This window comes from Paralichthys olivaceus, chromosome 18 (genome assembly GCF_024713975.1).
Source record: "Paralichthys olivaceus isolate ysfri-2021 chromosome 18, ASM2471397v2, whole genome shotgun sequence".
NCBI lineage: Eukaryota > Metazoa > Chordata > Actinopteri > Pleuronectiformes > Paralichthyidae > Paralichthys > Paralichthys olivaceus.
Genome location: NC_091110.1, coordinates 1,567,607 through 1,711,785, shown reverse-complemented (window position 1 = coordinate 1,711,785; position 144,179 = coordinate 1,567,607). Strand labels below are relative to the sequence as shown.

The window sequence follows — 144,179 nt, the reverse complement described above, 5'->3', positions numbered from 1 at the left end:
TGATCTTTGAACAACAATATATATCCACCCTGCATATTGATACCTTGTGTATATATTTATATGTAGTGGATATAAAAAGTCTAAACACCCGTGTTAAAAACTTTAAACAGATAAAGGAAGAAAAATGAAGATTCACTCATTATCTACTCACCACTATGACGATGGAGGAGGGTGAAGTGTTTGAGTCCACAAATCACTAAAGGAGTTTCAGGGCTAAACACTGTTTAATGAATTGAAGTTTAATGTAATTGATATGGTTTAAATTATCTACCAATTCACAATTTACCGATTTGCTTTTACATAATTGAATTGGAGAAGCTCTGGTCAAGCCTGTCCTTTTGAGGGAACAAGCCTGGTGCATTCTGGGAATACCACAGTTCTTTGTCTTAGCTTTCTATGGTGATATATCACCCATCCGACTCTTTTTGCAGTTCTACTGTATAGAAGTCTTCCTTTAAGTTGAACTGGTGGACCAAAAAGAAAGGTATGAGATAAAGATGGTCAAATAAAGATTCATTGCAAAAGGTTAGGGTAATCAATGGAGAAATTGAGAGTAAGGGCTCCAGCAGGTGGAGGGCTGAGGGGAAGGAAAGGATTACATGGCTGAGCTGAGTGGATAATGAAGGCTGAGAATCAGGCAGGTGATGCAAAGGTTTGAAGGGGAGTGCTGAGCTGTAGCAGGGTGCAGGCTATAAAGCTATTAATCACAACTCATATTCATGATTATACTCTTTGACAGTAACCTGAGCAGCTAATTTAAGCTGCTTTCGCTGGACATTCTCCGGGAGGGACAAAATGTTCAAGGTTCGAGCCTCCCGAATTCTCCAGGGAATGTCCAAATGAGCGTGTGAGAACACATAGGAGATCCTCTGCAATGATTCACTGCAAGCGTGTATGATGATGATGTTTCTAACACGCTACTGACACAAAAATTAAAATACAAATAAAATAATACGAATATCTTGAATAAAAAAGCGCTGCCACACATGTAGAGAGCTTTTGGTGTCGATGTGTTAAATGTCCTGCCTCTGCCTGCTGAACCACCCCTCACCTGGAGATTTCTGTATTGTTGTGAACACTTTGCCCCACTGACTGCTACACAGCATTGGTCACCAGTTTCTTCACTTTTTTACTCTTAAGAATATTCAGTCTAACATTTGAATTATAAATATTAAAATATAGATAAAACATAAATAAAATAAACCACACACAACCCAAATATAGCTCTTGAATAAAAGTTCAGTTATGTTCATGTTCTAATAGCTTGTGATGAGTGTTGGTGTTTATTGTTAAAGTGTACAGTGAGTGTGTGGAGGGAGGACACACCCCATTTAGTTTAACTGATTCTTATGCAGTGACCATCTTGAACTTGATCTTGAACCAGACATTTCCTCATGCTTGCTTCTTGTTAATCCTGTGTTTACCTGTGCAGATCCATTGTTACCAGTTGCTCCAGTTTGTCCTGCTCTCCTTCTCTGTCAGTTGCTGCAGTTTGGATCTGTGATCCTTATAACGTATGATGTCCTTTAATGCAACAGTATTTACATCATATTTTCCAACACACACTCACAAAAAGGAGACTCTTAAAAGTCTCTCACAATATGCTTCTGTTGAACTGGTCTGCATACAGAATAACATACATCTCTTTCCAACTGTTCAAATAAAACCTAACATCTGACTTTGCTCTGCAGTGGGACAGAGTGGAAGTAGCCTTCCCATGTCAAATGAGTACACCCCCCTCCAATATCTTATCTCTCCGGGAACTTTCTGAAATGATGTCCCAATTTCATAGTTGCTGATATGTCATGTTAATAGATTACTAAAACAATCAAACACTTGAGAACCGTGTTCAACTCTCATGAGAGAGACTTAGTTACATACACTAATAAAGTACTGATGAGGGATTATCTTATATTTCAAAACACACCACAGAATAATTTGATATAAACTATTGAACTTGATCTTTTACCTGGGAACAAAAGAGTTAAAACCCTATATAGTGCAAGACCTCATACCAACATATTATGGGCTCAATATATCAGTGTCATGGTACAGAAGAAGCAAGTAAAACCGCCAAGGCAGCAATATGTTTGTATGTTAAATGAATCCCTAAGCATGGAATGAATCTATATAACATTATTTGCAGGTTTGGTTTACATCACACAGGGGTGAAAACACGCCCCTGACAATGATTGTGTGTATGTGTGTGTATGAGGTAGATCTGGAGGAGGAAACACAAATATGTAAACGCAGGCGTTAATTGGCAAACCTGTTACAGTGTATGTATTTTGTTCTTTAGATTTACAGCAAATTAGCACACTTGACTGATTTGAGACTTTACATTTAGGACGGTCCTAGGTCATTTCAGGCAGATTGTGAGAGGATGGTGAAGTGATTTCAGAGTCCTCCCTCCATCTCATCTCAACTACTGTCACTTGATTTCACTTCCAGAGATATTGTCAAGTTGTTTTATTTAATCACTTACTGTATACAGGAACTGCACTCAGGGGTTTCCCTTCAGAATAAAACGCTCAGTATGTTTGTCTGCTCTGTAATATGTGATATGATCCCATTCACAGCACATATTCAACTACATTGCTGTGTATAGTCTTTTTAAAAAGAATAAATATGTAATGTTGTTGTGACATGTCCACCAAGTACAAGTACATTTTTAAAGTAATGCACATATGTGTAATTTAATGTTTTCTAATAAGAGAGTATTTATGCTTAATTAATTATTACAACCAGTCTGACTGTAAATTGATGGTAAACTACAGCACTTTGGATAAAAACTACTCATCCACATTTTTCCAGCATTGTGATATTTTGTTTGTCTGTATCAAGTTCGATTCCCTGTCACTTTGTCCTCTCTTATTTTGAAGGCGACACCTCTCTTGTTCCGGCCTCACGCTTTGTGTGTACACACGGTACACACACTCTCTCTCTCTCTCCTCCTCTCTCTCTCGTCTCTCTCATCTCACTCTCTCTCTCTCTCACACAGACACACACAGACACACACACACTCTCTCTCTCTCGTCTCTCTCATCTCTCTCTCTCACACACACACACACACACACACACACACACACACACACACACACTCTCTCTCTCTCTCTCTCACACGCACATATATCACCTGCAGCATGTAGCAGCGAGAGAGAGCACTCTTGTCCTCTGGTTGTCTTCACGGGTCTCCATCGTGTCCTCTCAGCCGCAGACATGACTGTGTTTCTGGGATGGCTCTCGGCCCTGGCCATGGGTGTTGTTTCCGCTCACGTCCTGCTGAAAGTCTTCTTCCCGTACTTCTGGAGGGACCTGTTGTTCCTGATGAGGGTGATGAGGTGCGGAGTGAGGCTGGAGCTCTTCAAGTTCACCTCCAGCGTGCGCACGGTCCTGGAGAGGTTCGTGGAACAAGCGCAGCGCTCCCCCCACAAACCGTTCGTCATCTTCGAGGGGAACGTCCACACGTACCGAGAGATCGAGCAGCGCAGCAACAGACTCGCCCATGTTTTCCTGGAGAGTGTCAACCTGAGGAAAGGAGACTGCGTTGCCATGCTCATGAGCAACGAACCCGACTTCCTGTGCGTTTGGTTCGGGTTGGCGAAAGTCGGCTGCTCGGTCGCTTTCCTCAACACGAACATCAAGACCAAGTCTCTGCTGCACTGCTTTAACTGCTGTGGAGCCAAAACTCTAATAGTTGGATCAGGTAAAGCTGTCACCTCTTCTGCTTTCACATCACTGGCACACTTCACCACTTACTTGATTACTTTTAGTGGTCAAGTGTGTTTGTGAGTAGCTCCACGTGCACATTGTGTTGTGTTATGAAATGATACTGAGAGAGCTGCTAATCCACCTTATCCAAATCAGTACAATAAGGAAATGATTAAAAAAGTATGTGTTTGTTCTGCAGAATTGTCCATATTCAGTATTATTTTGATTAGAAATAAGAACCATTTCCAGAACAGTGAAATTTGACTGGAGGTGTGGATTTTAAAACGTATAAACACTAGGTTGGAGCACGTTGATAATGAGACCTGAGAAATGTCAAGAACTATATTTATTAACATGAAACTGGAAGGGGGTCCAAAGTCATCGGAAAGACTTTAAATACTGTATAAACTCTGTTAATGGAGACATTTATATGAAGTGAGTTAAGATACTCATTTACTTTCCACCACTGATTTATAGCCAGTGCACCTTCATTGGTCTTGATCTCAGTCCTGTGAATGTCAATAATTTTCAATCTAATTCCAGGAGGTGAACATTGTGCTTATTGACATTTGCCAATAGTGTCAATATCCATGTGTAGTGGTGGTGGGGGTCTGGTTTAAACAACAACACCACCTGGGGAACTGCACCCCAGGCTCTACTGTTTCAAGGTCCTTCTCTGAACACCAATCAATATACAAGTTCACAGTGACAAGAGGCAGAGGCTTGTTCTTTTTATAAATGACACATATGTTATTGAAATAATTCAAAAATAATTGGCTAGCAGGGACTGGAACTGCTAGGGAGAAAAAAAGGGTTGATAGACAAACAAAAAAAAATTCCAACACCAATTCAAATGTTACTTCATTACATTACACTAAATTTAATATAATAACAAAACCTTAGATCAATAATTTCTGAAAACTATAAAAGTCAGCTCAACTTAAAGGTCCAGTGTGTAAGTTTTAGGTGAAGGGGAACTATTGTCAGATATTTCATGTGGAATAATCTTCATGATGTTTTCTCTAGTTTGTTTCATCTGAATTGTATGAATTGTAGTTTTCTTTACCCCAGAAAAGGCCCTTTATATTTAAATACTTTATATTTACATCAGGGGACCCTCTACATTAGTGCAGACTGGACAAACTAAACACCTTTTGAGTTTTCATGACAACTGAAGCTACCACAGGTTCTTTTTCATGTTTGGAAGGAGAGGGTGAGGTGAGAGGTGTTCAGCTGCAACATGTAACATCAACACTAGACATCACAAAATTCTACACACTGCACCTTTAAACAAAGGAAAAATGGGGATATGAGCTGAGGCCACATGTAGAGAGGCAGACTAACTGAGGAGTGCCCAGGGTGCAACCAGTAACTCACTTCAGGTGCAACCCAGAAAAAGGTGCAGCAACAATGGTGCATTCATATTCCAGTGCTCTCACTCACATACGTAAAGGTGGGGACCTAACCCAGAGTGGCTAGCCTCCCAGCAATGTGACACTCAGCTGCACTGAAACTAATATAAAAATTAAAAGCAGTATAACCACAAACGGCATAGCCCAGTTGTTCAAATAACGAAAGATAACAATTCAAACAAACTAAGCAATAAAGTAAAACGCTGCCAAAAAGTAACAAAACCAATATTGACAAAACAAAACCAAGCAGCAAAATAAGCCAGCAGCAGGTTAAACACCTCTAGTGTGGGGCCTCACAGCCAGGACAACAGGGGCACATGCAGGCTGTTGCCATCACTACCAGACACAACCAAGGAAGACAAGAAGCAGAGAAAGAGCAGAGACCCACAGGTGCCTTATATAGCCTGGCTCTGATCAGGGGTTTGGATGGAGGAGGAGTCAGGGGAACACACTGGGGAGACTTCCCTACCACACATAATAACTGATGCTGTACTAACCTGCTCTTAAACCGAATGACTTAAGAGGATTACATTATGTGACATTTCATTTAGCTGATGCTTTAATCCAAAGGGATTTACAATAAGAGAACAAACAAATAATGTATATCAGCTTCGAAAAGACAAACTACAAGTGCTACATGTAAGTGCAACTAAATATAATTTATTTTACTTCATTTTTAATTTTTTATATAAACACACACATTTGACGATGATTATTAGACATCATCTTCTCAACCAAGGTGTCGTCAGAAGAGATGTGTCTTTAGTCTGCGGTGGAAGATGTGAAGACTCTCTGCTGTCCTGATGTCAATGTGGAGCTCATTCCATTTAGGAACCAGGACAGCAGACAGTCGTGATGTTGTTGAGAATCAGACCGAAACCTGTCCACATCTGACCAATCAGATTACTGGACAACCAGACGAACAGAGTTTACAGTAAAGGGACAAGTGATAAAGAAAAATAGATATTTTTTATAGATAAGTCAAATCATGTTACCGTTCCAGACTTTCCATGTGTCCACAGGGGGCAGTTTATCACACACTAAATAAATGCATAATAACTGTTCATACGAATGTATACAAAAAGAAAAATGATCTGGTCTGTTAAGCTGAAGTAAAGAATCTGAACAGAAGTCATTAATATGTTCCCCCTATTTATTTACCGAAGACTCGCAGATGTGTCCAAATTGCTTGGTATTTGTGGAGCATGCACTTGTGAGTACTCAAACGTATGTTCCGACCACATTGCATCTTATACTTAATTTCTAGATCCTGTCTTTGTTGTTTCAACAAAGTTTTGCAAAGCACAGTGAAAACTGCCCCTTAACACACAAGGTGAAGCACAACCGAGTGGAGTTACTTGATGTACAGAATAGCAACTGGTAAAAACGCATCAGTGGTGTTTCAGCCATATTGACCCTCCTGTCACTGTCTGAGCCTCTCTTCCCCCTTCTTCCAACAATTTGGAACAGCTCTGCTTCTGTTAGTTAACTGAATTTGAACCGTTAAAAGGAATTCAACCAAAGAAAATTGATTTGAAAGTCGAAATGCTGAAACAAAAAATAGTGAATATGATGACATCAATGGGCATTTCATATTTTACTAGTTAGAGAGGATATGATATAAAATGACAGTTAATTCAGTTTTTATTGCTGACTAATTACAATTATTCATACTGTCTAACATAGCTTTACATACAGATTGAGGTTTCTTTAACAATTTCCAGTTTTACACTATAAATCATTATAGAGTTATAATATTTAACAAGACTTTTGTACTTTTCATATGCTAAACATTTTATAAGCCCCTTAAATAACATGTAGTTTACAAGTACACCCCTTGATTTTGTTGTAATTGTCCAATAATGCACCACAACTGCCAAGTGTCCTTCCAGGTCCCTGTTCTGAAAGTCAGCTGTGAACTGTGTGGAGCCAGAACGTATTGCTCAATCTGGGAGTGATCTCTGAAAACTGCCAAATCTGCTGCAATTGAAAACAAATGAAGGCATTTTATTCTCTATCCATTGTAATGATACAGCAACATAATATTTAGTTGAACAACATTCAGCTTCCCCCATGTTTTACTGCAAGAATCCTGCTACTGCAGTTAATAGGATTCACCATGCTACAGCCATGTGACAGGATGACAGATCATTGCTCAACCAAACAAGCATGATGTTTGTCAGGGACGCTGTCCTCACCACCACCCCATTGCAACAGGAGAGTGTATTCATGAAATTGCTGAAAAAGGCAGACACTGATGAGAGTAGTGTGCACAGAATATTATATTGATATTTGAACATTATTTTTATGACATAGTCTCACCTGCCTACACACGATATACAGTGTATACACTGTCATGATGTCATGTATTTCACAAAGTAATCCCAAAAACAGCAAATATCTAAAATATATGACATGCTCTACAGGATATGTTTATTACTTCCAAACATGAAAAAGAAAACTGTGGTAGCCTTTAATTGTCATAAAAACTCAAAAGGTGTTTAGTTTGTCCAGTCTAGAATAATGTAAAAAACATGGCGGCCTCCGTAGAGAGGGTCTCCTCGATGCAAGTATTTAAATATAAACTTTTCTGGGTAAAGAAAACTACAATTCATACAATTTAGATGAAATGAACTAGTGAAAACATAATGAGGATTATTCTCCATTAAATTTTTGCCAATAGTTCCCTTTTCACCTATATCACCTTAGGCACTTTTAACAATGCTTTTTAAGATAATGAGATGAATAGTTTTTTTTATCATTATCATCATCAGTGAACTGCAAGTACAGTAAACAGAACCTAAAATAAATGCCTTAAAAACATCATCGGTTCTCTTTGGTACACTTGAGCACAGATCAAGGTACTTGGCAGCTGGATCCACACATGTTGGACGACTTGTCACTGTTGTGGAGGTGTTTTCTAATTGATACGATTCCAAACATCAAAAGCGCCCACGATTTTCTCTGTGCTGCATATTGTATGAAATAAGGTCAGTATATGTGAAATAATACAATATTCTGGCTCACACAGCAGCGTTATGCTGTGTTGTGCAGATTTGTAAATGAATATGAAAGTTATGACATACAATGCATAACTTTGTGTGCTTATTGATATAATGCATTTAATTAATTCTGTTCAAAGGTCAATTTATTTATATTTACATTTTTCAAAAAAAGATACAAATCAGTTTTTCCTCTGTCCTCTGGTGGCTGTTATCATCCAATGTTGCTTGAACACACAATGTATCCTTAGAATCAACACACATTCAGAAAATATTATACAAACAAGCCTCCTAGACAGAATATGTGAAATAATTTATGACTGAAACTGTGAAAGATGGTTGCACAGTCCATAAATCTCTTAAATCACTCCTTGCAGAGTCACCATAAAACATAGGTTTGAACTTGTTAAAGTACTTCCTATTTGTTCTGATGCCTCTAGAACACACTCAGAACACACATTTCTTAACAACATGCTCACAATCAAAAGTTTAGGATTGGAGGAAGCAGGAAGCGAGGCAGGCTGAGAAGAGGAATTATTCTAAATGATTCAAAGTATCCTGTAATGTTCTTCACCCCTAGACCTGGTGGAATGTTTGGATGGAATCCTTACCAGCCTGCTGGAGGACAACATCCAGGTGTGGGTCATGAAGAACAGTGAGCACAAACAGGTACACAGTCTGTTGGATAAGATTGCTGCCGCCTCTGACCAGCCTGTACCAGCTGAGCTACATGCCACCACCTCTCTCAAATCCCCCACCCTGTACATCTTCACCTCTGGAACAACTGGTGAGTTTTTGAACAGGCCAGTGGGGATAGTCGTGATGATATCACATGCAGTGCAATGTTACATGTTACATCAATGTGTCATGTTATTGTGTCGGATAGCCACAGAGTTCTTGTATTCATTTTGGTTCATTATTTCTTTTTGCAACTGCATTAGTAATGCATTTTTACATTACATTATGGATCTATTTTTTTTAATCAGAAGTAACTGCTGCAAGGTTCAATGCCAGTTTTATAGGTACTGGTGTATCATTGGTAAACACTGCACTTTACTTGCCATTCGAGGAAAATCTCATGACAAGGTGTTGAGAATATAGGACGAGATGTTGAATATCCCCTGTATGTTTGAATGTCTTCTGCAGTTGATGTAATCGGATGTTAGTGACCACTGGTGGATGTTAGGTACATCTTCAGTCGTGTACCTTAGTGTAATCAGGTGTTTCTGCCTTTTAATCACCAGACACTCTAAGGCAGGCCCATCACAGATTGATCAGACCTGGGTGCATGTCCCTGCATCTTGGGGCCCAGTTGGAATCTTTCTTCCTGATTCAGAGTCATTGGCTGCACCGTTCTGCAGTGTGTGATGTTTCTTTTGTCCATAGATCCCCAGATCTTTGAGCAAGCTGATGGTGGATGATGCAGGGAAACCCCTGCAGCAAACCTCCACAGGGCAAACTATTGAGTTCCAGCCTCGTTGCTCTGCCTCAAATGCCATGTCTGTATACCTATACCTCTCATTCGCTTCATCAACATCATCCTCCCAGGGAACTGTCGATTCTACCAAGTAGACGACACACAGGGTGTTGGACGAGATTATCAGGTCAGGTCTTAGGGTGGCAATATGTGATGGGACTGTTAGCCGCTGGCCCATGTCCAACAACATCTCCCAGTCTTGGGCTTGCTTAAATGGACCACTCCTGGTGAGTAGAGCAGGCCCTTTCTGACCCTGTTCCCCCTCACGGACAAAAGTTGTCCTTTGGACTGCTATTGGTGTTTTTGATGGCAAGGCATTGGTAGCAGTTCTCTTTGTTTCTATTGTTGCTGCAAGGCATTTGAGTACCTGGTTGTGTCTCCACACATATCTTCCTTAGGAGAGACTTATTTTACAACCAGTGAGGATATGCCTGAGGGTAGCTGGAGTTGAGCATAGTGAGCAGGATGGATCTTCGTTCAGCCACTGCTGTAGATGTTTGGGTGAAGGAAGGCTGTCATTTATTGCTCTAAGCAAGAAGCTAATCCTGCCTGCTTCCATTCCCCACAGGTCCTTCCAGCTGATCTTTCTTTTCTCTATGCTTTCTCATTTCATCCACTGCCCCTGTCTGGCTTGGGTGACAGCCTACGTACATCTTGCTACCTCTTCCTGACGCTGGATTACCAGGACTACCAATTTTCAGTGCTCTTTATGGAGTTGCTTTCTTCCACAGGGGTCTACTCTAACCTAGGCCCAAACTTCCTCTATCCCATTGAACGTGGCCCACAATGTCAGCGTGCTAGTGTGCTGCTTTTGATTGTTGAGTTGCATGTTTTGGGGTCTATTTCCGTCCTGTTGTCAATGATGGTCCAACCGCCCATATAGATATCTCTTGGGATTCTGAGAGGGTCATCTCCAGCCTTGTTTTGGTGTATTTAAACTCCTCTACATGACTTGAGATAGACAACTTGTGAATGCCGTGTCCATACAGACTGATGTTGCTTAGAAATCTTGGGACTCCTAACCTCTTTCTCACATAGGAGTTGATCGTTCTCATCTTTTGTGAGGAGAAAGTCAACTACTGTAAGGGGCCAAATCAGTTGGGGTTAAAGGCCAAACTGTAAGCACCAGAACTTTAGCTTGCGAGGAGCATGGACTGGTCGATGTTCTTAAGACCTCTGTTGACATCCTGCTTCAGTTGCTGGACCTGCTCGCAGTCTTTGAGGCTTGCATCGTCCAAGGCTTTTATTGGTTTTTCAGACACTGTTAAAATGGGTTCTACATTAATGTAGAACCCATGGTCTGACCTCTTACCTTTGCTTATTGAGATGCTTCTTGATTTTGATGGATTGATCCTCATTCTGGCCCATGTGATCTTCAAGTCTTCAAGTTTCCCTAGCAACCGTCTGGTGCATGGTGCTATTGTGATCAGGGTTGTCATGTCGTCCATGTAGGCCCTGATTGGTGTTATTTGGACCCCCGACTTTTGTCACTCACCACCTACTACCCATTTTGAAGCTCACTCTGCCAGACTGAGCAAACAGGGAGAAGGGTATTGGTAACAAAGGTGACCAAGCACCTGATGTTATATCTGGCTGAACTCCAGAGATCCTGTGTGGATAAGAGTACTGGTTGTTTCATAGTTCTTCCATTTTAAATCATGTAGGACACAGAGGCTCTTGTGAACATATTTTGCAATTGTTTGCAGGCAGCTCCTTCAACCTCAACCACATTGCCTAAGACCTGATATATAAGGTGTAGTTCTTTCCAAATCTTATCCAGTCAGATTAACTTAACACAGATGGACTCCAACCAAGGTGTAGAAAAATCTCAGTGATTATCAAGACAAAAGAGAGACACTACTGAGCTATTGTTAAGTATTCAGACCCATGAAATGTAGATGAGACTATGATGATGAAAATATTGTTTCCATGTATTTTCTAATATGATCACTCCTCACTCTTTTAGAAATCTTTTGCTTGTTAGGCTACATCATACAGTAAAAGGAATTCTTCCTTTTGGAACAGGACAGATTTTTGCATACTTCCATTCTAAAGGAAACCTCCCTTGTTGCAGAGAGAGGTCACCATAATATATTGTTTTAAACTATCCTAGACAATCGGATCCATTTTGACTGTGATCATTTGCTTTGTGTATTACAAAATTATGATAAAGTTGCTAGTTTCTGATCACAATCAGCCACTAAGGTAGTATCATAGGTGCATTTACCATTGAAATCAGCACTGATATTGTCTTGCATTGTTTTGAATCAAATGTTTTTTTATATGTCATGTAGTGCAGTATCATGTCTTCATTTCCACAGGTCTCCCCAAGGCTGCCGTGATCACTCACCTGCAGAGTTTGAAGGCAGCAGCAGGCTTTTGGGCATTTGGGATGACTGAAGATGATGTGGTGTATATTCCGCTGCCACTCTACCACAGTGCAGCTTCTTTGGTCGGTATAGGAGGAACCATAGAGCTGGGTAAGATTCAGAGTTTCTTCATGACCCCACAACTAATCTTAAATCTCTTTATTTACTATATGTTTTAATAATTTCTGTCATCATGTCAAAAGAAATTTACCAAACCATTATGTAGATCCAGTGTTTTAGTCCAGGTAACTGTGCTATGAAGCATGTTCAACATGCCCATATGTACCTGGCTTCACTGAACCCCACATTGGTCCATCCTGGATAACCTGTACTACAAAGCATGTCACCTGTCTCAGTTACGTCTGGGTTTACATACTTAACTACATGCATGTTCATGTGGACGAGGTGGAGCAGTTAATTACAAGACATCCTCAGAAAAATTAATCAACCTGCCAATCTAGTTGAGTTTTAACAGGGACAAAAATAACGTAGAAACCTCAGAGAGAGCCACATGTGAGGGATCCCTCTCCCAGGACGGACAGAAGTGAAATAGATGCCAACGTCAGAGAAATAAGAGTATTTATAGCATTGGTTAGAGTAAATAGTTTGCAGTATGGTGGAAGGTAAATTAACTGAGGAATTATTGTCAGTAATGGTCGAGTATCTGAGGAGACATATTGTATGTCAAGTAGTCTTGTTGTAATCATAGTCCAAGATCAGCTGCCACCACGATCAGGATCCACCAGTATAATCCATCATCATGCTCCACCATCAGCTGCCACCTTAGTCATGGTCAAGACGTGATGATGTGTGTGATGAGCTCAGTCTGTTTGAAAAGTTAATCTGTTATCATGAGGAAAAATGACAGTCTGTGGATAATTGTTTTATAAAATTCACCATTGAGGAACATTTTTATTACACCTCCTCTTCTGTTTTAAAACAGAAACTTGAAGTAAGTAAGAGTTATCTGTAAAATTAACTCCTACTCTTTATTGTTTGTCACTTTGCTGTAAACTCTTTTGTCCCTGTCAGAATCCTGTTGATCTATGACTCTGGTGTTCTTCTCATCTGATTGGTCAGTAACAGGGCCGTTGAGAGGTTTTGATCTCTGAGCTGGAGCAGTTTAGGGGTTCAGCATAAATTACTATGGTGAATTACCCTGGTAAAAAATAAAAAATAAACATTCATGACTGAAAATCCAGATTTAATCCTGAGGTTACCTCAACAACCCTATATCCTGCTTCGTAGTACAGACCCCAGGACGAGGATTCAAGTCTACCAAGTTGTGCAATCGAAGTAATAAGAGAGAAATTGTGCGTATCTTCCCTCAGTCCCAACTCTTCTTTCTACTACTCTTCTTGCCAAGGAAAAGGCACAGCGTTTGTCCTCGTCTTCTATTGCTTTGCCATTCAGGCTGTGATCGTTCTTTTAACTTAGATGTTTCTTTTGTGGCCCATCCAGACACTTTTCCTGGAAGGACAATCTATGAGTTAGATAGCAAATAACAGCTACATGTGGCATGAAGATGAAGATCAGAGAGTAGCCGCTGCGTATTGAAGTATCTGTCCTCTTTTGTAGCCTTTGATTATAATTATGAAAATGAAAGTAATTTCATACTTAATTCCAGATTTGCATATAATTTATATTTGAAATTACATTTAAAAAGGGGATTAGGGGTTAGAGGTTAGGGGTTATAAATGTTAGTAATGCAGATTTTTTAAAAACAAATGATGATAACAAGTTGTTGGTGATGTATAATGTCATCTGAATGTGAATGAAAATGATTTATTATTGAGTGAAATCAGGAGACACAGTCAGAAAGGGCAAATTTTGGTTTGGGTCTTTGTGTGAAGCAGATGAAATGTTACTTTTTTAGCAATTGTAGCATTTTGTAGTCAGGACTGCTCACAGAGTCCAGTGTCCACGAAACTATGTGACCCCTTTTGAGGACCCGCTGTTTCACTTCAACTAGCAGCTTAATTAGACACGTTGAGCAGGAAGTGAACACTGGAGACTATTATGAAGATTATCAGTCAGTTGTGCTTTTGATAAAGCCTCAGTTTCTGTTCCAACTGCTACTTTGGCAGTTTGATGTCTTTCACTGGCAAAGACTAAAATCCCACCAAGCTGTGCCAACAAACCTTTGGGCAGTGAACTGACAGTTTAGTTGTTATATAATAAACATGATAAACCTTGCACACATATCACATTTAGCCTGTAGACCCCATTTAGAGCTGTTAACATCCATCCTGAGTGGTCCGATCACAAGTGGACCGCTCGAATCAAAAGTGTGAAAAACACACTTCCTCAAACTAGCTAGTTACATAATGAACCCACTTTTTAAAAATTATTTGTTTCGCAAATATTTAATTTGTGGCCACCACCACAACATTTACATCAACTCTCGTCAAAGCTCTGCCCACGTGAACAGGTACTTTTCCATGACTTGCTCGCTAACTTCTGCCGATCGTCCCCGCTTCAGTGGTTTATTTCTTCTCACCTGATCAAGATTCCGGTCATGTGCGGTGAGAGGACAGACAGGGTGCACGTAGGCAGGCAGGTAATCATTTACTGCTATCGCAGCGTGACAAGGATTTTGTCATGTTAATGGGAATTTGAAGGTTCAGCCCAGATGTTTTGTACAAAATAGGGAATGAGAATTTTCACATCTTTTCACACATCTTTTATAATGTCACTGTTCAGAGGACCCGTATGGAGAGTAGGAACGATACACATGACAATGAACAAGCCAAGCCTATCATTTCAAAGTGGTTACGTGAAAATTGATGTACTGTAGCTTTCAAAACACAAGCCCACTTGAGTGTTTCTTTAGAGCAGGTACGTTATGTACATTTTGTCCATTAAAAACTGGAGCTGTCTATCCAACATTGTACCAGTGACAGAAAAAAAGACAGACCGGTCACAGTTGAAAGTGTTATTTTTATTTGTAAATTAAATGTAGAATGGTTTTAACATACAAAGAATTGTGCAGTTGGACATGTTCTGATGACACTTAATAAAATGGAGTTTGTTTGAAACATGCTATGAAATCAAGTTTGCTTATCTTGTCAAAACAAATACAAAAAAAGAAAGTACATTAGATACCTTTATCATCAAAAAATGTCAAATATACAGTACATGGAAATTAGACACTATGTTTATATTAATAACATTATGAAGTAGATGTGCCTAGCGTTGAAAATCTTGAATATGAGAATTGAATCCCAAATTATGAATATGATTATTGAAAGACATTGTTGTGTGTTGTACTGCAGGTGCGACCTGCGTCTTGAAGAAAAGGTTTTCAGCCTCCCAGTTCTGGAATGACTGTAGAAAACATAATGTGACTGCTTTCCAGTATATTGGGGAACTCTGCAGATACCTCTGCAACCAGCCTGAGGTAATATTCTGTTCCGTTGCAGAAAGTAGACAAACTCACACACATCCAAACTTGATAAACACCAGGTGCTGGACAGAATTGATGAAAATCAGAAGACAAAAATGTCTTATTTAACTGCCTTCCTGGAAGACACCCTCTAATCTTCTGTTTGGCTTCTAGCAGTGATCATAATATCCTCTTGTTAAAATAATAAGTTGTTGATTTCTGGACATACTGAAAGCAATAATATGTTTTTGATACATTTAGAATCATTTTAGCTATGAACTAAACTTTTTCAATTCCTAAAACAATTACATACATTGTCGCACATGACTTGTGAATCATCCACGTAACTTTGTTTACAACTGTAGCAGTAAGATAAGCAGGGTCTTTGTTTCATTGTTTGCATCTTCCCACTGGACACATGGACATGCACACACACACAGTGTGAGGTCAGAGCTTATCCTTTCATGAAGCTGGACTCAAAGTCCTCTTTGTCCCCTCTCCCTCTGTTATTTGGCTGTCTGGGTGGAAAGCTTGCCATGAACGTCCTCATGATGTGGACACGTACAGCACATACGCACACTTTCACAAGGTCAATAAGCGCACACACGCATTTTTACTAATTCCTGCTTGTATGCATTGTGATCAACATGCAAATTGGCCAACAGGCAAATACACATTTTCTGCAGGTTTGTCTAAGGTAGTTGTTGCTCAGGCATTCAGTACCAAGACTGAACTGTATGATAGTAATTGATAGTATAATATTGATTGTATATGCTGAAGTATATGACCGTCAAGTGTAAATTTAGTCATACTTCTTAAGATTCTATGAATTTCAACCCAATTTCTAGTACTATTTATATATTTTTCTTGTCTAATTACCTTTCTGTATAGTAGTTTTCATTGTTACTGGTGTAGTCTTCCTTTCCCCTACAGCAGTAATCATCAACTGGAAGCCAGCAGGCCGAAACCCCCCAGCAATAACATTTAGCCCACCAGAGAATTTCATATTTTCAGTCAGACACAAACATTTACAGGTACCACAGGTGTCATGGTAGCAACATTTATAGAATCACCTCCTCTATAGCAATTCTACATAGACAGTAAAAGAACAACATTATTTTGAATCCTGCAAAACTTTTTTCAAGCTGAATTACAGAGTTTTGAATCTGAAACATTGTGGACTTTGGTCTGAACATTGTATTGCTTGCTTAACAGACCTCCAGCTGGTAAAGCACACCGTCTTTATATTCATCAAACCAGGTAGGGTCCCTCATACCAAGGAATAATTCTGAATGAGGTCAAATAATTATCAGAACAAATTAGGCCCCAGAAATGATCATAGAAGCAGTAAAGTCATTCTTAAAATTATAATACTTTATTTATTTATAATACTTACTGCTGCTTATAGTCTGCATCCCCCCCACATGTGTGAGTGTTGAAAATTGGTGGATAAAGCCACAAACCAGACAACGTGTCACTGCTGCCTTTTCTGTGATGCTGCCACAAACCCAGACACACCACACATCTGTGGCTCTGTTTGTTTCGGACTGCACAGCACAATATGACAACAGAGTTCACAACAGAGAGCAGTTCACTATGCTTTGATTGTTCTTGCCCACCATTAATGGCTAAAATAAATTGAACTGGGACCAAAGTTACTTGCCGAACCCTGCCCTACAGGATACACATTTTGTACATGCACACATGAGATTTACACGAAATGTACTTCATATTGTGGATAGCACAAGCAGATGTATATCAGCTTTTCAGCTATCATCTCTTTAAGTTCCACTAAATGATGAGTTCACCATTTCTGTGGCAGACCACATTGTCAGCAGTATTCTATTGTCCCCCCCTAACAAAGAAGGCAGTGAATCCTCTGAGCTTCCAGTTTGTCTAGCGCTGTAGGCAGAGATACCAGTTCTTCTTCCGAGTATCTCAGAGTAGCTGCTCAAGGTGTGTGGGTCTAGATTACCAGCCGAGGCCCCAGACCCTAAGGAGCTCCAAAGGGCCCATGCTGATTGTCTGCCAGTTGGTTTGCGGTCTTTCAGTTTCAAGTTTGTTAATTAATATGTAATATAATATATAGCAAATATTTAACTGACTCAAATTCAACTAAAATCTAAGACACAACTAAACACCCTTATTTTAAACTAACTGCCTAAAATATATTTATTGATATGCAAACACATTCATAGTCTTAGTGGTAATGTAAATAAATGGCAAATCGACTGTATTTAGCCCTTTTCCAGTCTTATGACCACTCACAGTGCAATTACATGTTCACGCACACATTCTATACACAACACTATCACACACAATTCATTCTCAATTCATACGATTGAAGGAACTTGGTCAGTTAATGACCCTCTCTGCCTCCTGAGCCAGAGCCATTCATTTCTACACTTCAGCTGCTGGCCATAGTTTCATATGGTATGCTGTCTGTCCCTTTTTCTCTATCTCACATACACACTCAAACATAATGATCTGCCCATCTTAATCATACCAGACCAGCAGTGTCCGGGGAAATCCTGCACATGTTGATGGTCTGTTCAAATTCATACTTATCTATGTGGATTTCTAAAACCAATTAAAAAAAAGATGCACTTTGTAAACAACACTTTTAATACCTTAGTCAAAGACGGGGCAGTTTTTTTACTTCACAGCAGCATCTTTACAGTTACAGTTGACATAATTTAGTCCTGATTTGCCCTGACTATTTCCAGCATCTTATATAATTCAGGCTTTGGTCCAGTGTGTGTGTGTGTGTGTGCGTGTGCGTGTGTGGGTCTGTGTGTCTGTGTGTGGGTCTGTGTGTGTGTGTGGGTCTGTGTGTGTGTGTGGTGAAAGACTGCTTTGTCTTGCACCCATTTGCTACAAACCAATTAGTTTTTCTTGCTATTTCTTTGTTTATGACATGCTAACAACCACACACACACACACACACAAACACAAACAAAGCTTGCTCGAAAGCTCTTTTTCCCGTATATTTCAGTGTGGCCGCTTAAGAACACAAATAAAAACGGTCTTAATTGCTAGCATTTACTCATTATTGACAAACTCTCACTTCTGTTTTGCTAATATCTATTCATCTTTCTTCATCAGACAGAGGTAGATAAAGTTCACAAGGTGCGGATGGGAGTTGGGAACGGCTTGCGGCAGGACGTCTGGCGGGAGTTCCAGAATCGCTTTGGAAACGTTAAAATGTGCGAGGTGTATGGCTCCACTGAGGGAAACCTGTGCTTCATGAACCATATTGGCAAGATTGGAACTGTGGGCCGATCCAACTTCCTCTACAAGGTGAGTTATGGGCGACATGGTAAACTTCGTTGAACACAGGGGTTTTTCAAGTGTGAAATAATTGGACATCACATCTTTTCAGTAGCAGTGAAAGTAAATGAAGCCTTAAAGTTAATGCTAACAATTTCTATAGGTGCTCACTTACAATCCCTCTATTTATACAAAGGCAGTGTTGGAACACACTGATACTACTGTACATCCACGGATGCATTATATAGACAATACTGTTCTGTAGGAAGTAGTTCTGTATATTTCTACAAAAAGATATTGACTTATTGAGGGGAAGTGATCTTGATCCTCTCTGTGAAAGCTCTCAGCTTATTACAAGCTGCTCCACACGCACTCCAACTCCTCATCATCGCACAAGTGGACCACAGGGATTAGTTAGCCAATTTATAGCAATTGTAGATGACATTTTAGAAGAAAGAAAAAGAAATAAGAAATTAATGTATTAAAAATGAAAAGGAATTGGCAATAAGAGTGGCTTTTATTCATTACGTAGTCTTTTTATGATTATTTATTTGGAAATGCGTGGTTATACAAGGCTTGATAATGACACAGCTAATATGAAAATCAAATACAAATACATAAAGTATGTTTTGAAAGTAGTTTCAGTAGAGCTTTTGGAGATAAGAGGCATAAGAGGTTATAAGATAACACAGTTGCCGTAAACAAAAACACATGATTAATGCAGAGGAATTTATACGTTATGTCCGACATTTTCCTGTGTTCGAATCTTCTACAGCGTTTTTTCATATGTCAAGAGCAAAGTCGGGAGAAAATGTCCAGACATTTTCCGCAGTATGTGCTTGAAGTCTAAACATACATTTCTGACCTAGTTTGTAAGGTAGCGTGTGTGTTCAGAAGGAAAATTGTGAAGGGGTGCTGTGTCTACAAGGTACTGGCTGTGTTTTTCCTCTCAAAGCATTTCAGTAATGTCTTATTGGCATTAGACCAATGTAAGTTATGCGGGGTTATAGCAGGCCACTGAATATCTCTTAGGTTGACTGAGGAGAGCACACTACCACTGTGAGCTAGTGAAGGCTGTGTGCTCTGCCAGCTCCACCAGGAATACACTGTTAAAAACCGAGCTTTATTGACAATATCAGCCTGTTCTGGGAAACAAAAGCGTTACAGAATTGACAGGGTTCATTTCAAAAGAGTGGGAGTCCATAGTACATACCAGGTCCTTCCTGCTCCCCACTGCTGGTATATAGTGGGATAACAACAAGGACCTTGTGAGGTATTAATTTGAGCGTTTCTCACAGAAGGTTCTTCTGTGATTAGGTCCTCCATTTAATTAAGTGCCTCATTTTTTAACTTTTCATTAATTTCTCAATATCTTCTAAATGGCTTACTCTCTGCAAGGCATTATGGATATTTAATTATTGTCCGTATAATGTATAATACACTTATTCTTAATCTCATGTCTGTTTGAGTACAGAACTAGAGTCAGGACATGTTCAGCTTACCTTGATAGAGAAACCAGAAACCGAAGGAAACAGCTTGATTCTGTCCAAGGTTCCAAAGCACACCCACAAGCATTCCATTGGCATGGAATCTGATGTAAATAACTGCATAGTGTCCACCGCACAACTTCATTTGAATAGCACTGTACAGACAACTCATCTGATCCAGAGTGCTTTGTTTCTACAAAGTAGAGCAAAAGAAAAGGAGACAAACACAAGATATACAGTTAACACTATAAAGATTACACAAAGACTAATGTGTAATAAGAGTTGGGTTTTGCTCTGGACAGAAGTATATACAACATTTCAATCAAACAGTAAGTATATAGAAGGATATAAATGGAACGATTTAAAGTATTATCTGTTATGACTATATAGTAAACATATAGGTGTACTATTGAGTTACAGTCTACTATATGTGCACAACTCACAGTAGACATGAATAACACGCAGATACACATATATGTGTGGTGTGATCAAACTCCAGTTGTGCTTCAGCCACAGACTGTGCCACACAATCCTTTTAAAACACTAAACTTAGTGTTGTTTAAATATCAGGTTGCTGTAATGATTCTGTCATCAAGTTGGTACAATCCGACTTTGTTAATACTAGTCAGTCAAGGTTTAAGCAACACTTGTCTGTTCAAGAAGTGCTTCCCACGTTCACTTCCCAACTTCCTATATTCTTAACTGGGGTAGAAGCAAAGTGCCAGACATGAATTTGTCCAGTGAAGTGCACATGTTAAGCTGAGTAAACTGTGGTGAATGGTGGGGGAAGGGTTAAACAGCTCAGGGGAGGGGAATTATCCATTTGACTATAACAAATTCACTGCAGATAAACCAGGTGGGATAAACACATAGTTCTCTCACTTAACTCTGCAAGATAGACTGTTACATTTAAAATGTTTGTAAGATGTTTGTTATTGTTATGTCAAACTGGACATTTTGTTCTGGAGACCAAGCAGCCAGTCTGTTGAGAAAGATGACCACTAAAGTAGCTTCCCTGTAGCTGTCATAGGTATTAGCCTCACTAAGGAAGAACTGAGTATAGCTGTTAATCTGAGTTACAAAAGAGGGGCTTCGTGTATTTAGCTTTAATCTCTGACCTCATCTGGGCTATTTTTAGATCTGTCACACTGCCCTCCTGCTGGCCCACAAACTTATAAAAGTGAAGTTATCAAACATTTTATTTTAGGACATATATCCTGTGTTAACAGGATTAAAAGCTCTGGGTATTCTTAGATTTAGTTTTGGCAGAGTTCCTTTGCGGAAAGCCTTCATTTATAGAATATTTTTTCTCATTGATGCCTTTTAAATGATTATTAGGAAACCAATTTTCTGATATGAAAAATCAAAGGTGTTGTTATGTGTATATGCGTGTATACAGCTTAAAAGAGGGAGGAGGGATACACCTATAGAGTTATGCAGACCTAAAAATAACCACAGTTATGGGCATCTTAGAGCAGTTGCAACACTACATATATTCATGACGCAGATTGTATGTGGTGTTTACTGTACAAAGATACTTTTGCTGTGGATAAACATGGGCTGTGTCTACAGAAACCAAAGTCCCTCCGATTGTTGTTCCATAACCCTCAAGCTTTGTTCACAAAACAAATTTGTCAAGAGATAAAACTTGTGTCGCTACAGTTGTCAATTGTCGTAGTCATCCATGGAAATTATAAAAGTGTCTAGTATAAAGTAAACCGGTCTGAACATACACAGTAAAGTACAAGTATCATCACATTACATTACTTTAAATGAACTGTAACTTAAGCCAGTCACATACCCTTTCCATGAAACCTTTTCTGATTAAGCACTCTGATTATGACAGAGATTTTTGCAGGTCAGAGTGGAGTGGTAATGTGAGACATTGGCTGTATGTTTATGGAGGAGCAGCCACTATACAAGGATGGTTACATTTCATGATCAGAAATGACAAACATGATCTGCCACATTCAGGAGGAAAGGGAGTCTGAGGACAGGATTCCCAAAGGTGGCAAGAGAATGCAGATGCCAATGTGGCGTCAGATGCAGGACATCCATAGAACAAGCTCTTCAAGAAGGGTTTCAGCTGCGAGTCCAGCTAAACAAATATAGAATTTGGTGTGCCTTCAGCCTTGCAGGATTGAAATACACATTTGTGTTATTAATGAAAAAAACAGGGACACAACTAAAATATATTTAAGATAAGATAAGATAAGATAGACTTTATTCATCCCACACTGGGGAGATTTGGACATTACAGCAGCATAAGGGCATTAAGATAATGAATAAAATAAAATAAAAAATAAGAAAAAAAAGAATAAAAATATACATATCTGTATATACATACAAAAAAGTAAACACTTTACAAGGATACCGGAAATTCACAGTGATATTGCACATGGGAAGTGGAAATATTCATTGGATGTAACAATTCAAAAACTATTGCACAACACATCAGAAGATTGAATATGAATATTGCACATGAGATGGATATATATATATATATATATATATATAGAGGAGGTAGATTCAGATTTCTGTCCATGTTTGTGCAAAGTGAGCAGTTGTAAAGTGATTGTGAGGAATTATTATGACACTGTTTTTACATGTTTGTTAAAAAGTCTTATGGCTGTTGGGACGAAGGACGTTCGAAACCTCTCTGACTTGCACTGTGGGTGTCGCTGCCTGCTGCTGAATGAGCTGCTCAGAGCCCCCACAGTGCTGTGGAGGGGGTGAGGGACGTTGTCCATGATAGAACATCCAAAGAACAAAGAGTCTGGCCACAGTAGTGATAGTGGAGTAAAGGAGTGAAGGAGCTTCGGTCAAAGTTAATGGGCTTAAGCGATTGTGTGTCAACTGTCAATCACTCTGTTTTTTACAGCATCAAATAACAAATTAAAACCAAACTATACATCATCGAACATAAATCAGTGGGATAAGAGCTATACCTATAAATATAAATTGAAACCATCTTAAAAAGCCCCCCAAAAATTTGAAAAAATTAAAATTTTGAAAAATATTTTAGTTTTGCCTTTAGCCCATCAGCTAACATGAGCCGTTTTCAGACATGATCTGTGGGTAAATTGCGGAGAATTGTCAACAGAGTTAACCCAGAGTTTGTCTTTCACACATGCACAGTGTAGTGGGAGGTTCTCTGCACAGACACATTCACAACAGCAACACATTCTAATTATTCAGGCAGGGGTGGAGCCTTAACAACTTAAGTCACTTGTTACTGAACATGCATACTGAGTTTCAACATCATATGAAGGGTGAACAAGTGGTGGAACAATGCTTGATGCTGTAGGCTTTATAATGATGATACTAGCATAGGATTTGTCTCACTCCTTCGTAAAAAATTATGAATAGAAAAATAAAAAGAGATATGTACTACTATGTAGGTTTTTTTTACCTTAGAATGATATCTTCAAAATTATTTTGTTACGCAAAGTCATAATAAGGGGAATTTAGTCTTTATTGTATAACAGTAACAGCTGATATTGCATTATGTAACTAGTGTGTCATGCGGGAACATGCTGTATGGCGTGTGTCACTCATCGACAACCAAAGCTGGAGTAAGCAGCAAGCTATTAGACAAAGTATTTTTGGTATGGACATCAAGCCAGCAAAGAAACCAATGAGTACGCTGTCTGAGGAATTGAAGAAGGGAAAAAAAAATCAGTGACCAAGTAAAAACAGAACTGGAGTAAACAAGATGCAGGGATTCAGGGCAGATGCTGACCTGTCAGTCTTCTGTCGTGTCATGTTTTCATCCTCAATGTCACAATAAATATAACTATACATCATATTTGCATAAAATTCTGTAACATAAATTTCTCTCGCAGTGGACAGGGGTTCTTTTTCATGTTTGGAAGGGGAGGGTGAGGTGAGGAGTGTTCAGCTGCAACATGTCATTTCAACACTAGATACCACAAAATTCTACACACTGTACCTTTAAGAAATTCTTTCAAAACTTGTAAAAACATTCACCTGAACTCAATGATGAACTTATTAGTTTTTTATGTCACGGTGTCATGGTGACTCACCAGGCACATTTTTTGCCTCATTAATGTGATATCTCCAGAACACCGCAAGGGAAAACATTCACTTTTGGCACAACATTCAGTTTGACTCAAGGATTAACTGATTTGATTTTTGGTTAAAGGTCACGGTCACAAATTATGTTTTCTTTATGTCTGATGATGGCTTGAGGGAATGTCTTAAAATGTGGTTCAAATATTCTCTTGGAGTCAAAACGGATTAGATTCTGTTGCCTGGGGTTCAAAGGTCAAGGCCACAGTGACCTCACATTTCTGTGAATTCATATATCAGGACTGTCTGTAGGGAATTTTATTACATCTGGCATAATCCACTGGGACACATGGATGACGTGATTAAAATAAGGAGGTCAAAGGTCACTATGACTTCTCAAACGCATGTTTTGCCTTGAAGATGTAAAATCTCAGGAACAACTCTAGGGAAATCTTTCAACTTTGGCCGGATGTTCACTTGGAACCCCAGATTAACTGATTAACTGTTTTATTTGTCAAAGGTCAAGGTCACTGTGGTTTATGGTAATCTCAAAACCTCCTTGAGGATATTTCTTCAACTTTTTTTCAGTTTAAATTCAAATATTCAATGATTAGATTTCAGTGGCCAAAGGTAAAGGTTACAGTGACCTTATATGAATCTGGAAAAAAAGGTGATGTAGCAATATGAAGACAGAAACTGTACTGGTTGGGGGAGGCATAAAACCACAGTGCATTAATTCTAGCTCTAAGATAGCTATGGGTTCAAAACACCAAAATAGAAAAAAACCTCAGAGGAAATCATACCACCTCCATTCATTTCAGTTTTGTTAATATAGCTCCCAATCTTAAAATGTATTATCTAAAATAATTTTACGTGGTAAGGTCAAAACCTCATAAAATTTTAGAGAATCCCAACAGTTCCCACAATGAGCAGGCAACTGTGGAAAGAAAAACCTCTCCTTTAACTGTAAGGAAACCTCTAGAATCAGACTCAGTGAGGGTGGCCATCTGCCTCGACTGGTTGGGGTGAGCGGAGAAAATTTGGGGAAAGAGAAGAGGTGGGTGGAAAAGAGGAGAGAGAGACTAGGAAGGTTGAGTAATCATCATAACTTCACCTCTTTTATTCTCTCTGGTTTATTAAATAAATGTTATTTCTTTTGCTCTCCATCACTTGACAAGGGGCCTCATTTGTAAAACAGGGCGTGGGATTCACACTAAAAGTATACGTTCGCACAAAAGGTGAAAGTGGCGTATGCAAAAAAAAAAACAGATTTATAAAACCGTGCGCACACACACCTGAACGCAATGTTCACTTTATAAATCACAGTGCACCTGGAAACGTTTGTTTGTGAATCTACCTCATATCCCGCTCTCTACACGCCCACATTCAACCATAAATGCTAAATGTAAAGCACCTCATGAATATTAAATTGCCCTGCTGATCAATGGGTCTCCACGGTGAATCACGGCATCAAGTGATGAGAAGAGGAAGCAAAGCTTCATGACACTGACATCGAGTTGGTTGTTAGGGAGGTAGAGGTGAAGAGCCATTTAATGGGATAGCAGTGATGTGATTAATAAAGAAAATACACTGATACACTGCTGCTGTTAATACAGTGAGTGAGAGGACGATAGAGAGAACGGAGCCTGAAATAAAAAAAAAGATCCAATTCAAAGGTGGAGGTAAAAAAATCATCGCTTCACACTGTGAACTTGTTATATCAACTGTTCATATTTTAATAATCCAAAGATGCAGGGTTATTAAATTCAGAGACAGCTGTGATGTCCTCAATATATAGAATTTAACCGAATTTTTATTAAATGCTTGTGTTTGTACTGGGATGGTTCAGTTCCGTCGGTCGATCTAATACTGGACTCAGTTCAGCACAAAGATCACAGATCTATAGAATCTATATCAGCTGATCAGTCATCGTCATGGGACTAAAAGTCTTTGTGATCGCTGAACCCTCGTTTCCTCTTCATCCTTCCATTTTTGTGCATCCATCACGCAGCATTATGCACCAGTGTCACTACAGTATTTATATATGTAGAGCCATCAGACTGATAACTTTAAACATCAGTGGATCCTAACCTCCACTCTGGGATATTATTTGGTCTCCAGTGTGCTCTGTGCACCTGAATGCAAAGTCATGTTCATGACATGATATTATTAAAAAACATGAATGACTCTGCAACTCTGCTGTTTATCTGAATGTAATTTGCTGTAAGTTGTTTTATGTCTTTTTCAATTGAAGGTTCTGAGCGAGCACAACTAAAGCTGTTGGTATTAATGTTAATGATGAAGTGGATCAATAATCTGCTTCAGTTCACCACCTCACGTCTGCATCACCACTTTCCCGACTCCAAAATGTTCGTACGCAGGGGTCAGAGTTTGTTTTTATAAATCCCAATGTTTGCGTGAGAAGTGGCGTTTCAGTGTGTTTTTGTGTGTACGCCACGGTTATAAATGAGACCACTCAGCCATGTGCTCTCTCCACATGAATGCACTTCACAACACAAGCAGCCTTGGTGACCTTCAGCTGCCTATGGCATGTCCATCATTGAAGCATTGGGATTTGACAACTTCTTTTCTCTGCAGTTTTTATTGTGGTGTTATGATACTTAAGAAGTTCAGCTCTATAAAAAAATGTTGTCAATAGGTATTAACTTGTCCATATATGGTATGTTACATCCTAAACTGTCTTCCTTGTTAGATGCTTTGAATATGTGGTGCTAATAGACATGACAACCTTGGATATCACTGACAAAAGTAAACTAACTACAGTAGCGGCTACCTACTGGGTCAAACCGTGGGTCAAAATCACTGAAAGATCATTTTGATTTTGAATTTGTTTTGAATTTCACCATTTACGTAATTTAACCTTAAGTTGGTATGTGACTGATTGTTACAGTTAAGATGTCTATTCCACTGCTCCATGATTAACATGGACATTAACATCTCCTTACTTCTGTAGCTCTTGTTCACGTACGATCTAGTGAAGTATGACATGGAGAAAGACGAGCCAGTGAAGGATCAGTATGGTTTCTGCCAGCGAGTGGGAAAGGGTAAGAAAGCAACTGCTAAACATTTCCACAAATTCAGTTTTTAATTAGATTATATTTTCAAAGTTGATCACCTTTGTACTGATTAAAAAAAATCGGACCCATTTTTTCTCTCAGGTGAGACTGGGCTTTTACTGTCCAAGGTGAGCGCCATCAGCCCCTTTTTTGGCTATGCTGGAAGCAAGCAGCTGACGGAGAAAAAGCTGATGAGAAATGTATTCGTGAAGGGAGATGCCTACTTTAACACTGGTGACCTCATGTCTGAAGACCAGGAGGGCTTCATTTGTTTCAAGGACAGAGTAGGAGACACCTTCAGGTACTGTTTGAGGTCTACTATTTCCCAGCACTCTCCTCTAAAGACACATTTTAAGCTGTAATCTCTGCTGTCTGAGATCTCCTGCATTGCCATGCTGTTATTACAAACATGTCTGTCTTTGCATGGACATTTTCTCTGCTGTTGTGCAGTGACATTAAACCTGCGATGGTATAAGATTTAGCGCAGGGGTCACCAACACGGTGCCCGCGGGCACTAGGTTGCCCCCAAGGACCACATGAGTAACCCACAGGCCTGTTAGAAAAATAACACAGCTCACCAGTGATCTGCATCTAAAATTTGATATGCTTTTCTAATTGAATTGAATTATTTATTTCTTATACTGTCAAATTTTTATTCTCATATTGAAGTTGACTATTGACTATGATTTGTTAAAAGGGTTTGTCAGCGGCTAGTGAGAATGGGACATTTTTCCTAGGAAATGTTGTAGAAGTGATCATCTGAAAATTTAAACAATTGCTGTTGTTAAGTCATTGTTGATAATTATTACCCTATTAAATTGTCTTCAGACATCAAATTACTCTGCTTAGAATAATAATAACAATATATGTGTCTGATGTGGGGTTTTTTTTATGCGTCTCATTGCAAAATTCAGAATTGTTTAATTTAATTTCAAGTATGTAACTGCGACGCCTGCGACAGCCAACCAACTCAAGCTGCGCTGCTCCAATCATGTGACATACCTCACTTTCCACAGTCATCTATAACACTATATATATACTATTTAAGCAGAGAAAATCATTCCCTTTTGCATCAGTATTGCTGCCAGTTGCTTCAGCCCCTCTAACACCCCTCGACTCTAAAGGATTATACCTGGAAACAAAGCAAAGAAAAATACACATATGTGATGATGATCAAACACATAAAGAGTGAACACTTGGTGAAAATTGAAGACAAAGAATGGAATATTGTGAAACTGCAGTGTCTTGAATGTTTTGCGACAGTGACAAGACTTGCGCGATTAATTACTTTGACTGAAATCAGCATCTCTTCCTGATTTCAGGTGGAAGGGTGAAAATGTAGCAACGACAGAGTTAACAGAGGCTCTTGGGCTGGTGGATTTTATGCAGGAAGTCAATGTGTATGGAGTAGAAATACCAGGTACGTTTGAAATTTGTTTGTGTCAACATGTCTGCTATATACATAATGTTATACTCAAATGTTGCATATTTGAGGAAGGTATTCAGTAAGTGTAAACATGACAAGGTACATAAAGTTATGAAAGAAGAAGAAAGTCAAAGAGTAAGTCAAGACACTGCAGGCAAAAACATATGGCCTCATGAAAGAACCCTTTCATATTCTCACCGTAAATCATATCAATGTACTTTATCCAATTAAATTACATTAATGTGTACTAATCCTTAATGTCTGTAAGTGATGAGATTCATCTGTCTTTAATGTTTTGGGAGGATCAGTTTCAGTTTCAGTCTGTCACCTGTAGTGTCTTGCTTTGCACAGGGACATTGGTTATCTTTGGTATATTGATATATAATTGTTTACTTAAATTGCAATCATATTTGATTAATGCATGGGAGCTCAGAACAGAACCTTGTATCATTAAATGATTGGGTGATGATGATGTGATCATGATGACTCATTCCAATCAACTTTTCCTGGATTTTATTTTACAGCTCACTGGAATATGTTTCCTTGTAGGAAGGAAACAGCTGTATTGTTAATATTTGCTGTGAAGGTGTTTTATTTTGCAAAGATGAATGAAGTAAAGAAGGGAAACCATGCTGTTTCTCTTCTTGGTAATAAATAACACTGAGCTGACAGGTTGCATTTAACCTTACATTACATTGTTTCCACAGGGCATGAGGGCAGAGCAGGAATGGCGTCTGTGATTATAAGACCAGGTCTCATGTTTGATGGGAAGAAACTTTTTGAGCACGTGGTGAGGGATCTGCCAGCATACGCTCATCCAAGGTTCATTAGGATTCAGGTAATGAGCAGAGCATTGCTACATCTTGACTTTGTTCTGATGAGGCTCCTTTATTATGACTATTAATGTATTCTTTCAACCCCCCAAATGATGATTTGGGCTTAGTTACTCCTAGTTTTAGGACTTCTAAGTGTTTGATCATTCACAAAGCTTTTAGCATTAAATGTTCAACATACACAGAATATCGTTCTACTTAACCTAACATTGACTGAATGATAACTTATACTACAAAGCTGGTTATCAATACTCTCAGATAACCCTGTTTTTTTTCTTATCCAACTCTGACCATTTATGTGGAAGAGGCAGAGTCATTAAATATAAACAACATGGTCAGAAACTAAATAAAGTGAAAGGTAAATGATGATCGCATAACTAGAAAACGAAAGCAACAGTAGAAATAAATATTGATCATTACATTATGGGGCTGAACATGAACTGTACAGTTCAACGAAATTTGAAGTATTGGATGAACAAACAATTCTGATCATGTGATCCAGGCTGTTTTTGCTACCAAAGAAGTGAGGAGAGAAGTAAAGATAATCCTGTTATTCTCATTAATCATCAATCAGTCCATTGATTATTTTCTCAGTTAAATATTTAGATTGTTCTATATTATTATTTGCACATATTACCCGATGTGACATTTTCACATGTTAATCCAAAACCTAAATATTTTTACGACATTTGTGTGGCACAAAAAATATTTTCAAACATTAACATTGTCAGTTGATTTACCAATTAACTAATTGTTTCAGCTTTATAGTTGTTGATGGGTTCGCAGTATAGAGCCAGTTTTACCAGCTTATTCTAATGGCATGCACATGCAAATGACGCAACAAATGAAATAGCTATTGTAAATATTATCCCTTTAGCTTGTAACTAATGATCCAAAAAATAAAAACAATACATTACAACCTCATTAAACTGTGAAACCTGCCGATTGTTGTCTTTGTTTCATTAGGAGATGATGGAAATGACAAGTACCTTCAAGCAGCAGAAGTTCCAGCTGGTGAAAAGTGGCTTCAACCCCTCAACTATCTGCGACCCCCTCTATGTGTTGGACTACCAGCAGAAGAACTACATTCCTCTAACAGACACTATCTATCACAGCATCCTCGCTGGAGAATACAAGCTATAGAACTCACAAGTATGGGTATGATGACACCTTTTCAAACAAAGAGGGAGATAAGTAAGCTCTGCTGATTCCAGATATTTAATGGAAGTCCATGAATACACAATACAAACAGATGATTTACTGTGATTTGAATGAAAATACATTACTAAGTAAGAGGATTATGATCAGTTGACCATATGCACATGTCTTCTGACTACTTAACACAAATATCACGTTATTTACCAGTATAAATTCTTCAAACAGACAAACGAGGCAATCTAACCATTCATACCATTACACAGGCCTTACCTTTTAAATAAAAGTACATATGTTTGAGTTTATTAGAGACGTGAATGGATTATAAAACTGAAGGAGTCTGTTTTGTGTATGAAAGCCATTTGTGAATATTCTTTGTAATTTAAACATTAAGACCCTATAAGGGATATGTTGAGACATGGCTTTCATGTTTACATTGTAATGCCCTTAAGATAAAAATACATTCACAATATGTTAAAATGTCCAATAATTTCCCTTTAAATCCAACGTAAAGGTCCAGGGCGTAAGATTTAGGTGAAAGGGAACTATTGTCAGAAATTTGAGGTAGAATAATCCTCATGATGTTTTCTCTAGTTCGTTTCATCTAAATTGTATGAATTGTAGTTTTCTTTAACCCAGAAAAGAACCTTTATATTTAAATACTTTATATTTACATGGAGGGGGTCCTCTCTACGGAGGCCACCATGTTTTTTACATTAGTCCAGACTGGACAAACTAAACACCTTTTGAGCTTTTATGAAAACTGAAGCTACCACAGGTTCCTTTTCATGTTTGGTAGGAGAGGGTGAGTTGAGGGGTAATTAGCTGTAACATGCAATTTCAACACTAGATATCACAAAATTCTACACACTGTACCTTTAAGCACCTTGATTATAACTGAACCAATGGCTAAATTGGTTGAATTTTAAGGTACAAACATAAGGGATTAAGTGTTAAGTCAATAGTAGATTAAATAGCTCTCACAGACAACTTTGCTGGTGTGTCAGATTTCGTTTTATAAATGTTTCAACAAGATAGGTAAATGTATACACACATTTTCTTCTTACTTGAGCAAAATATATAATTCATCAAATCCCCACATTATGCTGACCACTGACAGAACACAATGCATGTGTTTTCAATGAATTAGATTTTTTTACGAAACTGAAATCATTTTATATTATCTGTGAGAGATTTTGATGGAAGCCCAACATTTTGCCATATATTTTTTTTCAAATTGTGTGTTGTATTTAATGCTTTATTTTTATTTTCTGTTTTTTGTTACCTGAGAATTGAAAGTGTGCTGCTAAATTGCTTAACTGACATACTTGGGAACTTTGCCAGGTCCAGTGACTGGTAACTGTTAGGTAAGGAATCAGTTAATATTAAATAAAATATTTTAATATAAGTTAATATAAATAATCTTGCTTTCATACCCACTTCAGAGTTTGAAGTAATTCTATTTATCTAAGGTGTCAACAGCTTATTTCAGTATAGCATGACAATTCCTCCATTGCAAAGAGTACTGAGCTCTTTTTTAAGAAGTCATATTTAGAAGGTTCTATTTACTTTTAGTTTTGATTAGGGTCATAAGATACATATAAGATGCCTTAAAAGAGTTGCGTTTATTAAAACATGGCTCTTTTTTCCAATTGTAGCACCAAACACCAAACTTTATACACCACCAGAGTTAAAGAAAGTAAATGTTAGTACCCAAACATCCACTACCGACTGCTGCTTCAACTTTGGCCCAGCCTTCTCACATGGAACAGATCAATATTTTAATGTAGAAAATATGAAAGCAATAGTGCATAACTCCCAGACTTCATTGGAAAACTTATTAGATTAGACTAAATATGTTAAGACTGTTGAATGCCACGGTCCTTCAAAAAAAGGAAAAGGGTCAGAGATTTTTTGTTTTGTTGCACACACAAGTATTCAGATCCCTTCTCTTCATAGTGCAGTTTAAAGGGATAGTTCACCCAAAAATGAAAATTCACTCATTATCTACTCAGAACTATGACGATGGATGGATGGGTGAAGTGTTTGACTGCTTTTTTTTCTTCGGACGTAAAGGCCAACAGAAAAAACCCTATAAAATTCATCCATACTGCTCCTGTGATGTCATCCAAGTGTCCGCAAGCCCCGACATTCAAATTCGACTCGAAACAAGGTCATTTACATGTTTTCAGCCCAAATGTCCACTGTGATCCACGCACGAACGCGGTTCCGGAGGAGGATAACAGAAAATGTCAAAGGTTGTGTCCCCTACACACTTCTACCATATGTGTGATTACAAGTAGCTGAAGAAGTCGAATTGCGCGCTGACCAGTGCAGAGAAATGCACTTCTGGTGTGAACAGCCAGCACGAGAATTGACGCTTTGCAGCGCTTCCGTCTCCAGTGTGTCCCTGGCACTAGGGTGCTGCTTTTTTAGCCAGCAACTCCTTGTGAATAGGTCAGGCTTGGAAACGTTGTGACTCCAATGTTGAGTAAAGCAGTCCTTGCTGTGCTGGATTCCGTAATGGCACGAGTCAAGGTTGGGGAATACTTGTTATAGCAATCTGCTCCAGACAGGCCTGGATTTAGGTCAGAAGAGCTTGGGTAGAATGTCTCCCCTGCTGGGAAAGTGGGAGTAGAGAGAGAATAGCTGGGGTTTTATTGGCATAGTGACATATTGGGTCCTGAAGCATGCAGTGACCAATGGTAGCTGGAGGAGATGGGTCTAGGAGTAAAAAGGTTAAGGACCCTGGGAGACTGAGTTCAGTTGCCCCTCTCTGTCTTTGAGAATGTTTTGAACAGGAGCAAGAACTGGACCCGAACGCAAGAGTCAGACACCTGCTCAAAGTGAAATAACAGTTTTAATGAAAGGTTTACAAATGATTTCACAGAGAGGGATTTAGTCACAGAATGTCTCCGGTGTGGTCGACATGTATGGCGTGGCATGACGGTTGGAGAATTAGAGCACACTGACATTGCTTGGGTGAAGCCCGGTGGGCTCTGACTGAGCGATCAGCCTGTGTCTGGCAGAGAACAGGAAGGAGTTCTTCAAACGGAAACAGTGCACCAGTTTCTGACCCTACAGGCCGACGATGTCCAGGCAGGATTCAGTCAGGGAGGACAGGCAGGGAAACTAACACAGAGGACGCTAACACTCAGACAGTATAATCTGGCAATGAGTAGAAGGAAGACCAGGGTTGTAATGCTGCAGCAGGTGAGAAGATCAGCTTAGCTACAGGTGTGCCAGGGACCTGAGGGAAGAAACGATGCCCACACCCAGACCCATCGAACACACACTCATGCCAAACCAATCAGTATTCATTCATACACATTCACACACATTAGAATAAGACATTATCTCAAGTATGATGTTAACATGGGTTGCTAAAAGAATATTCCATTCATATTCCTGTTTACATGTTACAGAGAAAAGTCTGAGTCTATGTTGCTGTGCAGTTGGTAACTACTGTACATGTTGATGTCCCAAAATGCTGTGAAAACTCCAATATAATATTATCAAGACGTATATGTGTGAATATAATGTGACTTTGGTTGGAATATTTCAAATGTTCTTTTATTGCTTATTCTGAGTATGATCTCATTCGAGTTAAGTTGACCAGAAAATTCTGTTTACATGTCTGTCCAATCAGATTAATATTGCTGTCCATGTGAACATAAAAAAGGACAAACTGAAATATAATATTGACATAAGTATCAGACTCTTAACCATGGGAAATTGATTTAGGTGGAATGGAAAACACCAGAGCTAAATTTCAAATCTCTGATTAACAGAGGGACGTTTGAGTGTTTATGAATCAGAGTTCACATCCACCTCCAGCATTAGACATCTGGCTCAGGTTCTATAGTCCTAAATGAAGACTTTCATTTCCATCCATTGTTCACTGTTTTTTACATGACCAAGCTGAGCCAGAAGTAGAATGCATGAATCATTCTGACTTGCACTTTTACTGAGTGAATATGGATGTTTATGTTCAAAGCTTTACTCAGGTTTATCGTCTTAGCTCATACACGACTTTGCTTTGAGCGTGGGTCACAATAATTAACTCACAATACTATAAGGCACTGATAGGAAATAATTAGATACCACCTTGTTGAGATGAACTTGCAGCTAGCTCAGAGAGAGCATAAGGAAGGTTGCTCTCTTTGTTTGAGAAGAACATCTCTAGAGAAGTCTATTTTAATTTAACAACTCAAATTCATTTTTCCCTCTTTAGGGACACGTTTTGTGTTTAATCTCTTCAGCTGTTGTACTCATCTGAATCAAATATGCTTTGCATTTAATTGATTTTGCATGTATTCACTAATAGGATCATTAAGAATTTCAGAATGGGCTATTTTTGTCAAATCATTTCAAAGATTAAAACAATCCTGAACTCAATACAGACCAGTTTCTTTTTTCTCTTAGTTGGTGTTCCGCCTGATAATTTTTGCACTTAGAAACAATGGGTTTTATGTTTATTGTATTTGTTTTTTAGTTTTCATGCACACTGCTGCTGTCACTTTTCTCTGCCATGGTCGCCATCTACTGTTATTCTCTGAAAGTGTTGGCAGTTTTAGCCTGAATAAAAGGGGTAAGCTCCAGTGTCATGATGTGTATATATATTGATTGTTCAATACATCAGCTAATTTCATTTTGAATGTGTTTTCAAAAATCTTTTTTAGATAGGATTTTAAATTTTGTACATAGTGACAGTATCGATAAAGACACTGTTGCTGAATGTAAAGTGACATCACACACTCACAGAATCTAACACTTTACACTTGGCGCACAAAATGCTTCATCACATTAACATTTTACAAGATGTAGCTTGAATGAAATAAGTGAAACATCTGTTTGCCAATAACAAGCAAATGAATAACAATACATACATAAATTATTAATAAATGAATGAACAACATGACCTATAAGACACATCACAAAAAGCATCCTTCCACCTTTTTATTAAAATAATTAATCTCAATCAATCAATCCAATTTTATTTGTATTGCCCATATTCATTAAATTGAATTAAACAATTTTTGTAATTATAAGCTGTGACATCCTCTGCCTTCAAGATTTTAAGGTCTTGACCTTCTATGTAAAGTGCCTTGAGATAATGTATATTATGATTTGGTGCTATACAAATAAAATTGAATTGAATTGAATTGAACCCTCAACAAGAGTAAGGAAAAAATTTCCCCCAAAAATGAATGATAACAAGGGAAAAGAAGGTAGAAACCTCAGAGAGAGCCACATGTGAGGGATCCCTCTCCCAGGATGGACAGAAGTGCAATATGTCGTGTGTAACTGAACACATCAACAACAAATTCAAGATTTTAATTTTGTACAAACATTCACTTTGACTCAAAGATGAACAGATTACATTTTGGTAGGCAAAGGTCAAAGGTCAAGGCCACTGTGACCTCGCAAAGCACATTTTTCGCCATGTGAATGTAATGTCTCCAAAACAACTTTATGGAATTTCTTCACATTTGGTACAAACGATCTAAGATTTTATCTTAGCAGCCCAAGGTCAAAGGTTTGGGTGGCCTCACAAAGTATGTTAATGTTATTCTTCAACATGATATCTTAAGATCAGTGTGTCACAGTCAGCCGTGCTTTACATTTGGCATTGAGCTTATAATAAAAAATTACTCCTCTTCTTGCCACACTCTGATAACCCGTGCAGAAGGTTGACCAAAAATAATTGATTCATTTATCAATCAGGGTTAGAAATAGATGTTGGAGTGAGCAGAGCCAAATCAACAGAACCAACTAACACAATGTTCATAAAAGGGGAAGATGGCATCTGTTCTAGTCTCTGAGCCTCAGTCTGGAGTGAGGCCCAACCCTGTGGAATAACTCCACTTCAGGCTGGTTGCCTTGACCCCTCATCAGATGAAGACCATGGAATGGTTTATATTCAAGCACCTCCTGGTGAGACCCCTTCAGTCCGCGTATTGACAAGACATTGGTGTGAATGCCGTAGTTATCTACCTCCTGCACAAATCCTTAGAGCACCTGGAGGACACTGGGAGCAATGTGGGAGTCATGTTTTTTGGCTTCTCCAGTGCTTTCAACACAAATCAACTATCACTGAGCAGTGATGGTTGAGGCTTCATGTCTGTGTGTCTTGTTAAGTAGTTTGCAGCACAGGAACAGTGCCCTGTCCTTTCCTCTTCACCATTCACACATCAGACCTCAGACACAACACGATCAGCTGTCATCTCAATGAGGTGTCTGATAACAGCCTTTGTTGGTTGTGTGTCGGAGTGAAATTAACTGGAGTAGAGGGGGGGTCATAACTGATTTTGTCCACTGGTGTGAACTCAATTGCTTTTGCATCAACACCACCAAGACAAAGGAGACAGTAATAGACCTTCACAAGAAGTCGCTCCCAGACTATCAATCAATCAAATTGTATTTGTAAAGCCCATATTCACAAATCACAATTTGTCTCATAGGGCTTTAACACGGTTTGACTTCCTCTGCCCTTAACCCTCAACAAGAGTAAGGAAAAACTACCCCAAAAAAATATTTTAACAGGGAAAAAGAAAGTAGAAACCTCAGAGAGAGCCACATGTGAGGGATCCCTCTCCCAGGACAGACAGAAGTGAAATAGATGCCACGTGTAATGGAGAACGTCAGAGAAATAAGAGTGATTACAGCATTGGTTAGGGTAAATAGTTTGTAGCATGATGGAAGGTAAATTAATTTTGAAATTAATGTCAGTAATGGTCGAGTATCTGAGGAGACATATTGTATGTCAAGTAGTCTTGTTGTAATCATAGTCCAACATCAGCTGCCACCACGATCAGGATCCACCAGTATAATCCATCATCATGCTCCACCATCAGCTGCCACCTTAATCATGAAATGAAAAATAAAATACTGCAATAAATGCATTCTTTTCTAATGTCACTCTACTTTGATGACTTACAGAAAATATCCTTTTTGCACATTAGTGTCCCGCTGCACATCACAATATCTCCAATCATCCTGTGCCACTGCACTTTACTGAATAACATTTCAATACAAACCACTTATGTGGTGAAAATTGTATATATATATATATATATATATATATGTACAAACTCTGCTTTATTTATTTAAATGTTTAGTTTTTTAAAAATTTTTATTCTATTTGCCTTCTTCAATTTTTGTTTTCTTGTCTACCTCATTCTGACTTGTCTGCTGCTGTATCAGAAGATACTTACATCAAAACCCGATCTATCACACTTACACTGACACTTGACAGAACAGAAGCGCACCATCAGTCTGCGCTCCAAAAAGCAGCCACCATCTAAAACTCAACATATAACAACATTAACAAAGCAGAGAGAACAGGCGCCTGCACTACGAGCAGAATGTATGATTTATGACTTCAGGTTTAACTCTGGGTTTTCATTCATATGAAGATCAGAGAGGGAAAATGTATGACACACAATAAATACATTATAACTACTATAGCTTCAGTTTACAACAAAGATTGTGATTCTGACATAATACTCTTCACTGTTCACTGCAGCTCAGAAAAACATCATGAGAAATACATTTTAATGCCTCATGTCTAAACTTCTGAAATTGAAATTCTTCCATTTAATTTCGCTATAGCATGTTCCCCTCGTGATCAGAACCCTTCTTCCTCCACTGTTTGAGGTCTAATTTCATATTAATAATAATAAGAATAAGAATATTATCTTTATTTGTATAGCACTTACTAAGTAAACAAGGTTACAAAGTGCTTCACAAAATAAATTGTATATAAAAATAACGCTGCGGCTAAAGATAAATCTGACTGGCTACTACAATTACAATATGTTTTGTATGTGTTTGTTTTTTATGACTTATGTTAAGCTGGCCTCTAACAAAGGAGGTTTTGTTGCTTTGTATTTAAATGTGCACCAAATTCATCTGGTTAAAACAGACCCTTTGTTAATCCCACTACTTTCTAAAGATGATTTCAGTGCTACTGTAATTTTGTATTAAGGTGCCAAGTTTTCTGTTGCTGTTTGGTCAGCTGTCACAAAGGAATGGATTTTATCTCATAGAATGTCACAAAATTGATGTTTTTCATCATTAGAAGATAATTGCTGAGCATTAAGCCTTTATTCAATGGAACAGAATTGAGTTAAGACAGTTAGTTCTTCCTCATGATAGTTTCTGTCATGAAAATCACTGGGAGACTAAAGAGACTGGGACACTGATGCATGGGTTTTCTTCAACAGCCTGGAGATGATCTCTTTGGTGTTTAGGATCCCACAGAGTGCCTTAATGAACGTGTTTGATGTCACTTCAAGCTCCCTTGGGGTTAATTAAGATTATTTGAACAATAAATATGTTCTTACTATAATTTTTTAAATGATAATGTCAGTTCATTTGTAATTTGTTATCATACACATTATGAATATATGCACAACAGCTAAAAATACATTTTGAAAGCAGCATATACTTTCAGTGAAATGGCACAGCGTAATGTATGTATGGATTTAAACAGCAGAGGGCACCAGAGTGTTTTGAACAGTTACAATGAAAAGAAAGAGGAGGGATGAGAGTTTGAGCTGCAGTCCCATGACAACCTGCTCAACAATGAGGGAAAAAATGAGATATATTAAAGACATGTATTAAGGTTCTGCTACTGATCTATTTGTTTCTTATTTTTATCTGGTGTATCACATGTTTTCATCTCTTCACTACAGTTTGTCCATAATGAAACCATTTCAATGCATCCAATTGTTATGCGAACATTCCTCTCAATTTATATTTATTCTCTCTTATTTTGAACTACCCCAGCAGAGTTCATTTGTATCATCTGCAAACACAACATGGGTCCCAATACTAGTCCCTGGGAACCCAGTTATGATTTAAAATTGAAACTGAATCACAACATCGGTACCTCAGTACCTATTCCATGAGTAGCTGGTTATCCTGGTGAAGCCTATTCGTCCCAACATGCTTTTCCTAAATGGGATGAAAAGACGACTGGAAAAAACTTTATACATACACATATATATTCATGGGTGGCTGTGGCTCAGGTGATAGAGTGGGTTGTCCTCTAACCACAAGGTCAGCAATTTGATCCCAGTCTCTCCATTCCACGTGCCAAAGTGTCCTTGGGCAAGATACTGAAGCCTGAATTGCTCCTGACAGCTGTGCATGCTGTGTGTGAGGGATGTGTGAAAGAAAAAAGTGCTGCACACAGATACATTGTATAAATGTGTGAGTAAATGGCAAAACTGTACTGTGAGGAGCTTTGAGTGGTGGTCAAGACTAGAAAAGTGTATAAATAGGGACCATTAACAAATATTACACATATTGTGATGTATGATGAAGTTCTTCCAGCAGGATAAAATTTATGACTTTTGTTATCACTGCTGTTTTTAGTAAACAATCCTAAAATATTGGGCCATTACAGCATGTGAATTAGAAATATAATTTGGTGAGTGACTGAGCTTGGAAAGAAACACAGATTCACTGAGCTCCAATCATAATGCAATCATAAAACAGCATTCATTGTAGAAAACATTCGACTGCAGCTTTTAATTTGTATCCCATTCTGAAGGTTTCTTTCATCAGAAGTCTCTGTCAGTGTTGATTCAGCGTCTCCACCATCCCAGCATCTTGTAGGCTCCGACGGGGGTTAAAAATATTTGATGTCAAATTATCTTGATCGCCAATGCATCAACCATCTATAAATACAATCTCAAGTGCTGAGCAGTGTAGTTTGTAGAGTTTTCTCACTAGAAACAGTTGATTGGTGTGGCTGAAAATGAAGCTAGTAGAGCAGAATGAGGGCTAATGTTATGGGCCAGACAGCTAAAGCTGAACTTATTAAAACCTTTTTTAAAGCCAATTCAACACTTTGAACATCACTTTTCACCTTTCAGATTGCCATCTAACATATTTCTTTTACAGCTGATTTACAGTCTGCAGTGTTGAGACTTGCTTTGTTCCATTCACATGACATTCCCTGACACAGCAGAAACTACTTTCTTCAAAAAGCTAATATTGTTTCCATGTTATTTGAGGCATCAAGTTCACAGGCTATGTAAACATTAAACAAATACCCCGATTCAACTAGTCAATACAACCTGGTTTGAGGTTTTACAACATAGGATTCAATTAGAAACATTTCACATTCTGACGTTAATGCAGTGGTGCAAAAGCATGACACGTTTCAAGTTATGAATACTGCACACCAAGCAGTATTCATAATCCCTAGACATGTGCAGGGATGTTTCAGGAAAACCCACTCAGTTTGATTCAGTTTGTTATTCAGTTAATGTTACAGGCCTGTTGTACTTTAAATCCATGCTGGGGCTGGGCACAGGTTGTTGGGCCTGGACATGCGAGGCTATGGCCCCTTATGTTTAATGAATGGTGAGGTGCAGGTGAGGTTAGAAGAAGTTTTCTTCAATCTAGAGAAACTTCATTATAAACATGATGAAAATGTATTGCCCTGCACAAAATTGGCATTTAGACCTATCATGATGTCATCCAAGTTGAAAGGGCTGCCCATAATAAAGGAAACTCTCTTGGTGTCTGGACACTGGTGGTGGATTGTGGGATATAAATGGTATATAGAGCTGCATATAGAGCTTTTCTAGTCTTGATGACCACTAAAAGCGCTTTACAGTACAATTGTGCCATTCACCCACTCACACACATTCACACATTTTTGTTCTATGAGCGGCAATTTGGGGTTCAGTATCTTGCCCAAGGACACTTCAGCATGCAGATGGGGAAGACTGGGGATTGAACTGCAGACGTTCTGGTTGGAGGATGACCACTCTACCCCTCAGTCACAGCCTCCCATATATAGAACGTTGAGGATCTGAGGAGATGATTGGAATCCACTGGGCTTGACCAGGCACTGCTTATGGAGACTGAGGTGACTGAGGATGAGGATGGTGCAGCGAATCAAAGGGGCAGCTGTGGTTGAGGAAGTAAAGCGAGCATCCTCTTCTAACCAGTAGGTGGCCGGTTCAATCCCAGTCTTGCTGAAGATAATGTCAAACTAACATCAACAACACATGATCAACAACATTTGTTTTCATGATCTAATCATCACTTCAAAATAATGATAAAGATATATGCTGATTTCATTCTTTTTCTGAGCAGAAGAGAGCAGAGATAATGAGACACCACCAAAAGACAGGACAGGGACAGAGCAGGGGAATTCGGACAGTCAGCCCAAGAACAGGAAAAGGGCAGACAGGCGGAGCCGGCTTGGAAGGAGGAGATAGAGCAGAAGACCAACTGCAGAGGCAAGGACAAAGGGAGGTCCTGTTCTGAGGCATGAATGGGAGGGCCACAGCAAAGGTGAGGCCCCTCAACTATAATTTTTGAATTTCCCTATGGGGATTAATAAAGTCCTTCTGATTCTGATTCTGATTCTATAAGTGCAAGGTTCAATGAACTCAAATAAAAAATGTAATTCCATACAAATGCAAAAAGTCCCAAGAGATTTCCAAGCAGCACTATTATATAATAATAATATGGTGGACAAGTAACACAAACACTTCAGGGATGTACCATGAATAAATTTTCCATTGTTAGACTTAAAATGTTAGGGAAGAAGTTTTGATTCCTGCATGAAGTATGATTCATCTCACGTTGTTCCATTGAAAAATGCCGCTTAGGGAGGTTCTTCCTAGTTTCATTGTCTTTTGTGTACAGATGCAAATTAGTGTTGATGGGTGTGTTCTTATTGTTATAAATGTTCGGTAGCTGAGGTCCAAACGAGACAGTGAAATTTGGAAAGTGATATTTATTAATAATCTAATAAAATGATATTAGTTAGAAGTATAGCAGTTATCTATCATTTGATAACGTTCTTTTGGAAGATGCTAAAATAATTACAAAAACACTTTTCTCTATCTGTATTTGGACAATTTAGATGCCCTTTTTATAAATGTAGCTTATATATTGAACAAATAGCCTTGGGAAGGGTCACTATCATCAAAAGCTTGAGGCAGGTCTGAGAGCAGCATGTTTTTAGATGTGTGTGACGCAGCCTCATGACGTCCTGCCGCTCCTCTCATGCTGAATAACTCTTAATGGAATGGAATATGCCTCCAGGAGCCCTGTTTGACATTTCAATGTCTGTAGAGCACCATCAATATTGACATCCATAATGTTTACTGTTTACTTTTCAAAGTTCAGCCATTCAACACTCCATGCTCCAGCTGGAAGGATAAATGCTGGTTGTGCTGCCATGTGTGTAACTTGACAACAAGTACAGGTGTCTCCAGAGAGTGTGTAGAGGTTCTCCGGGGGAAATTTTCCACTCTGCCCACCCTAATCTCAGTGGGAGTTAGCCTTTGGATGCAAAGTTTTTGGTCAATGATGTTCTTCCTGTTAGTGACTTGAACCAGAAGAGCTGCAGTATTTTGAGAGAGGTCACATTAACAATAACACATTGAAGAGAGGCTGGGTGTGAACTCTACTGAAAGGCATCCTTTTGTTCCTTTCTTTCAGTCGTTCTGCTTGTGTCATGTGAAACTGATGCTAATTTAGCCTGTATCTGTTTCATCGCATTTAATGCTGAAAGTTGAACGTCAGTTCACCCAAATTATATCAGTATATCAGTATCTACCTTTCCCTAAATGTATCTCTCAATGCAGATAGATAAGAAAGTTTGATTTGTCCAGGGTTTGAACAGCTGTCTTTTGATTTCACTCCAGCACATTGGTGTGATTTATGTTTTGTGCTGTTCTGTACATAATCCAGTGTAGATTATCCAGGGGACTGGATATGAAAGTGTATATTATTATGATTTGAATTTATGTTTTGATTCAGGTTAAGAGTTCAAATACCAAGTTCAAGCAGAAATCCCTAATGGCAGAAAAGTCATCCATGATTGTGATCACATCGTAGGTGAAATCCGTCATATGTTTCCTGAGAGTGACTTAACCCTGTGTCTGTTTCATTTGTAAACGTTGTTCTTAATCCTATCACAACAGTGCATTCTCACATCTTACCACATCATACTGCCTTTTGCATCTGCTCAGAACCACGAGTGTGCTTAAAAATATTTTCACCTGCATACTGTTTGTGATGGTAACCCACTTGTTTTGTGTTTGTCAGTGTACTGTGTCTACTCATAGAAAGTGGTAGGACTCCCTGCGCTATTCTTTAATCAGCTGTTGCAGAAACAACATTCTCATAAGACTGTCATGTTAAGTGTGTTAAAACAAAATTCAAATAAGACAATGTCCAAAAAGCCATAACCTTGTGCATGCGTTTGTGTGTCAGTCTTTGTGTGTGGGTCACATCATGGAAAAATGTGATCCTGGAGATACGTAATATAACAGGAACTACTACAAAAGTGTGTTTCACTACTTTGTCAAATGTGGTTCTCAGAGTCTCTTGCAGACACCTCTCTATATTTAAGGCTTACAACTTTCGTATTTGATAAATCTTGCCCTGAACCATCTCTTGAATTTTTGCTGTGACAGATCTCCCATTATTATTATTATCATCACCATTTTTCATAATACATTTTGTCCACTGGGACATCACATTTTCAAAGCAGCTGAAACAGAAACCCAACATCCACAATGACACAACACACACACACACAACACATGAAAGACAATTTACAACTTCTGGTAAAATTAGTATATTCTTTCAATCACTCATTATACAATTAACAACAAAATACAAAACAGAGCTATCAATATGAATAAATAATTATTACAACGATTATACTATTTCTCAGTATTACTATTATTAACTGGTGCTGTTGTTATTATTAATGTTTTCTCTATTTCCTGTTAATGCAAGATTCAAATATATTACATTATGGCCTTTAGTAATTAAAACTCCTGTTATTATTGTTCTTCTCAATAGCTTGGCACATTGAATGAATCTGGGATCCACTTGCTCTTAATCATCGCCTCGGTAGCACAGAAGTCTTCTCATAAGCTGCTTTCAGACATGCACTGAACTCCGGAGATCCTCTGAACTCTCTCTGCAGGGGCTATATGTGTGAACACAAATTTGAGGGCCTCTGGAATTTCTGCAGACTTGGGGGCCAGGCGGAGAAAGTATGCAGCAAATCCTTTGCAGAATTCACTGCGAGCAAGTGGGGGTGTTGATGAAGTTTCCATTACACAACTGATGCAAAAGATTTAAAGAATACAGATAACTCTGGATGAAAAGCAGTGCCATACAAGTAGAAGACACAGCCAAAGATACCAAGATAATTTGACTTGAAGAGCTGACGCCGGTGTCGATGTGCTGTTAAGAAAAACATGTGATCACAGTAGTGGATTTATATGTTGTGTCCTGCATCTGCCTGGTGCATAACCCTTCACATGAATCCTCTCGAGAGTTCTCTGTGTCTTTTGTGAATGCATCTGCAGTACGGGGGCCCCACAGGGAAAAGTTCTGGCTCCGTTCCTCTTCACCCTCTACACTGCAGACTTCAGGTACAGCTCACCGACCTGTCACTTGCAGATATTCTCTGACGACTCTGCAATCGTTGGCCTGGTCACAGATGGGGACGACAGTGAGTACAAAGATCTTACCGTAGACTTTATGGACTGTTGCCTGCGGAACCAACTCCAGCTCAATGTAGGTAAAACAAAAGAACTCGTGGTGGACTTCCGTTGGCGCACACACTCCCCCAACAAACCAGTGAACATCCAGGGAACAGACATTGAGATGGTGACATCTTACAAGTATCTGGGTGTTCACTTGAACAATTAAATGGATTGGACTCATAACAACATACCCTCTACAAGAAGGGTCAGAGCAGGCTGAACCTGCTGAGGAGGCTGAGGTCTTTTGGAGTACAGGGGCCACTCCTCATGACCTTCTACAACACAGTGGTGGCATCAGTCATTTTCCAGGGACTGGTCTGCTGGAACAGCAGCATTTCAGCTGCGGACAGGAAGAGACTGAATAAACTGATCAGAAGGGCCAGTTCTGTCCCGAGGAGCTCTCTGGAACCAGTGGAGGTGGTGGGAGACAGGAGGATGTTGGTCCAACTGTCCTCCATGATGGAGACGGTCTCCCACCCCATGCAGGACTTTTTAACGACACTGAGCAGCTCCCTCAGTGACAGACTCCTTCACCCCAAGTGTGTGAGATTCAGGAAGTCCTTCCTCCCAGCTGCTGTCAGACTGTACAACAAGCGCTGCACCCAGTAGACCACCATACAGACTCCCTCTTTCTCTGTCTCTCACTCACACATGGATGCACACACACACACAGAGCCCCATCATGTACAACCAATGCAGAAGTCTAAGTGCAATTTTTATATAGTCATTTATCTTCTTTTATCTTATCTTTAGTTTATATTCTTCACTTTTCATGCTTGTTTGATTATGTTGCTGTTGCAACGTTGTTAATTTCCCAATCTTGGGACAATAAAGGAATTCTGATTCTGATTCTGATCTGAGCAGAGAATATCCTGCTGTATCCTGCTGTGTTGTTCATGTGTGAAGGGAAACCTCTGAAGAAAGTCTGGACCCAATTCTCAAGAGTTCATGTCTTTAAATGGCTTTACAAATGTGTTTTTTATGAGGTTCATACATGTTTTACATCCTCTTTCAAAACAACAAAAGCAGATCTTATACAGGGACCAAAAACTTTTCACAGTTGGAAGAAGTAACTTGCATAAGAATGAATTCCTAATGCACCTAGGTGAAGATCCTTTGCAAATATGGGTCAAAGAAGCTAAAGAAATGTAAGTGGTACAAAAGCTGAACCACATTGAACGTCTCAGTTAGTCAAGTGCAGATGCTTACTGTCCAAGATGTTTCAAATGTCAACCCATTTTTGTCCGACCAGCCCTGTTGTTGATGTGTGAATGTAAACAGCTTTGCTGGTGTGTAAACTCATGGAAGATGGTTGGGGCCCATGTTAAATGTGTCGAAGGATGAACAGGATTTCCTGTGGAGGCCCAGGATTCACATAAGATGGGTTTTTGATCTCAATCACTTCTCCATGAGAAAGGGGTTCATTCTTGGGGTTCAGTATCTTGCCCAGGGACACTTCGGCATGCAGGGAGACAGGAACTGAACAGCTGATCTTCTGATTAGAAGACGACCGCTCTACCCCCTCAGCTGGAGGAGGAGAGGCAGAATTCTGACTTTGATTCAGGATTTCACAGGGAGCCAATGAAGAGAAGACAGGAGTAACATGATCTATTCTTCTAGTTCCTGTCAGCACTCGTGCTGCAACATTTTGCAACAACTGAGGGCTTTACACAGACTTACTGGGATAGCCTTACAATAAAGAATTACACTTATCCAGTCTAGAGGTACCAATGCATGGACTAGTTTCTCAGCATCTTTTTGAGACTGGATGTTTGTAATTTTCCTAATATTGACATTTGGAAGATGGCTGTCCTAATGAATTGTTTAATGTGTGGGTCAGATTTGGCTCCGAAGTAAAAGTGCATAATTTATTTTGTTGCTGATATGCTTTATATTGAGCGGAATTACAGAGCTTTTATTTTAAAAAAATGTGTCTAAAGATTGTGTCAAGAGCTTAACAGACCTCAGGATTCAACATGAAATGCATGAATAAGATAACACCAGTTCAGTAAATCATTCACTTCCATACAAGCCAAACGAACAGTAAGAAAGCAAATTCATTTTCATTGTAAGAAAAACATTGAGTGTAACATCATTGCAAATAAACCAGGTAGGATGACCACAAAATTTTTTGAACATCAATCTGTACCATAGACTGTTTATATAAAGCTCTAAACACGACGAGGTCCCCCACCCTTGCTAAAGACATTCCTAGGGTACGTGGTAATTGAACATGTTTCTGTGGAATGACAGTGGAGGTCATGAGGATCAGAGCCAATTCCTTCTCACTGGTATGTATGCCTGGGTTCAACGTGTTAATGTAGACATGGTCTAAGTAACCAAAATAACCCATGGGGTCAAAACCTGTGGCACACTTCTCATCTTACAGAGAACTGAGAGAGGACAGAGCATTTAGAGAGCAGGATGAGTAGGGGGGCAGATTCTTTCTTTCCATCACTCTTATATCATCAGTATAACTTTTTGCTAAAATGTCTGCCTTGGGCTCATATTTGTACTTTTGTCTTCTCATTGCTGTCACTTATGAAAGCATTGTACTAATCCCTTTCAATGCCTAATTGGAGCTTAAAGAAAGACTGGAAATCACACTTGTTTGCAAAAGATTAACTAATTAGAATTAGCCGGTTTTCGGAATCAGCGACAGTATTGTCAGACACGCCCTGAGCACAGAGCTTGACCTTACACTCACCTTGAACAAAGCCTTGGCACAAATTCATAATGAATATATGACAAAATCTTTGCACAATGATTTCCAGATGCATGAACTGCAGTGGCATGATCTGTGTCCAGCTTTTGGACAAAAATGTCATTACCACAACAAAGAAAAAATCCCCTGTTCACAGAAACAGATATTAATTGTGAGGACACTATCTTTTGAACGCGTTACATTACACAGTGACAATGATATAATTTGAATACAAGCTGACAATGACACTTGGCTCAAGGTGGGCAGCAGGTGGCTGCTTTCTCCTGTCGCTACTGTTTGTTAATGGTGGCAATTGTTGGGTTATTGTTATGTCAATGCAAATGTAAATATCATAGCATAGTCTAGACCTGCGTTGTATAAAAAGTAAACTGAGAAAAATGTTTTTTATCAATGACAATCATATCAATAGTAGTAAATAGTTAAGGACATTGGTAGTATTCATCAACCAGCAGGTACATTCATACTCATTTATTTAAAGACCCTAATGACTCACACAATGGAAGGGTGGGTCTATGACAGGTATCAACAGACATTCTCAACTCAGGAGACTACAACAACGCACTAGTTGGCAGGGTGGGGGGTCAATGACCTGCATGTTTAACATAACAACTCTCATGACAGGTAAAGACCCACAGAGGTTAAATACCCAAATCCTCCAACCCAGAAAGTCTCTTGGAAGAGAAGTGAGACTTCTCCAACAAACACAAGCAAGTATTCATGTATAACTCCTGAAAATACCATGACCTAAATGTTTGAACCCATTTTCATATATGAACTGAACACAGAAAGTCAGCAGAAGGTCCAGACACTCTGACTTGGACATTTTGCATTCTCAATGCAGGTCTGAAAGCAGCTTGATACTACTCATGCTATTCCGCTCCTCCGCTCCCTTCACTCTTCCAGTGGCTGCCTGCATCCATTTCAAGACACTTGCGAATCGTGTTGTGAATGGATCGGGTCCACTCTACATCCAGGACATGGTTAAACCTTACACCCCAGTCCGTCCACTCCACTCTGCATCGGCTTGCTGCTCCCTCACTGCTTGCTAACCACTCAATAAAATCACGACTGTTTGCTGTCCCGGCTCCTAAATGGTGGAACCAGCCCCTCATTGACACCAGGACAGCAGAAAGTCTACACATCTTCCACCGTAGACTAAAGCCACAGCTCTTCAGACTACACCTTGGTTGAGAAGATGATGTCTAATAACCATTGTCAACTGTGTGTGTTTTTATAAAAAAATGAATGAAGTTTAGTTGCACTTATATGGCACTTACATGTAGCACTTGTAGTTTGGCTTTTTTAAAGCTATTGTACTTACTTGATTCTTGCATTTCTGGGTCTGTACCCTCATGGTTGAATCGACTTACTGTAAGTCGCTTTGGTGTCAGCTAAATGAAATGTAATGTAATATCATTGCAAGGACTTTGAGTGTAGCACCTACTAAGTGATGACATTTTGGGAAAGTGAGGACATTTTGGCAATTGTGACCCACTTTGAATTGGCTGTTTCTGGTTTAAGACTTGGTTTTAGGGTCAGGGTTAGAATTCAGTTTAGGGAATGTATTATGTCGATGAGTGTTTTCATAGACGTAAAAACATGTGTGTAAGTGTGTTTGTGTGTGTGTGTGTGTGTGTGTGCGTGTGTGTGTTTGTGTCTGTGTGTGTGTGTGTGTGTGTGTGTGTGTGTGTGTGTGTGTGTGTGTGTGTGTGTGTGTGTGTGTGTGTGTGTGTTTGGATGATAAATAAATGAAGACTATAAACAGCAAAGGAAACAACAACAATGTGGCAGACTCATAGGCACCAAACTTTGTTAATCACTGTAAACCAGAAACCTGTCATTTTTTACCAGTACGATTTCGAGCTCTACTACTACTACATCTCTGATCCTGAGGAAAATACAGCTAGAATGTACTGTAGATATGCTCCTATCTGGTCAGTGGGGTCTATGTAGAACTGTTACAATAACTGAATTAATCTGGATGAACTTTCAGACATTGGGTTAGCCACCATTCCAGAGTGCAGTACAAGACCATGCATATCAGGTGTGGCTGTTTATTGAGTTGGGATTTTCTTCCCCTCTCACGTCACAGGTCATGCAAATTAATGCAAGGCTGTGGCATCGCAGTGATAGAAGAGGTGGGTGTGACTTTAATGTAAATTATGTAAATGACAACAGCTCCAAGGTGTTTTGGTGAAAACTGAATATATGTTTACAGAGAACACTTCATAAAGTACCATTAAAGAGTCTGTGATATCACCAACACCACCCTATATACTGTATGTATGTATATATAATATACATAATATATATATATATATATTATGGCAGGCCGTTCAGGAAATTAAACCTTTGAATATATGGAATGAAACCTTGAATATATGGAATGAAGTCTGAATATATTGAATGAAACCTTGAATATATTGAATGAAGTCTGAATATATTGAATGAAACCTTGAATATATTGAATGAAGTCTGAATATATTGAATGAAACCTTGAATATATGGAAGGAAGTCTGAATATATTGAATGAAACCTTGAATATATGGAATGAAGGCATAATATATGGAATGAAGTCTGAATATATTGAATGAAACCTTGAATATATGGAATGAAGTCTGAATATATTGAATGAAACCTTGAATATATTGAATGAAGTCTGAATATATTGAATGAAACATTGAATATATATCGATTGAAACTTGACTGACGTCAGACTTCACCGCAGTGTCTGCGGCCATCTTGTGTAATGTGGATGCTATAGCTAAAAGTGAATGACAATGAGTTAGTCCGCTCACAATCTCGTTGCAGCAATATTAAACTATGAGGACGTCATTAACACACTGGCGAATGCGTGTACGGCCCAAAATCCCCCCGATAGCCCCTGCCCAATACTGTTCTTCTGACAAGGAAGTTCGCTCCGTTTCTAATCGTGGCAGACCTACTACAACAGGCAGCTGTTTATCAGGCCAACCTCAGCATGTCTTCAACCTCACAGGAGAGCCCCACAACACCCCGTGTACAATCTCCACCCGTACACAAGGAAGGGCGCAAGACACTGTATGGTTAGCTTGATATAGTTTCCAGGTGATTTAATGAAGGTGACACACAGTGAATGGCCGCGCGTAATGGCACTGCGCTCTGACGCGGCACCTCTCCGGCACTGGCGAAGCTGCTGCGGCTACAGGGATTTCGTGAACTGAAAGAGAAGCTCTTCATAATTTGTTTAGATACAATTAGAATCACCCACATTCATAGACATATGCAGGCTGAATATTTCGTTTAGTATTGAACGTATTTGATGATCCGCGACACAGCTTTGGGCACGTTACTCACACAGCGGTCTGCGGACACACAGACAAATGTATATATTCAAAGTTTCATTCCATATATTCAACGTGTCGGCATTATCTCATTATGCATTTGTCTGTGTGTCCCTGTAGCCGCAGCAGCTTCGCCAGTGCCAGACACTGCGGTGAAGTCGGACGTCAGTCAAGTTTCAATCCATATATTCAAGATTTCATTCAATATATTCAAAGTTTCATTCCATATATTCAAGGTTCATTCAATATATTCAGACTTCATTCCATATATTCAAGGTTTCATTCAATATATTCAGACTTCATTCCATATATTCAAGGTTTCATTCCATATATTCAAGGTTTCATTCAATATATTCAGACTTCATTCCATATATTCAGACTTCATTCCATATATTCAAGGTTTCATTCAATATATTCAGACTTCATTCCATATATTCAAGGTTTCATTCAATATATTCAGACTTCATTCAATATATTCAAGGTTTCATTCCATATATTCAGACTTCATTCCATATATTCAAGGTTTCATTCCATATATTCAAAGGTTTAATTTCCTGAACGGCATGCCATAATATGTATATATATATATATATACAGTATATAGGGTAATGTATACAATTTAAATTGATCACTGCCTTGAATGATTCTAGTATTTAAAACATAAACACCACTTTTAGCACCACCTGAGACAAAATTGCATTAAGTTTGACAGGCATGCTTAAAAACCCCGTGTGCACTTGTGAACTTGCTTATTTTAGAGAAAGTCCACAGAAACTCAAGAGCTCTTACTCAGACATTTGCCTTCACACATACAGTAACAACAGCAACCCGACTCTGGAAATGGTTGCTTCTCCAAAACAGCTCAGTTCATTGAACGCAAGCTCCTCTGCTGATCCTCATCTGATGCATGTTTTCCTTTCTAAATCAACAGGAAAACAAAGTTTGTAAGACTGTATATTGGAAACACATAGTGCTATTCAAATAAAATAGATTATGACAACTTTTATTTCACTGATTAATGAATAGATAAACATGTTGAAATAAGATATTTTTGGAAGGACACATGCACTGCTTCAGTTTAGAGGCAGAGTGAGAGAGTTTCATGTAAGTCACAGTGATGATCTCCTGCTGAACAAAGCAGCATTAACTGGATTAGCTCTACTGGCTAATGAGCAGGAGAAACTACTTGGGGGGTCTGACCTTCCACACTGCTGTGAAAAGATATAGCAAAGCCTGTCACAGTGTTATTATCAGCATGCAGTGTAGGCAGGCAGCCAAACTGGCTGAGAAACTATAGACCTAATGGGGAATGACATGGGCACCATGAGCTGGTAGTTTGTTCAAATGTCATACTTGTGTATAATTATGGCCCGAGCGCTGTGAAGCAGCGAAGGCTGTATTGTTCTTCAAGGAATTTTAGTGTTACTATTGTTTGCGACGTTTTAGGGGTGTTCCCGTGGGTGAAAACTCACCGATTTTTGCAGACGCGTCAGGTCTGGTAAACTGTGCCGTGACGTAAGGTCAACCGGAAGTGGCTCTACAACCAGTCGTTGAAAGGGCTACAGCGCCACATAACGCAGCATCAGCGATTTATTCGATTCTCTGAATGGCATATATACTCAGACAAGTGACAACGGTCCTTTCAGTGACAAAAACTGACAGAGAAAAGAGTGTGGGGAACTTGACGAGGCACAGACAGCAGCACACAGGCACTGGGATCTCTGGAGCACCAAATACTCGGTGTGAGGAGGGGCACCTGCTCCACGTACGTCTAGCCGGGCATTGCGCACCGTGTTAATGTTTGTCCTATTCACTGGTGGGCCAGTTAAAATAGACATATGATTTTGTATTGCGGGCTGGATATAATTGTACCACGGGCTGGAAGTGGCCCAAGGGCCTTGAGTTTGACATGTCAGCATTAGATAAAATGGCAATCATGAATCATGAAGATCAGTGTTGAAAAAAATTGATTGACATTTTTTGGATGAGCATGTTGATGATGGATGTTGCTGACTTTAATCAGAAAGGCGTACATTACCACTATCTAATTTCAGTTTTAATGTGTGTGCTTTTCAATGATCTATATGGTGCCCTACATAAGACTGTGGTTTACTTTGCATTTCATTAACTGTTATTACTGAGGCTCTGCATGTGTCAGATACATGACATTACATACTTCTTTTGCCCTTGGTCAATGGCGACATGAGACCAAGAAAGCATATGAAAGCATAACTAATATGCTGACACAGCAGTTGTGGGTCACAATTAGGGCATGATGAGCTGCGTTAATTCTATAGTCCACACTGTTTAAAATTAACAAGCATTGTCATGTAAAGATTACAGATGAAATACATCGTTGGTCCACCTATTATTTTGACAAAAAAACATAGCTTCATATACACATTCTGGGTCTAGAATAAACCCTCTGCCTTTTCTAACTGATATATGCAGTGAGATCAAAAACCAGGTGTGTCCAGCAGCATTGCATGCAATAAATAAAAACGTATTTTACATCAACACCCATTGTTAAAGTATCATGTTTTCCCAAGACCATGACATCAAAAGGTTTTTCCTGGTCTAATTAAATTTACCACTAAACCAGCTAAACAGTGATTTCATTTGAGATAACAACGTGGTCCAGAGTCACCAGCAGGGACAAGGATACTGGTTCAGAGTTGAAGGAAAACTGAGCAGGGTAAAATATCAGACAGCAAGCTGGAAAAACAGTTTTTTTAAAGAGGTGAATGTGTATGACGGCATTGTCAAGTTGAAAGGGGAAAGGAATAAACACCAAATATTGACACAAAGTTGCAACACAATTGTCTGAAATACCACTCCATGTCCGAGCAAAAAATGTTTTAACTCATGGACACGTTTTAAAAATGTGTATCCAGGTGTTGGGGAATTCTGAAAAAAGTTACAATCCTTATCGACTCCAGAGGGAGCTCTGTAGTCATGCATCTGGTTACGTGTTAAGGGGCCATTTTGACAGAGCTTCCCAGCGACCAACACGTAGGGAGGGGGAGGTGTAGTTGAGGAGGCATTTGCTTTGTTCCACATGTTGATGCTAGTACGACCTCTCGTGGCAAAGAATTCCATATATTGTGTATGATATTTCACATGGTCAACTTTGCCAAATTTGCCTGTTTAGACAGTTAGGGAGCATCATTATATTGATGAGAACCTTATTCATAATTTATGATGTCAAGAAGAAATCTCAATTAAGTCAGAATATGGTTTCATACATAGTTTAATAATACAATGTTTCAGCTATCTATACATCCTACAGGACTTTGGACACAACCTAAAGTTCATATAGATTGAAAATAATTTTACACACGCATTATATGTTATTGTGTGCTATTTAAACACTTTAAACAGATATTAATCCGTTTACAGAGGAGCTAGATGTACATATTTTTATTTATACACAAAATTAACAAACGTGGCCTGATGGCTAACTGGTCATCGTTCGGTAAAAATCCCAGCACATAGACAGCTCTACTGAACTTATCGTAACTTTTAACATCATTAAATAAGTTGGACGGTACAAACCCTTGACATGCATTCACTGTGTCAGCGTGAGTTATATTGTTATTGATCTGGAAACTGTTGTTTTGTTGAACATATGTGAACAAAGGGCCAGAACAGCTCTGTACTCACCAAATATGATCCGTAGTGAATTCCCAACTAATCACTGTCAGTTACTCTTAAGCAGTTAAATGCACCACTGTGTTCATCAGCTAGTTTCTAACTGCATCTGTCTGCTGTTTGTTGCTGAGCAGGTAGTGGACAGTGTCTTTTTACAGCTGTTTCTCTAAAAACAGCTGCCTGCTGAGGCTGGAAACAATGCATTGAGAGCAATGAGAGTGTCACTTTAAAACTGTGACACCATGACATCATTCAAAAGTTTTACTGGAGTAGACTAAAGGATTTGTGTACTGATTCCATCTGTGCCCTTCAGCAAGTAAGTTCCAATTTCATAATTACCACTGCCATCTTTTTGTCTGTTTGTTTGTGAGCAGGAATACCCAAAACCACTCAACTGAGGGGTGGGGCATGACCAATTAAGACCACATTTATTTTGGGTGTGGGTCCGATCAAGGGGTGAATCCAGGATTTTTCTCTTTCACCCTCTTTAACATTGTGAGATAGGTCGAGGGTAACTCATGAATCTTGATGACAAAAATCGGGCGTGTTTAGGGGATGATATTTCTGAGTGTGTGTGTGATTTGGTGCAGATCCAAAAAAAAATCTTAAATGTCTTGGCGGAGGTATGCACTGTACTGAGTTATTCTAGTTTTGAAATGATTCAATCATTTTACTGAACATACTGTTTCTATTCTGTGTGATCTTAACTGTACTGCACTGTGCTTTATAAATTCCCTTGTTTAATCAGTTATTCCTTTTTCTGTGCTGTAGGCCTCTAGGCCATTGTAAAGATTGTATTAATTTAAAGATGAATTTGTTTTAGCTGCTGTTTTGTGAGTTTGTTGTCGTGCCATTGTTTACATGTGTGATGCCATTTAACAGGCATGAAACAGACTCACAGAATAACAACAGCTGTGTGGTGTTTTGACACAGGTTAGCGCTGGACCACAATGCAGTGCAGTGGCATGTTTGAGTGTTATCTGACAGAATCAGGAGGTTTCAAAGGTTTCAGAGGTTTTATTTGTCATATCAGGAGAGGTAGACATGTGTGCTGGGGCCTCAGGCACAGGTGTGGTGAAGGAATCCAACTCTGAAGGCTGTGGACCTCCTCGGTGTTGCACTCTCGGGCCTGTTGGTGCAGTTTCAACCCCCCTCCCCTCCTCTCCTCCACTCACTCTGTTCCTCCTGCCGGAGCTAAAAACGCCACGCCCACTATTTGGGTATTGTGATGTTTTCTCGCGATGTTTCCGTCCTGAACGATGACATCTCGCGTGGTCCCTGACAGGGGAAGCCCACCCTCCTGTGATGCCGACTGCAGTGTGTATAATACCAGCGAGGGCAGCTCTGGGAGTCTAGGCGGAGCTGCGGCAAGATCGACAACAGCATCCTGCCCTTAACAAGAGAAAGACCCGAGGTGGACGAGATTTAGTCCAAGCGAGCAACGGTAACAGGAGGAATTTAGGCTTTACGACAGAAGAGGAAGGAGAAGAGTGTGTGAAAGTCTCCAGCCTGTAGCCTCATGTTGAGAGTTAGCTAACGAGCTACCCTTCCCTCCGTTCGTCTGCCTCACGTCTGTTCAGCCCAGGCAGAGCGTGGTGTTCACTGTAAGTGAGAAGCCAGTTGTGCATTTGTCACAGGGCGACTCCCGGGCTTCCTCACTTCCTCCAGGAAGTTTTACGGGACATTTCTCTGCTTTTTCTGTGAGGTTCTTACGCTCAGTGGCGTTTTTTGTGCCATGTCTGCGACATCCGCGCCTTCCGCGCCGGCGGAGACCGCCGCTCCAGAAAATGATTTTCTAGCCGCTGATGCGGATCAGAAGCCGCCCGGTCCGACGCCCAGTCAGAGCCGATTCCAGGTGGACATTGTCGCTGAGGCAGCGGGTGCCACCGAGGACAAGTCACCCAACTCCGACGCCTCATCCGGAGTCCCATCCAGCGACAAGGCCCCTCAGGAGAGTCAGGGTGCGGATCCTGGGGCCGGTGGAGAAGAATCCAAAGGACGGTTTCGGGTGGTGAATTTCGCGGATCCGAGCGCAGCTGGATGCGCGGCCTCCCCGGATGCGGCGCCGGCTGAGGGATTTCAGAACGGGGACACAGTCATGAGCGAGACGAGTTTGCATTCATCCACGGGGGGCCAGCATCATTATCACTACGACACCCACACCCACACCTATTACCTGAGGACTTTTGGCCACAACACCATCGACGCCGTGCCCAACATCGATTTCTACCGGCAGACAGCAGCACCTCTGGGGGAGAAACTCATCAGACCCACCCTGTCGGAGCTGCACGACGAGCTGGACAAGGTAAGACTCCACACATGGTCCGCGAGAACACGGACTGACACAGTCAAGACGCCGGGTCGGTTTTCCACTGCCAATGTTCGGGCCGAAATAAGCTCAGAACGCGAAGTCTTGTTATTATCAAGTAATGCACACCACCATTCGGATTTGAATTTCCCTCCGCGGATTAATAAAGTATTTCGATTCTGATTAAATACTACAGACCCTCTCAGTTGAGCCCAGTCCATGTGCTGTGCAAAGATGTTGGTAGTCTGTGCGTTTGTGTGAATGGAAACATGCTCGTTTCCTTTCTCTGGTTATGACTGCACCACTTTAGATAGAATCTGTGAAAAGAGATGGATATCTATCAAAATGTCGTTAGCTTGGTTACAGGTGCGCAGCTCACAGTGTTTATGGTTTATTTTGTTCTTGAGCTATAAGCCTATTAAAATCTATCACGGTTTGAGCTTGTTGGAGCAGGTCAGGTGATTCTCTTTGAGGCACACAAAGGTTTAAAGCCAATTTAGTTGCGAATGGCAAATTTTGTGATGTGCCCTGAAAACTCAATGACCTCTTTGACATTTTGTGTGTGTGTGTCTTCCATATCTTATTGAGCATGTGATTCACACACGTCATTATTGTGCTTTTACAACAGCCTCCACTCTCCTCATGTTTTCCACAAGGAGCATAACCTGGTGATACAACCATAACCATTCATCTGCACTTTGTTTAACAGGCCAAGCTCACAGTCGGTGTTAAGCTCAACCCAGCAGTGTTGTGTGAGGTTGAGCGTATGGAGATTGGTTTATGTAGTATGACATTGTCGTGTTGGTACCGGAAAGTAACAAATGGCAACTGTTGACACAATCACTGAAGAACATTTTATGTGCTGGCATCTATTTCCATTCCCAACTTAAAACCATGAGTATGTGGGCCTTTATGTCTGCACATTTTTGGCCAAATGGTGTAAGACTCAGTCACCCAAGAAGAAATAATCATTTTGGACACTTCCGGGCATGCGTGTAAAATCATTATATCACAAAAATAGATGCATTGTTCCTCTCCTGTCAGTTGGTTAGTGGCTTTAACCCAGTTTGAGCTTTCATCATGCCCCATCATGCAAGTGTTCCCTGAACTCAACAACAGCTAACTAAACTGAAATCTCCCCTTTCCACGTTACTTTTGATGAAATTGTTTTTGTTGTGTGTTTGTTTAACTGCATGTGAGCTATTATTGCTGTTGAAGAGGATTTTGCTGAAGTAACCATTATATCTCAGTCATTTCTACTCCAATACTGTGAAGTGGAGTATTTATCTGACCCTGAGTTGCCTTTAATTGTCAAGGTTAGATTTTGATAAATTTCAAAGTGGCAGCAGCAGCATGGCTAATGCACCATAGCCCTGATGAATTAGCACTGGTTACTCATTTTGGAACAGGGAGCTATTCTAATTCCGGCACTGTTAACATCTAGACTATGAATAGAAGACATTCATGAAATGCTGTTTATAATCTTTTGTCAGCCTTTGAAAATAACTTTCCCCAATAACGTTTCTACATTAGAAATGCACTTAAAACTTTCAGAACTGATATGGTAGCCCTACTGATGTTTAAGGTTGCTGCTACTGTATTTAAAATCCATTTAATTACAATGGTTTAACTGATTTTGAGTTTTTGTATTTGAAGTATTTTTGACAAGCATCTAATTTGGTTATTAAATAGTTAAAAAACACATATAGATATTTTACAGTGTAACGTTAAAAACTTGACAATATTTTTGCCATGTCTGTTAATTATTTCTTGTTGCTTATTAGCTAATATAGCACAGCTATATCAATATTTATAACTCAATATACTTATATTTGTAGAAAATGGCTTCTATCATAACTCACCAGACACTGCTAGCACCTGTGCACTACAATAAAGGTGTTTGATGTAATGTCAGTGACAATATTGTAATTGTATTTTTTAACAATGTTTGCACTATCGAGTCTGTCACTTACTTTGCAAAGAAAAAATCAATAAGAGGCCCCCAGAGTCCATACATTCCCTCTTTCATGCAGCGTTGTAGGATAGACTACTGAGCATTGAGTGCATGCAGTGTGGTAGCATAGGCACAACATGGTCATTGCAACACAAATGAAGCTAGTATAGCTGCAAAAAATGCATGACTACAACCATTTGTGTACCATGCGCACCTGATATGGTGCACATGGTACGTATCCTGATGTTTGAGTTGGCAGATGAACTTTAAGAAGTTTTTCAAACAGATGAATTCTAATGTTGGGAGTTCAACCACTGTTTGATTGCCACACTATGTTGATTTTAATAGAAGTACGACTGTCTCAGAGGTGAGAAATACATAGTATTAAATCAATGGTTTGTCAATGGTGTAGTCCCTCTAATGTTTCCCAGTTTGGCCCAGTCCAAGATCACTACACCCTGTGCACATGGTCACATGATGGTTGTGTCTATATGGTCGACATTCCAACACTGACAGTCATGGACTTGAGCTTTAAATAAAGAAGCTGGCTTCATTTTCCTAGAATGGGGGCAAATGCATGTGCGCATACATACTATAAATATGTATGTAATTAATTGTAAATAAGTATGTCAGAAATTGTTACCTTTTTTTGCACCCTGTTCCTAAATTTCTTTTGTGTTCCTATTTTATTTCATCTAGGAACACACGTGCTCCTTAATAAAATAGAGTAAACATAGAGCCCTGGTTTACTAGTGTGCAGTACAGCCAGGCCATCCACAGGCTACAGGTTTTAACCTACTGTCCCTTGTAACATTATACTGTACTTAACTCTGCTGGCAACACACTCTACATGGCTCTGGCAGCACATATGGTTAGCCTACATTTAGCTAGTAGCTACCTCAAACTCAGCACAACATTTTTGAAACCAATTCCATGTAAGGGGAGGAACACAACAAACTTAATGAAGCACCCAGTGACACATGGTATACACTGGAAAACAGAGGGGTGCATCACGTTTGCCTGCTTGCACGAGCCCATGCTAAGCACATCAGCCTGGACTGTGCTCTGGCCCCTGATGGTGCGGAGACAGATTGAAGAGTACACGAGTTTGGAGATGGAGTACTTTGCTGTATTAAGCACTGAAACTCTCATTTAGTGGTAAAATATTGTAGTTGGGCTTGGTTTTATTTTCATTTTATGATTTTGTTGTGTAAATTTGTTCAAAGAGAAAAAAGAAATAAAAGTGTTGCAGATACAAGGTAAATACTTCTATGGTCATATCATGGTGACTGTATAGTAGTAATAGAAGTTACAGAGTTCTGATGGTTGACAGTTTATGTGCCTTTCTTTGTTGATTCATAAAGCACCTCCACTTCCTAGGATTCCAAAAGACATGAAAATCTCCCTGAAAAATTGTATAACAGACTATTAATTGCTTCTTGCCAAGGTGATAGATGTGTCAAACTGGTATTTGGACTGAACAGAAGACAGTTGCTTTTTATCAACCTGTTGTACATGCTCTTTTCTATCCTGAGTTGAGAAATTGTTAGGACTTTACATGCTCTTTTCTATCCTGAGTTGAGAATTTGTTAGGACTTTGAAGTGATTTTGTAGAAAATTGTGTCTAACCAACTGTCCAGGAGCCAAGACATCGTGACTGTGATTAGTGACTCAAAAACTGCTTAAGTAGTAGTCAAGGAATTGCTGTTCATCTCACTGACCTCGTTTTTAGTTTATCAAGTTAGAGCTGAAATATCAGGCTGTTCAAGGGAAGCGTGGAGTGCAATGTTAACATTCCACGGTGAGATATGACTCTGAGAATGAAATGAACAGGACAAACAGCAGCAAAGAGGGCTATATTTCCACTTAAATTATCTTTCACACATCCAAGAATATTATTTTGGCAGTGAAGCTAAGATCAGCCTCAGAGTCATCTTTCGTGTGAATAATAATGTAATTGTTCTAAGATTAAAATGTGCACCAATTTGTAACCAACAGCAATACCATTGTTTCTACCAATTACACTGGTTTCTATACATCCAATAAGAATAAGCAGTTATTTTGTGACAAAATATGATCTATTAAAAACATATTTTTTGGTTAATGTGACATACAAGTACCCAATCAAAGTACTTATATTCATATGGGATCCAATGCGCTGGATAAAAAAAAAAAAAAAGAAAGATTCTGTCTCATATGTATCACTGGGGTTTCTCAATATATTTTCCTGCAAATGAAGTAGATTTAATCAGAATTAGAATCAGAAATACTTAATTAATTCCCCTAGGGAAATTCAAATGTCACAGAGCTCCATAAGGTTGTATCTATATTGCCCACCGTCATTAATCAGTCTGTATTATCACAATTTATAAATAACCAAATTCAGTGGATCCATGCTAAAAATGTCTCGACGAATATAATCCAGTTACTCTCAAATCTCAAATATCAACATGATCATTAACCTCAAAAACCTGTACTTACTGGAAAATTACATGACCATTTAGCTGTTCAGTACACAGGATGTGATGCAACACCCAATGGATTATGCATGTTGCTGCTATACTGAGAGTAAAACACAGCACCAGTGTGTAAGTTGTTCCTGCCCAGAGCTTTCACAAAGAAGGTTTATTCAGTTTTCAATAACTGAAAATGTTTTCTGGGTTTCATTCAGTGAATTAATCCAGACTGTATCAGCAGTAATTAGCTGTGAATTCATTAGGGACCAGAGTTAATGAGCATGGAGCTGTTTGTAAAGCAAAATACTGTTGAAAAGAAAATGAGCCGCTACATACACACACTGGTCTATACAATGGTTTCTGTGTCAGTAACAATTTAAAACTCACACGTTGCACAACTGTTGGTTTTGTCATTGCAGTTTAGTGATGTTAAAAGTATAAGTATCGATAACTCAGTTAAACTGAGTTTTCCCTGAACGTTGGCTGGGTAGTCATCAGGCCACTGAAATGTTTTCATTGTTTTTGTGTGTAAACGGAGATATGAACATCTTGTTTCTCTCCGAACATGATGGGGGAATCTGTTTGATATGCTTCAGTTGGATTAAACCAGTGTAAATGATTCAAAGTGTCAATTTACCAGCTTGTTTTTTTAAGCAGTTCTGTTTCTGCTCATTTCTTCTGGTGGTGGGCTGGTTGACTGTTCACAGTGTGCTGTTTGTGTGTTGCCTGACTGGGTTCAGTGGCCATTTGAGAGTAAAGCAATAGCAGCATCCAGCCATCCATTTGGGTATATGTAGTCAATCCCCGCTGACCCGACTAGATTTACTGGCATGGTTGTTTTTGGTCAGTGTTTGTATAGCTGGTTGTCTTGGGTCAAGTTACCATATTAAATTGGTCAGCTCTCAAAGATACGGGTATGGACTTGTTTCTGAATTTGCACGAGGCTGCCTGGTGTGTGCCTCAACATTAGATGGATGCCTTTGTCCATGAACCATGCCCTTGTCAGTTGCATTGTAAATTAAAAATGGTGAAGAACAATATCCCTCCAGTGTTCTTTAATAACTAAAGCAGCTGATCCCATATCCAGTCATGAAGTAGTTGGTGATGAAAAGCAGATCTCATGTTCTCAAGGTTGTGTAGCTGAAAGAGGGCTCCTGTTGTTTTCCATGGTCCGAATACATTGGTTCATAATGGCAAGTCTCCAGTACAGTGTTAGGGGTCAGTTTCATTTCCATTGAATTACTACTGCTGGCAAACATCTATCAACTGATAAGATATTTTTAATTATTATTTAATTAGCTCATGTGGTATTTTTAGAGGTTGCACTGTTTGGCTTAATTTCTTGGGGGTTTGTGGTTGTTTGAAGGTCATACTGACCCTGTTGTTGCCACTTTATCAAGTCTAGCATTTAATAGCTTTCCACTCTTTCTACAGCATGCCCTGATCAAAATAGGGAATGGAAATTCCACCACACCAATCGACAGTAGCCCATGGATTGTTTTCCTCGTTAATCAATGAGTCATTAAATGTAGTACGCAAGTTGTTTAAGAGGCACTTTAGCCTCTCCACTTATCCTCCTTTTGGCATTGGTGGTAAACTCATAAGGAGGAAATTAGGTGTATTGGGTGGGATGGAACATCACAAGCAGGTAAATGCAGGAATGTCTCATGGTCCTGGTATATTGGGTCCCTGAAAAGGCAGCAGCAGCCACACCAACGGGCAGTAGTTCCATATTGACAAGTCAGGCAAGGAAAGGTGACAGGGCAGATTTATTCAGTCCAGAGCAGCCAAGCATGAACACATTGTGCTTAAATATTGATGTGACCCTCAGTGTTGCTCCAATGTAGATGCTCCACTGTGTCTGAAAAGGCTGGGACATATCGCATAGTTGTATCAAATGCTTTACTTTTTGTGTAAATAAGGTGACGTTAGGATGATCTCACTGGAATTTTACTCAATATTAGACCATGATTCACAAAATGCATGTATTGAAGAAGACTTGCAACTAACAATTGAGACAAACTTTGTAGAAGTGTGGTTATATGTGACAGTAATTTTATCATAAACTTTTAAAAAGAAACAGACTTCTGTTTTTTGTGTGTGTGTGTGCGTGCGTGCGTGAGAATGGGGGTGGGGGGGTCACAGCTCTTGTTTTTACAACAGACTTATGCAGATACAAGTTTTAACATCTGACCTGACTGAATTCCAATTATAGTATCTGAAGGAATGAGATTTTCCTAGTACAGGAATCATTGTATCAGTTTTGAATATCTGATTGTACACACAGGCACACACAGCATGAGTTGGTATTTGCCCTGAAGTTTTATATTTGTTGTTATTTGATAAAAATGTATCATTCCATTCCTAATCAATAATACAGATAATAAACTTTACTTGTATAAGCTTTGTGTTACCTTTCATACGAGAATTTCTAAATGCTAACATCTTGTGTTTCTATTGTTTTATTGTCCTTCTGATGAAAGTCCAATGGACTTCATGTGAACTGGAGGTAAACTAAAAACTTTCTAACATTCCTGCTACTGGTCAGATATCACATCACAGCATGAATGTGAATACTGGCTGATACATAATGAACATGATAGTGCTTCACATTAACTACCTAGTCCTGGCAGCCCACCATACTTGTTGTAGAGCCTGGTGCAGTACTCTCAACTGTAAAAAAAAAAAAAGAACTTTTCCCACCTCAGCCGGAACATAAAAAATATTATATTGTAATAGAACATCTTAGTTTGTATGTGTGGCCTATACAATATTGTCTCTCATCTGGCCCTGACATCCAACCCCAAATCTCAATGTTCAAAAAATCTGGGGCATGCATACATTTTTACATTTCCTTCACAGAAATTGAAGGATTGCACTGACATTGACAAGGACAATTTGGAAATGGGAAAGAAGTATTAGAGATTCATTGGGATTATCTTGTGCTACTCAGAGTCATCCAGTAATGACCTTCATAATCACATTTCCTGTTGCCTCCAATCCTTTCTTTTACTCTGTACTGCCCTACAGATCGAGTCTCCACTCCAGTACTGCTAAGCTCAGCACTTCACAATGCACATGCACCATTTTCACTTAGGGGCTCAGTCATGGTATGAGAGGTGAATGTTGACATCCTTCTCACAAATACCTCCCCCTCTGTAGAGTGGCCCAACAAATTCACTGCTATAAATGGATACTCTATAACTAAACAAATAGATATGCAAAAGAAAAACATGTCAATGTCAGCAGAACAGACTTCAATCTGTACAATATACTAGAGCAAACAGTGAACCTTGGACATTGCAAATGTGGCTAGAAATTGTGTTGCCCAGCAAGAGTCTGGCGAAAAGTAGCTTCTTCAAAGGGTCTACTCTTATTCTGAGCAGCTTTGATTAAATTAATTTGCCAATTGCAGATGACCCACAACTTTATAACAATAATTTCTAGAAAAATATACTATTCACATATGAGAACCTTGGTTCAATGAAAACCTTTTTTAAAAAAATATTTATTTCTCACAGTTTGATGTTCTATTCTTTGTGTATGTCGTCCACAATTCGGGTATCATACTGGATGTATCAACATTTTAAAAATGATAACAAATATCCAAATCTAAATAACCAAAGCAGGGTTTGCATTTTAGCAGCTAATCTCATTTCATCTAGCCTTATCTCACAACAGGAAATGAGAGCAGTCTCTTGTTCCTTTCAATAACCTGCTCAGAAGAAAGTCAAGGCTCCCATTTCTTAATTATTCACCTTGAGCTGGGGACACTCTGACAATGAGAAGCGTTGTTTGTGTAGATCAGTTAACACACCACATTTCTACGTAGCTGACGTTTATGTTGTTGAGAAGGGAACTGTTTGAACAAAGATGCTTGGAGGTCAGCTTGATGTGACTGTAGCCTCTTCGGCTCATTGAAACAGCCTGCGCTAAAACATCCTGTCAGATCGTGGTGGGCATCATGGAAAATTGGTAGACATCCTTTTATGTACATATTTACAAGCTGCTCCATGTGTTTGTGTGCAAACATGAGAACCACATGGCAGGATGTATGCCACATGCCGACAGTACGGTTGCATTCGATTTACAAATAAAAATCTTCTTGGTGGCCCACTTTTGTAAAAATGTGTATAAAGCATGCAGGATGGAAAGTTTAGTTTAATCTTCTTTGTCATAGGACAAAAATGGCACTGGAGTGTTAGAGTGTCCTATTCATGTAGGTAAGAGTTGTGTAGTTGATAAGTATTGCTGCCTGTTTCAAAGACAAGATTCAGCTTACAGATAGAGTAGAACTGTGGAAACCTTTGGAGTTGTGCAAACTGTGTACTACAACAGAAGACTCACTTCTTGCTCAACTTGTGGATCTAGGGAGGCTGTGGCCCAGGGGGAAGAGTGGGTCCTTCCTTTAACCAGAAGGTTGTTGGTTTGCACGGAACTGCAGAAAGAAGACCACTGTGTGTCTGTTCTGGTCTTTATATGGGTCTATGGGTCAGACCTTTCCTTAAAACTCACTGCCTTCAATCAGGCTTATTTTAGTTTACCAGAGGTGTGAGAGGAGGGTGTCACTGTGTAGAATTAAGTATGTTAGGAGCATTCACTATGCTATATCACCCTTGCAGTTATTACCAAGTTAGTCTCCAATTCAGTAGCTGAAATGTGGTATAATGTACAACTTCTGCTTTGTTTTGGGCCTATGTCTGCTTCCAGTGCCTAACACAAAGTCCCTTCCAACTCAAACTAAAGCCGTTTGCAGACATGACCTGCAAGAAAAATCCGGAGAATTGGATACAGCGTTTAAAGGCAGTCTGCCTTTCACAAATGCACAAAGCAGCAGGAGGTTCTCACAGACACGTTCACAACAGCAACAAATCCCCTGCATTATTCAGACGAGAGGTGGAGCTGCCGGGTGCAGCAGACAGAGGCAGGAAGTGACGTATTGCCTCTGCTGCAGAGATTACGTGATTCAACACACAGCTGGTGTCTTATCAGTGTCTTCTACATGTATGACACTGCTTTTTCACTGGGCTAATTTTTTTAATTTTTGTGTCTGCTGCGTATTAGAACAACAGCCCCTCTCACTGGCTGTGAATCTAGCAGGGATCCCCTGCTGTGTTCTCACATCGGATTCTCCTGAATTTCTACAGACTTTACTCAGAGGCTTGATGGAAAAAGTTTGCAGAAGGAACTGTATAGTTCAGTGCTTGACTAAAAGCACCTTAAAAGTGATCAGCGTATAACTGCCCTCATTCAGAGTCCATTAACAGATGCCGTTACCTTGCTCAGCAACAAAGCTCTTCATTGTTTGCAGGTGCCTCACTCGTCACCTCTTTCACACTAGCGCCAGAGTCAAAAAGTAATTTGACACAATTCCAAAACAAGAATCTCGGCAGTTTGAGGCCAGGCCATTCACTTCCATCAACAAGCCTCAGTGGGCAGTAGGGAATCCAACTCTGAGAGGGTTTCAGCACAGTAAAAGAATAATGAACTGAATGGTGGGAGGTTTTTCCAAACAATGGTGAGATGTCTGAGGTAGTGGACATCTGATCATCCCTTGCAGTTACTGATAGAATCATGCAGGGACGGTAGGGGTCTGTCAGCATGAAATTGGAATCAGCTGGGCTCAAATGATGTTCACCACTGCCATTAGAAGTTAAGAAAGCTCTAAAGATGCTGCAACTCCCATTTCACCCAAAAACAAAATGTACAGATCCTGAAACTGGAGAAGATGCCCCCAGAGAATGTTTGGCATGTGCTTAATAAGTTACTTCAGCAATTATTAAATCAATAAATATTTTCGTAATCATTTTTTCAGTTAAAGTTAAAAGTCTGAAATATATATATATATATATACTGAAATGACAAATCAACAATAATAATCATATATGATAAAATAATAATCATGTCATCCTGTGTCAGACACAAAATGATTTTCAACATATTTCTTTAAATGTAGCCAATAAGTAAGTTACCTTCATCGTGTGGCTTTTAATGCAGAAGTGCTCTATCATTACGTAACCCAACACAATCCTCTCTTTAGAAAGTAAGTGCCTGTAGTGAGGTCTGTTTTTCCGTGATGTGGTGTGTAGCTCATAGTTCACTGACACAAACAGGAGCTGTATTTATTTTATGATTAACTGTGTTGCGTCAGTCCTGATAATTTGTGGGTTATGAATTATTCTTTAATATGTAGTCTGTGGAACTTGCCAGTTTTTTCCTGGATATGAAGCTTTGCCCTTCCTAGCTGCCGTGGGGATGCCAAGGATAATTAACTCTTAAAATTCTTCCTAAAACCTTTCTTGACTTTCAGGCTGTTTTGCCACTGATAACTTTTTTGAGTCTTAATTGCATCCAGTGCATTTCGTGGCAAGTTATGGTACAGTTTGCACTGCCGTGCTAAACTCTCGATGCTTTGTCATTGTGGTGCAAAGCCAGCCTTTGTGTTGCGTCAGCCATGTAGATAATCTCCACTAACTCATCCTGTATCGCCTACATTGTTCACTGGGCTGTGTATTCGGAAACTCAGTGACAAATTGTCTTAGTTTAAAACATACGTAATGTAGCTTTTCTTCAGGCCTTCACTGACATCAAATTTTGTTTTTGTTTTTCGTTTCTGTGGTTTTAACGTGGTTGCCAAGAAATAATGTAGTGTTGTGTAGTGATTTAGAAACATTTGCTGTGCAACTGCTGTGGTAGGATGGTTTGAACATGGACTCTTGGCCCCCAACATACACAAAATACTGTAAATTAAAAGCACATTTTCACATCAGAACTTCAGATGTTGCTTCAACCTTGTTCAGGTTTTTTTTAGTTTCAGTCTGATGCTTTTTTTTCCTGCTGCTTTGCCATTTTCTCACTGGCTCTAAAGAGAAGGAAATGTGTTGTGTAAAATTACCCAATTCAGAGGGTTTCACAAAAAGAGCTAAAGTGTTTGGGCGTCTCAGTTTCATCTTTACTGTTCGAGCTTCACCCTCTCTTTTTGTGTGGCAAATTTACTCATGATTCACATCTGTCCAAGTCTTAATTTTAGCTGACAGGTTAATGTGGCTTTCACAATGTCTACTGATCATGAATATGATGCTGTGCTGTAAAGCCAATGCTTTCACTTTAATTCAGCAAAGTTGTTATAGAAATAAATTGGTCTAAGCAGACAGGCCTCAAAGGCTATAGATTAAATAATTATTTAAATAATCAGTAGAAGACAATAAAAAAGTATATCGCAACATTTGTTCTTCATTCTGAAAATATGAGGTACAGTGTCTCCTTCTGAGATGATAAGAAGAGAAGGGCAGGAACAAGCATCTATCTGACCCGTTCCATAAATCACCCAAACAGATGCTCCCTAGTGCCACACAAGGGCAGCGTTGGTGTCAGTGTTGCATAATGATATTAGCAGAGCCCAACTGTTTCAATAATTTGTGTCAAAAGCTGATCTAATTATTTTTAAATTGTTACGCCATCAAGTTTTGCTGGAGCAGTTGCTGTTCAAAGGTCTCAAAATGCTAATGTAATTTAATGCATTTCCTAAAATCCTCTATTTGGAAAATCAAAAAAAAAAAAAAAGAATATTTCCAAATGTTTGATTCCAGATACTTGGTCATATTGACATTTTGACAGCATACACAACTACCAAGGCTAAGGCTCTGTCAGGTAAAGAAAGTCAAAGAAATGTCTGAATCTGCCCATAAAATCCCAAATCCTCAAGATCCTAACATCATGATATTTAGATTTTGAAAAGATTGATAAAACTGTTGAGTAAAAAGGCTCCCTCCAGTATAAAGATGTGCTTTGAACAGCACATGACCCTGACCTTTTTGCTCTCAACAGCCTGTCCAACTGTCACAGCCAGATTGCTGCAGTTTTGCTGTGTCACTGAAGGGACACAGGCAGGGGGTTGATGCTGACAGGTGGCCCAGGTGAAGTGATGCAGAGTGATGCTCAGGGGCCCCCCTCCCAGAGCTCAGCATTACATGTGCCAAGGGCTCAACACTCTTAGATAATTTAAAACACGCATTTATTGTAATAGAACCTCTCTGTTGAGAGATGTCCATTCATTAGTTTCATGTTTCCTTTATCTTAGACCTTGCTATAAGGTCAGAGGGAAACCATGGAAACCATAGTTTAGATACTTCTCAAATGAAGCCTAGAGAGTCATATCATAATCAGCACTCTGAGTTTGCCTATCACATGAAGAACACATCAGGAGATTTCCTGATCAGTAGCGTTAACAACAACACATCACAACATTTACAGATCATTCAGGTCAGTATCGTGACATGCAGGAGGCAGGACATTCTCCCATACATCCAGTTCCCGATAATTTCAGAAGATTCAGTTCATGTCTTAAAGCAGTCTAATTTTTAGTGGTTCGAATTCAACCACAGAAAAATACCCAATACCCATCCTCATAAGCACCAATGAAAAGTGATAACTTTCTCTTTGGAGTTGGACATTACCATCATCATCAGTGGACATGGATCCTGAGGGCATGCGCACTTCACTGCTCATCGATTTACATGGTCTGCAAAGCATGCTACAATTATATCATTGCACTTCCTGCTGTAAAATGACACAGTGTAAGAGGATCCATAACCCAAGGTCGTTTATAACCAGAGGAAACTCTCTTAATATGGATTGTAATATGACACATTTTTTCATGGGAATGCATATTGTGCATTTGAACAGGACATCCAGAGAATATCGGTCCAATTCTTTATTAATTCATTATAATTCCTTTATCCCTTTCACAATTTTCTATGTGGGGAAAAAGCAAACATACTAAGTTTTAAAGATCAATGACATGTTTTATTGTCTCTTTTTTTTCTTACAAGAATACTGATAAACTTCATTTCCATTAGGTTTTCAGTTTTCAAAGAAAATAATCTACTGAGCCTGTCTGTTTGGTGCTAAGTTATTATAACATTGATTATATACCCTCAGTATTGGACTTGCTGCTAAGCTTGGAAGCAGTGACACTCGTGTGTAGAGTGTCAAATACATGGCCTTCCAGGAATTTAAACCCATGTTGTGAAGAAAGTTCTAACACATTGCTGATTTTTACACTCTTGAAATGACTATTTTACAGACATCATGGTGGTCAGTTGCATGTTGCCTGATGTTTATACAGAGTTTATCCAAGGGAATTTTCTATTGCTGCAATTGGCAAATCTCCCCTAAACACCTGTCATTGTATGAGTATCAGTAGATGCCACAATTTACCGATGTTCCCTAAATGTGTCACATGCTGGCTGTTGGTTGATGCTAGTCCCCACCTTATTATTGCAGTGCACACAAGTCAGACAGGTGTGTGGTAAAAAATTGGGTGATGTTTTACATTACATTACATTTCATTTAGCTGACGCTTTTATCCAAAGCATGAGGGGACAATCCCAAAACAACAAGTTTTACCCAGCTAGTCCCCCAAAGTAGTGCAGAACACTGGAAAAATGATGTATTGTCATCAAATACTGGGCTGGTAGAGAGGAGCGCTCGCTCAAACTTTGCATGTGGAGCTCGTGCGAGGCGCCTGGCTCTCTCTCACTCACTCACTCATGAGGCTGGTGGAAAGGGGTGCACGCTCTGTGTGCCTCTACCCAATATTCGTTAATGTGAGCTCTAACATAGTTTAACAATTAAGATATTATCGTAGACAATAAATATCGCACACCCCAACCTACACGTTGCCATTGAGGTTCTACAGAACCTTTGACAGTGGGTGTGCCTGATGCTTGGTGCTGGCATGATTGTCTTAACGACAACAATTACAGTTTCATGCTTTGGTGCTCACATGTCATGCTAGCAATCGTTGGAGAAGTACATTTGGAAATAATTTCCACAACCAAATGAACCTGGTTATCCCGCTTCATCTGCCTCCGCTTTCACATAAAAGCAATTTAATTGGTTAGTATTTGTGCTTAAGCATTTGATTAAACACAATATGATTAGCTGAGGCCTTGTTGGCCAAATGATAAGTTGAACTAAGCCCAATTTCTGCTCTATACAGCTAGAGCAACACAATGCAACGTAACCAGATTGTAGTTTGGCAATGCTTGGTGTCACCCCATTTAAAGTGACTGAGCAACATTTTGGCTGAAGCCTCAGTATTTCCCATTATTAACTAGACTGTGGCTGAAAACGAATTAGTCCTGCCACAATGAAGCAACATTTTTTTACACTTTTTACAGTGTGCAGTGTTATTTGCCATGATACTACTACTTACTTATGTTTATGTTCATTTGATGCTACTTCCCTTTTTATGATAAATATTTTGATGGTGTGCATAGTTTGGAATGTCTGGAGTTTGAAGTGTATTGTAGTTTTTGCTCTACGATACAAATATCAATACACTGTAAAAAGAACTACAAACAAGACCGACATGAAATATATAACTGGAACTTAAAAACCTTGGTCAGAAGTTATCACGGTGTGCTTCTGGGACACTGACAGGAGAGCTGGGAGAGAAGTGGACAGACATTGTGATATTTTGCACTGTCAAACAAGTGGACCAAAACTGAACCCCACTGTATAGAATAGCATTTGATTGTGTCTGTTTGACCTTTTATGTGTTCCATATAAGGTTGTCGGTTCAATCCCCATCCTCCCATTCCGTGCGCAGATAGGCTCCTTGGGCAAGAAACTCAACCCCAAATTGCTCCAAATTGTTTGATTGATGTACAGTGTAATAGAAAAGTGCTGCGATTAGATGCACTTTATGAATGTGTGTGTAGTTGGATTGCAAATCTTTACTGTAAAGCACTTTGAGTGGTCATACAGCATATAAACTGTTCTGAAGAGCTGCATAGCTCTGAACAGCTGCATAGCTCATAAACATAAACATTTCTGTGTCAGCTTTAAAGCTACATTTTTGTCCTTTTATTTAAAGTCACTGTGTCTGCCAACTACGAGACAAATTGTGATTTCTGAATATAGGCCTTACAAATAAAATTAGATTTATTGATTGACAAAAAAATTGTATGTAATTGAATGTAAGACGCTGAGAACAGCAGCATTTTCAGTATGTTTTTACTTCACCTCACCTATATTAGAGCTTGCAATAAGAATTCCAGCTTCTAGTTCTACTGACTGTCATAAAACATTCTTCCATGGAAAGGATGGTCGTGACTCATTTAAGTTCAGTTGGTGTAAAGGATGTTCTGGAACCACGCAGTATTATTTTTATGTACATTCCTCCCAGATAGCGGACATAGGAAATTCTTTGAAAATGTCAGGCATCCTGTGTTCATCCCAAGGTCGAAAGTGCTATAAATGCAGTAAGGACAGTAGACTGTATTGTATACCCAGGAAGGCCATCAACATCACACCATTGTCTCTGAATCAGAGGAAGGCTTTGTTATTTTTTTAACTTGGAGTAGTAAAACAGGAGGCAGACATCCTCTCTTAGTGTTTCTGTCTGTTTTAGTGTTTTAGCTAGTGCTGGTAAGAAATGTGACTCCATCACACATAGATTTCATTATCATTTTGAAAAAAATATCACCACTTGTTTAATTACTAAAAACTGCCTTTACCAAGGAGTCTTACAAACACTACAGATTTATTCTGTTGCAAAGTCAGACTTTAACCTTGAAGCTAATCCAATATGTTCTTGTATGGGTTCATTTGTATGTCCTGGCTCCAAGGTTACCATGACTACTCATGATAAAATCCGGTTTTCAGATTTTCTGTTCAGTGGGCTATGGGTGACAGCATCACCCTCTACTCACAGTATATGTTTGTGTTCCACATTTAAATGTGATTTTCTTCTTCTTTTTAGGAGCCATTTGAAGATGGGTTTGCCAATGGTGATGAGCTGACTCCGGCTGAGGAGGCTGCTGCAAAAGAAGCAGCCGAGTCCAAAGGAGTGGTCAAGTTTGGCTGGATTAAGGGAGTGCTGGTAAGCCACTATTGAAATGTAGAGACTTTTAAAACTCAGCTAATTTTTTATAATCATCAAATATTCTCTTGTCTCTGTCATTGAAAACTATGAGATCAGTTCATATGCATGGCACTTAAAGAATCACAAATACTGCAACTCTTACTATTTCTACTTTTGTCGAATCATCTGTGTCTTCTTTATTTGTATTCTTCAGTTTTGTGTCTGTTAAAGAAACGTGTAAGAAACATGATCAACTCGCTGGATAATCTCCTGCTGTATATTCATATGGGCTCACTTGGACATTATCCAAAGGTTTTACAATGAGGCTGGCAGGAAAAATGACTGGTGCCTCTGACTCCGACATATGCGATCTCACATACAGAACCAAGCAGCTTAATAAACAATCTCGATGATTATAATGAACAAAATTTCCACAATTACATATATATACTTATAAGTAATTTTTAATAGAAGTCTCTGTTCTGCATTTGTATTGTACAATCACTATTAGACTGCAGCAATAGGGTTGGGTAACTGTCACATAGGGTCAAAGCGAGGGGGAAAAAGATGGTTAAGATTGTAAGTTATTACACTGTCAGATGGTCTTATTCAGACAATATCTTACACCACTTGATAAAAGCCATTCGAGAAGACAAACCAGAAGACATGAGAAGCGGCGCAAGGTTTATATTAGTGAGGAAGTGAGGACTAGTCATGTCAAAATAAAAGCAGGATAATGCTATCCAGACGTGTCTTGATATGAAAAATGCCTCCTCTGCTGACTGAACTTTAAAACCACGTTTGTTATTGCAAGTGATTTCTTTCTCATTGGTTTAAGCACCAACCAACCATTAACTGAGCGACGAGTAATTCACGCTCACAGTCCAAAATCCTTACCAGAGTGTCACCTGCCCGACATACAGTTCAAATAATATTGTGTAGTAGCACACATATCACCTTTAATCCAATAATGTAACGTTTATACAGAATGAACAAAAGCCAGAACATAGTGACCAAACATAAAGATCTGTCAAATTTGATGACTCCTGTACTCAAATGTTTGTATTTCACCTGTGTTCTGACAACACACCAACAACTCAGCCCTGCTCTGTTACTAAATGTGAATGAAAAGAGCTACTTCAAGCATACTGTGTGCAGCTAATTTTACCTCACACAACTTCTAGGTGGTAAATTTCATGTATTTTAGTCAGCTTCCTCTCACTGCCAGAATGCTTCTCACATTGACTTTAGCTTTATATTTTACATAAATAAACACTTCTCTCAAAAAATCCCAGTTGTGCAATTTTGTTAAACATGTCCCCTCTCATGCATACACAGTAACAGTCCCTCCTCCCTGTAGGTGCGCTGCATGTTGAACATTTGGGGTGTGATGCTCTTCATCCGCATGTCATGGATCGTTGGTCAGGCTGGAATTGGTAAGTAGAGATCATTTTTTAATAGCTGAGCATTGAAGCATTTAAATCACTTATATTCAAAGAAGTTGCCTGGCTGCTCAATTTACAGTAACCTTCCTTCAAAAGCAAATGTTCTGATGTGTTTTGGACATGTAAAGTTGTGTGCAGTAAGACTGTGGTTAAAAGTGTAACAACATTGTTGTACAAGAACAAGTAGAGAGTATAACACTGCTTCCTGCATTGCAATGCCACACTGAGAAATAAGTAGAGTAGACAACATTCTTGAGTTCTTACATTGGGATGGATCTTTAAAAACATTACTTGTATTGGGGTTGCTGTGGCTGAGGGGTAGAGGGATCATCATCAACCAGAAAACTGTGGTTCGATCGATCTGCATGCCGAGGTCTCCTTTGGCAAGATGCTGAACCCCAAATGGAACCTCATAGAAAAAAGTGCGGCCCATAGATGCACTGTATGAATGTGTGAATGGCAAACTGTCCTGCAAAGCGCTTTGAGTGGTTATCAAGACTAGAAAAGCTCTATATAAATCATTTATCATTTACTTGTGACCTTAAAAATAACCACTTCATGACAAATCATATTTACTAATACATTTTATGGTAACAGCAAACAAAAAAATGTTTCACGCTAGGGCTGCATGAAAAAAAGAGACTCACAGTTGTCTTGTTTAGGTTTGAGATCATTTGAGATCTGTTTATTGCACTCATTGACCTGCAAAAGGAAACAAAAAATAAAAACCTTATTTTGCTCTCATTAAAGAGAGAGATAGAGTCACTTGGGGGTTCGCACACAACTGCAGCTTAAACTATTAGGTCTGATGAGCATATAGCAAATAGCACTGCAAATATTGCTGCACACAGCTATACAGTGCAGCAAGGGAGAAAAACACAGAGTTAGGGATCTCTTTTGTTAGCAGTAAATATTTTTTTCTAGTTCATTATGAAACTGGCAGGACAAATAACAATATAGAGGGCCGCCACAATCTAGATAAGTAATGGGAAACACTGCTTTGACATGAGAAATATGTTCTCTTAGAGCACCCTTTGTTGGCGGGTGGCAGGGCTTTTCACCTTAGGTGTTTTTCTTTGTAGTGACATTTTAGGTGATTATATAAATTTGTGGTGAAACACTGCTTGCAATGTTTTTTTACATTGTAAATGCCTGCAATTGGGGAAAACAAGCAAAAGCCAAATGTGTCAGGCACAAGATAACAAACTCAATGCATTTTGCATAAACTGCATCTGGCTTGTGGTTGGGTTTGAACAGATACAACAGAATGCCGTTCGGGTTCAGGTTGGGTTAAATGCTGTGCATCAAGTGGTGTAATGCTGCATTGTCATTGGTTGAGGGAGAAAGTAGGAGGACTTGTTTTGATGAAGTTGAAGAAGTTAATTAAAATGGGAATTACAGTGGTTTGTGCATAACGTTTTTGACAAACTAACTAAATGAATAACAAGTAAACTGATAGGTGCATAACATAACCTTCATGTCAGAGGGGGGAAAAAGCAATCATGAGGGTTCTGCTCTTTTTATATTCTCCAGCCAGTGTTAATGTGACTTGTGACTAATGTGTTTGATGTGACAAAGGTTGGACACGAGTGATGACTTCATATATTACTCTTTAGAAATGTTACCAACAGGGGTGGCACACAGCTTGTATTTACTGACATTCTCACACAACACCCCCCAGAATTTGTTAATAATTCTCCACTTTGAAGTGAAATATCACCACACAGTGACACATGTGTCAGACTTCGTAGCTGGTCTACAGACGTAGAGCTGCTACTTTTCGCAGAGCTCTCAGAGTGATTGGATGGCCTGCTAGAAAACTGTTAACAGTGTTGCACATTCTTTTCATTTCAAGAGCTTTGTAAAGTTCTTTCTGTGTTTTCTTTTGCAGCTCTCGCCTGTTTGATTGTTGCCATGGCTACTGCAGTGACCACCATCACTGGTCTCTCCACCTCTGCCATTGCCACCAATGGATTCGTACGAGGAGGTATGCAAAAGGTTCTTCTGTAGAATGACTAAGGTTCTCTATAGTCAAAGGACAGGAGAGCTCTCATATTTAACCACTTTCTGGAGTTTGGTGTGAAATAGGATAATCCACCTGTGGGCCAGTTAACCAGCATGACCATCAGTTCTTTATCATCAGAGTAGCATTATGTGGAGCTTTGGAGTCAGACAGAAGAAGGCTTAAGCACAAATATACCAAAGGCTTTTCAATGCAAGAAGGAATTCAAGGTTCCAATACATAAGGTTGAAGTGAAGGAAGCAGTGGCAGACTGGGTAGTGATGTTCTTCTTTGATTGGATCAGGTTAAATAGTGTTGTAGTCGGATCCACATTACATTCTTAGATGAAAACTAAATCATAGTAGAGTAGAATTTATATTGTAGTTGTTTTGTTTTCTATATAGACATGGTATTCTTTCTCGCTTTGAGACAGAACAAATGTAGTGTAAAATCTTTTTTAGAAATTGAGGTTTTTGAGAGTCCACCTCACATTAACTACAGGTGTGTTAGGAGGTATACATCATACTCATCGTGGACATGTATGGCTTTTAGAGCTTCATTTGAATTGTCAGAATGAGCGTACATTACGCATGGATACAATACTCTTATTAGTCAGATAAAACTGAAATGAAGAAGCCTCTTGGATGAGAGTTGAAGCATCTAAAAAGGGTTAGTGTTAGGTTATGCTTATGCTTTCAGACATGCACTGAATTCTGGGGATCCTCCAGACTTTTTCTGCATATATATGAAAGGAAAACTGGACCAAATTCTCTGGAGTTCACATCTGAAAATGGCTCAAGAAACACAAGCAAGTCCAGTTGCCAATATTCACACCATTAAAGTGGTGGGTGTGTGTGTGTGTGTGTGACCTCAGGACTACAGCTGCTGCAATTGCTTACACCATATAGCCAATCTAGGCATTGTGTTAGGTGGTTTGGCAGAGAAGGGAAACAAGGCATTTAACACTGAAGCTGTATGTAACTGAATATATTAAAGGCTGAAAGGGATAAGGAATTTTCTGTGACATTCGGTTGTATAGGTTTCTCACATAAGTGTCCCAGATTTCTAACCACTGGGTTACTAGTCAGATCATAGTGTGGTCCATTAGGACATGGGGCCATCAAACTCAATGTTTAATTTCATATCACAGTGTGACACAACTGAACAGTTTACAACAAAGTGCAGCTTTTTATGTTCAGCTGAGTTCTCCAGCCGGGCCTCTGGGCAAGTCTAAGCTGCTTTGTTGCAAGCAACTGTGTGACTACAGATGAGAGGCAAATAGTTGGATATTGGTTAGAAGTAGCATGCCCAGCCAGAAGTGCTGTTTCAGAATAATAGATATTTGATCCTGGAATCAAAATAAATATAATGTGGATCCCAGCTGTTGAATTTGTGAGGCCATGACAACACGGAACACAAGAGTAGAGTGCTTAATTGATCATTTTGTTAACGGTGCTCATAGAAACTTCGAATGGTCCTGTTTTACATAAACAACAGACTAAAGCAGGCCTGCAAGATGACTCTGGCTTTACACTGTGTTTAAAGGGATAGCTTTGGAAACACTGAAAACAACTCACCTTGAACCCACCTCTGGTAACAGTTTGGTCATATTTACAAGTTATATGGGACAGGCTGTGGAAAGTTATTACGTAGTACAATACTTTAATTTGCAGATAATTGCAATTTCATCCAACTGCATGTTTAAACATGTTAAGTTAAAATAATAAATTCATGCTACCAATTTATGCCAAATTTATGTAACAGTTAATTTAAACTAATGTCTTGTTCATTTGTTTTTATTTTCAGGGGGAGCATATTACCTAATTTCAAGGAGTCTGGGTCCAGAGTTTGGAGGCTCTATTGGTTTGATATTTGCCTTTGCTAATGCAGTGGCTGTAGCCATGTATGTGGTGGGCTTTGCTGAAACTGTTGTCGAACTTCTTACCGTAAGTTTCTCAACACCATGTGGTACTTTTAGAACCCATTTAGGACTAGTATTCACATATATTCTAAGTTCAGCTGTGAATGCACCCAAATGCTTCCTCAATGTGACTTGTAAATGCAATTGTGTCTTTTGGCCAAATATGACAGACAGCCTCCCAGCTGACGTCCTCTGTCTTGCTACAATTTCACACTGAATCGAAAATATTTTTACTCTGATTTGTTTGTGGCCACCACCACAATATCAACATCTTCAGCTCAGAAATACTTTTCATTGAATCAGGGAGTCACTCAAGCTAGTCCAGTTGCCTTTGTGTAGCTTTAAACATGTCTTTTGTTATATCAAGTAACTATAAGAATACCTATCAAAGAATTGTTGTGTTGTCTCTCAGGCTGCAGATGCCATCATGATGGATGAAATAAATGATATCCGAATCATCGGCACAATTACAGTGATCCTTCTCCTGGGCATCTCTGTTGCAGGAATGGAATGGGAGGCCAAGGTATAAACAAGATATGATTTCTATTACCATAAAAGTTGAACTAAATTGGATAGTGCTATGTCTACAGTATACTGTATGTCCTCAAGAAAAATCAATTTAAGAAGATCTTATCAGACACAGTGATTCATACATACATTGGTCAGTGGTGACTAATTTGTTGTTTAATTTGCTTCTCTGTAGGCCCAGATCTTCTTGCTTATTGTCCTCATTACAGCCATCATCAACTACTTCATTGGAACCTTCATACCAGTCAAAGCAAAGGAATCCTTTGGCTTCTTTGGCTATGACAGTATGACACACCCTGATTTTTGACTTCTTATGAGGCAGAGTTAACATCTGTAACATTGTTACAGTGGATGTCAGCTAATGCAGTAGCTTCACTAAATTCTTTGTCAGTGTTTCTGTAATTAAAACTCTATTTTCCTGTCAGGTGCAATCATGTGGGAGAATATGGGTCCCAATTTCCGAGGGGAAACCTTCTTCTCCGTCTTTTCAATCTTCTTCCCTGCAGCCACTGGTATTTTGGCTGGAGCAAACATTTCAGGAGACCTTGCTGTAAGTCATCAGTGGTTAACCCCACATCCCAAAAGTTCATCCTGATAAAATACATTTGACTAAAACTTGATGATAAGTAATTACAAATGATCTGAAATCCCTTTTCTGATGCAGATTGAGAGATTCGTTCAGTTATAGATTGCTTGCCATCCTTAAGTCTAAGGTGTGGTGGTTTGTTACAGGACCCACAGCTAGCCATTCCTAGAGGAACCCTTCTGGCCATATTGATCACAGGAATAGTCTACCTGGGCGTTGCTGTTTCAACAGGTATACTATATATATCTCTGTTGCTTTGGGAATATGCACTTTGAGGTTTATCTCGTTTCTTAGCAGAGTTTGAATATGTGCCTTGTACTCTCCTAACAATAGGCTCCTGTATTGTGAGGGAAGCCAGTGGAAATGTGAATGACACTCTCAGTTCCCAGTTTATGTCGAACTGCACTGACGCCGCCTGCAAATTCGGCTATGACTTCTCCTCCTGTACTGAAGAAAATCCCTGCAAGTATGGACTCCTGAATGACTTTCAGGTATGAATCAGCTCTAGATGAGTCTTACTTAACTACTTCATTATTGAATGGAGCTTCCCAACAAATAAGAAAATCAAATATTATATTTAAAGCACATTACATTTCCTGAACCAATAGTCTTAAACATTCGTACTCCAAAAGCAGAATAGTAATATTATCCAATAGGAAAGCAATTATGACAATTTCTGTAAATGACACCAACCCCAAGAGCTGGCAGTGTTCATCAGCTTTCAACCAGATTTGAGATGTTAAAGTGAAATGATTCAAATTTCATTTAATCTTCTGTTAAGATGATGAGCATGGTTTCTGGTTTTGGGCCCATCATCAGTGCCGGTATCTTCTCTGCCACTCTATCCTCAGCTCTGGCTTCTTTAGTCAGTGCACCTAAAGTTTTCCAGGTAACAACCCACTTAAAATACATCAATGAGTGACAATGTTGTTCATGTTCAGGTTTTTTTAATGAACAATTAAAACATGGTGTGATGTATCCACAGGCTTTGTGTAAGGACAACATCTACCCCGGCCTGGCCATGTTTGCTAAAGGCTATGGCAAGAATAATGAGCCTCTCCGAGGCTACATCCTGACCTTCGGTATAGCACTGGCCTTCATCCTCATTGGTATGGCTGCACACACTGCTCATTTATACTTTGACAATTAGGTATTATTTTCGTATGAGAACACAGTAAACACTACTTTCTATAGACTATAAGCTAACAACAGAGGCTGTGGTGTGCACTCCACAGTATGTTTTGAATTATAAATAACATTACAATTTAATTTAACAGGTTTGTAATTAACAATTTTAATAACTTTCCTGGAAATAACAATGTAGGTTGGTGCTAATTTTAGGGAAAATAAATAGTGGAAAAAAATAATGTTTAATATTTACTTTGGTTTAAAGGTCCAGTGTGTAAGATTTATGTGAAAGGGATATATTGGCAGAAACTGAATGTAGAATAATTTGTAGAAAGTTCGTTTCACCTAAATTGTATGAATTCTACATTTGGTAGAAACAAGTATTATAACCAAAAATGATTTAGTCTCTTACTGATGTGATTAGAGAAACGGAATTACATGTGAGCTTTGACCAATATTAAGTTGACTGCTTGTTGTTTTTATGTTGCAGCTCAGTTGAACATAATTGCCCCCATCATCTCCAACTTCTTTTTGGCGTCCTATGCCTTGATCAACTTCTCAGTGTTTCATGCCTCACTGGCTAACTCACCAGGTAAGATCAAGCCCCACAAACAAGAGAAAAAAAGTAAAAGGTGCTAGAGCCAGAAGTAAGACAATAAGCAACGTCTCAAAGTAGACGTTATTTGTCAATTTCACAGCAGATCATCAGCCACAATAGCAGAGTTGTATGGCTTATGCTGTGTAACGGTGAATATAATGGGAACTGATAGGGTTTCAAAGGGAAATACTTGAGCTGCAGATCACATCAAAGAGCTTAGAGACCGTTTTTTGACAGCCCGTAAGACAGGTCATATTCAGAAGCCAACAGAACATCTGATGTAGAATGTATGTTTTCTCAGCTTAATGCATGAGTAGTTAGATGATCATTCACATGATACTGAATCTTTTTAATGAATGTATAGTAGAGGGAAATTAAGGTTCGAAAAGGGAAGTCAATGGATCCTGTAGACACACTTGATGATTTTCAGGTAGCTGATAAAATAATATTGACCCAAGATTCATTTATTGCAAAAATCTTAATTTGGGAAAATCTGTCAATTAAAAAAAAATACAGACGGAGACTGAAGTACATATTTGAAATGACGGGTGGTGCTTTTTTTTGGGAGGTCTGCAATAGCTCCCCTTTTCCTCGTGACAGTAATTGCATTTACAGAAAGTAATGCAGTCTGATGATCTGATGTTAACTCGGTGTTGTATTGGATATTATTTAGCAGCTAGTAATAACTTAATCCGGTGATGTTTTCAATATGATCATGCATCCCACTCTCTCGGAAGAAAAGACTTTATCAGTAAAGGAATATTTTGAGCAGCCATGTTGAAAGTGAATCTTTGGCTTTTTGTTATGTATACATTTAGTTACAAATATGGAACGCTAAGATTGACAAGAGACTATAAATGATTCAGGTTCAAAACAATGCAAGGTTTAGATTTTATAAAATGCTAATGAAACCTTACCTTAATTAAAACAGTTGCCTTATCCAGAATGATGTGGACATTGTGTTTGGAAGGAGACAAGATTCCATGTTTCTTCAATTGGATTGACACAAAAGTAGAAATCTCACACAGATATCAGAAAACATGGAAAATTAAACCAAACTGTCAAGTGAGTTTTTTAATATGGATTAAATGACACATAAGGCTATAAAATGATTAGCTGAATTAAATGCATGTAGTATTTTTATTAAGCTCTGTGCTTTTCTCCCCCTCAATACCAAAGCTCTAGCAGAACATCAGGTACAGATTCTTTATGTGCTTCTAATTCTTCTAAGCAGGTCATTTTATTACATGGACTTAAATGGTACATTACTCAATTAAAGGCCAGGAGTAACATTGACATTGACGTTTTTCCTGCCTTTGCAACCATAAACTATGAACCCATTTGGTATTCTGGCCTCTTCAGGACCTCTTTAGAATCTTTGCATGGTACTGAGAAAAAAAAGCACCATCAATGTACCCTTTATGTCCTGTGGATTGTTTCAGACCCTGTCATTATGTAACCACACACAATTCCACTGTATCCCATCACTAAAATTCAATTAGTCTAGTATCTGTGGAACCAAGTAAATACGTGTGGTCCCTAATAGCTGATATAATCTTCCGGTCTACACTTTAACAGGCTGCTAACTCTCATTATTTAACCCTTAACTTAATTCATACTCTTTAACAGCAGTGTTTATGTTTAGACCATGTTAAAAATATGGAGAAAGTTTTCCTTTTATAGAGGATGACCTTGGTCTCTTCTGACTTAATGTGGTCAGGTACAGCATCTTTGGAGAAACGGACTTCTGCCTTAACATGAAGGGCATTTCCACAGTTTACCATAATAATTAATTTTTCAGACATGTTAATACCCATACAGTGTTTTACTAGCGTTTCAAGGTTGTGTTATGTTTATAAATGTCCTTTGCTCTTGTTCTGTTCTGACTTCTGTATTCATTGGTGCTGCAGGTTGGCGTCCCAGCTTCAAATACTACAACATGTGGGTTTCTCTTGCTGGAGCCGTACTCTGCTGTGTGGTGATGTTTGTCATCAACTGGTGGGCTGCTCTCCTCACTAACGTCATTGTTCTGGGTCTCTATATTTATGTCAGCTACAAGAAGCCAGGTGAGTAATAACTTAAAAAACGAAAACAAAAGTAAGATGCTGTTGATAAATCACAATGTTAACATCATCAGTATTTTTGCCATTGTAACCCAACAGTTGTGCACTCACTGCACGCTGTGCTGTTTGTCAAGATTTAGCTCACAAACCCAATTGCTCATGAAATCACATTGTCTTGTTTTTTTTTATATTGCTACATGTGATACTGAACTTGTAGAAAGCATGTCACACATGTAGAACACTACAAGTTAAACATGTTCATGTTGATTGTTCTGGAGAGTGTCTGCTCCCAGTTTTAACCCTAAATTCAACAACACACGGCCTTGACTGATCTCTGTCATGGCTTTTCCAAAAACATTAACCTGTTGACAGTTCATCAGAGTGAGAAGTTGTTAATGTCTGTGTAAGCTGTATGTAGCTGTCTAATAAATGTATCACTTGTCACACAGCCCCCCCCACACACACACACAAAAACAACACACATCTTTGCATTTCTTTAAACACAAAACTGACCCTGGGCACCTGTGTGCACGCTCAGTTTGACATGCAGCTACACACACATAGGAGGCCTTCTCACTGCCTGTAACACCACATGAGTCAGGCAGTCTTTTGGCCCAGCACGATGACCTGTAAACACACTTCCTAATTGCACTGTGTTTCTGCCTGCATGCCTCTTCCTCTCCAGATGTGAACTGGGGCTCATCAACCCAGGCTCTGACCTACCACCAGGCCCTGACCCACACTCTGCACCTCACAGGAGTAGAGGACCACATCAAGAACTTCAGGTATGTCCCTAATTACTGCGATTAATACTGAACTAGGCAGTATTTTATGAATAATTGAAAGTGTAAATGGCTACTAAGTTTTGGCCATTTGCTGATAGCTCACTCTTTAAAGGTTCAGTGTGTAAAATTTTGTGATATTTAGAGGTGAAGTGTCATGTTGCAGCTGAACACTCCTCATCTCACCCTCCCCTTCCCAACATAACAGAGAACCTGTGGTGAACTTCAGTTGTCATGAAAACTCAAAAGGGTTTAGTTTGTCCAGTTTATATATAAATGGCCCATTCTATGGTAAAGAAAACAACAATTCATACAATTTAGATGAAACACACCAGTGAAAACACCACTAGGATTATTTTATATTCAATTTCTGCCAACAATTCCTTTCACCCTAAATCTTACAAACTGAACGACCAGACTTTGGTGCTGGTAATGATGATGATACAATAGGAACGATAATAATAAGCATACAGCATTTGAAATTTCTTATTTTATTGGTGGCAAGGGCTGTACAATATGCTTTAGGGGTCCAGTGTGTAAGATTTAGGTGAAAGGAAACTATTTGCAGAAATGTAATGTAGAATAATCCTCATGATGTTTTCACTAGTTCGTTTCATCTAAATTGTATGAATTATAGTTTTCTTTACCCCAGAAAAGGCCCTTTATATTTAAATACTTTATATTTACATTGAGGAGGTCCTCTCTACAGAGGCCGTCATGTATTTTACATTAGTCCAGACAGGAAAACTAAACACCTTTTGAGTTTTTATGACAACTGAAGCTTCCACAGGTTCTTTTTCATGTTTAGAAGGAGAGGGTGAGGTGAGGGGTGTTCAGCAACATGAAATTTCAACACTAGATATCACAAAATTCTACACACTGTACCTTTAAATCCTTATTCCAAAATGAATAGAATATTTTTATAATGCATGAAAATATCACGATATGGGTTATGTACCCAAACTATTAAAGCAACCAATTGGGCTACACTCTTCAGTAGAGACCACTCTTCCTGTGTATTTTGTATCATATACTGTACTGGAATTGATTATATCATCAAGATATTATTCCCCTATAAACTGTCAGATGATAATACTGAATCACCCAGCCCTGCTTGTATTGATAAGTAACCACATATGCAATGTAAACTGCACTTATTTCATGAAACATTTGTACATTTTTGCAATCTCACAAATTTATTTTGCCAATGTGTAGAGGTGGTGGCCAAAGGAAAAACAGGAGAATTCATACAAAATCGACAATTAAGATTTATCCTCACAGGCTGTTAGGGCTGTTGTTCAGAGTAAGAGTACAACTAAATCATTACTGGTAGACAAATGACTGATCATCAAGTGGCTTTTATCGGTATAAATACCAATGTATTGGTAGCTGATCCATTAACTCTAAATAAAGTTACCTGGTGCCTGTGATCATTCTCTGAATGCTTAAATGTGTAGCTCTCGGTGCACTGGTAATTTGAGGATGTATTAGTGATGGTGTGCCTTTGGACTGTTCTCATGGCAGCAAACCAAGCAGGAGATTAAAAGGCATTTGATGGTGTCCTCAGAAAGACTTGTATATTCCTCTGAGCTCCTTTTCTACTCTCACCGCCTCCATTAAATCCCATGGAGCTTAGCATATTTGCTTTGATGTTCGCTACTCTGCTCCTGCTTTTTTTTGTCCTGTGCTAAGAAAACTAGAGGCCACTGTGAGGGTCAGAAGAAAAAGTAGTTGCAGATTTAAACAGTAACAGTTCTGTTAATGCCATTGCAAAATATTAAATTATGACATTGTTTATATAGAGAGAGTAAAACCTGACATTAATGCAGATGTACTGATGACTCTGTACATGTCTGTTTGTAGACCCCAGTGTTTGGTGATGACTGGTTACCCCAACTCCCGACCAGCTCTTCTGGACCTGGTTCACAGTTTCACCAAGAATGTAGGCCTAATGATCTGCGGTCATATTCGCACGGTGAGTACATGTAATATATGCTGCCTTTTGTGGTTATTGTTTTTAAAAGAATCTAATTAAATACTGCAAGCTATGTGGGGAAAAAAGCTTTTCGACACACTATACAATGTTAGCATGTTGAATACACGCCATACAGTCAGCAATAATACATTTCATTAGGTGTTTCAGTGCATCAGTTTTAAGTTCTAAATCTGAGTAGACGTACCAAGCTCTCAGTAACTACTGTTGGTTTCTAACTGGCAAATCAATAAAAGTAGCACCACAGCACATACAGATTATTTTTATTATATATATTGTATCATTTGAAACAAGTTTTCCCTTTCAAACATTATCACAGTGGTTGGGTTTCTTACCTTTCTTTTTCCCTCAGGCACAGTATAACAGAAATTAGCACATCAGTGAGTCACAGTGTTAATACAGCTGATATGTTTGTTCCAGTCCCACTTACAAAAGTAAAAAATCTTTTTTACTAATTCAGGCCAGGAATAAGGGTTTTACAATGGAAATGCAATTTTTTTGGATGAGTGCAGGCTCTGTGCAGTCCACAAGTGGCTTCTGATGTGCCCTCGTGCACGCTTCTAATGCTTCCATTAGGGCTGAGCAGTTAAATGGTGTAAACATTCCCAGCTAATGGCATTGCAGTTTCCTTGCTGAAGAGAAGCCTTGAACTCTTGTCTGGAGGAATAAACAAAAACCCTGATGAGGAGATTCAAAGGAGGACTTTGTTCTACAGGTGGAATTTGTTAGTCTGTGATCAAAATCAGATTAAATTGGTCATCCTGTGACATATGACCCTGGAAAATTGGACTCGTGCATTTATTATGTTATTGTTTCTAAACTTGTAGGATGCTAAAGGCAAGGCTGTGGAATTATATATTTGTGTGTGTTTGTGTGTGCGTGTGCTTGTGTGTGCATGCGTGTGTGTGCGTGTGTGCCTCCCCATAGGGCTACAGAAGGCCAAACTTCAAAGATCTATCCACAGACCAGTCCCGGTACCAGCGCTGGTTGCTGAAGAATGAGACCAAAGCCTTCTACACACCAGTATTCGCTGAGGACATGAGGCAGGGCACACAGTACCTGCTCCAGGTAGGAAACATCACTGCTGTAATGGTGCTAGAAATAGGATCTTAAATGGATTAAGCCTGTATCGCTTTGGAGGTTATTCAATTCAGTTCAATCAAATTTTATTTGCATAGCACCAGATTACATACTATCTCATGACACTTAACAAACTAAGCTTGAGACCTTAGAATATTACAGAGAAACCCATCTGTTCCCACAATGAACAAGCACTTGTGACAGTAGAAAGAAAAACACTGAGCAGGAATCACTGACTAAATAGCAAACAACTGCACTGAGAGAAGTTATTCGTCTACATGCAGAGATTGATTTCCAGAATACAGTGTTCATGCCTCTTGTACAACAAGTGTAGACAACCGGCAGCGTTGCCTCTCTTTGTGTTTGGGCTTTTAATGAGCAGACATCTATTAATACATTTTTCACAAATAAAAAATCTTTGTTAGATTTTTTTTCTGGTTTCTGGAATTTTATTCATTGTCTGTAAGAGGCTATAAGTTTTATAAAAAATTTGGTTTAGCAACTTTGTCAAATGATCTCAATGCATCATTAATTATGCTCATAGTCTAGTATTGCATACAAGGTCTTATTGGGCAGAATTGGACCATTTACAGGCAGCAAAAAAGGGAATAGGGAAAGTGAAAAGTTGAAACATTACTCAAAGAGAATTGATTATTTTTTTGTAGCTGCAAATTAACTAACATTTGGTGCTCTTGTAGGTATTACTGTCCCAGTGCAACAGTGTTGCTCAGATCTTTTTTTGACAATAATGGAGCTCTCTAAGGGAATCTCAGGCTCTGGATTCTGAATACTTGTTAGTAGTACACAATCATCGTTGGTTTGGCTCTGCACATGAAAAAAATGTTGAATATCACAAGAGTTTTCCCTTCTCCTGCAACCAGTTTTAGAGCATTAAAACCTTTAGTGCACTTCTGCTGATGAGAAATTAAACTGACACCCTTGTGCACAGAGGTGAGTCATATACTGCTTAAGTTTTCCTCTCAAGCCTGAGCATGAATAAAGTGAATCTAGTTACAAATTGCACCAGTGAAAGACTGAACAGTCCAATTAGAATATTTTTAACATCTTGCTCCAGAATAACAGTATCTGTGATTCATAGGGATGTAGCCTGACTTTTTGAAATAAGGAGTGGATTCATTTGATTGTTTCCTGTTCTTGTCCTTGTCAAGGCTGCTGGCCTGGGTCGCCTCAAGCCAAACACCCTGGTGCTGGGCTTCAAAAATGACTGGAGGGACGGTGACATGATGAACGTGGAGACTTACATTACTATGATCCAGTGAGTAGAGATGCCACGACTTATTAAAGCTTACATGAGAATAGTCAGTGACCTCTGCCAATGCTCAACTGTAGAAACCCAAAGTTGGCAAACTTTGGAATGAGTCAAACATTTACTAACTCAGCCCAAGCTTATTATCTTGGTCTAAAATAATTGTACTTATAAAAGTGGGTTCGGTGTTGCAAAATTAAAGGCCTTATGACATATCGAAAGCTCTTATACCTAATCAGTAAATGAACACATTTTTTAAGTTTTTCATTTATATGACACTTATTTGGTGCAACAGTGAAGCAGCTTTTATAGATGCTTTGAAACTGAAAGTGAATAACTACTGCACGGAGATATTAACTTTACAAGTTATTAAAGTTACACTTCAGAAAAGCTGAACTTTTTTCGACCAATTTTCTAGAGCTGACTGTTAAATCGTTTTTTAAAGCTGAAGTTGAAAGAAGGTCTGGCCCTGCAATCTCAATATTACAGCTAATATGCTGATACACTTAATGTTCCCTCCAGATTGAAACCATGACAATGTGCATACAAGGTTCAACCTGCAGGATTTGGAAAGATGTTTGAACGAATGAATGCTATATCCTGTGTGCACTTCCTTTCAGAGTGCTTGAGGTCTTTTCTTTTTCAAAACGTCCGTGTGTTTTTAACTTGAGTCTCTGTTTGGATTAGTTAGCATTCTGCCTTATTCTTTCCTCTGCTGGTGTGAATCTTTCATTTATGTGTTTTATTCCCTCTCAGCGATGCCTTTGACTTCCAGTTTGGTGCTGTTATTCTGCGACTGAAAGAAGGCCTGGATGTTTCCCATATCCAAGGACAAGGTATCAAACACTTCTATACACTCACAACATTGTTTCAAAGAATTATTTATCAATGTGATGGGACTCAATAGGGTTTTTCCAGAATTCATATTTACCGTCACACAACATGGCAGATAAAATAATTAAACCGATCAAAGGCGCAGTGAACCTTATTAGTTTCACATACAATAAACAAATATGTATTTGATCAAATCGGATATTTAAATACTGGCAATGTTTTCACTCTGTTTTTATGCTTTTACTATCTTAAATCCTCTCTCCTTGACATATTTTCTCTTCTTCCTTCACCTTCGTCTCCATCTGTCCTCTCATTCTATTTTATCCCAGATGAGTTGCTGTCCTCCCAGGAGAAGTCTTCAGTGATGAAAGATGTCATCGTATCCATAGACACCAGCAAAGACTCTGACGCTGATTCATCCAAGCAGTCCTCCAAGGCCACCAGCCTCCAGAACAGTCCAGCTATACAGAAAGGTTAGAAAGCCTCAGTATAAACAGCTTCATTCATCATTCTTCTCACTTACTTTTCATATTCCACCTTTATCTACCAATCAGAATCAAGAAGGAAGCAATTATTTATACTGTTTTGAAACTCAAGTGACAGAATTTACAAGTAAGAGCAATATAATTTGAATATTCATGTTATTGATTGTTAACTGTTGCACAAACACCATTCCAGTTCATGACGGTGGAAAGCATTTCATTCAGAAAATCAGTTTAACAGTGTTTTCACAAATCCTTAGTAATCCATCAATAACCTCCTTATTCTGCCTCTGCATACACACACAGACTCGCCGCAACGACAGGAAGTTGCCTCAATGACCAATGACCCCAGTCGTCCCACTGGGCCCAGTTTGTTAGTCCACAGATGTCTTGGGTCATTGTGTGTGTGTGTGTGTACACGCGTGTGTTTGTGCGCTGTGTGTGTGTGCTGAGTGTGTAGTAAAAGAGAGAATGGGACACAGAACGGGATCACCATCATGTGCCACCCACACAACTCTGAGACAACAGAACAAGCAAACAAGCAAACAGTTCCCAGATTGTGGGAAGTGTAGAACCAAAAATTCCCATAGATAGCCTGGTCGCCAGGCCTCATTCAGTCTGGTGCTATGAAGTTTGGTGTTGATATATAGTATATTGTTAATGTGATACATCATACATGGACAAAAAAGTATTCTGCCACATATGCTTAGTTTATTGCCTTAAATGTTAAAGGTATAGTTTATCCTAAAATTAAATTCAATTCAATTCAATTTTATTTGTATAGCGCCAAATCATAATATACATTATCTCAAGGCACTTTACATAGAATGTCAAGACCTTAAAATCTTAATATAGAGAAACCCAACAGTTCCCACAATGAGGCAGAGAGAAGTGGAGAAGTGCTCAGTGCATGATGGGAGTTCCTCCAGCAGTCTGGACCTATAGCAGCATAACTAAGGGATGGTTCAGGACTCACCTGATCCAGAACTAACTATAGGCTTTATCAAAAAGGAAAGTTTTAAGTTTAACTTTAAATGCAGAGATGGTGTCTGCCTCCTGAACCCAGAGTGGGAGCTGGTTCCACAGGAGAGGAGCCTGGTAGCTGAATGCTCTACCTCCTGTTCTAATCTTACAGACTCTTGGAACCACAAGAGAGCCTGTTTTTTTGGGAACACTCATTTTCTACTCACTGCTATGGTGATGGAGGGGTGGGTGAAGTGTTCTTGTGGTCTCATCCAAGTGTAAAGCCCCCAACATCCAAATTTGACTCAAAACAACGTCATTTACACCATGTTTTAGTTAACCTCCTCAGTCACTGCGGTAGTTCTTGCGAGAGCTCGTGATTATCGAGAGAAGTGGTTAGTATCGTGAGAACTCGTGAGTATCTGAGAACTTGTGAGTATCGCGAGAACTCGCAATAGCTGCAGTTAATGCTGCAGTAACTAGGAGGAGGATAACAACGGGCATTTAAGCTAAAAACATGATGCAAATGACTCTGTTTTGTGGAATTAAAAAAAAATCCTGTTTCTTTTACGTTTGAAGAAGTAGACGCAATTTACTTGGTGAAAGTGGTGAAAAGATAATGAGTTAATTTTTATTTGTGGGGGAACTATCCCTTTAAATGTAGGATGAGCTACGCTGGCGATTATGTCATGTAAAATAAATCACCTAAAAGGACATACCACTCTGTGCCTGTGTGACTCAAATCTAATCCAATTATTATCAAAATGTTTCTCACTATTTGTAGTTATTACCATTACAAACACACATTTACACAGCTATAATTCTAACACTAGATCCTTTATTGTGCCATTTTAACACAATTACTGCCCCCAAGTTACTGAAATTCAACACCTCCTGCATGTTTGACATTAAAATGTTCCAGATGCTCAAAAGGAACAATGCCTCTCCTTCCTGGAAGGCTTTTGTATCTGAGGTGTTGAGATTTTTATTCAAAGTAACTTTACAGCAATGGAACAAAAGGTGACGTATAAGAAAAAGGAGAGTCTAATGAATAAAGATGTGTTTGTATGTGTGTTAGAAGCAGAAAGTGTGTATGACTCTATTGTTGGATGGAATTAGTGCTGTGGAAATGAATCACATGCTGAGTTCACCATGTGAACCCTTAGAAGGTATTACCACCTACTGCCAGCGTTCCTACCATGACCTTCAGACTGACTTGGTTCATACCAGCTAAATAACAACTTTCTTTTGAGGTGTTAATGACTTACCACAGTGTATTAGATAAAAATGAATGTTTATTCAGCTTATTTTGCCAGTGATAGTTACTGTGTGTCGAAAAAAATGACAGGGTCATACACACTGAGAACAAGTGGGCATTGATGAGAAATTAAAAAATTACCTTTATTGATCCTCCGGAGATGAAATTGAAATTTTGTACATGAATTAACAAATTGAAGATGGCTGCCTTGATTTGGGTAATCCTCTTAGTCCCAGCCAAAGCGCCTACCTGAGCCGTCACTACAGGCACACGAAACAAGAGCAGAATGTTTGCCTGGTTCTCCTCCTCTTGGTGGAGTTAATGCTCATTCTGAATCACCCTCCTAACTGCAACATTTTATTTTAATCCAGTTTTGAGAATTAGACCTGACATATTTAATACATATTGTCACTGTACTTTAAGCTTCTTACCAAATGGCCAGTGGAAGGCAGTGAAAGTTGCTTTCAGACATGCACTGTACTCCTGCGATTCTCCACACTTTCTTCGGGAAAAGGTGCATGTCTGAACGCTAATGTCCAAGTGAGAGCATCCGGATCATCTTTCTTCGCCTGACCCCCCTGTATAATGTCAGCAAAAAGTCAGCAGAATCCAATGTGAGTGCACGGTGGGAGTTCCCCTGCTGGATTCACAGCAAGTGAGTGAGGAGGTTGATGATGCTTCTAACACGCAACAGACGCAAAAATGAAAACAAATGCTTCATCTGCAGGTCATGTCTGAATATGGCTTAATGTAACTATTCAGTGCTTGCTGGGATCTGCAGGTTTCACTGCTCAGTCAGGTGTGAGAAATTCAGAGAAGTCGGGGAATCTTCTAAAAATTCTGTTAAAGCTTTAGGAAAGGTTATTGCTTTTCCATGGTTGTGCATTACAGTCTAGTAGTATAGAGCCCATAGCTAATGGTTCTCCTCTGGACCATACTGTATGCATGTCTGCTTCATTTACTTTTGACGGTTTTTTTTGTTACTTTGTTTTAGTTCATGATTAAGAATCCTTGGTTACAAGTCGCTGGCACATCAAAAACAACATTTCACCCCAGTTATGATTTTTTTTCTCTCTCCTTTTGTCTCAAATTTCCCAGATGACGATGACGATGGCAAAGCTACAACCCAGCCCTTGTTGAAAAAAGGCAGGAGATCCATTTTATTGGGTTGCCTTAAATCTCTTCTTTCTGTCTTTGCTTTTTTGTTTCGCTCTCTCTCTTTTTCTTCTCTTTGTTGTGCTACTTTCCTCAAGTCATATTTTCCTTTGTGCACTGTCTTTCATCATCCTTTTTTCACAGTATATTTTGAATTCCTTTTGTATTAACATACCGTCCTGCACTCTGCTGTCTCTGTCTTGTCTCTCTCCCAGTCTGTAACTTGTTTCCGGCCTGCTGGCTACTTGGCTTTAGGGAATAACATTTGATCTTTTCCTCTCTTTCTCCTGCGCTCCTGTTAACAGTCTCCAGCTTGTAGTTCAAGTCTAGTGTCTGAACTTAAAGTGTATGTGAAAGTGCCTTTAACTCAATCCAAGTCTTGAGTATTTGTTGTGTGTGCCAACATTTCAATTTCCTCCAAACTGTCTTCAATCTCTTACCTGCAGTTTTTTCTCTCTGAAGGTGACAGTTGCCCGTAGCTTTCTCTTTCAGGGTGAAAACTTCTATGCTGTTTACATGTCTCCAGCCCTGTCCAGCTAACTCCTGACAGTCTCTTTCCTTTTCCTGTTTGTTGCTCAATTGATGGTGTCTCCCCTGTGGTTCATCAAGCCCAAACAAAAGAAATTTGCTAGGATTTAAAAAAATAGTACCTATATCAAGTTGTGTAACTTGTAAAAAAAAAAAGCTACCTGTTTCTAAAGGTTAAGTTTAAAAACAATCAAACTCCTCTTTGCTCCGTTTAGTTAACTTGTATGTTATAATCCAACAGACCTGATTGGTCAGGCATTAAACTAAGTCAGTTTAGAATTTCTGACACACACTTTTTCATGCTCTTCATTATTGTGGAACATTTTCCAAAGCTATGCATTTAAAAATTGGCATAAGTTTGCAGACACTTAGCTTTCACACAGCCAGACACTTAGTTCTCACACAGCTCAGCCAAAGTGACGTTCAGAAGGAGAATTGTGTATTATAAGAATTATATATTAATATCATTTGATTATAAAAACTGCATAAAATATACAGGGGAGACACTGATCACAGCTGTAGTTGTTTGAACATTTTTTTTGTTTAGAATAGTTTGATGTGTTTTAAGTGCTCATCATCACACTTAATTGGTTGTGTAATTCAGACACAAGCCGTGTTATCAGACAGCCAAATGTATCTGTCCACAAATGTACAAAAACTGTCCACCTGGAATGTTTGGTTACTATCCAACTCAAGTTATACTCTAAGGACACCAAACAGTCTCAATAAATTATTTTAGCATTCACTTTATCTTGCAATCCATAAACATTTTTCTCTGTTGGTTGTTGTTGTTGCTGTGGCTCATGTGTTATGTAACTATCCCTTTAGACAAGAGGAGTCCAACAGTACCTCTGAATGTGTCAGACCAGAGGCTGCTGGAGGCCAGCCAGCAGTTCCAGAAGAAACAAGGGAAGGGCACAGTGGATGTCTGGTGGCTGTTTGATGATGGAGGTGAGTCTGGGAGGAAAAAGACGTTGACTCTTTTTGATGCAAGCAAAACTGTTTTCACACTTGGCTCAGTCTGGACTGCTGCTTGTAGCTGACGTCTTGGATGATGGTATAATGTTGCTGTGGAGAGGTCATATGTCTTGACTAACAGACATTTAACACCAACATCATTTTCTGAAGTGTGGGAAGGGCAGTGTTTGTGAATGGGAGGTAGGTGAGGTATTATGTCTTAGTTGTTAAGCAGTGACTCCAACTCGTTGCTCAGGGGGCCTGTACACCGGCGGCTAAAATCTGGGGCATCTCCTCTTCCTATCCCTGCCATCTCCACAACAAGTTAGCATTTTTAAAACCAGAACATGAGGGCAAAAACCTGTGTGCTCGTGTAGAAATTTGACCTAAAATCCCACTGAGACCAGGGACATGGTCAGTGTTTAAGCTGTGTTGAGCACATCTGACTTCATCTACCTTCCAGGTCTGACCTTGCTCATCCCCTACCTGCTCACTAACAAGAAGAGGTGGAAGGACTGCAAGATCCGCGTTTTCATTGGAGGAAAGATCAACAGGATTGATCATGACCGCCGAGCGTGAGTATTGCACAGTCTCCTCATCCACAAGGCCAAGTTCAAAGTTAACACAAAACACACATTTTCCAAAAGAAATGGTTGGCTCACTTTTCCAGACTGTACCACATCTCCTCTCACATATGAAACAGGAGCAGTAGAGCGGCTCACCCACTAACCAAAGGGTCAGCCCAGTCGCTCCCATCTCGCGTGCCAAAGTGTCCGTTGGCACATACTAAATCCCAAATTCCCCTGACCACTGTTCCGGCAGGTGGTAATTGATGTATGATAAAGAAAAGTGCTGCACATAATTGCACTGTGTGTGTGAATGACAAAACTGTACTGTGAAGAGCTTTGAGTGATCATCAAGACTAGAAAAGAGCTATATAAATCAGACGATTTACCATTTTCTACAACTGCCCTGGTGTTCTTGTATTATTTTGGATTATGTTTCTAAATGACTGCCATTATTCACTGCTATGTGTACAAATGGTGGACAGAACAATAGTAGCAGTGAAATTAGACCAGACATTAGATATCTCATATAAAACAGGCATGCTGGTTGTTGAAACCATCTGCTTTCCTTTCAGCACCTCACTCCTCTGCTCAGCTGCTAGTGACATGACATGTTTGTTTGTTTGATACAATATGTTATATTGATGATGTGTTTGCACATGTTTGTTTTTTTGGTTCAGTTTCCAAAAAACTATTATCAAAAAAACCTTTTTCCAGCCATTATAAAGTATTCAGATATGAAATTGTCTTTGATATGATTTGCTATGATTAAACTTTGGCTGAATGTTTGAAAAAGCAAACAAATCATGTCAGAACGCTTCTGTGATGAAAGTATATTGTCATCCATAAAACAGTAGACCTGTGCCTCAGTATGATCCCACCTGGCTGTTTACCGTTGGTCGCGGCCGAGGTGAACATACATATGTGTCATTGTTACAAGCAGCATGGCAGCTGTCAAGAAATGTGCTTCCCCAGAGAAATGGACAAACATTTTTATGTTGAAGTCAAAGACAAGTCAGTGTCTTTGTGGTGAGTCACAGTCATGAAAAAAAATGCCAATCTCATCATCATCCTCTTGAAGGAAGTCAAGACTCTTTGGTGAAGCTTTGCATCCCAACCAGCAGCTTTCCATGTTATGAGCTAATAGTAAAGAAGATGAAATCTTATTCAGAAGGAGAATCTGTTCCTGTCCCTTGTTTCTGCTGTAGAGCTTTGAGATCTAGAAGTGTCAGTATGTTTCTATGGAAAAGGGATCAACTGTGTTGGTCAAAAAAGAAATGAGCAAGTTCAGTCTCTGACCAAGAGATTTCGTTGTAGGCCACAGTGTCAAACATTAATAGTGTGTGCACATTCCCTGAAGCTTAACAATGTGATGACAACTTTAATTTTCAAAATGAATTTCATCAAAAGCAGAGCACTAAACAGCCCCCAGTTCAGAGAGGAGCTGCTTCATAGATGTTGAAAATTGTATATCTTTTCATCTGGATAGAGTTGGTCTAGCTGTTTCCCCTCTGTTTCCAGGTTTCATGCCATGCTGCCTTCACAATGCTCTGCACATTAGATTGAAATCCATACTTTCCCTTGATTCTCTGTTTTACAAAATTTTGAACATTTATTGAGAGTGTAACATTTGAAATGTTATCTTCAAACCTTCAGCACAAAGTCAAGGGTTACCCTCTGCAGCTTTTTCTCCTGTCCTCTTACATGCTCAAACTTACTCACACATAAACATACACTACCCCCCCTTTCTCTCTCTCGCCCCTCTCTTTTCTCTATCTGTCTCTCATTGTCCCCTGCAGCTGCCTCCTACCTCCTTTTGTTGTATAAATTTAGAATAAGCATGGCGCCAGCAGCCAAGCTCATTATCTCTGTGTGTGAGCACACACTTCTGTGTGCAATGTGAAATCCCATTTGTGTTCAATGCACAACTTTACATTGTAGTCTCTTTTTCTTAAAATGTATTGTTTGTACTGCCTTTCGTTTGGTCATTTCATGTTTACAGCTTTCTCTGAGTTCAGAAGGGGGGGGGGGGGGGGGTCGTTCACTAGCTCCTCGATGACACTGAAACCTAAATTGTCCCTGACACCTGTTCAGTCAGTGTGTGAATGATGTGAGATAGAAAATGTGTTGCATATAGAAGTGCTGTATTTATGTGTGAATATGATTTGTACTGTAAAGGCTCCTGGTCATGAAACTAAAACAATGGGCCACATTCAATTTCTAACATTCGTACAGACGTGTGTATTTGAGTGAACATGCACAAGGAGCCAATTAGCATAGCATTGCTCCTGTTGGTAGTGTCATTGCATGAGGCCCAATGAGCTGAAAAATTAGAAAAGAAATAGAGTTCAGGGGAACAGTTGGTGATAAATCTCTGCAGGTTAGAGACATATCCACGTTACTCATCCCCTTGACCCTCTGCAATGATGATAAGAATGTCGATAAGAAGTCAAATAGAATGTCAACGCAGGAAGCATTTTGGCAGCATTTTTTGAGTCATCTTTCTCACTCGCTACATGTGCGTGAGTGAGAGAGAGATCATAAATAAGCTACACAATTTTTTTATATAATCAACCGCATATATGGGCGGCTGTGGCTGAGGGGTATGTTTTTTGTAAATTGGGCTCTGTATTGAGTGCTTTTCAAACATGAGTGACCAGAAACAGAGTACAACTCATCCTGTTTTGACCTCATGCAAGACTGAATTTGGATTGGTACTGAGAACATGACACTATTACAAAAATAATATAACAAACACCTGGTATAATATTTACCATATGTGAGGGATAATGATTTCAAGCACTTAGGCTCTTTGAAGTTGAAGATAAAGGAAATGACTCTCATACCCAGAATGCCTCCCCTAGCTTCCCCCCTCCCACAATCTTCAAACAGAGACATTCAAAGCCGCTTCCCCTGGCCTTCAGGATGACTCGGTGCATAGCTGCTCAGATTAAAATGTCTACAGCTGGTTTCCAGTATTTATCCCAAAGCTCTTTGTTTTTGCAGGATGGCGACTCTGCTGAGCAAGTTCAGGATAGACTTCTCGGATATCACTGTGCTGGGTGACGTAAACACCAAGCCCAAGAAGGAGCAGTAAGTTTCCTTCAATAAACTTCAAAGAGCAAATCTTTTCTGACGCACAGTTTTATCCATCATTACCTTTTACTAACCAAACATGCTCTAGCAGACATACTTGATATAAAATCTTAAACAAGAGCTGGTCAGAATACAGCCAGCTACTGCAGTTGCCAATAAAGACCCTTTGAAAAACACATTGAGATGGGTGAAATTGCTAGGATGACTGGGATACAAAATAATGTACTTTAGTCTGTAAGGGTCACAATGTTGTCTGATCTGGATAATGGAATTAATCACTAGATTAGTGGGCAGTTGATGGAAAACCGTGAAATGAAAGTGGAATTTACAGATGTTTTTGTAAATACAGAAGTTGGTTTGTATGTTCTGGAGGTAAGTGAAGTGAAGGGAAAAAGAGAAAAAGAGCTATGATGTTGTTAGCGTCGTGTCACATTATGTTATTTTATTCACCCCACCTGAGTGGGATTTTGTGCTATTACTTGTTGATTATGTTAGCAAAATATTTGATAAGGCTATTACTAAATATTTTTAGGGAGTTTTTTAATTCATACAAGACGAGAATCATTTTTCTCCCACTTACTCAAAATAACTATCAAACTGTTGTTGTGTAGCGTGTCGGCCTTTGAGGAGATGATCGAGCCATATCGCCTGAAGGAAGACGACATGGAGCAGGAGGCAGCAGAGCGGCTAAAGAACAGTGAACCATGGAGGATCACGGACAACGAGCTTGAGCTGTACCGTGCCAAGGTCAGCACACTCCCACTCACTATAACTCGCCAAGTCATATTGTGTATCTTTAACACTTTGTCAGTACTCGATAGGACCGTCAACAAGTACTGTAATTTTCAATATTCTGAATTGTATTAGATCGGCCCCACAAGTTCTCACATGGGTTTTTGCCGCTGCACTGAACGTACAGCGTGTTGGAAAGAGGTCACTCGTCACTGATGGTAAATGAAATGGCGAGCAGAGATTAGCCACAAAATCACTAATAATCATGTGGTAATGATGGCAGAAATTTCACAACCTAGAAGAGTTGGGCTGAGGGAAAGTTCTCAAGATAAACATATATGGAAGCTATGGAAGCTACAGCCATTTTTGAGCTTAGACTGCTATTGTGTTGAATGTGATATCTTCCAAAACCTTTGCAGCATAAGCTAATGTCAGTGGAGTGAATACTAATGCACTACAGCCCAATTAAACTGCTATAAATAGTATGAGTGGAAACAGTTCAATGCAGGGTAAGAGTGTAGCACTGTGATCTGTTCTGTGGCTCAGACTCTGCAGCATCTTGTGATAATGACTGGTAAGTTGAAACCTGAATGTTTGAACCTCTGTTTGTTTGTTTTGCTCTGCAGACTAATCGTCAGATCAGACTCAACGAGCTACTGAAAGAGCACTCGAGCACAGCTGCCCTCATCGTCATGTAAGCTGCTGTGTGTGTGTCTGCTACCATGCATGCATTGTGAAACAATTTCAGTGACAGTACTTTGACTCTACTGGCATTTCATGTAGTAATAAACTACACACACACACACACACACACACACACACACAAATCTTTTACTGTGTTTGCCTATTCCACCAATGTCATACATTGAGTGGTCAGGTGTGACAGATTAATGGTAGGCTTTAGACCTTTAAGCCGATATTTCAGGCATGACCAGGCATTTGTAATTATAAAGCACCTTTCATACACAGGTAGATTCAAGGTGCTGTACATTCAAAAACAACACAGAGACAAAAACAAAAGAAATAATTTAAAATCAGAAACATCAGTGTTGAAAACAGTTCTCAAGCCAAAAGAAATGTTGAAAAGAGTAGAATAAAACAGATACAAAAATGAAGAGAGTGAGATTAATCTATATCAATATCATATATAAAAATAATACTAGGAGATATTTAATACAATAATGGTGTTATCTCATAAAACTGTTTTGTTAAAAAGGCACTTTGTAACCTGGTTTTGAAAACTGCAATGGATGGAGCACTACTAACATCATCAGGCAGTTGGTTCCTGTTCTGGGCTGCATAGAAACTAAAAGTTGCTTCTCCATGTTTAGATTTTGCCCTGGGTCCCACTAGCACACCTACCCCCAGTGATCGCAGAGGTCTCGTGGGGTTATATATATTCTCGCATTGGTTATATTGGTTATATATCATGTCTGTTATGTATTTGGAAGCGGCTCCATTCAGAGATTTAAAACTGAGCACTAACTTCAAAATCAATCCTGTGACTTACTAGAGGCCAGTGGAGAGTTTTAAAAACAATGGTAATGTGGGCTGTCTTTTTAGATTTGGTAAAAACTTGCAGCTGAATTTTGGATGATGGTGAGTCCAGATAAAAATTCACACCGTACAACTCATTTTGATAAAGTACTTATCGTTGTTCTAAATCAAATACTGAAACTCTGGTATCATATTGGTACTAAGGCCAAACACAATGCATAATACAAAGTCTGCGCTAGAGGGAGTCGTTTTAGGAGTCGGGCCAAGAGCTAAAACTCTGTTTCAGACAGAGGGTGAAAACAGCATCAGTGAACACTTTGAGAATGACCAAGTTTATTATAAATATTCCAGCTGGTAAACCTATTCTGGTATAGCCCAAATCAAAATTCTCAATGTGTAAATGTCCAAAATGTGTGCAGCATCACTGATTATCCTTTCTCTTGCACCTCCCTATATGCAGAAGCCTTCCGTTGGCCAGAAAGGGCACAGTGTCCAGTGCTCTCTACATGGCCTGGCTGGAGGCACTGTCCAAGGAGCTGCCGCCCATCCTGCTGGTGCGCGGAAACCACCAGAGCGTCCTCACGTTCTACTCTTAAACACACAGAGAAGAACATCACGTTTTTAAGCCTCACATCCCACTCTGCTTCTGGGAGCAGACACATGTATACATCCCAGTTCCATCCACACCTAAAGGTGCACCACATACACTTCAGAGACGGTAAATACAAACACAGCCACTGGTGGAAGCAACGCTGGTAATACAAATTGAATGAAGGAAGAGAAAATTGGTTGACATGTGTAAATGCTCTACAAGTGACGGAGGAATGTATGGGTTGTGGTGGGTGGAGGCTAAAAGGTTGCCCATTCTGCTCCTTTCTTGATATTTATTCCAAGATGTCAGGATTCTTCTCTTGTAGCTCTAGTTACTTCTAATTTCCTCATGAAAATGTCATTTTTGTTAAAGTTGATTTCTCTCAGGCTCCAAACCAGTCGTGTACAATCATCATATTGTTCTCACAATATTGAATACCTTGATGTCATACTTGTTAAGTTAATTGAAGTTGTGATACAGCAATAATCACCCTGTTGTTTTCCTTAAATGTTGGGAGAGAACCATGCAGAATGCTTTGCAACACCTTCTGAAGCCTTATGGATGTGCCTTCCAGCTGAATGAGATGAACTAATTCTAATCTCTATCCAGATTGACAATACTTTGGTGAATAATAGTTAGTTTTATTGAGTTTTTAATGTGATTCCTTCTTAGTTAAGCTCTGTATTTATGCATATGGGTTGCATGAATTTAATGAAAGGTGTCCACTTGATTGCATACAGACTTTCTATGATATTTCTCTCTCCCTCTATCTGAACCCTAATCAACATGCTTATATTGGGCCATTGTATTTAAATTGTTAGTTTATTTTCGGGTCTTCCTTTTCAAAGCTGTTGAATTCTTAAGAAAGTCTCATCTACTTGACTCAAGAGACAATTTATCTTTTAGGCATAGCCCCTAAACCATGTGTATATGGTTCTTAAATGTAACTTCTTGTCTTTTTAAAAGATGTGAATCTAGTTTGTCATTAGCCATGTCAGGTAGACAGGCCAACTCTCCCCTGTAGCTATTGATTGACTAAATGATGCTTTTCTTTAAACACGTTTTTGTATTTCTGTGTCTACATGTATGGTTCTTTCTATGTAAAGAAATCACTCTACCCAACAAGTTAGTTAAAACCTTGCCTTAATGCTAGAACTAGTCTAGCTCTTAATGCTAGTCATGAGTTTCTGTTCTCATATAAGCCATACTGGCTGGATGGTGTGTGTGGGTAAATTCAGATAGCAGTCCATTAGTAACATGTTTCTGACATGCATATTGTTTCCATAGTCCACCTGCATTAGTCAATTGATATAGCTTGTTGAAGGTCTGTGAGCTGCTGGTTAAAGTGGTCAATCAACAGATGGTTACATCTTCCATTTAGTCAACATCATTGCCACAGTAGCCTTGAGTTTCGCACTCATGCATGTCTCTGTGGCTGTTTGGTGAACTGCTGGTCCCCCATTCCCACAAAGCCCAGGTGGACAGAGAGAAAGAATAATGGGCAAGCTTCACGATGGGAAGACTTGCTGACAGGAAGAATGTCATGTTAGAATGTCTCAAGACTGAGTAAAGATATACCTCTATGCATATGAGCTTGTGTTGCATAAGCACACGTAATAGAAGTCCATCGCTTCATCACATGAAAAGATCTACTTGCTTCAGTTCATTGAGGTGGAACTCAAGGCACATTTCTTTCCTACAGGAACACTGGCCTGTGGACAACAAAAGGGTACAATGACTTCAATCAAAGACATTTTGAGACTGTTTCACAGTTTGAAACACTTATGTTCTAAATAAACCAAATGTATTCCCTGCTCTACCGTGGTCATAAACAATATTCACTTGGCGAGAGGCTGCAGATAGTTTTATATAATAACCACACAGCTCTTGCATAGTCATCCTAAATTAAAACAGGTTTCTGTTGTTACTAAGCTGCTACTGCTTCTTTTTGGGCTGGTTAAATGAACTTAATTTAAAGGTGTGTGTGTGAATTTCAGAAGTTAATGCAGATATGCAAATTACCCCCATTCAGCACACATTGAGGCAGAGACACATCTGGATGAGTAAAAATGTTTGAGGGGGGAAAAAAATATGAGGTGAAATAATGTTTGTCCCAGATCCTTAGTTCCTATTCATGAAAATAGAAAAATAAAAACCAATGAAGAAAATGGTCAACACTGACCATAACAGGTAGTGCACGGGAACCAAAACACAGTTCAGAAAGAGGGTCTATTGTGGTTATTAATTATTGTATGGTAAAGAAACGGCTACAAACCCACTGGATAAAACAGGGTTCTCTCTATTTGTTTTTCTGTTTCCCCCAGAAACAAGCAGTTGTAGCATTTAGCTTGATCATTACATCTATTCTATCCTTTACTGTATGCAAAAGTAGAAGAGGAATTTGACACGATGCTTAGCTTGGTTGAATGTACTGTATAATGAACACTACTGTTAAGAATTAGTATCCATCGTGTCCCCTTGTTTTCCATTGTCTTTTATATGAGCATTTTCCTAAATAGACTGTAGACTTCAGCACAATGCAGTGTACAGTTTAACTGTGCTTTAAGCATTTATACAACTGCTTCACTCATCGCAAGCATCAGTGTGTGTGTATATACTATGAGTGTATATATATGTGTATATATATATAATCTCCAGTTACATACACATTAACCACATACACAACCAGCAAAGTTTTAGAGCACCTCCATATCCAGTTTTTAACAGAATTTAAGACCTTAAATTTACATCCTAATCTGAATTGAGCAGCCAAACATACTCCTGGCTTTTTTTCTTAAATGGAATTTTCTTTTTTTTTATTTGCTCCAATCCCTGGTGCAGATGATGGGCTTTGGTTTGGTATCAGTAACACTGCCTTTGTACAGAGGCTTTGTAAGCACCTGTATAGGATTTTTTTGCATTAACCTCCAATCCTGCAGGATAGTTAATTCCTGCAAAAGGCCAGTTTTCTATGAAGTTTACCTGATCTTTTCTTTTTTTTATGAAAAAGTTCATCTTTACTTTTGTACAATTTCATGCTATTCACTGGAGTTGAACTGCTCAATAAAAAAAAAAAGGGAACATTTGAGGTGTTGTAAAACTTTTACCAGGTAGTGTACACACTCTTGCTCATGAGTGTTAAATATACCCTAAGTAGTTTCCAAATATGCGAGCAACTTTCAAACTTTATAAAACTTTGAAGGCACAGTCAAAGATCATCTTTGGTTTAGTTGTAGCATACAAAAGCGCCCCCTAAAGTCATGATTTCTTCTCAGTCCTGTTAAGGTTGTACCTGTAGAAAATCTGAACACGGTACGCATAAATAATATTTCAAAAGAAGAAACCAGGTCTAACATTCCACAAGGAAAATTAATTGTTATCAAATGATTGCAAATTCTTGCATAATTTTCTGATAATACAAAGTGGTAAAAGTACAGGGATTTCTTGTATCTTAACCATTAAACCAAAATATGATGTCATTTCGTATATATCACATATACTGTTTTTCAAATTTGTTCCTAAAATGCATTAGAGGCTGAAAAGGTTTCAAAATACCTGTGAGCTAGTGGTAGACTCTGACATTTGGGGGCACTGTTGTGAACTATGAGTATTGTATATTTAGAGTCTATTCATCATTCTGCTGTGAATCACTCACTCTCCCTCGCTGTCAGAGAGCATAAATACAAACATGAACACGGGTTTCTCTATATTTGTATATTAAAGGAAAAAAAATGCAGCATATATACATATATATATATAATATACCTATCTATACACATATATAAATGTATTTGTCCAACCTGGAGAAGATCTTTGTCTTGTGTCATTAAATGAAACAAAAGACCTCCTGTCAACATTTTACTACCAAATAATAGTGTTTGTGTCTTGTTTCCTTCACTTCTGTCCTGATAAATAGATTCTAATGATATACTGTGTTCTATAAAGAAACCAAATGTTACCTGTACTCATGTCAGCCTCTGTGTCATTTGACATCTCCTAATCGTAATTATCTGCCAAAGCCCCTTTCCTCTCCAGTACCCATCTGTCTTGTGTCAAGCTATGATGATGGGTAATAGTGTAAAAAATAATAATAATAATCATAAACTGGTCTTAATGGTGATGGCTCTGTTGTCCACATTGCAAACTTAAACTAACCTGTAAATAAACTTTGTAATCTAATGACATTTATTAAGGGAGTGGGAAATGTATGTCAAATTTCAATATGGAGAACAATATTTATTTTAGTTTAGACTTTTCTCCACATATATTTCTGTCTAGACTATTTTAGTTTTAGTTGTAAGTTCATTTTCAGGTTGATTTTTATTATTTTGTTGCCTTTTGATTTTGGCAGACTCTTTCTTTCTTTGTGTATTTTTTTCTCTTTGATTTAGCGTACTTCTATCTTTTCAATCCCTTTTTAAGAAAAGACGCGATGACATAAGCAGATCAAGATAATGTTTCTCCTGCTTTCACACATGTGGATGGAATCGACCTAGCCAGTTATAGCTGTAATGTTTTGATACACTGTACTTTAAACAGTAACATATGCTATTTCTAACATTTTAACATATATGATTACCAATACTTTGTACATCTTTATTGCAATAAATACATCAAATGAAGTTAAATTTGAAGTCTGCTTTTTCCTCAAAAGTGTAGTAGAAGTACTTACAAATTGATAAAAGCAAGGTATCTGTGTCAGGTTAATTTAGGAAGCAGAAGGACCCACGATGAAGAGACCAAAGCTTAACAAAAAGTGTCCTTTTAATAAGGCAGGGTTCTTTACAAGAACAAACAAAATCCAATAACTCAAAAAAGGCTAACAGTAAAAACAGTAGAAAACTCACTGGAGAAAGAGGAGAAACAGAGGTTGTGGTGAGACAGCCATATAAGCGAACAACGAACTGACGAAGGGAAACACAGAGACGTACAGTATATACACAGGGGAGGCTGGGTTAATTGGACACAGGTGAAACACCTACAGTCAATGAAACACATGAGGAACTGGTGCAGACAATCACATGGGCATGAAACAGGGCAAAGACAGTAAGTAAAGGTGGGAAACACAATGAGCAGAAACTACAAAATAAAACAGGAAACAGAACTCGGGGAGAAAACATAAATCCCAACACAAGGAAAACAAACAGGCAAAAACAAACGGATCTATAAAAACAAAACTCTCTGTATTCAGGAGGCAAAGTCCAGAGACTGAGTGTCCAGAGTAAATAAGTTCATAGACATGACAATCTGCCTTCCAAAACAAATGGATCAACTACAATAAAGATCCTTTCAAGAGGCACTTTATTAGGTATATCACACAAACGGCTTTGCCCTCAAACAGCCTCATGTTTTTCAGATTGGGTCCAATCCTGTCAGATGTGTGCTCTCCTCTTACTCTACCCACAGATTAATGTCTCAGTGTACTGTGCACATCACTGCAGCATTGTGAAACCACTGGAGGTCAGCAAATCCCATTGGTCCATACACTCAGTATCAGTTTTTCTTTTGTAGAACCACAACTGGCACTATAATAACAATAAGTATCGCACACAGAGACAAAATGATTAAGCAAACAATTTTACAAAGTTTTTTTCTTTTATGTTCTGCTTCTTTCTTCTTCAGTAAAGAGTCAAATCCTGGTGTGTAGAGATCCTCGAGCCAAAAGTCCATATCTTTAGGAGTCCTCTCTTCCTCCTGCAAGGAAAATTTAAATATTTAAGAACGTCAGGAACTAATAACTTCTTCATTAATACCTCTATGTTGCTGATATGCAATGATTGCTATGGATTATATGAAGTTCTTAAAATAGCCTTTTTAGTTTTAACTTTATTAAAGATTTTCCACCTGTCAACCCTCCTTATTTGACAGATTCAGTCTAAATCAGTTCTTTTTATCACAACATGGTGAGAGGCCTGTTATTATACAACACTTTTCTTATCATGACCACTCAAAGCACTTCACATTTCAATTTTGCTGTTCACTTATTCACATACATTCTTACAGTGCATCTATGTGCAGCACTTATATCACACACTGCCAGACAGAAGCAATTTGGGGTTCAGTATCTTGACTAAGTGCTCTTCGGCACGTGGAACAGGGGAGATGGATTGAACAACCAACCTTCTGGTTAATGGACGACCCGCTCTACCTCCTGAGCCACAACTGCTCAACAAGAAGGCTTAAAATTGTCACGTTTAATATGTCAAGTCTAATCATGATGGTATTAACCTATAAAATGCCCATAATGTGTCGTCTTTTAATTGTAATTTAGATACATATAATAAAATGTAACCAAAATAAAGAAATGAAATGAAAATTTACCGGATACAAATGCTTCCACATTGTGCATTTGGAGCCACAGTCTGCATAATAGCTATCCTGATGAAACACCCATGGGACCAATCATGTTTCTGTCTCAGCTGTCAAACATGATGTTTCTCTTTGTTTTAATAATGTCAAATATCAGTGAGATAAAATGTGTAGTGAGACTTTTTAGTTTGGTCCATGTCACAACCACTAACATGGAGGAGGTGGGACTTATGAACTGTAGCCAACCACCAAGGGGAGATTGAGACACGCGCTTCATTTTTGGGGAGCAAAAATAGGAAAAACAAAGCCCTATACTTCTGAATACATGGTATTAATCACAATCCTATATATATGTATATATGGGAATTCATGTTCTGTTTGACTGCTATGTGTTTGTTGTATATGAGTTATGTTCAGAGATGACTGGCTCTCATTGGCTGGGAAACAGGGGTTTTGTTATCAGGTCAGGGGTGAAGGAGGAAGTAGAGTGTTGGAGGAGATGAGTGATGTGTTGGAGCTGTCATAGTGACAGATAAGGAGGGGTTTCAAGTTCTTTTGGTGTAGGTTATGGCAGACAGTAACCTGTATAACGATCATAAATAAAGCTGCATTTAAAGAGAGAAGTCTTGTGTCGTCTATAAAGCAGGGACATTACAATATATATATATACAGTCAATGGGTTGAACTACCCCTCAGTCGCCCAGTCACCCCCCAGGAACTTGTGATGGCTGGATTGCAGATTGATGACCAGGAGCTAATGGTGGCTGAGTGCAGACTGGAGACCTGTAGCTGATGTTGGCCAGACCGCTTCCTGGAGACCAGGAGCAAGAATTTGCTGAAGGTTGGCCAGGGCTGGATGGTTCAGGTTTTGCTTGTTTTTGAATTTTTGTGATCTTTTCTGTGGATTCTCTGTAAGCTTTGCTTCGCTGACTGCCTTCCCATGTCATGATCTCTGCAGGCATTAAAACTGAGACAGTTGATTTGAACTTGGAGCTTTGTCTGAATCCCGCATATGAGTCTCTGTTCCTGGTCCAGTCATGACTTCATGAACACAAATGTATTTATTTCTGTCAATGTCAATTTTATTTATATAGCACATTTAAAACAACTTAGTTGACCAAAGTTGTTCACAAATACAAGGTACAACAAAAAGACAGAAAAACATATATCATATATATATCAGAGTAAAAATAATTAAGTAAAATATAAGATATACAATCAAATCAAATAAAATCAGCTGTGATAAAAACCAAGCCAAGCCAAGATGAACAGATTTAGTAATGATTTGAAGTGTGCTAGAGAGGGGGCAGATCTAATGTGGAGTGGTAAGTTGTTCCACAAGTTTGGGGTGGCTACTGCAAAGGCTCAGTCACTTCTGGTTTTGAGTCTTGTTTTAGGTAAGTCCAGGAGGAGCTGAGTGGCTGATCTCCACTCCCTAACTGCAGTGTGTGTATGTAGAAGTTCGGCTAAGTAAGGCGGTGTCAGTAAAAATTTTAAATAGATCCTGTGACGAACAGGAAGCCAGTGCTCTGTTTTTTTTCTAGTCAGGAGGCGAGCAGCTGCATTTTGGATAAGCTGCAGACATTTAATAGATGATTGGTCTAAGCCCACATACAGGGAATTGCAGTAGTCCAGTCGAGAGGTTATGAAGGCATGGATAATCCTCTGTAGAGCCTTTTGTGGGAGATAGGCCTTTACCTTGGCTATGAGTCTTAGTTGAAAGAAGCCACACCTGGCAACTGATGAAATTTGCTAGTCAAATTTAAAAAACCTGTCAAAATGAACACCAAGGCGATGTTCACGGTAGAGTGAATATTAGGAGCTAGAGGGCCAAGGGTGCTCACATCCAGCAGTTCAGAGTGTCCAAATACAATAACCTCAGTCTTATTCCCGTTTAATTTGAGTAAGTTTGAATTCATGATTCGATGTCATTTAGGCAGTCAAACAAGGGCTGCAGTGAAGTCTTAGTTTTAAGGTTCAGGGGCAAGTATATTTGAATGTCATCCGCAAAGCAGTATTTTTCTGACGTTCTCCATTACACGTGGCATTTATTGCACTTCTCCTGGGAGAGTGATCCCTCACATGTGGCTCTCTCTGAGGTTTCTACATTATTTTTTCCCTGTTAAAAGTTTTTTTGTTAGTTTGTCTTTACTCTAGGGTTAAGGGCAGAGGATGTCACACCTTGTTAAAGCCCTATGAGACAAATTGTGATTTGTGAATATGGGCTACACAAATACAATTTGATTGATAGATTGAAAGAGACATTGTTGATGCTAGGGGCAGCATATATAGGGAGAATAGGACAGGGCCTTGAGGTACACCACATATAAGTGGGGCCATCCCAGAGGAGTAGTCACCCAGGTTAAGTGTTGAGTATGACTGTAACCACCTGAGTGCTTTATGTTTAACCCCACAGAGTTTTACAGACGTGATAACAGGATTGCATGATTGATGGTGTCGAAAGCGGCTTTCAGATCTAGGAGCACTAGGACAGCAGAGTCTCCTGAATCAGTAGTTGAAATCAAATTGTTAAAAACTCTTGAAAGAGCTGTTTCAGACTTTGGAGAAGAAGGGCAGTTTAGAAATGGGCCTGAAATTAGAGAAACAGAGGGATCAAGATTTTCTTTCTTTAGCAAGGGCTGTACAACAACACGTTTTAAAGCAGCTGGGACACAACCAGAGAGAAGACAGGTGTTTATCAGTGACGGAATGGATGGACCAACAGTGTCAAAGAGTTCCTTGAGAAGACGAGCAGGCATGCTACAGAGGGGCAGTTTGTGGGTCACAGATGGTGGACCACCTCGGATGGGGAGGAGATTGAAATGCACTCAAACTGACCCACAACAGCTGAGTGCATGTGAGGGATAGGGGGGGCATGGTGTGGGTAGAATAGGATGACAGGTGTGGGTAGAATAGGAGTAGGATTACAGGGGTTTGTGAGAGTATTCAAAATATTCAAAATAAAATATTTTTAATATATACAAATATTATGTGTATGTGCCCAGAATAAGTCCTCCATACGTTTCTTGTGCCTAGTTTCTTATGCTAACATTTTGGCGTTGGTGGCAGCATTAACAAAGCAGTAATTTGCTGGGTTTGTTTTTTGATACTTTGAAACTGCAAGAGCAGCTTTGGGCCAGAACAACAAGGCGGAGAGGAGAGGATCCAGTTCATTATTGTCTCCTCAGCTCTCCCAGGATGGGGAAGAGACTCAGAAGGAAGAAAAGGACAAGCGCATATATGAACTGGAGCAGCAGTTGCAGAGGTTCCATTCTTCATCTTCATCTCCAAGACCTTCCAGCAGTGATATGGACAGTGTTGAGTCAACTGCTATTGAGACCGAGGGGGGGACATGGGTGGTTTACATCCAACAAAGTGAGAAGGTACCAAAGTTTTCAGGTAATTTAGACAGAACTCACTCTCCCACTCTGGAAGAGTGGATTGAACTGATTGAGAGTCATATCCAACTGAAACCTACTAAAAAAAGAGAAAGTAAATTGTGTGTATAACCATTTAGAAGGGGCAGCCCACACAGAGATTAAATATCTGCCTTAACAGGAGAGGGCGACTGTTAGTGGTCACTATATATTATGTATATAGTGTATGTTACACATTATATCTGTACACCATTAAAAGAATAGTGTCTGTTTAGTTCCACACATCAGCATTTCTAGCCATTCATTGATGTGCTATTAGAATGGGTGACACAAGTAGAGGAAATATATGGGGATGCTGTGGGAGACATCTTAAGACTTGGGGGTGACAATTGCTCATATTACTCTGTTAGCGTTTTTATATTTTTCCACCTTCTGGTCTCCTTGAATCAAGTCTACATTAAAATATTCTGCATAAGGCATCAGCTGCTGCCTGACTTCTCTTTTCACCAGCTTCCAGAAAACTTCCATAACAGAGCTGCCATACTTAGGCTATTTGGAGTTGGACATCACTAAAGTGGGATATTTTATGACACATGCAGGGGGGTCCTAGTAGTGAAAGGCCAAGGTGATCCCCAAATGTGGCAAAAGAAAATGCAGACCCCAGGGGTACTTGGAATGAAAGTGATAAAAGGATTTTACTATGAGTTGTTTTTGCAGTAAGATCCCAGCCTCTTTGATGATAAATGGTAAATGGTTTGTATTTATATAGCGCTTTTCAAGTCTTGATGACCACTCGAAGTGCTTTACTGTGCAGATCCCACTGTAATGGAGGCCCTGGCCTAGAGAGAAGCCCTCAAACACTGCCAAGTGGAGTAGACTATTGCTAACTTTTGAGCCCTTCAAAGTAAGAGTGAAAGGTAAGAACTCCTTTTGTGTAGTGGCGGATACATTAACAATGGTCCCGGAAACATGTCCCATGTTCCTTCAAAGCAGCACATGGATATTCTGATTGAGTTGTTAGGGCCAGAGGAGGGTGTACTCCTAGACCCTAGTACTCTCCTTTTGTGGTACATGTATCACTAATGTTATGCTATTCTGATGTTTGACTGACTCCATGTAAGGTTATAGCCACAGTGAGCAGAGCAACTGTGATATCCGAACTAACCTCCCATGTTGAGTTGAGCAGTGATTCCAGTAGCAATGAATGTACAGCGTCTGTGTTCCCTCCAGGAGCTGAGGCCAGAAGGCCTCCTGGGATATGCCTGCCTCAGTTTGAGGGGCTAGACAGATCTGAACAATAGCAAGCATCAGCAGTGCTCAGTAAACATCACTCGCTCTTTGTAAGGGATGGTGCGGATGTAGGTTGCACTAATTTAATTAAACACAAGATTCCCCTGTGCATCATCCTTACTGTTGCATCCATCCTTCACAGTATGACATGGTGAGAGATCATAGAAAACAACTGTTGGACAGTCAAATAATCAGGGAAAGAAGTAGTCCCTATGCATTGTACTGGTGCAAAAGAAAGATGGTGGAATAAGATTGACTACTGCCACCTGAATGCAAAGACCAGGTGAGTTGCTTTCCCTTTGCCAAGCATTGAAGAGTCACTGGATGGATTTGTAGGGGCTGAGTGGTTCTCCACTTTGTATTTAGCCATTAGCTATAATCAAGTTGCTGTTTCAGAAAAAGACAAGGCAAAGGCCGCATTCTGTACTCCATTTGGGTTATTTGAGTTTAATAGGATGCCCTTTGGTCTGTGCAATGCTCCTAGCACTTTTCAGAGCCTTATGGAGCACATGTTTGGAGACTGCCGGTATCAATCGCTCTTTACTGTATCTCAATGATGTGACTGTGCTTTCTTCCTTGATTCAGCAGCATGTGGTTTGGCTGGAGGAGGTCTTCTCTTGGCTAAAGAAGCAAGGACTCAAGGTTAGTGTCATTTTCTTCAGCGACAGGTGAAGTATCTGGGCCATGTAGTGTCGGCTGAGGGAGTTGAGACAGGCCCAGACAAGGTAGCGGTTATGAGAGAGTGGAGGAGGCCTAACAACCTTGCAGAGCTCCGATCTTTTCTAGGGTTTGCTAGTTATTATAGGTGCTTCATAGCAGGATTTGTAAAGATGGCTGCTCCATTGCACCATGTGGTGGCACGACTGAGGCCCGGTTCCAAAAAGGGTAAGACACCCAGGAAGCACCTAGCCTCAGCCTGGACAGCGGAGTGTGAAGAGAAATTTGGCCATCTAAAAAATGCACTCTTCACTGCCCCAGTGTTGGCTTATATAGATTTTCAAAATCCATTTGTGTTGGAGATAGATGAAAGCCATGCTGGTCTGGGGGCAGTACTTTCTTAGGACCATGGAGTTAAAGCTGTACAGCCAAAGCTAAAGCTTTTATGGGCAGTCTGCAGGCCTCTCTCCCGCATGAGATCTTGACAATAGACTTCACTGTTAGAACCAGCCTCAAATTGCAGAGAGAATGTATTGGACCTGACAGATGTGTTTTGTAAATATACCCAGGCCATTCCCACCAAGGATCAGCAGGCCAGTACAGTAGCAGATGTTCTGGTGAGACATTTGTTCCATTTGTTTTGGCCTCCCGACTGCATCCATTCAGACCAGGAGAGAATTTTCGAGAGTAACCTGATCTGATAGCTATGCAGGGTCTATAAGGTCTAAAAGTCAAACATCTACTTATCATCCTCAAGGTAATGGCCAGTGTGAACAATTTAATCATACTTGGGTTAGGGTTAGGGTAATGATTTGCTGCACAAACTGCCCCCAGACCAGAAGAGATATTGGCCATGGCACCTTCCTCAGTTAACCTATGCATATAACACCACAGTGCATCAGTCAACTGGCATGACTACTTACTTCCTAATGTTTGATCGGAAGCCTCGCTTGCCTGTAGTTTTTTTGTTATGGGCAGGGGTAGAAGAGGGGGAGGGGGGCCAGGGGAAGGACTGGGTGCAGGAGCACCAAGAGTCACTCGATGAGGCATACAGCCATGTAGGCCAGTGGTTGGCTGTGAGTAGGCAGTACTGGGATCAGAAGCAGGACCACCAAGTGAAGGATCCTTCGTTAAGTGAGGGAGACCTTGTTTACGTCAGGAATCATGGGTTGAAGGGTCATAATAAGATTCGGGGTGCCATGAAATGTCCGCTGAGGGAGTTGAATTTGCTTTATTACAGTTAATTTGTGTGATTTATATGTAAGTTTGAATGATTAATGAACTGATGTTATTCTTCTTTACATTATAACTTGATAATTTCAGAGGACTGTCAAGCTATCGGTACAATATTCAGAACAAAGTTTCTGAACAAAAGCTCAGTAATTCTGTTCAGTATAAAGCATTGCAGCAACAAAACAAATTCTGTGCTTTTACTTTGAAGACAAATTGCCAAACAGGAAGTGTTTCTGTGAAAGTTTGTTGCCATGAAAGAGATCTGCATGATGTCTAACTGTGTCTATGTCAGTTCGATATGGTGAAACTAAAATACTGAAATTATCAACATGACCTGGTCGTGATTTTCACTTTTGGTTTGACCCAGTTACCGCCCACTGCTTTAGTTTATCCACTTGGAACTGGTCACCTGTTTATTTTCCTCTCTTTTATTTACAGCGCAACAAAATATTATATGTTGACAAAATCGAATTAAAAGACAGCACAGTCTAGAACTCTAAATTCCATCATCTTTTCAGCTGTGCATCTGCCTTTCTCTTTTGGCATTGCACCAATCCATTTCCATACTTCCATGCATCCTTCCAATCAACCACTGCATCTCTTCATGCCCCCAAATTACCTTTAAATAGTTGGTGAGGTTGCCATGGATTGTTTGAGTGTCAAACTCCCTGACAGTCCAAGAGGGCTTGGACTTCTCCTTATCCGTTTTGTCCATCGATCTTAAGTCTGTATACAGAGGGTTCCTTTTAATGTTGGACTTCAGAGTGACTGGTGTGATGTGCTTCTCCAGGTATCTGTCCACAAAGACCACACCCTCTGGGGATGGAAGATATCTGTTTTCACTCTTTATCCTGTGCTCTCTCTGTGGAGACAATGAGGCCTTGAACTCTCAACACATGCACCTGTACTTTTTCAGTACTTAGATGATATTATATGTACAGGTAGCCAAAATAGTTTTTTTCTTATGTTTGCATTAAATACTCTAATGTACACTATCTATCTATCGATCAATCTATCAATCTTTGTGTATATATCTACTTCACTGACAGTAAGTACAAGTGAGCACAACCCCTATATAACACACCGGAGGGAATGGATAAACTGAAAAGGCATATGTTTTCTTCACTTAAAAGTAAAAATACTGTTACAAAATATATGTGTGTATTAATATAAGTGAATGTGACAAAGTTGTTAACAAAAAAGACTTAATTACAGCAATAAGAGTAAATGTTTTTCATAACATCTGAGTAAGAGTGGCTGAGAAATATTCCATACCTGGGAGTAAACCCTGTTCTGCCAGTGTCTTTGACTGGAAATAGCTGAGCCAACCTGGAACATTCCATGGGTGGCTGGCAGTATCCTTACATCAAGCTGGAGGAACTTCTCTGGGTGGTTGTTGTTGGGCAGAACAGAGATGTCCATCCTGGCTCTGTTGCTCCACACTGTTTTACCTGCTTGCAGTCTCACTGAATGGACATGCTCACTCAAACCTGAAAGCTCTGTAATAATTCATGAAGACCAAGATAGTTGTGACCCCGTATCACTTGCAGGTGTGTGTAACCCAATCTGTCCATTAAAAGCCTGGAGGGTGGGGTGGGGGGTTGAAAGAGGTAGAGAGAGAGAGAGAGAGAGAGAGAGGGAGGGTGAAAGAAGTAGAGAGAGAGAGACTTTGGTTACTAATCATTCCCTGATCCTTAATTTTATTAAACATCACGAAATGATGTGTGAGCTAAATTCAGTTTACATTCTTTAAAATAGTGTGCGTGTGTGTGTGTGTGTGTCAGTAACATGGTATCCTCCTTATAACACTGATTCTCATTGAGTTTTGTTGTATTATTGGCAGTGTTTGTGTGTCTGTGTGTGTGTGTGTGTGTGTGTGTGTGTGTGTGTGTGTGTGTGTGTGTGTGTGTGTGTCTGTGTGCTGTGTGCTGTGCATTAGCAGTTGAGGACGTGGGTCTTGTAGAGGCGGTTCATCTGCTACAGGAAGATGAAGGTGAGGACTGTGTGAGCTCCGAGACGAGCGTAGTACCGAGTGAAACCTTTCCACAGTAAGAAGAAATACCCTGAGTCGAATAGCACCTGATTGGACTGAGAGTACGATGCCAGCTGAGCTGCGTTCACCAACACCGCTCGGGCCAATGTTGGAACACACCCCCTCCACAGCATTAAAAAATTGCTATAGCCCCTCCTCTGGTCTGGAGGGAGAAGTCTGTTAGCCTTCATCCGGATCAGAGAGACCTCTGCTGGTATCCCCAGAAATGCTCCAGCTGTCATACCAATGAGAGCCTTGAAAAGGCCTTGAAAAGGAAGTTTGGCGGTTGTCCGTCAGCTCCCATCATCTTCTCAAACAGGATGGTGTCAATTTCCAGACAAGTCGTCATTTACATCTCCTGACCATAGACTGTATGCTCCTGACGCAACAAACCAGCTGACATACCGGTGGAAACTGGTTTTATATTGATGAGCCTTCGTTCCCTGACCATTGAGCTTCATCCTGTTCTTCACCAGATCCAACAGCTGAACGAACACTGTCAGCCCCCAAACAGGAACTTAAAGGCCTTTGGAGAAGTCCATGTTTCCTCCAGGTGGGTCGGAGGTTAGATTCAACTGCCTGTGTGCCTCTGGACAACTCTGCAGCATTACCATCAAGCCTCTTCTGTGCAGGTTGAGGAGCAGGCGGAAGGGTCTCTCTCTGCCAGGGCTGGCTCACAACCCACCTGTGGTCGTCTCGGCATATGCTGACGATGCTAATGTTTTTATCCATACACTTCCATTGTTACTCAGATGACACCCAGCTATACAGCTCTATGAAGCCTGATGAATCTAATCACTTAGTTCAACTACAGGAATGTCTCAAGAACATCAAGGCGAGAACTTCTTACTTCTAAATTCAGACAAAACTGAGGTCATTGTAATTCAATTCAATTTTATTTGTATCGCGCCAAATCAAAATATACATTCTCAAGGAACTTTACATAGAAGGTCAAGATCTTAATTTTTTTTATAGAGAAACCCAACAGTTCCCACAATGAGCAGCACTTCGGCAACTGAGGAGAGGAAAAACTCCCTCATTAACAGAGAGAAACCTCTAGAACCAGGCTCAATGTGGGCAGTCATCTGCCTTGACCAGTTGGGGTGAGCAGAGAAAAATGGGCCTCTACTTTATCACCAATGGGACAGGCTTTTTCAAGTCCAACAACCGTCTCCAAGTATGTCACAGTGGCTTGTCCAAATTCACACTTGGCAAGGTTCAAAGTAAAATTGGCAGCAGCAGCAAGCCTTTAGAACACCACCTCCTGCTGAGTTATGTGTTGAGACCAGGTAGAGCTGTAGATGAGCACATCGTCAAGATATGCTTCACAACACCTTATTTACTAGATGCTGGAATGTGGCAGGTGCATGCAGCATCCCAAAAGCCACAACTGTGTACTGACAGAAGTCTTCTGGAGTCACAAAGTCAGAGATTTCAGAAGCCCTCTGAGTGAGAGGGACTTGCCAGTAGCCTTTAAGGAGGTCTAACTTAGTGACAAAGGCTGCAGACCCAAGTCTGTCCATACAGTCATCTAATGAAGGGAAAGGACAACAATCAGGCTTGGTGACAGAATTGACCTTACGAAGGTCTGTACAAAAGCAACGTGTATTATCAGACTTATCCACCAGCAGGCATGGGGAGCCCCATGGGCTAGCACTAGGTTCAGCAATGCTGTGCTGCAACATGTAATCTACTTGCTTATGTATAAGTTGACATTTTTCAGGGTTTACTCTGTAAGAATGTTGCTTAATAGGCGCAGCATCACCTACATCAATGTCATGCTGGAGAACATTGATGCATGTGGGCACATCAGAGAAAAGGGCAGGATGTTTACAAATCACTTCAATGATGTCAGATCTATTTGAGGAATCCAAATAAAAAAGTTGAACATCCAAATTGGCCAAGATTTCTGAATTGGGAAGCCTACCCTTCATTCTTCCCTGGGCTTCCCCCAAATTCTGCTCGGCCAGTTCACATGCCCTGCTACATTTAGACAGGAAGTAACAAACAAAGTCTAACAGATTGATGGAAAAAATTAACGTAGAAACATCAGAGAGAGCCACATGTGAGGCATCCCTCTCCCAGGACAGACAGAAGTGCAATAGATGCCACGTGTAATGGAGAACGTCAGACAAATAAGAGTGATTACAGCATTGGTTGAATAAATAGTTTGTAGCATGATGGAAGGTAAACTTTCAGAGAGATTCTTTCGTATGCTTCTAGTGAATTCTATTAATTCTATTTTTCCTTGTGCCTCAGGATCACCAGGGCTCAACTCGCCTGCCCTTTCTCCTGCTCAACCTCAGCCAGCCATCAGCCTGTCACCTGCCTGCCACAGCTGACTTTCTAGTGAAAGCTGTAGAGACAGGAAGAGGCCTTGAAGAGCAAGCTCGATTAAACACAGATCTTCCCTTTTGCTCACATTGTTCACTAGCAAATTGTATCTTATGTGTCCTGTCTAAAGCCAAGTTAAACATCACTTGAAAAATCTAAAACTGCATTACAAAGTTAGGATCCTGGAAACATTACCACAGTTGTAACCAACAAAGCACAAACTTTGAGAGAGAGAGATGGAAGCTTCTCAGGTTTTTTAAAGGCCAGTCAGCAGGTGCCAGGTAACTAGGGCAGGAGGTAAGGAGGAGCTCAAGGTTGGTTGGAAAACATGGCACAGAACAAGTTTTGGGATATAACAGGTTATTAGCTGTTTGATATATGAAGGGGCTTGATTGTTAAGGGTGAAGCTGGGGGCCAAACTAACACCATCCAAGGTGACTATCTGTTCAGACAGAGTACAATGACCTCAGTTTTGTCTGAATTTAGAAGTAAGAAATTTTGGGTCATCCAGGACTTGATGTTCTTGATACATTCTTGAAGTTGAACTTAGTGATTAGATTCATCAGGCTTCATAGAAAGTTACCGCTGAGTGTCGTCTGCGTAACAAGGGAAGTATACGTGGTGCTTTCTGATGATCTGTCAAAGGACAGAACCTTGTGGAACTCCATGACTAACTTGCATGTGAATGGAGGGGTCATTGTTGACGTTAACAAATTGAAATCTATCTGATAAAATATGATTTAAACCAATCTAGTGCAGTTCCTCTGATCCCTACATGTTGTTCTAGTCTCTGTAGCAGAATCTTATGATCTATGGTGTCAAATGCTGCACTAAGATCCAACAGGACGAGTATACAGACAAGTCCATCATCTGATGCCATGAAAAGGTCAATAGTGACTTTTAATAGTGCTATTTCTGTGCTGTGATGGATTCTAAATCCACACAGTGACCACATGGGGCAGTGGACAGCTACTGAGGGTGCCTGGGGAGCAGATGTTGGGGGAGTAAGGTGCCTTGACTCTAGCAGATCCAGGTCTGGTCCATCCTATGGTCCAGGTATGTTTGTCAGACAGATGTGCCTCTTTTCAAACAACAGGTCCACTAGTCCACTTCTTCTCCTCCACTTCTTCGGGTTAGAGGAATAGATGGGTCAATAAACTCTTTTTTGCAGGTATCTGTGACTCCAGAACTGCAGGATAACAGCTATTATTATCAACAATAATACTGATTATTAATGAATTATTATATGAAGTGTTGCTGCTATCATTCATAATCAATAACATATTTACACTGTTATTGTTTTCATTATAACTAGTCAGTGCTGATACCTGAGATACAGGGATTTTTTTTCCTGGTAAAATTGTATTTTTTTGTATAATTTCCTTAATCTTGTCATGGATTAAGAGCAGAGCATGTCCCATCTTGTTAATATATGTAAGCAAATTGTGATTGTGAATGTAGGCTATATGATTGATGAGTGTCTAACAATGGAGAGGAGTGTACATTTTAGTATTTATACAAAAGAAAATAAATGACGGGAGTAGCAGTGACACATATAATGATAATTGTATTGCCAATCATGGTAATATATGTATATGTTAGACATTAATGTGATGAAGAGGGAGATGAGTGAACAGATCAAAAATACGAACAGTTGAACATACATCATTGAGTTTGGAACTACTTAATATGCCAAAAACCATCTTCGAAAAAAAAAATTTGGCGAGATCTTTGATTTCTTTTAGTCTGGGCCATGTCCCATCTGCTCACATGAAGGAGGCAGGGTTCATAACCTATACTGCAGCCAGCCACTAGAGGTTGATCGAGATGTTTGGCTTTGCTTTATATATGCAGAGTATGATTGTGAGGTGTAGATCATTTGACCCATTTATTAATAAACAATTTATTAATTAAATCATAAATTACAGCATAATCCTTTAAAAAAAATAGAATAGAAAAACAGAATTTTTACATTAAGCATATTTCTAAATTAGATTTTCAAAGATTTTTAAACGGTAGTGTTAGTAATTTACAATAATGGTGTTCATCCAGGGCTGTTACTACTACTATTACTATTTTGATAAATGAATCAAATTTTGATTAGAATATGCTCATTTGCTCTATTGCTCCTGTGCCTATGTGTACAGACAATGCAATTTAAACAATTAAACATTAAAATATTTTTAATGGAGGACTTGCTTTCAAAATAAATGAGGGTCCTTTGTGACTGTCGTTACATTCCAACGCTGAAAAGAAGATAGAGAGGATATGTGCAGTTTCCTCTTGGTGGATTAACGTGACCCTGATAGGCCCCAACCTGGTCCTAAACCTAACCGGTTAGCTCTGCCCCCCAAACTATCTTACTCCTTCTAACGCTGTGGACACTATCTGATGATGCTTGTGCACAATTAGCAATACTGAGAAGAGGAAATCTGTTCCACTCAGACTGATGGAAGACATAGGCTGCCTGGAGGAGGGCGGGGGTGGGGGGAGTGTCGCAGCCTAGTAGATGTGGATGGTGCAGAGCGGTTGCGCCATCGTTGGAGCAATAGGGAGGAGGACAGGGAGAACCCGTGTAGTCTGACCAAAACGACGGCTATTCTAGTTTCAGCTTTCGCACATGCCAGATGTCGTCATTGGGAAACCACCATTGTGCAGCCTCGCCTCGCAAAAATGGATGAGCACTGGTTTGACGTGCGGACTGATGCGGTAAGAGATCGTCTGACAAGCGATTCGGTTCCGTCGTGCTCTGTGCACGGTGAGGATGCATGCGATCCAGATCAAAAGATGAATTTCACCTCCACAACCTGCAGAGGATTACGTTTGGCTTCGCCCCTCCTTGCTTTCTGTTTGATCTGACATCGCTGCGACGGTCACATGAGCGTGAAGAGGATTGTGCAGATTTTCGGTCCAGCGTTTGTCATTCGGGCTGTGGAAAAGTGTGTCGTTTTGTTTGTGATATGTTCACGCACGGAGGGATGCGGTGGGTTACCTCTCCCATGCATTACTGCCTAGTGAAGTCGTTTCCTCACTGGCTGTTGTACTAATCTGCTCCCAGGCTCGAACACTGACATCATCCTGGTCAGGATCGTGGCTCCAGGCAGCAGCTCTCTCTGCAGCAGCAGCAGCAGCAGCAGCTCTCCGCGGACACATCGTACTGTTTGTTAGCTCAGCGCGTCAATGCGACGTTTGTTCGGTCTTCATGCTTCGATCTGCGACCCAAGTTCATTTCCTTTCAGGCAGGTCACAGTGAACTGTTACTGATGTTGTGTGGGTTGTTATGTTTCTGTCAAGATTACACCAGCATATTGATGCTTCAGATTTGCATAATGGCAACATTGTGAACAGATAGGTTGCTTATTAACACATTATATAAATAAGCAAGCTATGTGCTTGCTTGTGAGCGTTGCAACAAGCAAGATGTGGTTGCCTTGGGTGGTTGAGTGGCTTTTTGGCTTGGTATAGATCTTATAACTAATCAGAAAAGGATGTTATCCTAGAGAAGAAGAGGCAAATTGTATGAAACCTATCAGCTGTAACATTTTCTGACATTTTAATCTTGTGCGAAGGTGATATCAGCTGATGACGTCAGAGGTTGGTGGTAAACCGTGAACATGCATTGCAGAAGTTGTCAAAGTTTAAACCTTATTTAGAGATAAACCCATCAAAAGCTTTTTGATGGTTGAAAGTGCATCTGTGAATCTGTAATTAACACATGCTAAGCAAGTCTTGATGACCTTCATTTCACATTACAGTTTTGCCATCAACCCATTCCCACACACATTCATACAGTGTACTTATGCATCTACGAACACTCGATCCACTCTATCCCTGAGCCATAGCTACCCGTAGGTAGCAAGTTCTCCTCAAAATGATCCGACTTGTTGCTTGGAATTGTCCATCATGTTGCAACCGATCAGATATCGGTTGGTGTGTTCAATTAATCCGTTTCAATTCAGTTCAATACAATTCAATTCAATTCAATTGAAGAGGAGAGATGGGCGGAAAAGAAGGGAGAGAAGAGAGAGTGATAGTGGGAAGGGGGAGGAGGGGGAGAGAGAGTTTCAGCCACTGGCAGTGTGACAGTGATCTATGGTACTATGAGTTGCTGATGTGTGAATCTTAATCTGCTGCAGAATTTTACCTCCAAAAGAGATGATTGATAAGCTGTAATTCTCCTCTTTCCCACCACTTACACTGGGTCAAGGGAGTACCCTTGGACTGAGATGGCCCTCTTAATATGGCAATCAATCAATCAAATGTATTTGTATAGCCAATATTCACAAATCACAGTTTGTCTCATATAGGGCGTAACAAGATGCGACATCCCATGTCATTAACCCCCAGCAAGAGTAAGGAGATGCAACAAATAAATTAGCAATAGATGCAGCGAGTAGCAGAGCACATCAGCCAATCATTACAACATAAAGAGGTGTGTCAATGTAAAGTAGTCTTACGTAAGAAAATGTCCAACAGAGATGAAGGGAGCAGTAATGACAGTTGTAATGGAGCTGTTGTCAGTAATGGTAAAATACGTGAGCAGCCATATTGTATATCTAATATATCGAGTTGTAATCATAATCTACAATTAGTTGCCAATACAATCACAATCCACCATGTCTGTCCAGTTTCTTCCTGCCTGGTGTTGAGGTGCTGCTGCCCCAGCAGACCACTGGATGCAATTGAATTTCATCTGTGCTGCTCACAGCATTAAGTGATTGCAACTAAGAATTACAGTCAACCTCTTTTTCAAAAACCCCAGTGTTGTTTTCTTCACTGGCGCTACTTTATACTGGAGAAATAGTCTGTTTTCTGAATTCTTCACAGAACTAAGTACGTTGTTTTGGAGGTTGTTGATCAGGATCATGGACTATGATTACAACAAGACTGCGTGATATACAATACGCCTTAAATTGTCAATGAATCCTTGTCATTTGTGAGTCCTCCTCAAACAGTTCAACAATATAGTGTCATTTTTTTATTGTTTGTGTGCGGAAAGTCTATGGTGCAGAGTGAAGTTAGAAAACTTTGTGTTCATCCTAGCTGGTTAATCTTCAACAAAGATTTTACAGTCAGTGTCATAAAATGAGGAATTTCAACACATTTCAGAGTGAAAGCTCTCTAATTCAGCTTGATATAAAACATCACAGCAACAAAACAAACATTATGCTTTAAATTTGAAAACATATTTCCAACTCCGAAGCAATTCAATAAATGTTTTTGCCATGATGGAGATAAGCACCTCTGCTCTGTGTCTCAGTCCAATATGGTGAAATGAAAATAATCAAATAATCCCAAAGAGCTGGCTGTTATTTTGACAGGATGGAGCAGAGACCAAGTTTGGGCGATATGCAAAAATGTTCTAATCAGCCATGGTCAGCCCAACAACTGTCGATTAATGATATATTCATGCAGGTGTGTGTGTGTGTGTGTGTGTGAAGGGGGTGCGCTAAGACGATGCACACATGCATGGGGGCACACACCAGTATCAGCAAATGCATGGAAGGGCTTGTTGCAAATAAGAATACAAAATTACCTATTTGGGATTGTTTTAGCTTTAAGTTGGATGCAACCGGGAAGCTGAAGTACCAAAGTGAAGCAATTTATCATCTCTGTCAACCTGCAGTGTGGCAAAAGATTTGAGAACAATGAATTTCGCCACTCTATATGCAAATAATCATGACTGTCATTCGTGATTGTGAAGACCAAATTATGGTTTTACCCAGTTTGACTTCAGAGATTTGTCCAATGACCAGTGGCGGACTGCACATCTGAAGCACCGGGGCATTTCCCACTGGCCTGAAGGTCTTTTTGGCCTTGAACTGATTAAGAATAATATCATAAGCACGACTAAGTTGACAGACCTTTGAAATCCACCTGTCTGGCAACCAATGTAATCACCTCGGACGTGACGTCTCTCAGTGACGCACATAGAACAATTTGTTCAGTCTGTGAATGCAAGAATGAATTAATGAGGTAACAAATTAATGAATGAATGAATTAAAATACACAAAATGAATTGAACTCAATGAAGTAACTATAAATAAAATGAATGAGAAAAAATTATGAGAAAATTGAGACAATAAATTATTTTTTTCACTGTGTGAATAATAAGTCAACCTTTATAATAAAGGAAAACCTAAACTGCAGTATTTATATATTTAGATCCATCGGAACGATTCCTTCAAACATCAGTGGATCCTAACCTCCACTCTGGGATATTATTTGGAAATAGAAGTTTGAAAGTAAATCATTTTTCTTTATTGTTGTGAGTGATCTCCAGTGCGCTCTGTGCACCTGATGGCACAGTCACATTCACTGCAGCAATTTTACACACTCGTCCTTAATGATACACACACAGTGTTAGAAGATATTATTAAAATTATTAATAACTCTGCTGTTTAATGGTATCTGAATGTAAGTTGTATTATATCTTTTTCAATTGAAGGTTCTTATGGAACAGTTATGTTCCGCGAGCACAACTAAAGCTGTTGGTTTTAATGTTAATGATGTACGAAATTTGTACGCATGGGTCAGAGTTAGCATGGAAGTGCGCACATTCTGCTGTCAAGGTTGTTTTTATAAGTGGTAAGTGGTTTGTATTTATATAGTGTTTTTCTAGTCTTGATGACCTCTCAAGGTTCTTTACAGTACAGTTAGCCATTCACCCATTCACACACACATTCATACAGTGCATCTATTAGTAGCACTTTTTTTGTTCTATGAGGGGCATTTTGGGGTTCAGCAACTTGCCCAAGGACACTTTGGCAAACAGATGGGGAAGAATTGGCTCAAACTGCCAACCTCCTGGTTGAAGGACGACCACTCTAGCCCTTTGCCACAGCCACCCCAACGTTTGCATGAGAAGTGGTGTACAAAAAGTTTCAGGCCCCATTTTGTGCGTACGCAATGGTTATAAATGAGGCCCCTGGTGCTTTGCGTGAAAAGGGTGGCCTGGAAAGGAGTCAAATTCCCAGCCTGAATTATTGTCCCAGTCTACCCCTGCCAATGACACTGTTTGTGTGTGTGCTTGTGAGTTGGCGTGAGCGGAAGAGAAGGATGAAGGAAAAGAGAGTGAGTTGAGTGAGGAAGGGGCTGAGAAGTATGTCATTATGTGGAGATTAGTGTTGATTTTGTGGCAGACAAACAAATTGATGTATGGTCCCTGAGAAGCTAAAAAGTTTAATGTTTAAACTGTAGCGGGTAGGAGACATCAGCTGAGTGTCAGTGTGAGCAGAAGAGAGAGAGAGAGAGAGAAATGAGCGAGCAGGGTCAGGATGGACTGATTGACTGAATATATATAATGTCATTTGTGGCAGTTCCCAAGATAATTATTTCTAGAGTTGAATTAGTTCTCGAGGAGGCAGACCATTATATTATCATAATAAAATAACTAATTGCCTGAACCATCGCACCATAAAAACAACCAACAATGGTCTTATTTAAGTGTTTGTTCAATTGCCTAACTCTAGTATAGACATGCCTCGATGACATGCTGGTGTGAGGTGCCATTAGGACCAAGTGACTGAAAGAAGTTCTGGAACAGTGCCAAGAAGCTGAAACATACTGGAGGAAATTAAATATCTGGGACACTCTACGTCAAAAGATGGACTGAAAATAGACCATGGTGGAGGCAGTCAAGAACGTGCAGACTCCAGAGTACAAAAAAGACATGGAAAGATTCTTGGGAATGGTAATATCTTGGGAAATGCATTTGTGTGAGGCTCACCTGAGGTCTGTATTTCCACTTAGCCATTTCATTAGTCAGCATTTTCAGCAAATAATATCCACATTTAAAGATTTTTTTCTACTAGGGGTGGGCGATATAGCCTCAAAGTTATATCACAATATTTCAACGAATTACATTTTATTGGTGATTGCAGCTTGCAGGTGGCGGCATTTATTGGAGCAATCAAAATGAAGGGCATTTCCATCCTTCTTTTTCTTCTTGCCACTTTAGCACCAGGTGTCTTTCTGTGACCAGTTTGTACTTGAGGTACGCCTATTTCCACTTTAGCATCCCACTTCCAGCAGTGAGCGATGGCAGCCACAATCTTGGGGTCCTTCACACTCATCTGAAGATAAAGAAAGATAGTTAGTCTCTCTCTCTTTCCCTCACGCACACACCCTCTCTCTTCTTCTCCTGAAGAATTCACTTGCCCCCTGTGCTGGGAAAGTTTGTTTTTGTATTGTGGTGAGATCAGGGTCAGTGTGTGTCTGTAAGTCATCGGTTATCTAAAAACAGACAATGCAGAGTCAGGATCGATAATGTGTAAGATATTTAGATATTGTCTTTTAGGATTACTGATTATTTTTCAAAGGTGTTTTATAAAGGGACTTAACTTATAAACAGACACATACTTGAAAAATTGTGTTTTTGGAATATTTAAAGTGATCCCATGTTTTAGTTTGAAGATTATTAGTCTTGCTTCTCTATGCCATTTTCTCCACATGTATATGTGAAAGTCAATGGAGGGAAAGATTCAGTTTGGTCACTTTTTTAAGACAAGCAAATACATGATATGATAACGATCAATAGTATAGCTAGTATACTGTGAAACTGGGTTAGTGCTGCAACCCTGTGTAGACTGATACATTGGATGTTGGTACTGTCTTATCTAACATATAGGTTTCTCTAATATTTCAATGACTGACACCTACCTAAATATATCAGTCCTACTCATGTGCTGGTAGTTATCTCTGGCAGTTTGTGAGAGTTTTTCAGCAGACTCTTTTTTCCTGTTTAAGACTTTTAGAACATCCACCAGCTTTCAGGAGTCTTGGCACCTCTTTGATCCTCTTCAGCCATGACCACAGACTCTATAGGAACGTTTTCTTCTCAGCTCAAATACAATTGCAAGATCATCTGGTTGGATATGTGGCTGTCGCACTTGTCTAGGGATGAACATGGTCGGCAAGTTGATCATTGTGCCAGTCAGAAAAAACAAAACAAATCCATTCCTCACTATCTGTGGCTTTGGATACATCCACATTTGCAGAGCTGTCCTCAAAATATTTCTGAGTGTGCAAAATACAATAAAATACAATGCTAGGCAGCTTTCATTTTATAGGATATTGAAAACAGGGAATATTATAAATGATTACAATAATTACTTTTTCTTTGGCTGACTAAGAATGGTTAAGATTCAAGGCTAGTAATTAAGTAAAGCCCACACTCTACTAGTTTATTGCTGAAGGGACCTGAATAATAACACAATTTCCTCTCTTTGCGGTGCCACGGGTCACAGAGCACAAAAAAAGCAAAGCCCATTGAGTGAATTATAATGGAGCTTGCTACTCATTCTTAGCTTGATGCTAAGCATCACTACCTTTGTTTGACCACAGTGTACAGTTACTTAGTTTGAGCAGCAGAGAGGCATGTAACCTAATTTTGGTACAAACAACATAGTGGAAGACATGTACAACATCTGTTTTTTTTTACGCTCCTAACTGACCTTGCTATTTAGGGTTCTTTGGCACACATTATGTAAATATATACATTACAGTCCTCCTGCAAGTGTTGGTACATAAAAAGCATTGTGCTGTCTTGGTACATTTTTCAAAAACCATAGTATATAATACACCTCCCTGTAAATATTTTTCTTATCTAAGAAAAGGTGAAGGGTAATCTAAATCCAAGCAAATAATACAACAGTCATAAGCATTTGATCACAAGCTCTTGAATTATAAAATATGGGAGTTGAAGTAATATCTATAATTCTTTGCATGGTTTCAAAAATCCAGTCAGTACTAACAATTGAGAGACTGAAACATTTTGAGTGAACCATACACGCACTTACATATATGGAGGTCACACATCCTTTAAAATGAAAGCAGTGTATCGAATAAAAAGAATGTGTTTATCAAACAATGCTTAGTTTGTGTTGATTGATTAATCTTAAAAAATGAGATTTATTTCACCTGATTTAAGTTGCTGCCTTTGTGAAGCTTCATTTAAACTGTACAACAGCAGAGTTGTAATGAATAAATTGAGCACCTAATAAATATTTATTAAATTAGTGTAATCATGTGTGATGATGACGTGGCAACAATTTAGTTTTAGTTTTTCAGATTTGATATATTTTTCAATAATGTTGAAGATCAAGGTAAAGCATACACCTCATTGTTGTTTTTTCAAAAACGAAATATCATTGATTGTAATTTTGTAGTTAGTGCCTTCATGCATGTAAATAGCAGAGAAATAACCAGATGTCATGTTCAGTTAAAGCAGGAGGACCCAAAAAAGCAGAACTATAGGTTTAGCAGAAAATGTCTTTTAATTCAGGCAGGGTTCTTTAGAGAGAACAAACAAAATCCAAATATCCAGTTAAACTCAAAAGGGAAACGGGACACATACAGGAAGTAGAGGTGAAAACACACAAGGAGCTGAAACTACAAAATAAAACAGGAAACAGAACTCTGGGAGAAAACATAAATCCCAACACATAAACACAGGGAGACACAGGAAAAGACCATTAACAAAGGAGTCCATAATAAAACCAGAACAACTAAATCCAAAATACTCTTCTAAAGGAGTCATGACACCAGATATAAAACACACTTATTTGGATTTGTCCTGTTTTGTGCATGTTTTGTTTACAAGACTTCCTGTTCTTACATTTTAATATTATTTATTACATATTACATATTTTATATTCTGAAATTTAACTGTAAATAAAAACTGAACTACAAATGATCAAAATTATGTAAATATTTTTCATGTGTGTGTGTTTGCATTAACCTACTATGGGCTAATATTATCCTATATTGTTCCTCTTCTTCACACACTTGATCTTAGCCAAATACAAATGTATCTATTTTATTTAATTTTTACCTCTCTTTATCTTTTTATCCCTTATTCTACTCCTTTTAATCTTTTATTTTTCTTTAAATGTTGTCTCTGTTGTTTTGTCCTTTGACTTTCCTGTACAGCATCTTGGTTAATGTATCTGTGTACGAAAGGTGCTTCATAAATAAAATGTACCTGCCTTGAGGAACACACACTGTTGAGAGAAGAGCAAGAACAATTAGGGCTGAAGAGGAGAACACAGTAGATGGCGGTAATGCACATTGATGTTGGTTGCCACCAAATCACTAAACTAAATGTAGAAGAAGATTTTGCCATCGGTTGCCACCCGCCAATAAACCGAACAAAGAAAAGAGATACAGAAATTCCTCAATTCCTTGCTCCAATACAATAGTACAAGCTAGTACATATAGTATACAGCTGAAAAAGATTTCCCCTCTTTAAAAAATTCAGTATGGCCTGGTTACCTTCTGCTTTAGGTTAGTGATGTGGGGATTCCACATGGAATAAAAATAAAAGAGACAGTAAAGACAACAAAACCTTAGATATGACAGACACATGCATTTTAGTAGTATATTATAGTAATGGTGAGTCAGTGTGAATGTGGATGTTGGGGGAGGGTTCTGGATAGGATGAATGGATTTTCCAGGGTGTTCAGTGCCAACAGTGCAGTGTTGCAGTGCAGAGTTGAGCTTCATAGAAAACACCCTCAATGCACCACAAAAGCCAGTGCTCACTATGCTCAGTGACCATAAGTAACACTGCTACACTTCCACTGGAGTAGTTGCATCCCTTACCCTGTATAGTCATTCACTATCTTTGAAAGAAGATACGAAATTGATGCATTAATCAGCTCTTATACTGTATGTGTACTGTATGTGTTACTGATTTAAGTCTGTCATTGGTGTCACATGAACACCATCTAAATTGCCAGTAGACCAGAATGTGAAGCTAGAGTAACACTCACTTCAAGTACCCAACTACATCTTCTATCTCCAGCCATCCTACAAAATGTCTTCTTTTTTTTTTACCATATACTGTAGTATAGGTTATAAACCCCACATCGTTAGCGGATCAAAGACTGAAACTAGAAAGTCAAATACATCAAAAACATCTTTCTCAAATAAGTGTTTTTTTTGTCATCTTAGCTAATTGTTATGACGTAAGTATAAGCGCTTATTTTCTAGTAAGTTTTGTTGTTATATTTGGATGCTCTTAAATTTGGATGCTCTTAAACATCATAGGCAGATTATAGAAACTCAAGTGGTCAAGCATGTGTATCAGTAGTATCTCAGTACCGCAGCTCCATCTCTATATCACCACAGCAGAGACAGCATTTGTAACTGGGCTATTTTGGCTTAATTTCGTAGGTTGTGGGAGAAAGTGGAGATGCTCTGGGTGGCTAAGGCTCGGGAAGCAGAGCGGGTCTTCCACTTACCAGAGGTTTGTTTGACAAAGTGCCCTTGGATAAGATACTGAATCCATAATTGCCCATGAGTCTGAGGCATTGTATGGATGGTGTGTCAAAGAAAAAATGCTGCATGAAGCCATGTATGTGTGCATAAATGGGTGAATGGGACTTGTACTGCAAAGCATAGAGAAATTACTATATAAATACAGTCCATTTACCATCTACAATAAATATAGATTATGGTTTTCCCTCATTTAATTGACTGTCTTATGGAATATTCATGTTGCATGTCTTTTTATGCCATGTATTTTCAGCACATATTTTGTCAAATTATTGAAAATATTTTTCATTGGCTTGTGTTTTGTCTATTTACATGTGTTTTCTGAAGCAGCAGATCATTGACCTCTCTGGGTCAAATACACCTCAGTGGCATCCTCTACTGAGCACATTTTTATGTAATAATTATAGTTACAGATAAAAATGTACATGTTGCTGACATGCAAAGCTTATTTGTACATTAACACTGCTATAGCCCACCCGCTGTGCCATGGGTCAGTGGTGGGTGTTCTGTAATTAGTAGTTTGAAATATTTTTTATCAATATTTATACATATCAAATTTAAAGCACTCCAGCACTAGGTTTCAAACTAAATAATACATCCACTGTATTACATGTTGTTATAATAACCAGTGTTGGCTGCTGTAATACAAATTTAGACTCGTATTTATAGGGGGTCATACTTTTGATGCTGCTGCCACAATTGATGAAAGCAGAAAGTCCAAATAATAATTTATTCTAAACTTGAAGTGACAAATATAAGATGGATCTCAGAATAGTTTCAATTCTTTCAATACCCTTAGTAGTCCCAGGAATATTATCAATTTTTTTTGAAGAAGCTCTGAATGCTTTGTTCAATTTTAAGTGAAAATAGATCACAGAGCTCCCATTTCTAACGAAAGAGATATATTTCCCTTCAGAAGTGTTTTTCGGTGCTTGATTGTAGTCTTGTCAAGATGATAGCTCTCTTTCCTCTTCTCCCTCTTCATCACATTAATGTCTCAGAACTACATGTTACTGACTTGACTTCTCCCGTGGAGTATTTGTGCTTTATCATTGCAAATACAAGGTCGCAGCTGTGGCCACATTGTGGATCGAGATTTTGATTGTGGATTGTGGTGGCATCTGATCCTGGATTATGATATACAACTACATTGCTTAGCTATACACTATACAATATGCTTATTCATTGCTGGCAATACCACTGCTATCATTACAATTGTCATTGGGGCTCCCTTCATATCTGTCTGTCATTGTCTTCTGTATAGACTCTTATATACATACATCTCTCCAATTTTGATAGCCACTGACACTCTTGCTGAGGGTCATTTTAGAGATAGATAGATAGAGAGAGAGAGAGAGAGAGAGAGAGAGAGTGACATGGCAAACAAAACATTATAGGGAAACACAAAGTAAGTCATATGAGAGAAGTGGAGTTCCCCCAGCAGTCTATGCCTATAGCAGCATAATTTAGGGATGGTAAGCCACTGGGACAATGAAAAAAATGCTTTCCACCCCTTCTTCACCATCTGAATTAAAACACCAAAATTAACTACTATGGACAAATCTCCTCAAATGTCTCATCTTGAAAGCTTAAATTTGCAATATTTATATGATGTAATCTTTTTGAACATATTGTCAATTTTGTTTAATATTTCATAGTTGGTGTAGTACTTTTTTATTGTCTGCACAAATGTTACTGACAGAAATTCTTTGTTTTCTCTCCAGGTGAAATCAACATTACAGCAACTTGATGGAGATAACTAGAGGATTCCCTTTAAGATGACACGCACAGACCCACCTGACATACTGCTATCAACTGTGCATCGAGATATAAAAGTGATTCCCATTTCTTCACACTTCGAGTCCTTACAATGTGATGCTATAGATTTCAGCACACTGGAGGACAGTAAGGGTAACATCAATAAAAGGCACTGCCATACCTTTGACTGTAAGTCATTGGATTTCCCAAAATCAAACAAATATTCAATGGAGTCCCCATACAGGAAGGCTGATAAGCATGCAGCCAATCAAGATGTTGCCTGGAATGCTTTAGGCCAGCAACAGAGATACCGCTTTTCTGCTCCAGACATTTTTAGCCATAGGTTAACTTCTCAACCAATGGCGGCTGATATAGCCAGTGAGTTAGTTGTCCCTGAACAAAAAAGAAGGACAAGGTCAAAAAGTGCCCCCCGGGTCCAGACCAGTCTCACTCCTATGTCTTTTGAAGGGTGCTCATCTTCAGGGAGAAAGGGTAGAGAATCCCAAAGATCTGCAAGAGACTCTCGCTGGAGACCAGAAGTATCCCCACGTAGGGAATCATCATATGCTGCAAGTAGGGCCCATATGCATGAAGTACATCCCATTAAGTTACAGCCTCAAATGGGTGACAGCAGTAGATATTCACCTCACTTTGCTGCTGATAATTCTGAGGATGAAGTCCTAGATAAACCAGCAACTAGTCCTCATGTCAGGTGCCGGGTGGACATCAAACCTGATGACGCAGCATTACATCATTCAGGACCGAAACAGTGTACATCTCAAGTGGACATACTATGGCAGAGGCACAACAGTGGGGCGAGTAGGAGTCTCACTGTACCCCGCCATTTCTCCTATTCTAGAACACCAACTCCCACTGACTCATTAGGTACAGAGAAGCAAACCTATCCATATTCCCGCAGCTTGCCAAATAGTTACTTACAACCCATGGACATTCACTCACAAAGAATGCCCTCATCAAGTGATTACTATGGAAGGGAAAGAAGAGCTCATTCCAGTCCTAATGTGCCAACCAAGTTCTTTTATGCAGACAACCCAGGGAGATATGTTACTACTGTTCCTCCTCAACCAAGTTCTTACTTCCATGACGAACGTTACACACCAGGACAAACATATACCCCAAAAGTGCAATATGTGCAAGATCCAAGGACTCGAACTTTGCATGCTGTAGCTACAAGACCATATTATCCTGAGATGGAGTCCTATCCATACTCTGTGAAGACACGATATCCCAAACCCTATACAGCAAATGAACCAGGGCCGTACATCATACAGACACCTCCAACTAGAATATTTTACGGGGATGATCCAAGGTCTTATCAAATCCAGACTGCTCCACCAAGGTTTTATTATTCCAGTGACATGTATGCAATGCCACCTGAGCACCATATCCCAGCAAGGGCATATTATACAGAGGGCCGAAGACATGCTAGAGTTATCCAGTCTCAAACTGATGATTGGTATGGTTCAGATGCATCTGGTTATTCCACCAATCCTGCCTCTTACATATCTCAAGTGACTCCAACCAGAGTTCGGCAAGAGCCTGTGTTAACTCCTTGGTATACCAACCCATGTATAGAAACTCAAAGAATTGGCACCGATTCTAAATCTTACTCAAGGTCCTGGGATAATATTCTTAACTATCATGTAGAGAAAGAACAACCTCTTCCTGTGCAGCGGGGTCAGAGCTATGATGATCTTCTTGACTCCAGGAAGCCTGCAGAAGCCACAGGTGACAAACCTCAACCAGTGGTAGTTAATCTCTCCAGTTCACCTAGACGCTATGCAGCCTTATCAATGTCTGATAACTCACTTGTTGACAAAAGCCCAACAGAGATTTCAAAGAGCAGTACCAGTAAACTCTGGTTTGTCACTCCAGAAATAACCATCACTGATAATGACATTCGCACAGGGAACCTTAATAAGGCTGAAGGTAGGTCCGCTAGTTGGGACATTCTTGACTCCAGAAGCACCAAGGGTCCAGAACTGTCTCACTGTGACTTTGAAAGCTCAACCAAAGAGAAGACACATGACAATGCCTCACTACAGCAAAGCCTAGAACAACTTGATGAACTTCTGGCAGATCTTGTGACTGATTACAAGCCACCTAGTAGAAGGGCAAGCGAGGACATTTTGGATCAACTTAAAAAGTTAATTGATGAGGAAGAAGCAGTATCTCTGTCCAGAAAAGGTTCAAAGGCAGGTACAGAGGAACCAGCTCCTCTTGACAAGCAGCCAACCTCAATAAGAATAAATCCTGATCATTTTCAGGAGATGGATGGGGCCAGTGATGCAATGAAGAGTGCAGATGAGTGCTCCCCAGATCAGAGCCCAGATGAGGATGATACAATGATGTGCTCAAACAACAGATGTCGGAGGACAGAAACCCTCTTCAATGCTTGCTTGTATTTTAAATCCTGCCACAGCTGCTATACCTACTACTGCTCTCGAAACTGTCGCAGAGAGGACTGGGACATTCATAAAGAAAGCTGCCTGTATGGAAGAATTGGAAGCACATGCCGTCACATCATCAAACACTGCCGTGAAACTGTTGAAGTCCACAAAGCCTTCTCCCGGATTGCCAAAGTTGGCTACCTTTCTCGAGGTAGAGGGGTTCTCTTCCTTGGCTTTCCGAACCCGGCATCATCTAGTAATTTCCTGCAGTATGGCCTGGATACTCTACTTATGTCCCCTACATATCTGTCCCTTCGAGAGCTTGATAGCTTTAAGGACAACCTAGGGGAGTACTGTAAGGAGCTGCAGCAAGCTGGTAAAGAGTATGACCCAAATGAATGCTTCATCTTGAATGTATCAATAGCTGTTGGTGACCAATTGGCTGATGGGCCATCACCAAGGAACCATGCTCCAACTGTCAGAAAATATGCAAAGGTTGCTCTGGCTTCTTTTAGCCCTGAGCGAAAGGTTCACAAGAAAGAAAGTGACATGGAAACACTCATACTGACTCCACCCCCAGGAACAGCAGATATTGACAAAGACGGAGAGGAAGGCAGAAAGGCCAGGGAAATCTGTTTTATCAATATACAGCGAGAGTTAAGAATTCGAGGGGTCTTTCTACGTCATGAATACCCACAGGTGTATCAACAGCTCTGTGAGTTTGTGGAAAGTAACAGAAGGTTCACACCCACTACTATTTATCCCATTGACAAAAGGACTGGTAAACAGTTTATGTGCATGATTATGGCTGCCTCTGAGCCCAGGACATTGGACTGGGTAGGCGCCCCGCATCTCCTTGATGACATTATTTAAGTATACCTTTGGTTGTAAATATATATGTATAGAAATACATATATATTGTTACACATATTTAGATATCAATTAATTATAAACATTTGTAGACAAATATTTTGTTATGAAAATTAGTATTAGTATTAGTCTTTATCAGAATAATTCCTGTCAAGTGGAGAATGAGTACAGTACACACAACTTATTTCATCTTTTTACAGGTCATGTACTGTTACAACACATTTCCTTTGGAGGGATAAAAACAATTTTGGTTTTGATTATTTTTATTATTATTATTACCAACTACTATATGTTCTTCGTAGCTTAGTCTCTTTTAATGACAGTCAATGTCTTTACATATCTATATTTCAATGATATGCCATTCAGAAAAAAAAGAACATTATTTTCTTAGTTACATAAGTACTTTCTATGCAAAGATGCTATTTGAGTTAGTACCACATTCCTGTACAAGATCTTTTATATGATATTATATGATATTAAATTATATTATATTATATTATATTCAGATAAAATGTTGGAACCTTTGATTGCAACTGAAATCCTCATCATAAGAAAATGATGAACATGGAAAAGAGACTACTTCAAACATCTATAATCGTTGCTTGGGTAAGAATACTATATGGAGAGTTGACATTTTCTTCCCTACTGAGTCTTATGGCATACTTTGGAGATGAATTTCTGTAGTTTTGTAATTCTGCAAAGCAGAATCTGGAGCAGTGCTGAACTTGACAGCAACCTCCACAATAGATATAAAATGGTGCCAGTTACCAGTCACACAGAACGTGTCGGCCTGTACTGTTTAGTTTTCAACACTGTGAATAGTAAGAGTTATCTATTACAAAAAGAAAACTTGGTATCATACCAAAAATCATGCAATTTCCTAGAACACTGAAGTTGTATTTTTCAATATGTTTGCAAATTAAAATACATGAATTTGGAGCAGGATATTGTCCTTAGAACAAGGTGAGCCGGATTTGGCACAGTAGCTATATGGTATGTAAATGCTTGAAGATGACATTTGTTGTGTATTTGTGCTGCACTAGATTTATTATGTGTGATTTATGCTGCCCATTTTTGATTAAGAACATAACAACCATTAGATTGCTCAGTGATTGCAGAAGTTTTAGAGAAAATGTATCAATGCAACTTAGCCACGTTGCCTGGTTCTTAGTATACTTTACATTTCTTGATTTCAATTTTGTAGCATCCTAAATCCCATATTTCCTGACAGCATACAGATGATGATATGTGACTTACAGCTGAGTGACTGAAAATCAACAGTCTAGCTGGAACATACTATATGTTTGAAATATTCAAACTTCTCAAAACTGACCTAATTTAACAAATGACCCATCTGGAAGATGTGCAGGAGCATTAGTCAATCAGTCCTCATTGAAAATGAATAAGCTGTATTCTCACAGTTGTCATCATGTTTCCCCATTTAAACCTTTTTCATTGTTAAATCGGCATTGCTTACAGTTTTCAAAACAAAGTATAATGAAACTTTAAGAAGCACATACAGTATATATTTGAGAATTAGTTTTTGGCTGACAGGATGTGCTGTACAGATTCAGTGAAAATTAGCTGACTGCATGTGATTCTGTTTTCTATGCTCTGATCTCATTTAACATGATACTGGTGATAGTAACTTGCTTGACAAATGGACTTGTGAAAGTGAAAACTACTATGCTGTGTATGTAAAATCAAATGAATTTTACATTTTTGTTAGTTGTTCAAATCAAAAGAAACGTATCAAAGGCAACGAAGAAGAGACCTCACATGTCGAGAAAATCCTACAATCTTGTATTTTTTTATACTTTCAACGTATGTGACTGAGTGTGTCTATTTATAAAACATATCTAATAAATGGAATGGGAACTCTGTTCTGAGGTCTGCAAGCTGAGTCATTATTGTTTTAATTTCAGAGTAGAGATGTACTCTTTGTAAAGAATTTAGTTTGCTTGATTTTATATGATACATTGTTTTAGATTTTTGTCATACTGTAGGGTCTGTTGATTTCATTATTACATTTATCAAATAAAAATACAATAAAATGCACACTTATGAGGTGCTTTCTGATAATAATGCCCAAGGGAAGCATATTTTAAGTGAAAAGTATCTGTCCAAGCCCAGTACTTTGTGGAACTCCATGATTACCTTTTGTGTCCATGGAAGAGTCATTGCTAGCATGAACAATATTTTATCTTTAAAATATTATTTAAACCAGCCTAGTGCTGATTCTTTAATCCCAATAGCATATTCCAGTGTCGTAAGCATCTGTAATAAGTGTAATCAAATCTTGTGATAGTGTCAAATGCAGTACTAAGATCTAGCAGGACGAAAATAGTGACAAGTCAAATGTCTGAGGCCATGAGAATGTGAGGGCTGACATCTAGAGCACCACCTTAGGTGAGGTTTGAGGAGGATGAGAGGTTAGGTGGAGGATTGTGCTCGAGGAATTCAAGGTAAGTCTTAATTTAAAGTAGGGCATGAAATTTCAGCAGCTAGCCCAATTACCCTGACTAATGGACTGACTAATGGATGTAGCCCCGCTAAAAAAGAAGAAGGTAAATCAGAGGAGATTAGCTCCATGGTATAATTCTCAAACACGTGTTTTAAAACAGACATCACGAAAACTAGAGAGGAAGTGGCATTCCACCAATCAATATGACTTTCACCTAGCCTGGAAGGATAGCCTGATGAATTACAAGAAAGCACTTAGAAATGCTGGAACCTCTTATTATTCATTATTAATAGAAGAAAATAAGAACAACACCAGGTTCCTCTTCAGCACTGTAGCCAGGCTGACAGAAAGTCATACCTCTACTGACCCATCTTTTCCTCTAACCCTGAGAAGCAATGACTTCATGAGCTTCTTTACAAATAAAATTATAACCATCAGGGATAAAATCCACCACCTCCTCCCCATGAATAGCACAGACACATTGTCTGGTCCTGAAACCATAGAACCACCTGTAGCACCAGATTTATGTTTGAACCAATTTTCTTCCATTGATCTTCCTGAACTGACCTCATTAGTTGCATCATGTAAACCAACAACTTGTCTATTAGACTCTGTCCTAACTGGACTTTTTAAGGAAGTTTTCCCCCTAACTGACAGTTCCATATTAAATCAGATTAACATAACGTCTGTTAACCGGCTACATACCACAAGCTTTTAAGGTAGCTGTTACTAAACCTCTGCTTAAAAAGCCCACTCTTGATCCAGAGGTTTCAGCTAATTATAGACCCATATCAAACCTGCCCTTCATTTCCAAAATCCTAGAAAAAGCTGTTGCTAACCAGCTGTGTGATTACTCAGATAGTAGCGGTTTGTTGGAAAACTTTCAGTCAAGATTTAGAATCCATCACAGCACAGAAACAGCACTGTTAAAAGTCACTAATGACCTTTTCATGGCATCAGATTGTAGTGAAGCATTGTGAACGCAGCCCAGGTAGTCCAGCACGAATCCTCCCTAAGCCCCTCCCCCTGCCCAGGTGCAGTATAAAATGCCTCAGCTGGCTCAGTTCTCTCTCTTTGCTGGTCCCTGGTGGTGGCTACCTGTTGTTCTGTTCTGCTTTTGTTAGGTTTGCCTTTGTTTGTTTGTTTTGCTCATTTCTGTAGTTTTGATTTGTTCGTTGTTCCAGATTTATTAAGGTTGCTTAGTTTAGGTACATTTTTGTTTGACTGTTTGCTTCGAGTCTGTATGTTTTGGAATTCTGTTTAATCATCAATTGGGTTGTTGGTTTTGTTAACCTTTTGTTTTCTTTGTTTCAGGAAGTTTCTTTGTTTCTTTCTTTGATTTTCAGTGCGGACTGGGTGTCATCAGGTGGGGGGGCTAGGCACCGTGGTGAGGACCTCACTCCTGTTGCATGCAAGTAGGCACTGGGGCACTTTTAGTGCATGTTTTGCTGTGATTTTTCTGTAGTGTTGCACCCCAGGCTTGAGGTGAGGCACTTTTCCAGTAGTCTGCCTCCCACTGAGGCCCCAGCCCACTGATTTTAGTTTTCTGTTATAGTCATTAGAGCTTTTAGTATTGCTTTAGCTGGCTTACATTTTAGATATTGTGTTCTGTCAATAAACTAATTGTCGTTGACTCACCTTATATTCGTCTGAACTTAGTTTCAGTTCACCAGCTTCAGTTCTTTTCTTCTCTTTTAGGTCCAGTCCTGATTTCTTTGAATCAATAAATATAGTTGCATTATATAATTTGCTGTCTCTGCCTCCTCAGTCATGAACCTGTGTCCCTTTAGGTTTCTTTTCATTAAACCATTTTTTTGATTTACATTATATCCTGGGGTTGCAAGGCCCCAGGTGGCGTTGTTGGTCCCTAAGTTATTGTTACCTCCTTAGTTAATTCGACCTCTCCCATTAATTAATTTAAAACGACTCCCCTCCTTGCCACAAGATGATGGACTTGTCTCTATACTTGTCCTGTTGGATCTTAGTGCAGCATTTGACACCATAGATCATAAGATCCTGTACAGAGACTGGAACGACATGTAGGGATCAGAGGAACTGCACTAGACTGGTTTAAATCATATTTATCAGATAGATTTCAATTTGTTAACGTCAACAATGACCCCTCCATTCACATGCAAGTTAGTCATGGAGTTCCACAAGGTTCTGTCCTTGGACTGATACTCTTCACCTTATGTATATGCTCCCCTTAGGCAACATCATGAGAAAGCACCACATACACTACCATTGTTACGCAGACGACACACAGCCATACATTTTTATGAACCCTGATGAATCTAATCACTTAGTTCAACTTCAAGAATGTCTCAAGAACATCAAGGCCTGGATGACCCAAAACTTCTTACTTCTAAATTCAGACAAAACTGAGGTCATTGTAATTGACCCTAAACATCTCAGAGAATCACTGTCTGACCAGACCAGTCACATTGGATGGTATTAGTTTGGCCTCCAGCTCCACTGTGAGGAACCTTGGAGTCATGTTTGACCAGGACATGTCATTTGACCAACATATAAAACAAGTCTCTAGGACAGCTTTCTTCCATTTATTAAGGAAATTAGAAACATCCTGTCTCAGAATGATGCTGAAAAACTAGTCCACGCATTTGTTACCTCTAGACTAGATTACTGTAATTCTTTATTATCAGGATGTCACAGGAGGTTTGTGAAAAGCCTCCAGTTGGTCCAAAAAGCCCTAAACAATCAAGCCCCTTCATACATCAAAGAACTGATAACACTGTATTATCCTATAGATCACTAGGTTCACAAAACACAGGCTCTCTTGTGGTTCCAAGAGTCTGTAAGAGTAGAACAGGAGGTAGAGCATTCAGCTACCAGGCTCCTCTCCTGTGGAACTAGCTCCCACTCTGGGTTCAGGAGGCAGACACCATCTCTGCATTTAAAGTTAAACTTAAAACTTTCCTTTTTGATAAAGCCTATAGTTAGTTCTGGATCAGGTGAGTCCTGAACCATCCCTTAGTTATGCTGCTATAGGTCTAGACTGCTGGAGGAACTCCCATCATGCACTAAGCACTTCTCCACTTCTCTCTGCCCCCCTACACCCATGTCTTTATTTTAATACATAACTATGTTTCTTTTTTTCTCCCATACTCCCTCTCTCTCTTTCTCTCTCTCATTTCAGATATCTTTGACTCCAGAACTGCAGGACAACAACTATTATAATTATTTTTATTATTATTATTAACAACAATACTTCAGTAATTAATTATTATATGAATTGTGCCTGTTATCAATAATAATAAATAACTTCTTAACACTGTTATTGTTTAAATTTTAACTAGTCAGAGCTGTTAGCTGATGATGTCTCTCTCACCTGCTATGTAAAGTGCCTTGAGATAATGTGTATTATGATTTGGTGCTATACAAATAAAATTGAACATTTAAATTGTTTTACAAGAAGGAAAATGCAAGAGCAGACTAGCATTAAACTTGAGGGACAAAGCTGAGGAAGGGTGCAATGTTTCAAATATTTAGATATATTGTTTGATAAAAGTCAATTGAAAAGTGTAAAAAAGTGTTGAATAGTTTAAGATGTTTAAGGGGCAGCGAGTGGGGAGCCAGCATTAAAAACTAAATATAGTGGATTAATTATGGCAGTTGGAGATTATGGTTACATAATTTATATCTGTATCTAGTTGGATAAAATTCAATAACAGACTCTGCTGTGGTGCCGTAAGACAACTCCAGTTGTCATTCACATTCTGGCCAAACCTAAAAGGCTGTAATGGGTATCATCCAGTGGGTTCAATCCAGTGAGTTTGACAAAATTGTCAAGAGGAGGAAAATAAAGAGATCAAGAGCTTCTTGGACATGCAGTTCAAGAGATAAATGGTCTCTATTTATATGGCCCCTTTTTTTCTTGATGACCACTCAAAGTGCTTTAGAGTACAGTTTAGTCATCCACCCACTTGCACACACTTTCATATGCACCTTCTCTATCATACATCAATCATAAACTGCCAGCAAAGCTGTCAGGGGCAATTTTGGGTTTGGTAGCTTGTCCAATGGGGCAAACGGGGATTGAATCCCAACCATTCTGGTTAGTGGACAGACCACACTTATACCTGAGCCACAGCTGGTGGTAAATAGTCTGTATTTATATAGCGCTATTCTAGTCTTGATGACCACTCAAAGTGCTTTACAGTACAGTACTTTAGAGTTTGCCATTCACACACACATCCATACAGTGCATCTATGGGCAGCACTTATTTTTCTATGATAGGCCATTTGGGGTTCAGCATCTTGCCCAAGGACACTTCGGCATGCAGAAGGGAAGACTGGGTTTGAACCGACGACCTTATGGGACGACCGCTCTACTGCTCAGCCACAGCCGGCGGTGGTTGACGTATACATTTTAAAATGAAATAAAATGGGAAATATTGAGGACAAGTCAATATTGATATAGAAAGACAGTATCCTGAGTATTTTTAAATATACACTAATGCATCAAAAACATACAATAAAGTAGGAGTTGCTTTTACCATCCAAGAGTTCAATATTATGTCAAACAAAAGAGTTAACAATCACATATCAGTTTTTACAGGGGAACTGTTGGCTATTCTCTTAGTACTCAGGTGGATACGAAGAAATCAAGCTAAGGCTTCATTTTTTAACCAGAACAGTGCTAATATACATTTTTTTGAAGGTGGCAGTATAATGCACCTAAAAGTGTTTTGCCAACTGCTATATAAGAGCAGAAGGATTACTGTCACAATGTCTGAGGCCTGGTGGGTGCATGTGCATGTGTGACTGCTGTGTTAGTTCAGGTAAGAGAGATTTAGGGAGAAAGATGGGTTTTTAATGTTCTACTGAAAATTTAGCAATAGTTCTAGTGTGGCTTTGATCCAGATTGAGTTATTCTCTGTAGCCTCTTGCCGAAGAGGTAGGCCATGGATAATTGCTCATCTAGATATGATTTTGAATAAAATTAACAAAAATATTTAAAGAATAATAAAATAGTAAATAAATAAATATAAAGATAGTATAGTAATAATGTAATGAATATAATAATTCATCCACGTGTCATCTTCCCTCCTCTTTGAGTGAAGCCTGTTGTTTTAAAGGTGATGTGTTTTCTTTGAATCAACATTAAATAGGCTACAATAAAATTAAATAAGACCAGTCACAGAGGGATGTGAAGAGACATTAACTGGACTTTTATCAAGCTACCTGTAAACAAACATTTAGAAAAACTATATTTGTTATTGTTTTATGGTAACACACTGGAGTGGAAGTTTAGTTTGTTCTTGTAATCTTGTCTTATGTCAGAGCTAAACCAGACTTCTTTTGTATGAGTAAGTGTGTACCCAGACAGTGTTAAACTTCTTGTGTCTGCATTTACATTTGCAATGTAGGTACTGTACATCCCACACAAAACCTTAGAGCTTTATTCTTATTGCAGTTGTCCTGTGAAGCAGAAGTTCCTCTGCTCGGTCAGTCTTAGTGGCAAAGGTCTCCTGAGATGCCACCAACTACTGTTGTCTCTCCTTGGCCATAAGTCGTTAGGGTTATATGTTAAGTAGTTTAAAACTATAATACAGACTTGCCAATGTATAAGGTCGATCTAGATAAAACTATTATGAATGAGCTAGCACCCATGTTC

At 39.3% G+C, this 144,179-nt stretch overlaps 4 protein-coding genes and 1 pseudogene across 6 annotated transcripts; 3 read left to right on the top strand and 2 right to left on the bottom strand.

Annotated features, from left to right (window-relative positions):
- The first annotated feature begins 2,945 nt into the window (after positions 1-2,945).
- Positions 2,946-35,034, top strand: slc27a6 (solute carrier family 27 member 6). The gene is made up of 10 exons (XM_020082402.2): positions 2,946-3,706; positions 8,706-8,912; positions 11,924-12,082; positions 15,247-15,371; positions 18,462-18,656; positions 27,120-27,210; positions 27,325-27,523; positions 28,545-28,642; positions 29,356-29,486; positions 30,448-35,034. Exons 1-10 carry the CDS (start codon positions 3,220-3,222, stop codon positions 30,622-30,624), a joined length of 1,869 nt encoding a protein of 622 aa, XP_019937961.2. The 5' UTR covers positions 2,946-3,219; the 3' UTR covers positions 30,625-35,034.
- Positions 35,035-56,167: 21,133 nt separating this feature from the next.
- Positions 56,168-106,149, top strand: slc12a2 (solute carrier family 12 member 2). 2 transcript variants are annotated; one of them, XM_020081907.2, is made up of 27 exons: positions 56,168-57,189; positions 73,373-73,492; positions 74,835-74,910; positions 76,811-76,906; positions 78,728-78,867; positions 79,255-79,365; positions 79,546-79,654; positions 79,796-79,920; positions 80,103-80,187; positions 80,290-80,447; positions 80,738-80,845; positions 80,942-81,065; positions 81,575-81,676; positions 83,593-83,748; positions 84,431-84,530; positions 86,391-86,502; positions 87,448-87,588; positions 88,770-88,876; positions 89,624-89,703; positions 90,031-90,174; positions 93,503-93,550; positions 94,916-95,038; positions 95,508-95,619; positions 98,617-98,703; positions 99,318-99,453; positions 100,065-100,132; positions 101,396-106,149. In XM_020081907.2, exons 1-27 carry the CDS (start codon positions 56,620-56,622, stop codon positions 101,529-101,531), a joined length of 3,474 nt encoding a protein of 1,157 aa, XP_019937466.1. In that variant the 5' UTR covers positions 56,168-56,619; the 3' UTR covers positions 101,532-106,149. The 2 variants fall into 2 exon arrangements, with proteins under 2 accessions (XP_019937466.1, XP_019937467.1); XM_020081908.2 differs by lacking the exon at positions 93,503-93,550.
- A 745-nt stretch (positions 106,150-106,894) lies between these two features.
- On the bottom strand, positions 106,895-115,944 carry minar2 (membrane integral NOTCH2 associated receptor 2). Its single transcript, XM_069513346.1, has 3 exons — positions 115,669-115,944; positions 115,013-115,255; positions 106,895-107,221 (listed from the first exon to the last, which is right to left on the bottom strand). The coding sequence occupies exons 1-3, from the start codon at positions 115,813-115,815 to the stop codon at positions 107,021-107,023; spliced, it is 591 nt and encodes a 196-aa protein (XP_069369447.1). The 5' UTR covers positions 115,816-115,944; the 3' UTR covers positions 106,895-107,020.
- Positions 115,945-116,328: 384 nt separating this feature from the next.
- LOC109643938 (mitochondrial 2-oxoglutarate/malate carrier protein pseudogene) lies at positions 116,329-118,072 on the bottom strand (annotated as a pseudogene).
- Positions 118,073-121,256: 3,184 nt separating this feature from the next.
- ajm1 (apical junction component 1 homolog) lies at positions 121,257-137,960 on the top strand. 2 transcript variants are annotated; one of them, XM_069514008.1, is made up of 3 exons: positions 121,257-121,468; positions 130,937-131,009; positions 132,763-137,960. In XM_069514008.1, the coding sequence occupies exon 3, from the start codon at positions 132,817-132,819 to the stop codon at positions 136,078-136,080; it is 3,264 nt and encodes a 1,087-aa protein (XP_069370109.1). In that variant the 5' UTR covers positions 121,257-121,468; positions 130,937-131,009; positions 132,763-132,816; the 3' UTR covers positions 136,081-137,960. The 2 variants fall into 2 exon arrangements, with proteins under 2 accessions (XP_069370109.1, XP_069370108.1); XM_069514007.1 differs by lacking the exon at positions 130,937-131,009.
- The last annotated feature ends 6,219 nt before the right edge of the window (positions 137,961-144,179 follow it).

Excerpts from the sequence above, each read along its gene's own strand:
- slc12a2 (XM_020081907.2), top strand. The coding sequence starts at position 56,620 with ATGTCTGCGACATCCGCGCCTTCCGCGCCGGCGGAGACCGCCGCTCCA. Across the intron at positions 57,190-73,372 it reads TGCACGACGAGCTGGACAAG|GAGCCATTTGAAGATGGGTT; the intron begins GTAAGACTCCAC and ends TCTTCTTTTTAG. Across the intron at positions 95,620-98,616 it reads ATTGATCATGACCGCCGAGC|GATGGCGACTCTGCTGAGCA; the intron begins GTGAGTATTGCA and ends TTGTTTTTGCAG.
- slc27a6 (XM_020082402.2), top strand. The coding sequence starts at position 3,220 with ATGACTGTGTTTCTGGGATGGCTCTCGGCCCTGGCCATGGGTGTTGTT. Across the intron at positions 15,372-18,461 it reads ACCTCTGCAACCAGCCTGAG|ACAGAGGTAGATAAAGTTCA; the intron begins GTAATATTCTGT and ends TTTCTTCATCAG. Across the intron at positions 29,487-30,447 it reads CAAGGTTCATTAGGATTCAG|GAGATGATGGAAATGACAAG; the intron begins GTAATGAGCAGA and ends TTGTTTCATTAG.
- ajm1 (XM_069514007.1), top strand. The coding sequence starts at position 132,817 with ATGACACGCACAGACCCACCTGACATACTGCTATCAACTGTGCATCGA.
- minar2 (XM_069513346.1), bottom strand. The coding sequence starts at position 115,815 with ATGGACATCTCTGTTCTGCCCAACAACAACCACCCAGAGAAGTTCCTC. Across the intron at positions 115,256-115,668 it reads AGAACAGGGTTTACTCCCAG|AGAGAGCACAGGATAAAGAG; the intron begins GTATGGAATATT and ends TTGTCTCCACAG. Across the intron at positions 107,222-115,012 it reads ACCTCACCAACTATTTAAAG|GAGGAAGAGAGGACTCCTAA; the intron begins GTAATTTGGGGG and ends TTTTCCTTGCAG.